This window comes from Mustela nivalis, assembly GCF_964662115.1.
Source record: "Mustela nivalis genome assembly, chromosome: 3".
In the NCBI taxonomy this organism is placed as follows: domain Eukaryota; kingdom Metazoa; phylum Chordata; class Mammalia; order Carnivora; family Mustelidae; genus Mustela; species Mustela nivalis.
Genome location: NC_139022.1, coordinates 17,833,569 through 17,977,747, shown reverse-complemented (window position 1 = coordinate 17,977,747; position 144,179 = coordinate 17,833,569).

Here is a 144,179-nt window from a genome sequence, read left to right as displayed (position 1 = left end):
AGGGGCATCAATTCCGATTCTGTGTCAATTTTCCTACTTTCCCAGCTAGTAATTCTCTACATCAGAATGCCCACTCTCAACCGTTTCCTCTTTCAAAGGCAGTTGCTCCTAAAGTCTGCACATGGCACTTGGGGCCTGCTGGTCGTTGGCTACGGCCCTCTGTACCTTGGGTCTAACAGCTGCGGGGCATCAAGATGAGCACGTCTCTTGTTCTAGGACTTAATATAGTTTGGGGCACATGGTAAGCAATAATCACTACTTTAGTTGATCCAAGTGTTGGATCTTTCTTAATTATTCTACTACCACAATTTACTTGTTCTAAGATTTGTCCCCTCACCCCATTTTAATATCTCTTAAGGTGGCACTCACCTTGCACTTGATGACATATCCTACTTTAACTGACAGCATTTCTCTTTCTTAGTCGAACATAAACTATAGTGCATCTTACCCTTGATGAAAGCTAGGATGCAATTAAATACTCTATTACGGTTACGATTCTGATATTTGAAATCCTCCGGTAGCTCCCTGTGCCCCCACAGTGTAGTACCTCACCTCCTCGCCATAGTATACAAACCTTCTCACCCCCAGTGTTAACCCCGGGGCTCAGCCTCCATCCCCAGGTGATGCTGCCAGATCAGCTGTCGGTTGTCATGAACTTGCTGTAGTTTCCCGAATGCACTGTGCTGTCTCCTGGCACTTTGAAACTTGACACACTTTTCCTCATTCTTCGCTTTGCCCTTATCTATCACCTCCCCTGAAAATCTGTTCCTAAGTGGCTTTTCCCAGCTCCCACCTACCCTTGGCAGTCTTTTATCTCCCTGTGGTAAAGCCTGTCACACTGCATCATGGACATGCCCGTTGTCCCCCTGAGAAGAGAAAAGGGACAATGAGGGACCCAGCAATTGCAGCTCTAGTGCAGAGCCCCAAGCCTGGCTTGCAGGAAATGCCAGATCATGAAGACAAACGGAGATCATCTTCTGGCTAAAACCAGCTCTTCTTTGCCTATCGCAGGATCTGTTCAATAAAGAGCAGCCAGTTATTTTTGCTGTTTTTCTAGGGATTTTTACCCCATATATTTCCCAGGTCTTCCCTCTTTTTGTAGCACTTTAATTCAGGCTTCAACCACTTCCTAGTCAGATCAGGTGAAATCATTTTACTTCCCATACCCTCGATGTATTTCACATCTAGTAATTCTTTTTTTTAAGATCTTATTTACCCATTTGACAGACAGATCACAAGTAGGTAGAGAGGGAGGCAGAGAGAGGCGGGGAAGCAGGCTCCCTGCTGAGCAGAGATCCCAATGTGGGGCTCCATCCCAGGACCCTGAAATCATGACCTGAGCCGAAGGCAGAGGCCTAAACCACTGAGCCACCCAGGAGCCCCCATATCTGGTAATTTTTAACCAACGTGGATTTGCTGCATCCAATAGTTCCTTCTTCTTCAAATATAAATATATAAATAAAGTGATCAAGTCACTCGCATGTCTTAGGAGAATGTCATACCTTTAGTAGCAAACTTGAAATCTTGGCCATTGGTTTTGATTTTTGTTTTGGTTAGATGTGGTTCGGTTTTTGTCATTTTAAAAATCCCTCCAGCCCTTGGCTCTGTCTGACCTGATTGCTTTCAGCTGTTTCTGCAACAAAATTGTCCGGGCAGCGAAAACTTTCATTGTTTACAGTGGGGCCCCCTTCTGAACACTTTGTTAATAAAAAGCTTTTTTTTTTTTTTTTCGGGCTATGGTAAATGTGGAACAACCATGAGGTATTTGAAAGAGGTGAACCACAGATAAATTTCTCTAAGGGTGGGGTGAGGGTTACTAAAAAAGGAACTTGACAAGGCTTTTAAAGATATCGACAATCATTATAACATAACGTGAATGATTGTTACCGTGCTCTTAACTGGGCAAACACTTGTTGGCTTCCAAGAAAGACTAACATAGTTGAGATGGTTCTAGCGGCCTTCTGGCACAGGGTCTCATGAGGCAGGGATTCTAGCCACTGGCTGTGCAAGGCATGAGGCCTGTTAGTGATTCTATTTTTTCCTCTGCAGAATAGGTCTTTCTACATTCCAGGTCCTTTCTACCCCAATAAATAATGTGGCGATTCTCTCAGTGAGTTGTACTATTGGTTTAAACAGCCAACTGTCTCTTTAAAAGGACTTTTGTTTAAATTCCCTTTAAAAAAAGTCCTTTCAAAAAAATCTTTTTTCTTTATTTTTTATTTTTTATCCCATATGTTTACTCTGATCGTGGAACTTTGTCATTTTGACCTTCTCTGCTGGTTCAAATATTCTTCATCATTAGCACCTACTGCTCTCCTCTCCTGGTGGTCTCTCCGGAAGGGGTCTTCTCTAGCTCTTCTAGCAGGTGATGGGCACTTCCCCTCTACCCCTGTTGCCAGACCAGCCTTACCTATCCTGCAGGGTAAGGTCGGCCTGGCCCTTTTTCTGTTGTTCTCCTCTGAGTGGTTAGATTTTCATAGATCCCGTGCTTTGCTTTTGTCAGGATTTACCTGGATTATCAAAACCCTTTTCTTGTGCCAGTGAATCCTAAGAAACAGTCCTAATGAGAGAACCAGGAACTCAAACAGATCATATTTATCCTGAATGTTCTGTCCAAAATGAAAAATTCATTTCAGAGGAGCCTCAAGATCTCTGAGAAGGGAAGTTTCACCAACTCTGTCATGTAGGGGCATCAATTCCGATTCTGTGTAAATATTCATACTTTCCCAGCTAGTAATTCTCTACATCGGAAAGCCCACTCTCAACCGTTTCCTCTTTCAAAGGCAGTTGCTCCTAGAGTCTGCACATGGCACTTGGGGCCTGCTGGTCGTTGGCTACTGCCCTCTGTACCTTGGGTCTAACAGCTGCGGGGCATCAAGATGAGCACGTCTCTTGTTCTAGGACTTAATATAGTTTGGGGCACATGGTAAGCAATAATCACTACTTTAGTTGATCCAAGTGTTGGATCTTTCTTAATTATTCTACTACCACAATTTACTTGTTCTAAGATTTGTCCCCTCCCCCCATTTTAATATCTCTTAAGGTGGCGCTCACCTTGCACTTGATGACATATCCTACTTTAACTGACAGCATTTCTCTTTCTTAGTCGAACATAAACTATAGTGCATCTTACCCTTGATGAAAGCTAGGATGCAATTAAATACTCTATTACGGTTACGATTCTGATATTTGAAACCCTCCAGTAGCTCCCTGTGCCCCCACAGTGTAGTACCTCACCTCCTCGCCATAGTATACAAACCTTCTCACGCCCAGTGTTAACCCCGGGGCTCAGCCTCCATCCCCAGGTGATGCTGCCAGATCAGCTGTCGGTTGTCATGAACTTGCTGTAGTTTCCCGAATGCACTGTGCTGTCTCCTGGCACTTTGAAACTTGACACACTCATCCTCATTCTTCGCTTTACCCTTGTCTATCACCTCCTCTGAAAATCTGTTCCTAATTGGCTTTTCCCAGCTACCACCTACCCTTGGAAGTCTTTTATCTCCCTGTGGTAAAGCCTGTCACACTGCATCATGGACATGCCCGTTGGCCCCGTGAGAAGAGAAAAGGGACAATGAGGGCCCTCGGCATTTGCAGCACTAGTGCAGAGACCCATGCCTGGCTTGCAGGAAATGCCAGATCTCGAAGAAAAACGGAGATCATCTTCTGGCTAAAACCAGCTCTTCTTTGCCTATCGCAGGATCTTGTCAATAAAGAGCAGCCAGTTATTATTGCTGTTTTTCTAGGGATTTTTACCCCATATATTTCCCAGGTCTTCCCTCTTTTTGTAGCACTTTAATTCAGTCTTCAACCACTTCCTAGTCAGAACAGGTGAAATCATTTTCCTTCCCATACCCTCGATGTATTTCACATCTAGTAATTCTTTTTTTTAAGATCTTATTTACCCATTTGACAGACAGATCACAAGTAGGTAGAGAGGGAGGCAGAGAGAGGCGGGGAAGCAGGCTCCCCGCTGAGCAGAGATCCCAATGTGGGGCTCCATCCCAGGACCCTGAAATCATGACCTGAGCCGAAGGCAGAGGCCTAAACCACTGAGCCACCCAGGAGCCCCCATATCTGGTAATTTTTAACCAACGTGGATTTGCTGCAACAAATAGTTCCTTCTTCTTCAAATATAAATATATAAATAAAGTGATCAAGTCACTCGCATGTCTTAGGAGAATGTCATACCTTTAGTAGCAATCTTGAAATCGTGGCCATTGGTTTTGATTTTTGTTTTGGTTAGATGTGGTTCGGTTTTTGTCATTTTAAAAATCCCTCCAACCCTTGGCTCTGTCTGACCTGATTGCTTTCAGCTGTTTCTGCAACAAAATTGTCCCAGCAGTGAAAACTCTCATTGTTTACAGTGGCGCCCCCTTCTGAACACTTTGTTAATAAAAAGCTTTTTTTTTTTTTTTTCGGGCTATGGTAAATGTGGAACAACCATGAGGTATTTCAAAGAGGTGAACCACAGATAAATTTCTCTAAGGGTGGGGTGAGGTTTACTCAAAAAGAAACTTGACAAGGCTTTTAAAGATATCGACAATCATTATAACATAACGTGAATGATTGTTACCGTGCTCTTAACTGGGCAAACACTTGTTGGCTTCCAAGAAAGACTAACATAGTTGAGATGGTTCTAGCGGCCTTCTAGCACAGGGTCTCATGAGGCAGGGATTCTAGCCACTGGCTGTGCAAGGCATGAGGCCTGTTAGTGATTCTATTTTTCCTCTGCAGAATAGGTCTTTCTACATTCCAGGTCCTTTCTACCCCAATAAATAATGTGGCGATTCTCTCAGTGAGTTGTACTATTGGTTTAAACAGCCAACTATCTCTTTAAAATGACTTTTGTTTAAATTCCTTTAAAAAAAAAGTCCTTTCAAAAAAATCTTTTTTCTTTATTTTTTATTTTTTATCCCATATGTTTACTCTGATCGTGGAACTTTGTCATTTTGACCTTCTCTGCTGCTTAAAATATTCTTCATCATCAGCACCTACTGCTCTCCTCTCCTGGTGGTCTCTCCGGAAGGGGTCTTCTCTAGCTCTTCTAGCAGGTGATGGGCACTTCCCCTCTACCCCTGTTGCCAGACCAGCCTTACCTATCCTGCAGGGTCAGGTCGGCCTGGCCCTTTTTCTGTTGTTCTCCTCTGAGTGGTTAGATTTTCATAGATCCCGTGCTTTGCTTTTGTCAGGATTTACCTGGATTATCAAAACCCTTTTCTTGTGCCAGTGAAGCCTAAGAAACCGTCCTAATGAGAGAACCAGGAACTCAAACAGATCTTATTTATCCTGAATGTTCTGTCCAAAATGAAAAATTCATTTCAGAGGAGCCTCAAGATCTCTGAGAAGGGAAGTTTCACCAACTCTGTCATGTAGGGGCATCAATTCCGATTCTGTGTCAATTTTCCTACTTTCCCAGCTAGTAATTCTCTACATCAGAATGCCCACTCTCAACCGTTTCCTCTTTCAAAGGCAGTTGCTCCTAGAGTCTGCACATGGCACTTGGGGCCTGCTGGTCGTTGGCTACTGCCCTCTGTACCTTGGGTCTAACAGCTGCGGGGCATCAAGATGAGCACGTCTCTTGTTCTAGGACTTAATATAGTTTGGGGCACATGGTAAGCAATAATCACTACTTTAGTTGATCCAAGTGTTGGATCTTTCTTAATTATTCTACTACCACAATTTACTTGTTCTAAGATTTGTCCCCTCACCCCATTTTAATATCTCTTAAGGTGGCACTCACCTTGCACTTGATGACATATCCTACTTTAACTGACAGCATTTCTCTTTCTTAGTCGAACATAAACTATAGTGCATCTTACCCTTGATGAAAGCTAGGATGCAATTAAATACTCTATTACCGTTACGATTCTGATATTTGAAATCCTCCGGTAGCTCCCTGTGCCCCCACAGTGTAGTACCTCACCTCCTCGCCATAGTATACAAACCTTCTCACGCCCAGTGTTAACCCCGGGGCTCAGCCTCCATCCCCAGGTGATGCTGCCAGATCAGCTGTCGGTTGTCATGAACTTGCTGTAGTTTCCCGAATGCACTGTGCTGTCTCCTGGCACTTTGAAACTTGACACACTCATCCTCATTCTTCGCTTTGCCCTTGTCTATCACCTCCCCTGAAAATCTGTTCCTAAGTGGCTTTTCCCAGCTACCACCTACCCTTGGCAGTCTTTTATCACCTTGTGGTAAAGCCTGTCACACTGCATCATGGACATGCCCTTTGTCCCCCTGAGAAGAGAAGAGGGACAATGAGGGACCCAGCATTTGCAGCTCTAGTGCTGAGCCCAATGCCTGGCTTGCAGGAAATGCCAGATCATGAAGACAAACGGAGATCATCTTCTGGCTAAAACCAGCTCTTCTTTGCCTATCGCAGGATCTGGTCTATAAAGAGCAGCCAATATTATTGCTGTTTTTCTAGGGATTTTTACCCCATATATTTCCCAGGTCTTCCCTCTTTTTGTAGCACTTTAATTCAGGCTTCAACCACTTCCTAGTCAGATCAGGTGAAATCATTTTCCTTCCCATACCCTCTATGTATTTCACATCTAGTAATTCTTTTTTTTAAGATCTTATTTACCCATTTGACAGACAGATTACAAGTAGTTAGAGAGGGAGGCAGAGAGAGAGGGGGGAAGGAGGCTCCCCGCTGAGCAGAGATCCCAATGTGGGGCTCCATCCCAGGACCCTGAAATCATGACCTGAGCCGAAGGCAGAGGCCTAAACCACTGAGCCACCCAGGAGCCCCCATATCTGGTAATTTTTAACCAACGTGGATTTGCTGCATCCAATAGTTCCTTCTTCTTCAAATATAAATATATAAATAAAGTGATCAAGTCACTCGCATGTCTTAGGAGAATGTCATACCTTTAGTAGCAATCTTGAAATCGTGGCCATTGGTTTTGATTTTTGTTTTGGTTAGATTTGGTTCGGTTTTTGTCATTTTAAAAATCCCTCCAGCCCTTGGCTCTGTGTGACCTGATTGCTTTCAGCTGTTTCTGCAACAAAATTGTCCCTGGAGCGAAAACTCTCATTGTTTACAGTGGCACCCCTTCTGAACACTTTGTTAATAAAAAGCTTTTTTTTTTTTTTTCGGGCTATGGTAAATGTGGAACAACCATGAGGTATTTCAAAGAGGTGAACCACAGATAAATTTCTCTAAGGGTGGGGTGAGGGTTACTCAAAAAGGAACTTGACAAGGCTTTTAAAGATATCGACAATCATTATAACATAACGTGAATGATTGTTACCGTGCTCTTAATTGGGAATACACTTGTTGGCTTCCAAGAAAGACTAACATCATTGAGATGGTTCTAGCGGCCTTCTAACACAGGGTCTCATGAGGCAGGGACTCTAGCCACTGGCTGTGCAAGGCATGAGGCCTGTTAGTGATTCTATTTTTTCCTCTGCAGAATAGGTCTTTCTACATTCCAGGTCCTTTCTACCCCAATAAATAATGTGGCGATTCTCTCAGTGAGTTGTACTATTGGTTTAAACAGCCAACTGTCTTTTTAAAAGGACTTTTGTTTAAATTCCTTTAAAAAAAAGTCCTTTCAAAAAAATCTTTTTTCTTTATTTTTTATTTTTTATCCCATATGTTTACTCTGATCGTGGAACTTTGTCATTTTGACCTTCTCTGCTGCTTAAAATATTCTTCATCATCAGCACCTACTGCTCTCCTCTCCTGGTGGTCTCTCCGGAAGGGGTCTTCTCTAGCTCTTCTAGCAGGTGATGGGCACTTCCCCTCTACCCCTGTTGCCAGACCAGCCTTACCTATCCTGCAGGGTCAGGTCGGCCTGGCCCTTTATCTGTTGTTCTCCTCTGAGTGGTTAGATTTTCATAGATCCCGTGCTTTGCTTTTGTCAGGATTTACCTGGATTATCAAAACCCTTTTCTTGTGCCAGTGAAGCCTAAGAAACAGTCCTAATGAGAGAACCAGGAACTCAAACAGATCATATTTATCCTGAATGTTCTGTCCAAAATGAAAAATTCATTTCAGAGGAGCCTCAAGATCACTGAGAAGGGAAGTTTCACCAACTCTGTCATGTAGGGGCATCAATTCCGATTCGGTGTCAATTTTCCTACTTTCCCAGCTAGTAATTCTCTACATCAGAAAGCCCACTCTCAACCGTTTCCTCTTTCAAAGGCAGTTGCTCCTAGAGTCTGCACATGGCACTTGGGGCCTGCTGGTCGTTGGCTACTGCCCTCTGTACCTTGGGTCTAACAGCTGCGGGGCATCAAGATGAGCACGTCTCTTGTTCTAGGACTTAATATAGTTTGGGGCACATGGTAAGCAATAATCACTACTTTAGTTGATCCAAGTGTTGGATCTTTCTTAATTATTCTACTACCACAATTTACTTGTTCTAAGATTTGTCCCCTCCCCCCATTTTAATATCTCTTAAGGTGGCACTCACCTTGCACTTGATGACATATCCTACTTTAACTGACAGCATTTCTCTTTCTTAGTCGAACATAAACTATAGTGCATCTTACCCTTGATGAAAGCTAGGATGCAATTAAATACTCTACTACGGTTACGATTCTGATATTTAAAATTTTCCGGTAGCTCCCTGTGCCCCCACAGTGTAGTACCTCACCTCCTCGCCATAGTATACAAACCTTCTCACCCCCAGTGTTAACCCCGGGGCTCAGCCTCCATCCCCAGGTGATGCTGCCAGATTAGCTGTCGGTTGTCATGAACTTGCTGTAGTTTCCCGAATGCACTGTGCTGTCTCCTGGCACTTTGAAACTTGACACACTCATCCTCATTCTTCGCTTTGCCCTTGTCTATCACCTCCCCTGAAAATCTGTTCCTAAGTGGCTTTTCCCAGCTACCACCTACCCTTGGCAGTCTTTTATCTCCTTGTGGTAAAGCCTGTCACACTGCATCATGGACATGCCCGTTGTCCCCCTGAGAAGAGAAGAGGGACAATGAGGGACCCAGCATTTGCAGCTCTAGTGCTGAGCCCAATGCCTGGCTTGCAGGAAATGCCAGATCATGAAGACAAACGGAGATCATCTTCTGGCTAAAACCAGCTCTTCTTTGCCTATCGCAGGATCTAGTCTATGAAGAGCAGCCAGTTATTATTGCTGTTTTTCTAGGGATTTTTACCCCATATATTTCCCAGGTCTTTACTCTTTTTGTAGCACTTTAATTCAGGCTTCAACCACTTCCTAGTCAGATCAGGTGAAATCATTTTCCTTCCCATACCCTCTATGTATTTCACATCTAGTAATTCTTTTTTTTAAGATCTTATTTACCCATTTGACAGACAGATTACAAGTAGTTAGAGAGGGAGGCAGAGAGAGAGGGGGGAAGGAGGCTCCCCGCTGAGCAGAGATCCCAATGTGGGGCTCCATCCAAGGACCCTGAAATCATGACCTGAGCCGAAGGCAGAGGCCTAAACCACTGAGCCACCCAGGAGCCCCCATATCTGGTAATTTTTAACCAACGTGGATTTGCTGCATCCAATAGTTCCTTCTTCTTCAAATATAAATATATAAATAAAGTGATCAAGTCACTCGCATGTCTTAGGAGAATGTCATACATTTAGTAGCAATCTTGAAATCGTGGCCATTGGTTTTGATTTTTGTTTTGGTTAGATTTGGTTCGGTTTTTGTCATTTTAAAAATCCCTCCAGCCCTTGGCTCTGTCTGACCTCATTGCTTTCAGCTGTTTCTGCAACAAAATTGTCCCTGGAGCGAAAACTCTCATTGTTTACAGTGGCGCCCCCTTCTGAACACTTTGTTAATAAAAAGCTTTTTTTTTTTTTTTCGGGCTATGGTAAATGTGGAACAACCATGAGGTATTTCAAAGAGGTGAACCACAGATAAATTTCTCTAAGGGTGGGGTGAGGGTTACTCAAAAAGGAACTTGACAAGGCTTTTAAAGATATCGACAATCATTATAACATAACGTGAATGATTGTTACCGTGCTCTTAATTGGGAATACACTTGTTGGCTTCCAAGAAAGACTAACATCATTGAGATGGTTCTAGCGGCCTTCTAACACAGGGTCTCATGAGGCAGGGACTCTAGCCACTGGCTGTGCAAGGCATGAGGCCTGTTAGTGATTCTATTTTTTCCTCTGCAGAATAGGTCTTTCTACATTCCAGGTCCTTTCTACCCCAATAAATAATGTGGCGATTCTCTCAGTGAGTTGTACTATTGGTTTAAACAGCCAACTGTCTTTTTAAAAGGACTTTTGTTTAAATTCCTTTAAAAAAAAGTCCTTTCAAAAAAATCTTTTTTCTTTATTTTTTATTTTTTATCCCATATGTTTACTCTGATCGTGGAACTTTGTCATTTTGACCTTCTCTGCTGCTTAAAATATTCTTCATCATCAGCACCTACTGCTCTCCTCTCCTGGTGGTCTCTCCGGAAGGGGTCTTCTCTAGCTCTTCTAGCAGGTGATGGGCACTTCCCCTCTACCCCTGTTGCCAGACCAGCCTTACCTATCCTGCAGGGTCAGGTCGGCCTGGCCCTTTATCTGTTGTTCTCCTCTGAGTGGTTAGATTTTCATAGATCCCGTGCTTTGCTTTTGTCAGGATTTACCTGGATTATCAAAACCCTTTTCTTGTGCCAGTGAAGCCTAAGAAACAGTCCTAATGAGAGAACCAGGAACTCAAACAGATCATATTTATCCTGAATGTTCTGTCCAAAATGAAAAATTCATTTCAGAGGAGCCTCAAGATCTCTGAGAAGGGAAGTTTCACCAACTCTGTCATGTAGGGGCATCAATTCCGATTCGGTGTCAATTTTCCTACTTTCCCAGCTAGTAATTCTCTACATCAGAAAGCCCACTCTCAACCGTTTCCTCTTTCAAAGGCAGTTGCTCCTAGAGTCTGCACATGGCACTTGGGGCCTGCTGGTCGTTGGCTACTGCCCTCTGTACCTTGGGTCTAACAGCTGCGGGGCATCAAGATGAGCACGTCTCTTGTTCTAGGACTTAATATAGTTTGGGGCACATGGTAAGCAATAATCACTACTTTAGTTGATCCAAGTGTTGGATCTTTCTTAATTATTCTACTACCACAATTTACTTGTTCTAAGATTTGTCCCCTCCCCCCATTTTAATATCTCTTAAGGTGGCACTCACCTTGCACTTGATGACATATCCTACTTTAACTGACAGCATTTCTCTTTCTTAGTCGAACATAAACTATAGTGCATCTTACCCTTGATGAAAGCTAGGATGCAATTAAATACTCTACTACGGTTACGATTCTGATATTTAAAATTTTCCGGTAGCTCCCTGTGCCCCCACAGTGTAGTACCTCACCTCCTCGCCATAGTATACAAACCTTCTCACCCCCAGTGTTAACCCCGGGGCTCAGCCTCCATCCCCAGGTGATGCTGCCAGATCAGCTGTCGGTTGTCATGAACTTGCTGTAGTTTCCCGAATGCACTGTGCTGACTCCTGGCACTTTGAAACTTGACACACTCATCCTCATTCTTCGCTTTGCCCTTGTCTATCACCTCCCCTGAAAATCTGTTCCTAAGTGGCTTTTCCCAGCTACCACCTACCCTTGGCAGTCTTTTATCTCCTTGTGGTAAAGCCTGTCACACTGCATCATGGACATGCCCGTTGTCCCCCTGAGAAGAGAAGAGGGACAATGAGGGACCCAGCATTTGCAGCTCTAGTGCTGAGCCCAATGCCTGGCTTGCAGGAAATGCCAGATCATGAAGACAAACGGAGATCATCTTCTGGCTAAAACCAGCTCTTCTTTGCCTATCGCAGGATCTAGTCTATGAAGAGCAGCCAGTTATTATTGCTGTTTTTCTAGGGATTTTTACCCCATATATTTCCCAGGTCTTTACTCTTTTTGTAGCACTTTAATTCAGGCTTCAACCACTTCCTAGTCAGATCAGGTGAAATCATTTTCCTTCCCATACCCTCTATGTATTTCACATCTAGTAATTCTTTTTTTTAAGATCTTATTTACCCATTTGACAGACAGATTACAAGTAGTTAGAGAGGGAGGCAGAGAGAGAGGGGGGAAGGAGGCTCCCCGCTGAGCAGAGATCCCAATGTGGGGCTCCATCCCAGGACCCTGAAATCATGACCTGAGCCGAAGGCAGAGGCCTAAACCACTGAGCCACCCAGGAGCCCCCATATCTGGTAATTTTTAACCAACGTGGATTTGCTGCATCCAATAGTTCCTTCTTCTTCAAATATAAATATATAAATAAAGTGATCAAGTCACTCGCATGTCTTAGGAGAATGTCATACCTTTAGTAGCAATCTTGAAATCGTGGCCATTGGTTTTGATTTTTGTTTTGGTTAGATTTGGTTCGGTTTTTGTCATTTTAAAAATCCCTCCAGCCCTTGGCTCTGTCTGACCTGATTGCTTTCAGCTGTTTCTGCAACAAAATTGTCCCTGGAGCGAAAACTCTCATTGTTTACAGTGGCGCCCCCTTCTGAACACTTTGTTAATAAAAAGCTTTTTTTTTTTTTTTCGGGCTATGGTAAATGTGGAACAACCATGAGGTATTTCAAAGAGGTGAACCACAGATAAATTTCTCTAAGGGTGGGGTGAGGGTTACTCAAAAAGGAACTTGACAAGGCTTTTAAAGATATCGACAATCATTATAACATAACGTGAATGATTGTTACCGTGCTCTTAATTGGGAATACACTTGTTGGCTTCCAAGAAAGACTAACATCATTGAGATGGTTCTAGCGGCCTTCTAACACAGGGTCTCATGAGGCAGGGACTCTAGCCACTGGCTGTGCAAGGCATGAGGCCTGTTAGTGATTCTATTTTTTCCTCTGCAGAATAGGTCTTTCTACATTCCAGGTCTTTTCTACCCCAATAAATAATGTGGCGTTTCTCTCAGCGAGTTGTACTATTTGTTTAAACAGCCAACTGTCTCTTTAAAAGGACTTTTGTTTAAATTCCTTTAAAAAAAAGTCCTTTCAAAAAAATCTTTTTTCTTTATTTTTTATTTTTTATCCCATATGTTTACTCTGATCGTGGAACTTTGTCATTTTGACCTTCTCTGCTGGTTAAAATATTCTTCATCATCAGCACCTACTGCTCTCCTCTCCTGGTGGTCTCTCCGGAAGGGGTCTTCTCTAGCTCTTCTAGCAGGTGATGGGCACTTCCCCTCTACCCCTGTTGCCAGACCAGCCTTACCTATCCTGCAGGGTCAGGTCGGCCTGGCCCTTTATCTGTTGTTCTCCTCTGAGTGGTTAGATTTTCATAGATCCCGTGCTTTGCTTTTGTCAGGATTTACCTGGATTATCAAAACCCTTTTCTTGTGCCAGTGAAGCCTAAGAAACAGTCCTAATGAGAGAACCAGGAACTCAAACAGATCATATTTATCCTGAATGTTCTGTCCAAAATGAAAAATTCATTTCAGAGGAGCCTCAAGATCTCTGAGAAGGGAAGTTTCACCAACTCTGTCATGTAGGGGCATCAATTCCGATTCGGTGTCAATTTTCCTACTTTCCCAGCTAGTAATTCTCTACATCAGAAAGCCCACTCTCAACCGTTTCCTCTTTCAAAGGCAGTTGCTCCTAGAGTCTGCACATGGCACTTGGGGCCTGCTGGTCGTTGGCTACTGCCCTCTGTACCTTGGGTCTAACAGCTGCGGGGCATCAAGATGAGCACGTCTCTTGTTCTAGGACTTAATATAGTTTGGGGCACATGGTAAGCAATAATCACTACTTTAGTTGATCCAAGTGTTGGATCTTTCTTAATTATTCTACTACCACAATTTACTTGTTCTAAGATTTGTCCCCTCCCCCCATTTTAATATCTCTTAAGGTGGCACTCACCTTGCACTTGATGACATATCCTACTTTAACTGACAGCATTTCTCTTTCTTAGTCGAACATAAACTATAGTGCATCTTACCCTTGATGAAAGCTAGGATGCAATTAAATACTCTACTACGGTTACGATTCTGATATTTAAAATTTTCCGGTAGCTCCCTGTGCCCCCACAGTGTAGTACCTCACCTCCTCGCCATAGTATACAAACCTTCTCACCCCCAGTGTTAACCCCGGGGCTCAGCCTCCATCCCCAGGTGATGCTGCCAGATCAGCTGTCGGTTGTCATGAACTTGCTGTAGTTTCCCGAATGCACTGTGCTGTCTCCTGGCACTTTGAAACTTGACACACTCATCCTCATTCTTCGCTTTGCCCTTGTCTATCACCTCCCCTGAAAATCTGTTCCTAAGTGGCTTTTCCCAGCTACCACCTACCCTTGGCAGTCTTTTATCTCCTTGTGGTAAAGCCTGTCACACTGCATCATGGACATGCCCGTTGTCCCCCTGAGAAGAGAAGAGGGACAATGAGGGACCCAGCATTTGCAGCTCTAGTGCTGAGCCCAATGCCTGGCTTGCAGGAAATGCCAGATCATGAAGACAAACGGAGATCATCTTCTGGCTAAAACCAGCTCTTCTTTGCCTATCGCAGGATCTAGTCTATGAAGAGCAGCCAGTTATTATTGCTGTTTTTCTAGGGATTTTTACCCCATATATTTCCCAGGTCTTTACTCTTTTTGTAGCACTTTAATTCAGGCTTCAACCACTTCCTAGTCAGATCAGGTGAAATCATTTTCCTTCCCATACCCTCTATGTATTTCACATCTAGTAATTCTTTTTTTTAAGATCTTATTTACCCATTTGACAGACAGATTACAAGTAGTTAGAGAGGGAGGCAGAGAGAGAGGGGGGAAGGAGGCTCCCCGCTGAGCAGAGATCCCAATGTGGGGCTCCATCCCAGGACCCTGAAATCATGACCTGAGCCGAAGGCAGAGGCCTAAACCACTGAGCCACCCAGGAGCCCCCATATCTGGTAATTTTTAACCAACGTGGATTTGCTGCATCCAATAGTTCCTTCTTCTTCAAATATAAATATATAAATAAAGTGATCAAGTCACTCGCATGTCTTAGGAGAATGTCATACCTTTAGTAGCAATCTTGAAATCGTGGCCATTGGTTTTGATTTTTGTTTTGGTTAGATTTGGTTCGGTTTTTGTCATTTTAAAAATCCCTCCAGCCCTTGGCTCTGTCTGACCTGATTGCTTTCAGCTGTTTCTGCAACAAAATTGTCCCTGGAGCGAAAACTCTCATTGTTTACAGTGGCGCCCCCTTCTGAACACTTTGTTAATAAAAAGCTTTTTTTTTTTTTTTCGGGCTATGGTAAATGTGGAACAACCATGAGGTATTTCAAAGAGGTGAACCACAGATAAATTTCTCTAAGGGTGGGGTGAGGGTTACTCAAAAAGGAACTTGACAAGGCTTTTAAAGATATCGACAATCATTATAACATAACGTGAATGATTGTTACCGTGCTCTTAATTGGGAATACACTTGTTGGCTTCCAAGAAAGACTAACATCATTGAGATGGTTCTAGCGGCCTTCTAACACAGGGTCTCATGAGGCAGGGACTCTAGCCACTGGCTGTGCAAGGCATGAGGCCTGTTAGTGATTCTATTTTTTCCTCTGCAGAATAGGTCTTTCTACATTCCAGGTCTTTTCTACCCCAATAAATAATGTGGCGTTTCTCTCAGCGAGTTGTACTATTTGTTTAAACAGCCAACTGTCTCTTTAAAAGGACTTTTGTTTAAATTCCTTTAAAAAAAAGTCCTTTCAAAAAAATCTTTTTTCTTTATTTTTTATTTTTTATCCCATATGTTTACTCTGATCGTGGAACTTTGTCATTTTGACCTTCTCTGCTGGTTAAAATATTCTTCATCATCAGCACCTACTGCTCTCCTCTCCTGGTGGTCTCTCCGGAAGGGGTCTTCTCTAGCTCTTCTAGCAGGTGATGGGCACTTCCCCTCTACCCCTGTTGCCAGACCAGCCTTACCTATCCTGCAGGGTCAGGTCGGCCTGGCCCTTTATCTGTTGTTCTCCTCTGAGTGGTTAGATTTTCATAGATCCCGTGCTTTGCTTTTGTCAGGATTTACCTGGATTATCAAAACCCTTTTCTTGTGCCAGTGAAGCCTAAGAAACAGTCCTAATGAGAACCAGGAACTCAAACAGATCATATTTATCCTGAATGTTCTGTCCAAAATGAAAAATTCATTTCAGAGGAGCCTCAAGATCTCTGAGAAGGGAAGTTTCACCAACTCTGTCATGTAGGGGCATCAATTCCGATTCGGTGTCAATTTTCCTACTTTCCCAGCTAGTAATTCTCTACATCAGAAAGCCCACTCTCAACCGTTTCCTCTTTCAAAGGCAGTTGCTCCTAGAGTCTGCACATGGCACTTGGGGCCTGCTGGTCGTTGGCTACTGCCCTCTGTACCTTGGGTCTAACAGCTGCGGGGCATCAAGATGAGCACGTCTCTTGTTCTAGGACTTAATATAGTTTGGGGCACATGGTAAGCAATAATCACTACTTTAGTTGATCCAAGTGTTGGATCTTTCTTAATTATTCTACTACCACAATTTACTTGTTCTAAGATTTGTCCCCTCCCCCCATTTTAATATCTCTTAAGGTGGCACTCACCTTGCACTTGATGACATATCCTACTTTAACTGACAGCATTTCTCTTTCTTAGTCGAACATAAACTATAGTGCATCTTACCCTTGATGAAAGCTAGGATGCAATTAAATACTCTACTACGGTTACGATTCTGATATTTAAAATTTTCCGGTAGCTCCCTGTGCCCCCACAGTGTAGTACCTCACCTCCTCGCCATAGTATACAAACCTTCTCACCCCCAGTGTTAACCCCGGGGCTCAGCCTCCATCCCCAGGTGATGCTGCCAGATCAGCTGTCGGTTGTCATGAACTTGCTGTAGTTTCCCGAATGCACTGTGCTGTCTCCTGGCACTTTGAAACTTGACACACTCATCCTCATTCTTCGCTTTGCCCTTGTCTATCACCTCCTCTGAAAATCTGTTCCTAAGTGGCTTTTCCCAGCTACCACCTACCCTTGGCAGTCTTTTATCTCCTTGTGGTAAAGCCTGTCACACTGCATCATGGACATGCCCGTTGTCCCCCTGAGAAGAGAAGAGGGACAATGAGGGACCCAGCATTTGCAGCTCTAGTGCTGAGCCCAATGCTAGGCTTGCAGGAAATGCCAGATCATGAAGACAAACGGAGATCATCTTCTGGCTAAAACCAGCTCTTCTTTGCCTATCGCAGGATCTGGTCTATGAAGAGCAGCCAGTTATTATTGCTGTTTTTCTAGGGATTTTTACCCCATATATTTCCCAGGTCTTTACTCTTTTTGTAGCACTTTAATTCAAGCTTCAACCACTTCCTAGTCAGATCAGGTGAAATCATTTTCCTTCCCATACCCTCTATGTATTTCACATCTAGTAATTCTTTTTTTTAAGATCTTATTTACCCATTTGACAGACAGATTACAAGTAGTTAGAGAGGGAGGCAGAGAGAGAGGGGGGAAGGAGGCTCCCCGCTGAGCAGAGATCCCAATGTGGGGCTCCATCCCAGGACCCTGAAATCATGACCTGAGCCGAAGGCAGAGGCCTAAACCACTGAGCCACCCAGAAGCCCCCATATCTGGTAATTTTTAACCAACGTGGATTTGCTGCATCCAATAGTTCCTTCTTCTTCAAATATAAATATATAAATAAAGTGATCAAGTCACTCGCATGTCTTAGGAGAATGTCATACCTTTGTAGCAATCTTGAAATCGTGGCCATTGGTTTTGATTTTTGTTTTGGTTAGATTTGGTTCGGTTTTTGTCATTTTAAAAATCCCTCCAGCCCTTGGCTCTGTCTGACCTGATTGCTTTCAGCTGTTTCTGCAACAAAATTGTCCCTGGAGTGAAAACTCTCATTGTTTACAGTGGCGCCCCCTTCTGAACACTTTGTTAATAAAAAGCTTTTTTTTTTTTTTTCGGGCTATGGTAAATGTGGAACAACCATGAGGTATTTCAAAGAGGTGAACCACAGATAAATTTCTCTAAGGGTGGGGTGAGGGTTACTCAAAAAGGAACTTGACAAGGCTTTTAAAGATATCGACAATCATTATAACATAACATGACTGATTGTTTACACGCTCTTAACTGCTCAAACACTTGTTGGCTTCCTAGAAAGACTAACATAGTTGAGATGGTTCTAGCGGTCTTCTAGCACAAGGTCTCATGAGGCAGTGATTCTAGCCACTGGCTGTGCAAGGCATGAGGCCTGTTAGTGATTCTATTTTTTCCTCTGCAGAATAGGTCTTTCTACATTCCAGGTCCTTTCTACCCCAATAAATAATGTGGCGATTCTCTCAGTGAGTTGTACTATTGGTTTAAACAGCCAACTGTCTCTTTAAAGGACTTTTGTTTAAATTCCTTTAAAAAAAAGTACTTTCAAAAAATTCTTTTTTCTTTATATTTTATTTTTTATCCCATTTGTTTACTCTGATCATGGAACTTTGTCATTTTGACCTTCTCTGCTGATTAAAATATTCTTCATCATCAGAACCTACTGCTCTCCTCTCCTGGTGGTCTCTCCGGAAGGGGTCTTCTCTAGCTCTTCCAGCAGGTGATGGGCAATTCCCCTCTTCACCTGTTGCCAGACCAGCATTACCTATCCTGCAGGGTCAGGTCGGCCTGGCCCTTTATCTGTTGTTCTCCTCTGAGTGGTTAGATTTTCATAGATCCCGTGCTTGGCTTTTGTCAGGATTTACCTGGATTATCAAAACCCTTTTCTTGTGCCAGTGAATCCTAAGAAACAGTCCTAATGATAGAACCAGGAACTCAATCAGATCATATTTATCCTGAGTGTTCTGTCCAAAATAAAAAATTCATTTCAGAGGAGCCTCAAGATCTCTGAGAAGGGAAGTTTCACCAACTCTGTCATGTAGGGGCATCAATTCCGAATCTGTGTCAATTGTCCTACTTTCCCAGCTAGTAATTCTCTACCTCTCAAAGCACACTCTCAACCGTTTCCTCTTTCAAAGGCAGTTGCTCTTAGAGTCTGCACATGGCACTTGGGGCCTGCTGTCGTTGGCTACTCCCCTCTGTACCTTGGGTCTAACAGCTTCAGGGCATCAAGATGAGCACGTCTCTTGTTCTAGGACTTAATATAGTTTGGGGCAAATGGTAAGCAATAATCACTTCTTTAGTTGATCCAAGTGTTGGATCTTTCTTAATTATTCTACTAACACAATTTACTTGTACTAAGATTTGTCCCCCCCATTTTAATATCGCTTAAGGTGGCACTCACCTTGCACTTGAACATATCCTACTTTAACTGACAGCATTTCTCTTTCTTAGTCGAACATAAACTATAGTGCATCTAACACTTGATGAGATCTAGGATGCAATTAAATACTCTATTATGGTTATGATTCTGATATTTGAAATCCTCCGGTAGCTCCCTGTGCCCCCACAGTGTAGTACCTCACCTCCTCGCCATAGTATACAGACATTCTCACCCCGAGTGTTAACCCCGGGGCTCAGCCTCCATCCCCAGGTGATGCTGCCAGATCAGCTGTCGGTTGTCATGAACTTGCTGTAGTTTCCCGAATGCACTGTGCTGCCTCCTGGCACTTTGAATCTTGACACACTCATCCTCATTCTTCGCTTTGCCCTTGTCTATCACCTCCCCTGAAAATCTGTTCCTAAGTGGCTTTTCCCAGCTCCCACCTACCCTTGGCAGTCTTTTATCTCCCTGTGGTAAAGCTTGTCACACTGCACCATGGACATGCCAGATGTCCCCCTGGGAAGAGAAAAGGGACAATGAGGGCCCCCAGCATTTGCAGCTCTAGTGCAGAGCCCCATGCCTGGCTTGCAGGAAATGCCAGATCATGAAGACAAACGGAGATCATCTTCTGGCTAAAACCAGCTCTTCTTTGCCTATCGCAGGATCTGGTCAATAAAGAGCAGCCAGTTATTATTGCTGTTTTTCTAGGGATTTTTACCCCATATATTTCCCAGGTCTTTACTCTTTTTATAGCACTTTAATTCAGGCTTCAACCACTTCCTAGTCAGATCAGGTGAAATCATTTTCCTTCCCATACCCTCGATGTATTTCACATCTAGTAATTCTTTTTTTAAAGATATTATTTACCCATTTCACAGACAGATCACAAGTAGGTAGAGAGGGAGGCAGAGAGAGAGGGGAGAAGCAGGCTCTCCGCTGAGCAGAGAGCCCGATGTGGGGCTCCATCCCATGACCCTGTAATCATGACCTCAACCGAAGGCAGCGGCCTAAACCACTGAGCAACCCAGGAGCCCCCATAATTGTTAATTTTTAACCAACGTGGATTTGCTGCATCAAATAGTTCCTTCTTCTTCAAATATAAATATATAAATAAAGTGATCAAGTCACTCGCATGTCTTAGGAGAATGTCATACCTTTAGTAGCAAACTTGAAATCTTGGCCATTGGTTTTGATTTTTGTTTTGGTTAGATTTGGTTCGGTTTTTGTCATTTTAAAAATCCCTCCAGCCCTTGGCTCTGTCTGACCCGATTGCTTTCAGCTGTTTCTGCAACAAAATTGTCCGGGCAGCGAAAACTCTCATTGTTTACAGTGGCGCCCCCTTCTGAACACTTTGTTAATAAAAAGCTTTTTTGTTTTGTTTTGTTTTTGTATTTGGCTATGGTAAATGTGGAACATCAATGAGGTATTGCAAAGAGGTGAACCACAGATAAATTTCTCTATGTTGGGGTGAGGGTTACTCAAAAAGTAATTGACAAGGCTTTTAATGATATCGACAATCATTATAGCATAACGTGACTGATTGTTACCACGCTCTTAACTGGGCAAACACTTGTTGGCTTCCAAGAAAGACTAACATAGTTGAGATGGTTCTAGCGGCCTTCTAGCTCAGGGTCTCATGAGGCAGGGATTCTAGCCACTGGCTGTGCAAGGCATGAGGCCTGTTAGTGATTCTATTTTTTCCTCTGCAGAATAGGTCTTTCTACATTCCAGGTCCTTTCTACCCCAATAAATAATGTGGCGATTCTCTCAGTGAGTTGTACTATTGGTTTAAACAGCCAACTGTCTCTTTAAAAGGACTTTTGTTTAAATTCCTTTAAAAAAAAGTCCTTTCAAAAAATTCTTTTTTCTTTATTTTTTATTTTTTATTTCATATGTTTACTCTGATCGTGGAACTTTGTCATTTTGACCTTCTCTGCTGATTAAAATATTCTTCATCATCAGAACCTACAGCTCTCCTCTCCTGGTGGTCTCTCCGGAAGGGGTCTTCTCTATCTCTTCTAGCAGGTGATGGGCACTTCCCCTCTAACCCCTTGCCAGACCAGCCTTACCTATCCTGCAGGTTCAGGTTGGCCTGGCCCTTTATATGTTGTTCTCCTCTGAGTGGTTAGATTATCATAGATCCCGTGCTTTGCTTTTGTCAGGATTTACCTGGATTATCAAAACCCTTTTCTTGTGCCAGTGAAGCCTAAGAAACAGTCCTAATGAGAGAACCAGGAACTCAAACAGATCATATTCATCCTGTATGTTCTGTCCAAAATGAAAAATTCATTTCAGAGGAGCCTCAAGATCTCTGAGAAGGGAAGTTTCACCAACTCTGTCATGTAGGGGCATCAATTCCGATTCTGTGTCAATTTTCCTACACTCCCAGCTAGTAATTCTCTACATCAGCAAGCCCACTCTCAACCATTTCCTCTTTCAAAGGCAGTTGCTCTTAGAGTTTGCAAATGGCACTTGGGGCCTGCTTGCCGTTGGCTACTGCCCTCTGTACCTTGGGTCTAACAGCTGCGGGGCATCAAGATGAGCACGTCTCTTGTTCTAGGACTTAATATAGTTTGGGGCACATGGTAAGCAATAATCACTTCTTTAGTTGATCCAAGTGTTGGATCTTTCTTAATTATTCTACTAACACAATTTACTTGTTCTAAGATTTGTCCCCCCCCCATTTTAATATCTCTTAAGGTGGCACTCACCTTGCACTTGATGACATATCCTACTTTAACTGACAGCATTTCTCTTTCTTATTCGAAAATAAACTATAGTGCATCTTACACTTGATTAAAGCTAGGATGCAATTAAATACTCTATTATGGTTATGATTCTGATATTTGAAATCCTCCGGTAGCTCCCTGTGCCCCCACAGTGTAGTACCTCACCTCCTCGCCATAGTATACAGACATTCTCACCCCGAGTGTTAACCCCGGGGCTCAGCCTCCATCCCCAGGTGATGCTGCCAGATCAGCTGTCGGTTGTCATGAACTTGCTGTAGTTTCCCGAATGCACTGTGCTGCCTCCTGGCACTTTGAATCTTGACACACTCATCCTCATTCTTCGCTTTGCCCTTGTCTATCACCTCCCCTGAAAATCTGTTCCTAAGTGGCTTTTCCCAGCTCCCACCTACCCTTGGCAGTCTTTTATCTCCCTGTGGTAAAGCTTGTCACACTGCACCATGGACATGCCAGATGTCCCCCTGGGAAGAGAAAAGGGACAATGAGGGCCCCCAGCATTTGCAGCTCTAGTGCAGAGCCCCATGCCTGGCTTGCAGGAAATGCCAGATCATGAAGACAAACGGAGATCATCTTCTGGCTAAAACCAGCTCTTCTTTGCCTATCGCAGGATCTGGTCAATAAAGAGCAGCCAGTTATTATTGCTGTTTTTCTAGGGATTTTTACCCCATATATTTCCCAGGTCTTTACTCTTTTTATAGCACTTTAATTCAGGCTTCAACCACTTCCTAGTCAGATCAGGTGAAATCATTTTCCTTCCCATACCCTCGATGTATTTCACATCTAGTAATTCTTTTTTTAAAGATATTATTTACCCATTTGACAGACAGATCACAAGTAGGTAGAGAGGGAGGCAGAGAGAGAGGGGAGAAGCAGGCTCTCCGCTGAGCAGAGAGCCCGATGTGGGGCTCCATCCCATGACCCTGTAATCATGACCTCAACCGAAGGCAGCGGCCTAAACCACTGAGCAACCCAGGAGCCCCCATAATTGTTAATTTTTAACCAACGTGGATTTGCTGCATCAAATAGTTCCTTCTTCTTCAAATATAAATATATAAATAAAGTGATCAAGTCACTCGCATGTCTTAGGAGAATGTCATACCTTTAGTAGCAAACTTGAAATCTTGGCCATTGGTTTTGATTTTTGTTTTGGTTAGATTTGGTTCGGTTTTTGTCATTTTAAAAATCCCTCCAGCCCTTGGCTCTGTCTGACCCGATTGCTTTCAGCTGTTTCTGCAACAAAATTGTCCGGGCAGCGAAAACTCTCATTGTTTACAGTGGCGCCCCCTTCTGAACACTTTGTTAATAAAAAGCTTTTTTGTTTTGTTTTGTTTTTGTATTTGGCTATGGTAAATGTGGAACATCAATGAGGTATTGCAAAGAGGTGAACCACAGATAAATTTCTCTATGTTGGGGTGAGGGTTACTCAAAAAGTAATTGACAAGGCTTTTAATGATATCGACAATCATTATAGCATAACGTGACTGATTGTTACCACGCTCTTAACTGGGCAAACACTTGTTGGCTTCCAAGAAAGACTAACATAGTTGAGATGGTTCTAGCGGCCTTCTAGCTCAGGGTCTCATGAGGCAGGGATTCTAGCCACTGGCTGTGCAAGGCATGAGGCCTGTTAGTGATTCTATTTTTTCCTCTGCAGAATAGGTCTTTCTACATTCCAGGTCCTTTCTACCCCAATAAATAATGTGGCGATTCTCTCAGTGAGTTGTACTATTGGTTTAAACAGCCAACTGTCTCTTTAAAAGGACTTTTGTTTAAATTCCTTTAAAAAAAAGTCCTTTCAAAAAATTCTTTTTTCTTTATTTTTTATTTTTTATTTCATATGTTTACTCTGATCGTGGAACTTTGTCATTTTGACCTTCTCTGCTGATTAAAATATTCTTCATCATCAGAACCTACAGCTCTCCTCTCCTGGTGGTCTCTCCGGAAGGGGTCTTCTCTATCTCTTCTAGCAGGTGATGGGCACTTCCCCTCTAACCCCTTGCCAGACCAGCCTTACCTATCCTGCAGGTTCAGGTTGGCCTGGCCCTTTATATGTTGTTCTCCTCTGAGTGGTTAGATTATCATAGATCCCGTGCTTTGCTTTTGTCAGGATTTACCTGGATTATCAAAACCCTTTTCTTGTGCCAGTGAAGCCTAAGAAACAGTCCTAATGAGAGAACCAGGAACTCAAACAGATCATATTCATCCTGTATGTTCTGTCCAAAATGAAAAATTCATTTCAGAGGAGCCTCAAGATCTCTGAGAAGGGAAGTTTCACCAACTCTGTCATGTAGGGGCATCAATTCCGATTCTGTGTCAATTTTCCTACACTCCCAGCTAGTAATTCTCTACATCAGCAAGCCCACGCTCAACCATTTCCTCTTTCAAAGGCAGTTGCTCTTAGAGTTTGCAAATGGCACTTGGGGCCTGCTTGCCGTTGGCTACTGCCCTCTGTACCTTGGGTCTAACAGCTGCGGGGCATCAAGATGAGCACGTCTCTTGTTCTAGGACTTAATATAGTTTGGGGCACATGGTAAGCAATAATCACTTCTTTAGTTGATCCAAGTGTTGGATCTTTCTTAATTATTCTACTAACACAATTTACTTGTTCTAAGATTTGTCCCCCCCCCATTTTAATATCTCTTAAGGTGGCACTCACCTTGCACTTGATGACATATCCTACTTTAACTGACAGCATTTCTCTTTCTTATTCGAAAATAAACTATAGTGCATCTTACACTTGATTAAAGCTAGGATGCAATTAAATACTCTATTATGGTTATGATTCTGATATTTGAAATCCTCCGGTAGCTCCCTGTGCCCCCACAGTGTAGTACCTCACCTCCTCGCCATAGTATACAAACCTTCTCACCCCCAGTGTTAACCCCGGGGCTCAGCCTCCATCCCCAGGTGATGCTGCCAGATCAGCTGTCGGTTGTCATGAACTTGCTGTAGTTTCCCGAATGCACTGTGCTGCCTCCTGGCACTTTGAAACTTGACACACTCATCCTCATTCTTCGCTTTGCCCTTGTCTATCACCTCCTCTGAAAATCTGTTCCTAAGTGGCTTTTCCCAGCTCCCACCTACCCTTGGCAGTCTTTTATCTCCCTGTGGTAAAGCTTGTCACACTGCACCATGGACATGCCAGATGTCCCCCTGAGAAGAGAAAAGGGACAATGAGGGCCCCCAGCATTTGCAGCTCTAGTGCAGAGCCCCATGCCTGGCTTGCAGGAAATGCCAGATCATGAAGACAAACGGAGATCATCTTCTGGCTAAAACCAGCTCTTCTTTGCCTATCGCAGGATCTGGTCAATAAAGAGCAGCCAGTTATTATTGCTGTTTTTCTAGGGATTTTTACCCCATATATTTCCCAGGTCTTTACTCTTTTTATAGCACTTTAATTCAGGCTTCAACCACTTCCTAGTCAGATCACGTGAAATCATTTTCCTTCCCATACCCTCGATGTATTTCACATCTAGTAATTCTTTTTTTAAAGATATTATTTACCAATTTGACAGACAGATCACAAGTAGGTAGAGAGGGAGGCAGAGAGAGAGGGGGGAAGCAGGCTCTCCGCTGAGCAGAGAGCCCGATGTGGGGCTCCATCCCAGGACCCTGTAATCATGACCTCAATCGAAGGCAGCGGCCTAAACCACTGAGCAACCCAGGAGCCCCCATAATTGTTAATTTTTAAGCAACGTGGATTTGCTGCATCAAATAGTTCCTTCTTCTTCAAATATAAATATATAAATAAAGTGATCAAGTCACTCGCATGTCTTAGGAGAATGTCATACCTTTAGTAGCAAACTTGATCTTGGCCATTGGTTTTGATTTTTGTTTTGGTTAGATTTGGTTCGGTTTTTGTCATTTTAAAAATCCCTCCAGCCCTTGGCTCTGTCTGACCCGATTGTTTTCAGCTGTTTCTGCAACAAAATTGTCCGGGCAGCGAAAACTCTCATTGTTTACAGTGGCGCCCCCTTCTGAACACTTTGTTAATAAAAAGCTTTTTTGTTTTGTTTTGTTTTTGTATTTGGCTATGGTAAATGTGGAACATCAATGAGGTATTGCTAAGAGGTAAACCACAGATAAATTTCTCTATGTTGGGGTGAGGGTTACTCAAAAAGTAGTTGACAAGGCTTTTAATGATATCGACAATCATTATAGCATAACGTGACTGATTGTTACCACGCTCTTAACTGGGCAAACACTTGTTGGCTTCCAAGAAAGACTAACATAGTTGAGATGGTTCTAGCGGCCTTCTAGCTCAGGGTCTCATGAGGCAGGGATTCTAGCCACTGGCTGTGCAAGGCATGAGGCCTGTTAGTGATTCTATTTTTTCCTCTGCAGAATAGGTCTTTCTACATTCCAGGTCCTTTCTACCCCAATAAATAATGTGGCGATTCTCTCAGTGAGTTGTACTATTGGTTTAAACAGCCAACTGTCTCTTTAAAAGGACTTTTGTTTAAATTCCTTTAAAAAAAAGTCCTTTCAAAAAATTCTTTTTTCTTTATTTTTTATTTTTTATTTCATATGTTTACTCTGATCGTGGAACTTTGTCATTTTGACCTTCTCTGCTGATTAAAATATTCTTCATCATCAGAACCTACAGCTCTCCTCTCCTGGTGGTCTCTCCGGAAGGGGTCTTCTCTAGCTCTTCTAGCAGGTGATGGGCACTTCCCCTCTAACCCCTTGCCAGACCAGCCTTACCTATCCTGCAGGTTCAGGTTGGCCTGGCCCTTTATATGTTGTTCTCCTCTGAGTGGTTAGATTTTCATAGATCCCGTGCTTTGCTTTTGTCAGGATTTACCTGGATTATCAAAACCCTTTTCTTGTGCCAGTGAAGCCTAAGAAACAGTCCTAATGAGAGAACCAGGAACTCAAACAGATCATATTCATCCTGTATGTTCTGTCCAAAATGAAAAATTCATTTCAGAGGAGCCTCAAGATCTCTGAGAAGGGAAGTTTCACCAACTCTGTCATGTAGGGGCATCAATTCCGATTCTGTGTCAATTTTCCTACACTCCCAGCTAGTAATTCTCTACATCAGCAAGCCCACTCTCAACCATTTCCTCTTTCAAAGGCAGTTGCTCTTAGAGTTTGCAAATGGCACTTGGGGCCTGCTTGCCGTTGGCTACTGCCCTCTGTACCTTGGGTCTAACAGCTGCGGGGCATCAAGATGAGCACGTCTCTTGTTCTAGGACTTAATATAGTTTGGGGCACATGGTAAGCAATAATCACTTCTTTAGTTGATCCAAGTGTTGGATCTTTCTTAATTATTCTACTAACACAATTTACTTGTTCTAAGATTTGTCCCCCCCCCATTTTAATATCTCTTAAGGTGGCACTCACCTTGCACTTGATGACATATCCTACTTTAACTGACAGCATTTCTCTTTCTTATTCGAAAATAAACTATAGTGCATCTTACACTTGATTAAAGCTAGGATGCAATTAAATACTCTATTATGGTTATGATTCTGATATTTGAAATCCTCCGGTAGCTCCCTGTGCCCCCACAGTGTAGTACCTCACCTCCTCGCCATAGTATACAAACCTTCTCACCCCCAGTGTTAACCCCGGGGCTCAGCCTCCATCCCCAGGTGATGCTGCCAGATCAGCTGTCGGTTGTCATGAACTTGCTGTAGTTTCCCGAATGCACTGTGCTGCCTCCTGGCACTTTGAAACTTGACACACTCATCCTCATTCTTCGCTTTGCCCTTGTCTATCACCTCCTCTGAAAATCTGTTCCTAAGTGGCTTTTCCCAGCTCCCACCTACCCTTGGCAGTCTTTTATCTCCCTGTGGTAAAGCTTGTCACACTGCACCATGGACATGCCAGATGTCCCCCTGAGAAGAGAAAAGGGACAATGAGGGCCCCCAGCATTTGCAGCTCTAGTGCAGAGCCCCATGCCTGGCTTGCAGGAAATGCCAGATCATGAAGACAAACGGAGATCATCTTCTGGCTAAAACCAGCTCTTCTTTGCCTATCGCAGGATCTGGTCAATAAAGAGCAGCCAGTTATTATTGCTGTTTTTCTAGGGATTTTTACCCCATATATTTCCCAGGTCTTTACTCTTTTTATAGCACTTTAATTCAGGCTTCAACCACTTCCTAGTCAGATCACGTGAAATCATTTTCCTTCCCATACCCTCGATGTATTTCACATCTAGTAATTCTTTTTTTAAAGATATTATTTACCCATTTGACAGACAGATCACAAGTAGGTAGAGAGGGAGGCAGAGAGAGAGGGGGGAAGCAGGCTCTCCGCTGAGCAGAGAGCCCGATGTGGGGCTCCATCCCAGGACCCTGTAATCATGACCTCAACCGAAGGCAGCGGCCTAAACCACTGAGCAACCCAGGAGCCCCCATAATTGTTAATTTTTAAGCAACGTGGATTTGCTGCATCAAATAGTTCCTTCTTCTTCAAATATAAATATATAAATAAAGTGATCAAGTCACTCGCATGTCTTAGGAGAATGTCATACCTTTAGTAGCAAACTTGATCTTGGCCATTGGTTTTGATTTTTGTTTTGGTTAGATTTGGTTCGGTTTTTGTCATTTTAAAAATCCCTCCAGCCCTTGGCTCTGTCTGACCCGATTGTTTTCAGCTGTTTCTGCAACAAAATTGTCCGGGCAGCGAAAAATCTCATTGTTTACAGTGGCGCCCCCTTCTGAACACTTTGTTAATAAAAAGCTTTTTTGTTTTGTTTTGTTTTTGTATTTGGCTATGGTAAATGTGGAACATCAATGAGGTATTGCTAAGAGGTAAACCACAGATAAATTTCTCTATGTTAGGGTGAGGGTTACTCAAAAAGTAATTGACAAGGCTTTTAATGATATCGACAATCATTATAGCATAACGTGACTGATTGTTACCACGCTCTTAACTGGGCAAACACTTGTTGGCTTCCAAGAAAGACTAACATAGTTGAGATGGTTCTAGCGGCCTTCTAGCTCAGGGTCTCATGAGGCAGGGATTCTAGCCACTGGCTGTGCAAGGCATGAGGCCTGTTAGTGATTCTATTTTTTCCTCTGCAGAATAGGTCTTTCTACATTCCAGGTCCTTTCTACCCCAATAAATAATGTGGCGATTCTCTCAGTGAGTTGTACTATTGGTTTAAACAGCCAACTGTCTCTTTAAAAGGACTTTTGTTTAAATTCCTTTAAAAAAAAGTCCTTTCAAAAAATTCTTTTTTCTTTATTTTTTATTTTTTATTTCATATGTTTACTCTGATCGTGGAACTTTGTCATTTTGACCTTCTCTGCTGATTAAAATATTCTTCATCATCAGAACCTACAGCTCTCCTCTCCTGGTGGTCTCTCCGGAAGGGGTCTTCTCTAGCTCTTCTAGCAGGTGATGGGCACTTCCCCTCTAACCCCTTGCCAGACCAGCCTTACCTATCCTGCAGGTTCAGGTTGGCCTGGCCCTTTATATGTTGTTCTCCTCTGAGTGGTTAGATTTTCATAGATCCCGTGCTTTGCTTTTGTCAGGATTTACCTGGATTATCAAAACCCTTTTCTTGTGCCAGTGAAGCCTAAGAAACAGTCCTAATGAGAGAACCAGGAACTCAAACAGATCATATTCATCCTGTATGTTCTGTCCAAAATGAAAAATTCATTTCAGAGGAGCCTCAAGATCTCTGAGAAGGGAAGTTTCACCAACTCTGTCATGTAGGGGCATCAATTCCGATTCTGTGTCAATTTTCCTACACTCCCAGCTAGTAATTCTCTACATCAGCAAGCCCACTCTCAACCGTTTCCTCTTTCAAAGGCTGTTGCTCTTAGAGTTTGCAAATGGCACTTGGGGCCTGCTGGCCGTTGGCTACTGCCCTCTGTACCTTGGGTCTAACAGCTGCGGGGCATCAAGATGAGCACGTCTCTTGTTCTAGGACTTAATATAGTTTGGGGCACATGGTAAGCAATAATCACTTCTTTAGTTGATCCAAGTGTTGGATCTTACTTAATTATTCTACTAACACAAGTTACTTGTTCTAAGATTTGTCCCCCCCCCATTTTAATATCTCTTAAGGTGGCACTCACCTTGCACTTGATGACATATCCTACTTTAACTGACAGCATTTCTCTTTCTTAGTCGAAAATAAACTATAGTGCATCTTACACTTGATTAAAGCTAGGATGCAATTAAATACTCTATTATGGTTATGATTCTGATATTTGAAATCCTCCGGTAGCTCCCTGTGCCCCCACAGTGTAGTACCTCACCTCCTCGCCATAGTATACAAACCATATCACCCCCGTGTTAACCCCGGGGCTCAGCCTCCATCTCCAGGTGATGCTGCCAGATCAGCTGTCGGTTGTCATGAACTTGCTGTAGTTTCCCGAATGCACTGTGCTGCCTCCTGGCACTTTGAAACTTGACACACTCATCCTCATTCTTCGCTTTGCCCTTGTCTATCACCTCCTCTGAAAATCTGTTCCTAAGTGGCTTTTCCCAGCTCCCACCTACCCTTGGCAGTCTTTTATCTCCCTGTGGTAAAGCTTGTCACACTGCACCATGGACATGCCAGATGTCCCCCTGAGAAGAGAAAAGGGACAATGAGGGCCCCCAGCATTTGCAGCTCTAGTGCAGAGCCCCATGCCTGGCTTGCAGGAAATGCCAGATCATGAAGACAAACGGAGATCATCTTCTGGCTAAAACCAGCTCTTCTTTGCCTATCGCAGGATCTGGTCAATAAAGAGCAGCCAGTTATTATTGCTGTTTTTCTAGGGATTTTTACCCCATATATTTCCCAGGTCTTTACTCTTTTTATAGCACTTTAATTCAGGCTTCAACCACTTCCTAGTCAGATCAGGTGAAATCATTTTCCTTCCCATACCCTCTATGTATTTCACATCTAGTAATTCTTTTTTTTAAGATCTTATTTACCCATTTGACAGACAGATTACAAGTAGTTAGAGAGGGAGGCAGAGAGAGAGGGGGGAAGGAGGCTCCCCGCTGAGCAGAGATCCCAATGTGGGGCTCCATCCCAGGACCCTGAAATCATGACCTGAGCCGAAGGCAGAGGCCTAAACCACTGAGCCACCCAGGAGCCCCCATATCTGGTAATTTTTAACCAACGTGGATTTGCTGCATCCAATAGTTCCTTCTTCTTCAAATATAAATATATAAATAAAGTGATCAAGTCACTCGCATGTCTTAGGAGAATGTCATACCTTTAGTAGCAATCTTGAAATCGTGGCCATTGGTTTTGATTTTTGTTTTGGTTAGATTTGGTTCGGTTTTTGTCATTTTAAAAATCCCTCCAGCCCTTGGCTCTGTCTGACCTCATTGCTTTCAGCTGTTTCTGCAACAAAATTGTCCCTGGAGCGAAAACTCTCATTGTTTACAGTGGCGCCCCCTTCTGAACACTTTGTTAATAAAAAGCTTTTTTTTTTTTTTCGGGCTATGGTAAATGTGGAACAACCATGAGGTATTTCAAAGAGGTGAACCACAGATAAATTTCTCTAAGGGTGGGGTGAGGGTTACTCAAAAAGGAACTTGACAAGGCTTTTAAAGATATCGACAATCATTATAACATAACGTGAATGATTGTTACCGTGCTCTTAATTGGGAATACACTTGTTGGCTTCCAAGAAAGACTAACATCATTGAGATGGTTCTAGCGGCCTTCTAACACAGGGTCTCATGAGGCAGGGACTCTAGCCACTGGCTGTGCAAGGCATGAGGCCTGTTAGTGATTCTATTTTTTCCTCTGCAGAATAGGTCTTTCTACATTCCAGGTCTTTTCTACCCCAATAAATAATGTGGCGTTTCTCTCAGCGAGTTGTACTATTTGTTTAAACAGCCAACTGTCTCTTTAAAAGGACTTTTGTTTAAATTCCTTTAAAAAAAAGTCCTTTCAAAAAAATCTTTTTTCTTTATTTTTTATTTTTTATCCCATATGTTTACTCTGATCGTGGAACTTTGTCATTTTGACCTTCTCTGCTGGTTAAAATATTCTTCATCATCAGCACCTACTGCTCTCCTCTCCTGGTGGTCTCTCCGGAAGGGGTCTTCTCTAGCTCTTCTAGCAGGTGATGGGCACTTCCCCTCTACCCCTGTTGCCAGACCAGCCTTACCTATCCTGCAGGGTCAGGTCGGCCTGGCCCTTTATCTGTTGTTCTCCTCTGAGTGGTTAGATTTTCATAGATCCCGTGCTTTGCTTTTGTCAGGATTTACCTGGATTATCAAAACCCTTTTCTTGTGCCAGTGAAGCCTAAGAAACAGTCCTAATGAGAACCAGGAACTCAAACAGATCATATTTATCCTGAATGTTCTGTCCAAAATGAAAAATTCATTTCAGAGGAGCCTCAAGATCTCTGAGAAGGGAAGTTTCACCAACTCTGTCATGTAGGGGCATCAATTCCGATTCGGTGTCAATTTTCCTACTTTCCCAGCTAGTAATTCTCTACATCAGAAAGCCCACTCTCAACCGTTTCCTCTTTCAAAGGCAGTTGCTCCTAGAGTCTGCACATGGCACTTGGGGCCTGCTGGTCGTTGGCTACTGCCCTCTGTACCTTGGGTCTAACAGCTGCGGGGCATCAAGATGAGCACGTCTCTTGTTCTAGGACTTAATATAGTTTGGGGCACATGGTAAGCAATAATCACTACTTTAGTTGATCCAAGTGTTGGATCTTTCTTAATTATTCTACTACCACAATTTACTTGTTCTAAGATTTGTCCCCTCCCCCCATTTTAATATCTCTTAAGGTGGCACTCACCTTGCACTTGATGACATATCCTACTTTAACTGACAGCATTTCTCTTTCTTAGTCGAACATAAACTATAGTGCATCTTACCCTTGATGAAAGCTAGGATGCAATTAAATACTCCACTACGGTTACGATTCTGATATTTAAAATTTTCCGGTAGCTCCCTGTGCCCCCACAGTGTAGTACCTCACCTCCTCGCCATAGTATACAAACCTTCTCACCCCCAGTGTTAACCCCGGGGCTCAGCCTCCATCCCCAGGTGATGCTGCCAGATCAGCTGTCGGTTGTCATGAACTTGCTGTAGTTTCCCGAATGCACTGTGCTGTCTCCTGGCACTTTGAAACTTGACACACTCATCCTCATTCTTCGCTTTGCCCTTGTCTATCACCTCCTCTGAAAATCTGTTCCTAAGTGGCTTTTCCCAGCTACCACCTACCCTTGGCAGTCTTTTATCTCCTTGTGGTAAAGCCTGTCACACTGCATCATGGACATGCCCGTTGTCCCCCTGAGAAGAGAAGAGGGACAATGAGGGACCCAGCATTTGCAGCTCTAGTGCTGAGCCCAATGCTAGGCTTGCAGGAAATGCCAGATCATGAAGACAAACGGAGATCATCTTCTGGCTAAAACCAGCTCTTCTTTGCCTATCGCAGGATCTGGTCTATGAAGAGCAGCCAGTTATTATTGCTGTTTTTCTAGGGATTTTTACCCCATATATTTCCCAGGTCTTTACTCTTTTTGTAGCACTTTAATTCAAGCTTCAACCACTTCCTAGTCAGATCAGGTGAAATCATTTTCCTTCCCATACCCTCGATGTATTTCACATCTAGTAATTCTTTTTTTTAAGATCTTATTTACCCATTTGACAGACAGATTACAAGTAGTTAGAGAGGGAGGCAGAGAGAGAGGGGGGAAGGAGGCTCCCCGCTGAGCAGAGATCCCAATGTGGGGCTCCATCCCAGGACCCTGAAATCATGACCTGAGCCGAAGGCAGAGGCCTAAACCACTGAGCCACCCAGAAGCCCCCATATCTGGTAATTTTTAACCAACGTGGATTTGCTGCATCCAATAGTTCCTTCTTCTTCAAATATAAATATATAAATAAAGTGATCAAGTCACTCGCATGTCTTAGGAGAATGTCATACCTTTGTAGCAATCTTGAAATCGTGGCCATTGGTTTTGATTTTTGTTTTGGTTAGATTTGGTTCGGTTTTTGTCATTTTAAAAATCCCTCCAGCCCTTGGCTCTGTCTGACCTGATTGCTTTCAGCTGTTTCTGCAACAAAATTGTCCCTGGAGTGAAAACTCTCATTGTTTACAGTGGCGCCCCCTTCTGAACACTTTGTTAATAAAAAGCTTTTTTTTTTTTTTTCGGGCTATAGTAAATGTGGAACAACCATGAGGTATTTCAAAGAGGTGAACCACAGATAAATTTCTCTAAGGGTGGGGTGAGGGTTACTCAAAAAGGAACTTGACAAGGCTTTTAAAGATATCGACAATCATTATAACATAACATGACTGATTGTTTACACGCTCTTAACTGCTCAAACACTTGTTGGCTTCCTAGAAAGACTAACATAGTTGAGATGGTTCTAGCGGTCTTCTAGCACAAGGTCTCATGAGGCAGTGATTCTAGCCACTGGCTGTGCAAGGCATGAGGCCTGTTAGTGATTCTATTTTTTCCTCTGCAGAATAGGTCTTTCTACATTCCAGGTCCTTTCTACCCCAATAAATAATGTGGCGATTCTCTCAGTGAGTTGTACTATTGGTTTAAACAGCCAACTGTCTCTTTAAAAGGACTTTTGTTTAAATTCCTTTAAAAAAAAGTACTTTCAAAAAATTCTTTTTTCTTTATATTTTATTTTTTATCCCATTTGTTTACTCTGATCATGGAACTTTGTCATTTTGACCTTCTCTGCTGATTAAAATATTCTTCATCATCAGAACCTACTGCTCTCCTCTCCTGGTGGTCTCTCCGGAAGGGGTCTTCTCTAGCTCTTCCAGCAGGTGATGGGCACTTCCCCTCTTCACCTGTTGCCAGACCAGCATTACCTATCCTGCAGGGTCAGGTCGGCCTGGCCCTTTATCTGTTGTTCTCCTCTGAGTGGTTAGATTTTCATAGATCCCGTGCTTGGCTTTTGTCAGGATTTACCTGGATTATCAAAACCCTTTTCTTGTGCCAGTGAATCCTAAGAAACAGTCCTAATGATAGAACCAGGAACTCAATCAGATCATATTTATCCTGAGTGTTCTGTCCAAAATAAAAAATTCATTTCAGAGGAGCCTCAAGATCTCTGAGAAGGGAAGTTTCACCAACTCTGTCATGTAGGGGCATCAATTCCGAATCTGTGTCAATTGTCCTACTTTCCCAGCTAGTAATTCTCTACCTCTCAAAGCACACTCTCAACCGTTTCCTCTTTCAAAGGCAGTTGCTCTTAGAGTCTGCACATGGCACTTGGGGCCTGCTGTCGTTGGCTACTCCCCTCTGTACCTTGGGTCTAACAGCTTCAGGGCATCAAGATGAGCACGTCTCTTGTTCTAGGACTTAATATAGTTTGGGGCAAATGGTAAGCAATAATCACTTCTTTAGTTGATCCAAGTGTTGGATCTTTCTTAATTATTCTACTAACACAATTTACTTGTACTAAGATTTGTCCCCCCCATTTTAATATCGCTTAAGGTGGCACTCACCTTGCACTTGAACATATCCTACTTTAACTGACAGCATTTCTCTTTCTTAGTCGAACATAAACTATAGTGCATCTAACACTTGATGAGATCTAGGATGCAATTAAATACTCTATTATGGTTATGATTCTGATATTTGAAATCCTCCGGTAGCTCCCTGTGCCCCCACAGTGTAGTACCTCACCTCCTCGCCATAGTATACAGACATTCTCACCCCGAGTGTTAACCCCGGGGCTCAGCCTCCATCCCCAGGTGATGCTGCCAGATCAGCTGTCGGTTGTCATGAACTTGCTGTAGTTTCCCGAATGCACTGTGCTGCCTCCTGGCACTTTGAATCTTGACACACTCATCCTCATTCTTCGCTTTGCCCTTGTCTATCACCTCCCCTGAAAATCTGTTCCTAAGTGGCTTTTCCCAGCTCCCACCTACCCTTGGCAGTCTTTTATCTCCCTGTGGTAAAGCTTGTCACACTGCACCATGGACATGCCAGATGTCCCCCTGGGAAGAGAAAAGGGACAATGAGGGCCCCCAGCATTTGCAGCTCTAGTGCAGAGCCCCATGCCTGGCTTGCAGGAAATGCCAGATCATGAAGACAAACGGAGATCATCTTCTGGCTAAAACCAGCTCTTCTTTGCCTATCGCAGGATCTGGTCAATAAAGAGCAGCCAGTTATTATTGCTGTTTTTCTAGGGATTTTTACCCCATATATTTCCCAGGTCTTTACTCTTTTTATAGCACTTTAATTCAGGCTTCAACCACTTCCTAGTCAGATCAGGTGAAATCATTTTCCTTCCCATACCCTCGATGTATTTCACATCTAGTAATTCTTTTTTTAAAGATATTATTTACCCATTTGACAGACAGATCACAAGTAGGTAGAGAGGGAGGCAGAGAGAGAGGGGAGAAGCAGGCTCTCCGCTGAGCAGAGAGCCCGATGTGGGGCTCCATCCCATGACCCTGTAATCATGACCTCAACCGAAGGCAGCGGCCTAAACCATTGAGCAACCCAGGAGCCCCCATAATTGTTAATTTTTAAGCAACGTGGATTTGCTGCATCAAATAGTTCCTTCTTCTTCAAATATAAATATATAAATAAAGTGATCAAGTCACTCGCATGTCTTAGGAGAATGTCATACCTTTAGTAGCAAACTTGAAATCTTGGCCATTGGTTTTGATTTTTGTTTTGGTTAGATTTGGTTCGGTTTTTGTCATTTTAAAAATCCCTCCAGCCCTTGGCTCTGTCTGACCCGATTGTTTTCAGCTGTTTCTGCAACAAAATTGTCCGGGCAGCGAAAACTCTCATTGTTTACAGTGGCGCCCCCTTCTGAACACTTTGTTAATAAAAAGCTTTTTTGTTTTGTTTTGTTTTTGTATTTGGCTATGGTAAATGTGGAACATCAATGAGGTATTGCAAAGAGGTGAACCACAGATAAATTTCTCTATGTTGGGGTGAGGGTTACTCAAAAAGTAATTGACAAGGCTTTTAATGATATCGACAATCATTATAGCATAACGTGACTGATTGTTACCACGCTCTTAACTGGGCAAACACTTGTTGGCTTCCAAGAAAGACTAACATAGTTGAGATGGTTCTAGCGGCCTTCTAGCTCAGGGTCTCATGAGGCAGGGATTCTAGCCACTGGCTGTGCAAGGCATGAGGCCTGTTAGTGATTCTATTTTTTCCTCTGCAGAATAGGTCTTTCTACATTCCAGGTCCTTTCTACCCCAATAAATAATGTGGCGATTCTCTCAGTGAGTTGTACTATTGGTTTAAACAGCCAACTGTCTCTTTAAAAGGACTTTTGTTTAAATTCCTTTAAAAAAAAGTCCTTTCAAAAAATTCTTTTTTCTTTATTTTTTATTTTTTATTTCATATGTTTACTCTGATCGTGGAACTTTGTCATTTTGACCTTCTCTGCTGATTAAAATATTCTTCATCATCAGAACCTACAGCTCTCCTCTCCTGGTGGTCTCTCCGGAAGGGGTCTTCTCTAGCTCTTCTAGCAGGTGATGGGCACTTCCCCTCTAACCCCTTGCCAGACCAGCCTTACCTATCCTGCAGGTTCAGGTTGGCCTGGCCCTTTATATGTTGTTCTCCTCTGAGTGGTTAGATTATCATAGATCCCGTGCTTTGCTTTTGTCAGGATTTACCTGGATTATCAAAACCCTTTTCTTGTGCCAGTGAAGCCTAAGAAACAGTCCTAATGAGAGAACCAGGAACTCAAACAGATCATATTCATCCTGTATGTTCTGTCCAAAATGAAAAATTCATTTCAGAGGAGCCTCAAGATCTCTGAGAAGGGAAGTTTCACCAACTCTGTCATGTAGGGGCATCAATTCCGATTCTGTGTCAATTTTCCTACACTCCCAGCTAGTAATTCTCTACATCAGCAAGCCCACTCTCAACCATTTCCTCTTTCAAAGGCAGTTGCTCTTAGAGTTTGCAAATGGCACTTGGGGCCTGCTTGCCGTTGGCTACTGCCCTCTGTACCTTGGGTCTAACAGCTGCGGGGCATCAAGATGAGCACGTCTCTTGTTCTAGGACTTAATATAGTTTGGGGCACATGGTAAGCAATAATCACTTCTTTAGTTGATCCAAGTGTTGGATCTTTCTTAATTATTCTACTAACACAATTTACTTGTTCTAAGATTTGTCCCCCCCCCCATTTTAATATCTCTTAAGGTGGCACTCACCTTGCACTTGATGACATATCCTACTTTAACTGACAGCATTTCTCTTTCTTATTCGAAAATAAACTATAGTGCATCTTACACTTGATTAAAGCTAGGATGCAATTAAATACTCTATTATGGTTATGATTCTGATATTTGAAATCCTCCGGTAGCTCCCTGTGCCCCCACAGTGTAGTACCTCACCTCCTCGCCATAGTATACAAACCTTCTCACCCCCAGTGTTAACCCCGGGGCTCAGCCTCCATCCCCAGGTGATGCTGCCAGATCAGCTGTCGGTTGTCATGAACTTGCTGTAGTTTCCCGAATGCACTGTGCTGCCTCCTGGCACTTTGAAACTTGACACACTCATCCTCATTCTTCGCTTTGCCCTTGTCTATCACCTCCTCTGAAAATCTGTTCCTAAGTGGCTTTTCCCAGCTCCCACCTACCCTTGGCAGTCTTTTATCTCCCTGTGGTAAAGCTTGTCACACTGCACCATGGACATGCCAGATGTCCCCCTGAGAAGAGAAAAGGGACAATGAGGGCCCCCAGCATTTGCAGCTCTAGTGCAGAGCCCCATGCCTGGCTTGCAGGAAATGCCAGATCATGAAGACAAACGGAGATCATCTTCTGGCTAAAACCAGCTCTTCTTTGCCTATCGCAGGATCTGGTCAATAAAGAGCAGCCAGTTATTATTGCTGTTTTTCTAGGGATTTTTACCCCATATATTTCCCAGGTCTTTACTCTTTTTATAGCACTTTAATTCAGGCTTCAACCACTTCCTAGTCAGATCACGTGAAATCATTTTCCTTCCCATACCCTCGATGTATTTCACATCTAGTAATTCTTTTTTTAAAGATATTATTTACCCATTTGACAGACAGATCACAAGTAGGTAGAGAGGGAGGCAGAGAGAGAGGGGGGAAGCAGGCTCTCCGCTGAGCAGAGAGCCCGATGTGGGGCTCCATCCCAGGACCCTGTAATCATGACCTCAACCGAAGGCAGCGGCCTAAACCACTGAGCAACCCAGGAGCCCCCATAATTGTTAATTTTTAAGCAACGTGGATTTGCTGCATCAAATAGTTCCTTCTTCTTCAAATATAAATATATAAATAAAGTGATCAAGTCACTCGCATGTCTTAGGAGAATGTCATACCTTTAGTAGCAAACTTGAAATCTTGGCCATTGGTTTTGATTTTTGTTTTGGTTAGATTTGGTTCGGTTTTTGTCATTTTAAAAATCCCTCCAGCCCTTGGCTCTGTCTGACCCGATTGCTTTCAGCTGTTTCTGCAACAAAATTGTCCGGGCAGCGAAAACTCTCATTGTTTACAGTGGCGCCCCCTTCTGAACACTTTGTTAATAAAAAGCTTTTTTGTTTTGTTTTGTTTTTGTATTTGGCTATGGTAAATGTGGAACATCAATAAGGTATTGCTAAGAGGTAAACCACAGATAAATTTCTCTATGTTGGGGTGAGGGTTACTCAAAAAGTAATTGACAAGGCTTTTAATGATATCGACAATCATTATAGCATAACGTGACTGATTGTTACCACGCTCTTAACTGGGCAAACACTTGTTGGCTTCCAAGAAAGACTAACATAGTTGAGATGGTTCTAGCGGCCTTCTAGCTCAGGGTCTCATGAGGCAGGGATTCTAGCCACTGGCTGTGCAAGGCATGAGGCCTGTTAGTGATTCTATTTTTTCCTCTGCAGAATAGGTCTTTCTACATTCCAGGTCCTTTCTACCCCAATAAATAATGTGGCGATTCTCTCAGTGAGTTGTACTATTGGTTTAAACAGCCAACTGTCTCTTTAAAAGGACTTTTGTTTAAATTCCTTTAAAAAAAAGTCCTTTCAAAAAATTCTTTTTTCTTTATTTTTTATTTTTTATTTCATATGTTTACTCTGATCGTGGAACTTTGTCATTTTGACCTTCTCTGCTGATTAAAATATTCTTCATCATCAGAACCTACAGCTCTCCTCTCCTGGTGGTCTCTCCGGAAGGGGTCTTCTCTAGCTCTTCTAGCAGGTGATGGGCACTTCCCCTCTAACCCCTTGCCAGACCAGCCTTACCTATCCTGCAGGTTCAGGTTGGCCTGGCCCTTTATATGTTGTTCTCCTCTGAGTGGTTAGATTTTCATAGATCCCGTGCTTTGCTTTTGTCAGGATTTACCTGGATTATCAAAACCCTTTTCTTGTGCCAGTGAAGCCTAAGAAACAGTCCTAATGAGAGAACCAGGAACTCAAACAGATCATATTCATCCTGTATGTTCTTTCCAAAATGAAAAATTCATTTCAGAGGAGCCTCAAGATCTCTGAGAAGGGAAGTTTCACCAACTCTGTCATGTAGGGGCATCAATTCCGATTCTGTGTCAATTTTCCTACACTCCCAGCTAGTAATTCTCTACATCAGCAAGCCCACTCTCAACCGTTTCCTCTTTCAAAGGCTGTTGCTCTTAGAGTTTGCAAATGGCACTTGGGGCCTGCTGGCCGTTGGCTACTGCCCTCTGTACCTTGGGTCTAACAGCTGCGGGGCATCAAGATGAGCACGTCTCTTGTTCTAGGACTTAATATAGTTTGGGGCACATGGTAAGCAATAATCACTTCTTTAGTTGATCCAAGTGTTGGATCTTACTTAATTATTCTACTAACACAAGTTACTTGTTCTAAGATTTGTCCCCCCCCCATTTTAATATCTCTTAAGGTGGCACTCACCTTGCACTTGATGACATATCCTACTTTAACTGACAGCATTTCTCTTTCTTAGTCGAAAATAAACTATAGTGCATCTTACACTTGATTAAAGCTAGGATGCAATTAAATACTCTATTATGGTTATGATTCTGATATTTGAAATCCTCCGGTAGCTCCCTGTGCCCCCACAGTGTAGTACCTCACCTCCTCGCCATAGTATACAAACCATATCACCCCCGTGTTAACCCCGGGGCTCAGCCTCCATCCCCAGGTGATGCTGCCAGATCAGCTGTCGGTTGTCATGAACTTGCTGTAGTTTCCCGAATGCACTGTGCTGCCTCCTGGCACTTTGAAACTTGACACACTCATCCTCATTCTTCGCTTTGCCCTTGTCTATCACCTCCTCTGAAAATCTGTTCCTAAGTGGCTTTTCCCAGCTCCCACCTACCCTTGGCAGTCTTTTATCTCCCTGTGGTAAAGCTTGTCACACTGCACCATGGACATGCCAGATGTCCCCCTGAGAAGAGAAAAGGGACAATGAGGGCCCCCAGCATTTGCAGCTCTAGTGCAGAGCCCCATGCCTGGCTTGCAGGAAATGCCAGATCATGAAGACAAACGGAGATCATCTTCTGGCTAAAACCAGCTCTTCTTTGCCTATCGCAGGATCTGGTCAATAAAGAGCAGCCAGTTATTATTGCTGTTTTTCTAGGGATTTTTACCCCATATATTTCCCAGGTCTTTACTCTTTTTATAGCACTTTAATTCAGGCTTCAACCACTTCCTAGTCAGATCACGTGAAATCATTTTCCTTCCCATACCCTCGATGTATTTCACATCTAGTAATTCTTTTTTTAAAGATATTATTTACCCATTTGACAGACAGATCACAAGTAGGTAGAGAGGGAGGCAGAGAGAGAGGGGGGAAGCAGGCTCTCCGCTGAGCAGAGAGCCCGATGTGGGGCTCCATCCCAGGACCCTGTAATCATGACCTCAACCGAAGGCAGCGGCCTAAACCACTGAGCAACCCAGGAGCCCCCATAATTGTTAATTTTTAACCAACGTGGATTTGCTGCATCAAATAGTTCCTTCTTCTTCAAATATAAATATATAAATAAAGTGATCAAGTCACTCGCATGTCTTAGGAGAATGTCATACCTTTAGTAGCAAACTTGAAATCTTGGCCATTGGTTTTGATTTTTGTTTTGGTTAGATTTGGTTCGGTTTTTGTCATTTTAAAAATCCCTCCAGCCCTTGGCTCTGTCTGACCCGATTGCTTTCAGCTGTTTCTGCAACAAAATTGTCCGGGCAGCGAAAACTCTCATTGTTTACAGTGGCGCCCCCTTCTGAACACTTTGTTAATAAAAAGCTTTTTTGTTTTGTTTTGTTTTTGTATTTGGCTATGGTAAATGTGGAACATCAATGAGGTATTGCAAAGAGGTGAACCACAGATAAATTTCTCTATGTTGGGGTGAGGGTTACTCAAAAAGTAATTGACAAGGCTTTTAATGATATCGACAATCATTATAGCATAATGTGACTGATTGTTACCACGCTCTTAACTGGGCAAACACTTGTTGGCTTCCAAGAAAGACTAACATAGTTGAGATGGTTCTAGCGGCCTTCTAGCTCAGGGTCTCATGAGGCAGGGATTCTAGCCACTGGCTGTGCAAGGCATGAGGCCTGTTAGTGATTCTACTTTTTCCTCTGCAGAATAGGTCTTTCTACATTCAAGGTCCTTTCTACCCCAATAAATAATGTGGCGATTCTCTCAGTGAGTTGTACTATTGGTTTAAACAGCCAACTATCTCTTTAAAAGGACTTTTGTTTAAATTCCTTTAAAAAAAAGTCCTTTCAAAAAATTTTTTTTTCTTTATTTTTTATTTTTTATTTCATATGTTTACTCTGATCGTGGAACTTTGTCATTTTGACCTTCACTGCTGATTAAAATATTCTTCATCATCAGAACCTACTGCTCTCCTCTCCTGGTGGTCTCTCTGGAAGTGGTCTTCTCTAGCTCATCTAGCAGGTGATGGGCACTTCCCCTCGACCCTGTTGCCAGACAAGCCTTACCTATCCTGCAGGTTCAGGTTGGCCTGGCCCTTTATATGTTGTTCTCCTCTGAGTGGTTAGATTTTCATAGATCCCGTGCTTTGCTTTTGTCAGGATTTACCTGGATTATCAAAACCCTTTTCTTGTGCCAGTGAAGCCTAAGAAACAGTCCTAATGAGAGAACCAGGAACTCAAACAGATCATATTCATCCTGAATGTTCTGTCCAAAATGAAAAATTCATTTCAGAGGAGCCTCAACATCTCTGAGAAGGGAAGTTTCACCAACTCTGTCATGTAGGGGCATCAATTCCGATTCTGTGTCAATTTTCCTACACTCCCAGCTAGTAATTCTCTACATCAGCAAGCCCACTCTCAACCGTTTCCTCTTTCAAAGGCAGTTGCTCTTAGAGTCTGCAAATGGCACTTTGGGCCTGCTGGCCGTTGGCTACTGCCCTCTGTACCTTGGGTCTAACAGCTGCGGGGCATCAAGATGAGCACGTCTCTTGTTCTAGGACTTAATATAGTTTGGGGCACATGGTAAGCAATAATCACTTCTTTAGTTGATCCAAGTGTTGGATCTTTCTTAATTATTCTACTAACACAATTTACTTGTTCTAAGATTTGTCCCCCCCCATTTTAATATCTCTTAAGGTGGCACTCACCATGCACTTGATGACATATCCTACTTTAACTGACAGCATTTCTCTTTATATTCGAAAATAAACTATAGTGCATCTTACACTTGATTAAAGCTAGGATGCAATTAAATACTCTATTATGGTTATGATTCTGATATTTGAAATCCTCCGGTAGCTCCCTGTGCCCCCACAGTGTAGTACCTCACCTCCTCGCCATAGTATACAAACCATATCACCCCCGTGTTAACCCCGGGGCTCAGCCTCCATCCCCAGGTGATGCTGCCAGATCAGCTGTCGGTTGTCATGAACTTGCTGTAGTTTCCCGAATGCACTGTGCTGCCTCCTGGCACTTTGAAACTTGACACACTCATCCTCATTCTTCGCTTTGCCATTGTCTATCACCTCCTCTGAAAATCTGTTCCTAAGTGGCTTTTCCCAGCTCCCACCTACCCTTGGCAGTCTTTTATCTCCCTGTGGTAAAGCCTGTCACACTGCATCATGGACATGCCCGTTGTCCCCCTGAGAAGAGAAGAGGGAAAATAAGGGCCCCCAGCATTTGCAGCTCTAGTGCAGAGCCCCATGCCTGGCTTGCAGGAAATGCCAGATCATGAAGACAAACGGAGATCATCCTCTGGCTAAAACCAGCTCTTCTTTGCCTATCGCATGATCTGGTCAATAAAGAGCAGCCAGTTACTATTGCTGTTCTTCTAGGGATTTTTACCCCATATATTTCGCAGGTCTTTACTCTTTTTGTAGCACTTTCATTCCGGCTTCAACCACTTCGTAGTCAGATCAGGTAAAATCATGTTCCTTCCCATACCGTCAATGTATTTCACACCTAGTAATTCTTTTTTAAAGATCTTATTTACCCATTTGACAGACAGATCACAAGTAGGTAGAGAGGGAGGCAGAGAGAGAGGGGGGAAGCAGGCTCCCCGCTGAGCACAGATCCCAATGTGGGGCTCCATCCCAGGACCCTGAAATCATGACATGAGCCGAAGGCAGAGGCTTAAACCACTGAGCCACCCAGGAGCCCCCATATCTGGTAATTTTTAACCAACGTGGATTTGCTGCATCAAATAGTTCCTTCTTCTTCAAATATAAATATATAAATAAAGTGATCAAGTCACTCGCATGTCTTAGGAGAATGTCATACCTTTAGTAGCAAACTTGAAATCTTGGCCATTGGTTTTGATTTTTGTTTTGGTTAGATTTGGTTCGGTTTTTGTCATTTTAAAAATCCCTCCAGCCCTTGGCTCTATCTGACCTGATTGCTTTCAGCTGTTTCTGCAACAAAATTGTCCGGGCAGCGAAAACTCTCATTGTTTACAGTGGCGCCCCCTTCTGAACACTTTGTTAATAAAAAGCTTTTTTTTTTTTTTCGGCTATGGTAAATGTGGAACAACAATGAGGTTTTGCACAGAGGTGAACCACAGATAAATTTCTCTAAGGGTGGGGTGAGGGTTACTCAAAAAGGAACTTGACAAGGCTTTTAAAGATATCGACAATCATTATAACATAACATGACTGATTGTTTACACGCTCTTAACTGCTCAAACACTTGTTGGCTTCCTAGAAAGACTAACATAGTTGAGATGGTTCTAGCGGTCTTCTAGCACAAGGTCTCATGAGGCAGGGATTCTAGCCACTGGCTGTGCAAGGCATGAGGCCTGTTAGTGATTCTATTTTTTCCTCTGCAGAATAGGTCTTTCTACATTCCAGGTCCTTTCTACCCCAATAAATAATGTGGCGATTCTCTCAGTGAGTTGTACTATTGGTTTAAACAGCCAACTGTCTCTTTAAAAGGACTTTTGTTTAAATTCCTTTAAAAAAAAAGTCCTTTCAAAAAATTCTTTTTTCTTTATTTTTTATTTTTTATCCCATTTGTTTACTCTGATCGTGGAACTTTGTCATTTTGACCTTCTCTGCTGATTAAAATATTCTTCATCATCAGAACCTACAGCTCTCCTCTCCTGGTGGTCTCTCCGGAAGGGGTCTTCTCTAGCTCTTCTAGCAGGTGATGGGCACTTCCCCTCTAACCCCTTGCCAGACCAGCCTTACCTATCCTGCAGGTTCAGGTTGGCCTGGCCCTTTATATGTTGTTCTCCTCTGAGTGGTTAGATTATCATAGATCCCGTGCTTTGCTTTTGTCAGGATTTACCTGGATTATCAAAACCCTTTTCTTGTGCCAGTGAAGCCTAAGAAACAGTCCTAATGAGAGAACCAGGAACTCAAACAGATCATATTCATCCTGTATGTTCTGTCCAAAATGAAAAATTCATTTCAGAGGAGCCTCAAGATCTCTGAGAAGGGAAGTTTCACCAACTCTGTCATGTAGGGGCATCAATTCCGATTCTGTGTCAATTTTCCTACACTCCCAGCTAGTAATTCTCTACATCAGCAAGCCCACTCTCAACCATTTCCTCTTTCAAAGGCAGTTGCTCTTAGAGTTTGCAAATGGCACTTGGGGCCTGCTTGCCGTTGGCTACTGCCCTCTGTACCTTGGGTCTAACAGCTGCGGGGCATCAAGATGAGCACGTCTCTTGTTCTAGGACTTAATATAGTTTGGGGCACATGGTAAGCAATAATCACTTCTTTAGTTGATCCAAGTGTTGGATCTTTCTTAATTATTCTACTAACACAATTTACTTGTTCTAAGATTTGTCCCCCCCCCCATTTTAATATCTCTTAAGGTGGCACTCACCTTGCACTTGATGACATATCCTACTTTAACTGACAGCATTTCTCTTTCTTATTCGAAAATAAACTATAGTGCATCTTACACTTGATTAAAGCTAGGATGCAATTAAATACTCTATTATGGTTATGATTCTGATATTTGAAATCCTCCGGTAGCTCCCTGTGCCCCCACAGTGTAGTACCTCACCTCCTCGCCATAGTATACAAACCTTCTCACCCCCAGTGTTAACCCCGGGGCTCAGCCTCCATCCCCAGGTGATGCTGCCAGATCAGCTGTCGGTTGTCATGAACTTGCTGTAGTTTCCCGAATGCACTGTGCTGCCTCCTGGCACTTTGAAACTTGACACACTCATCCTCATTCTTCGCTTTGCCCTTGTCTATCACCTCCTCTGAAAATCTGTTCCTAAGTGGCTTTTCCCAGCTCCCACCTACCCTTGGCAGTCTTTTATCTCCCTGTGGTAAAGCTTGTCACACTGCACCATGGACATGCCAGATGTCCCCCTGAGAAGAGAAAAGGGACAATGAGGGCCCCCAGCATTTGCAGCTCTAGTGCAGAGCCCCATGCCTGGCTTGCAGGAAATGCCAGATCATGAAGACAAACGGAGATCATCTTCTGGCTAAAACCAGCTCTTCTTTGCCTATCGCAGGATCTGGTCAATAAAGAGCAGCCAGTTATTATTGCTGTTTTTCTAGGGATTTTTACCCCATATATTTCCCAGGTCTTTACTCTTTTTATAGCACTTTAATTCAGGCTTCAACCACTTCCTAGTCAGATCACATGAAATCATTTTCCTTCCCATACCCTCGATGTATTTCACATCTAGTAATTCTTTTTTTAAAGATATTATTTACCCATTTGACAGACAGATCACAAGTAGGTAGAGAGGGAGGCAGAGAGAGAGGGGGGAAGCAGGCTCTCCGCTGAGCAGAGAGCCCGATGTGGGGCTCCATCCCAGGACCCTGTAATCATGACCTCAACCGAAGGCAGCGGCCTAAACCACTGAGCAACCCAGGAGCCCCCATAATTGTTAATTTTTAAGCAACGTGGATTTGCTGCATCAAATAGTTCCTTCTTCTTCAAATATAAATATATAAATAAAGTGATCAAGTCACTCGCATGTCTTAGGAGAATGTCATACCTTTAGTAGCAAACTTGAAATCTTGGCCATTGGTTTTGATTTTTGTTTTGGTTAGATTTGGTTCGGTTTTTGTCATTTTAAAAATCCCTCCAGCCCTTGGCTCTGTCTGACCCGATTGTTTTCAGCTGTTTCTGCAACAAAATTGTCCGGGCAGCGAAAACTCTCATTGTTTACAGTGGCGCCCCCTTCTGAACACTTTGTTAATAAAAAGCTTTTTTGTTTTGTTTTGTTTTTGTATTTGGCTATGGTAAATGTGGAACATCAATGAGGTATTGCTAAGAGGTAAACCACAGATAAATTTCTCTATGTTGGGGTGAGGGTTACTCAAAAAGTAATTGACAAGGCTTTTAATGATATCGACAATCATTATAGCATAACGTGACTGATTGTTACCACGCTCTTAACTGGGCAAACACTTGTTGGCTTCCAAGAAAGACTAACATAGTTGAGATGGTTCTAGCGGCCTTCTAGCTCAGGGTCTCATGAGGCAGGGATTCTAGCCACTGGCTGTGCAAGGCATGAGGCCTGTTAGTGATTCTATTTTTTCCTCTGCAGAATAGGTCTTTCTACATTCCAGGTCCTTTCTACCCCAATAAATAATGTGGCGATTCTCTCAGTGAGTTGTACTATTGGTTTAAACAGCCAACTGTCTCTTTAAAAGGACTTTTGTTTAAATTCCTTTAAAAAAAAGTCCTTTCAAAAAATTCTTTTTTATTTATTTTTTATTTTTTATTTCATATGTTTACTCTGATCGTGGAACTTTGTCATTTTGACCTTCTCTGCTGATTAAAATATTCTTCATCATCAGAACCTACAGCTCTCCTCTCCTGGTGGTCTCTCCGGAAGGGGTCTTCTCTAGCTCTTCTAGCAGGTGATGGGCACTTCCCCTCTAACCCCTTGCCAGACCAGCCTTACCTATCCTGCAGGTTCAGGTTGGCCTGGCCCTTTATATGTTGTTCTCCTCTGAGTGGTTAGATTTTCATAGATCCCGTGCTTTGCTTTTGTCAGGATTTACCTGGATTATCAAAACCCTTTTCTTGTGCCAGTGAAGCCTAAGAAACAGTCCTAATGAGAGAACCAGGAACTCAAACAGATCATATTCATCCTGTATGTTCTGTCCAAAATGAAAAATTCATTTCAGAGGAGCCTCAAGATCTCTGAGAAGGGAAGTTTCACCAACTCTGTCATGTAGGGGCATCAATTCCGATTCTGTGTCAATTTTCCTACACTCCCAGCTAGTAATTCTCTACATCAGCAAGCCCACTCTCAACCGTTTCCTCTTTCAAAGGCTGTTGCTCTTAGAGTTTGCAAATGGCACTTGGGGCCTGCTGGCCGTTGGCTACTGCCCTCTGTACCTTGGGTCTAACAGCTGCGGGGCATCAAGATGAGCACGTCTCTTGTTCTAGGACTTAATATAGTTTGGGGCACATGGTAAGCAATAATCACTTCTTTAGTTGATCCAAGTGTTGGATCTTACTTAATTATTCTACTAACACAAGTTACTTGTTCTAAGATTTGTCCCCCCCCCCATTTTAATATCTCTTAAGGTGGCACTCACCTTGCACTTGATGACATATCCTACTTTAACTGACAGCATTTCTCTTTCTTAGTCGAAAATAAACTATAGTGCATCTTACACTTGATTAAAGCTAGGATGCAATTAAATACTCTATTATGGTTATGATTCTGATATTTGAAATCCTCCGGTAGCTCCCTGTGCCCCCACAGTGTAGTACCTCACCTCCTCGCCATAGTATACAAACCATATCACCCCCGTGTTAACCCCGGGGCTCAGCCTCCATCCCCAGGTGATGCTGCCAGATCAGCTGTCGGTTGTCATGAACTTGCTGTAGTTTCCCGAATGCACTGTGCTGCCTCCTGGCACTTTGAAACTTGACACACTCATCCTCATTCTTCGCTTTGCCCTTGTCTATCACCTCCTCTGAAAATCTGTTCCTAAGTGGCTTTTCCCAGCTCCCACCTACCCTTGGCAGTCTTTTATCTCCCTGTGGTAAAGCTTGTCACACTGCACCATGGACATGCCAGATGTCCCCCTGAGAAGAGAAAAGGGACAATGAGGGCCCCCAGCATTTGCAGCTCTAGTGCAGAGCCCCATGCCTGGCTTGCAGGAAATGCCAGATCATGAAGACAAACGGAGATCATCTTCTGGCTAAAACCAGCTCTTCTTTGCCTATCGCAGGATCTGGTCAATAAAGAGCAGCCAGTTATTATTGCTGTTTTTCTAGGGATTTTTACCCCATATATTTCCCAGGTCTTTACTCTTTTTATAGCACTTTAATTCAGGCTTCAACCACTTCCTAGTCAGATCACGTGAAATCATTTTCCTTCCCATACCCTCGATGTATTTCACATCTAGTAATTCTTTTTTTAAAGATATTATTTACCCATTTGACAGACAGATCACAAGTAGGTAGAGAGGGAGGCAGAGAGAGAGGGGGGAAGCAGGCTCTCCGCTGAGCAGAGAGCCCGATGTGGGGCTCCATCCCAGGACCCTGTAATCATGACCTCAACCGAAGGCAGCGGCCTAAACCACTGAGCAACCCAGGAGCCCCCATAATTGTTAATTTTTAACCAACGTGGATTTGCTGCATCAAATAGTTCCTTCTTCTTCAAATATAAATATATAAATAAAGTGATCAAGTCACTCGCATGTCTTAGGAGAATGTCATACCTTTAGTAGCAAACTTGAAATCTTGGCCATTGGTTTTGATTTTTGTTTTGGTTAGATTTGGTTCGGTTTTTGTCATTTTAAAAATCCCTCCAGCCCTTGGCTCTGTCTGACCCGATTGCTTTCAGCTGTTTCTGCAACAAAATTGTCCGGGCAGCGAAAACTCTCATTGTTTACAGTGGCGCCCCCTTCTGAACACTTTGTTAATAAAAAGCTTTTTTGTTTTGTTTTGTTTTTGTATTTGGTTATGGTAAATGTGGAACATCAATGAGGTATTGCAAAGAGGTGAACCACAGATAAATTTCTCTATGTTGGGGTGAGGGTTACTCAAAAAGTAATTGACAAGGCTTTTAATGATATCGACAATCATTATAGCATAATGTGACTGATTGTTACCACGCTCTTAACTGGGCAAACACTTGTTGGCTTCCAAGAAAGACTAACATAGTTGAGATGGTTCTAGCGGCCTTCTAGCACAGGGTCTCATGAGGCAGGGATTCTAGCCACTGGCTGTGCAAGGCATGAGGCCTGTTAGTGATTCTACTTTTTCCTCTGCAGAATAGGTCTTTCTACATTCAAGGTCCTTTCTACCCCAATAAATAATGTGGCGATTCTCTCAGTGAGTTGTACTATTGGTTTAAACAGCCAACTATCTCTTTAAAAGGACTTTTGTTTAAATTCCTTTAAAAAAAAGTCCTTTCAAAAAATTTTTTTTTCTTTATTTTTTATTTTTTATTTCATATGTTTACTCTGATCGTGGAACTTTGTCATTTTGACCTTCACTGCTGATTAAAATATTCTTCATCATCAGAACCTACTGCTCTCCTCTCCTGGTGGTCTCTCTGGAAGGGGTCTTCTCTAGCTCATCTAGCAGGTGATGGGCACTTCCCCTCGACCCTGTTGCCAGACAAGCCTTACCTATCCTGCAGGTTCAGGTTGGCCTGGCCCTTTATATGTTGTTCTCCTCTGAGTGGTTAGATTTTCATAGATCCCGTGCTTTGCTTTTGTCAGGATTTACCTGGATTATCAAAACCCTTTTCTTGTGCCAGTGAAGCCTAAGAAACAGTCCTAATGAGAGAACCAGGAACTCAAACAGATCATATTCATCCTGAATGTTCTGTCCAAAATGAAAAATTCATTTCAGAGGAGCCTCAACATCTCTGAGAAGGGAAGTTTCACCAACTCTGTCATGTAGGGGCATCAATTCCGATTCTGTGTCAATTTTCCTACACTCCCAGCTAGTAATTCTCTACATCAGCAAGCCCACTCTCAACCGTTTCCTCTTTCAAAGGCAGTTGCTCTTAGAGTCTGCAAATGGCACTTTGGGCCTGCTGGCCGTTGGCTACTGCCCTCTGTACCTTGGGTCTAACAGCTGCGGGGCATCAAGATGAGCACGTCTCTTGTTCTAGGACTTAATATAGTTTGGGGCACATGGTAAGCAATAATCACTTCTTTAGTTGATCCAAGTGTTGGATCTTTCTTAATTATTCTACTAACACAATTTACTTGTTCTAAGATTTGTCCCCCCCCATTTTAATATCTCTTAAGGTGGCACTCACCATGCACTTGATGACATATCCTACTTTAACTGACAGCATTTCTCTTTCTTAGTCGAAAATAAACTATAGTGCATCTTACACTTGATTAAAGCTAGGATGCAATTAAATACTCTATTATGGTTATGATTCTGATATTTGAAATCCTCCGGTAGCTCCCTGTGCCCCCACAGTGTAGTACCTCACCTCCTCGCCATAGTATACAAACCATATCACCCCCGTGTTAACCCCGGGGCTCAGCCTCCATCCCCAGGTGATGCTGCCAGATCAGCTGTCGGTTGTCATGAACTTGCTGTAGTTTCCCGAATGCACTGTGCTGCCTCCTGGCACTTTGAAACTTGACACACTCATCCTCATTCTTCGCTTTGCCATTGTCTATCACCTCCTCTGAAAATCTGTTCCTAAGTGGCTTTTCCCAGCTCCCACCTACCCTTGGCAGTCTTTTATCTCCCTGTGGTAAAGCCTGTCACACTGCATCATGGACATGCCCGTTGTCCCCCTGAGAAGAGAAGAGGGAAAATAAGGGCCCCCAGCATTTGCAGCTCTAGTGCAGAGCCCCATGCCTGGCTTGCAGGAAATGCCAGATCATGAAGACAAACGGAGATCATCCTCTGGCTAAAACCAGCTCTTCTTTGCCTATCGCATGATCTGGTCAATAAAGAGCAGCCAGTTACTATTGCTGTTCTTCTAGGGATTTTTACCCCATATATTTCGCAGGTCTTTACTCTTTTTGTAGCACTTTCATTCCGGCTTCAACCACTTCGTAGTCAGATCAGGTAAAATCATGTTCCTTCCCATACCGTCAATGTATTTCACACCTAGTAATTCTTTTTTAAAGATCTTATTTACCCATTTGACAGACAGATCACAAGTAGGTAGAGAGGGAGGCAGAGAGAGAGGGGGGAAGCAGGCTCCCCGCTGAGCACAGATCCCAATGTGGGGCTCCATCCCAGGACCCTGAAATCATGACATGAGCCGAAGGCAGAGGCTTAAACCACTGAGCCACCCAGGAGCCCCCATATCTGGTAATTTTTAACCAACGTGGATTTGCTGCATCAAATAGTTCCTTCTTCTTCAAATATAAATATATAAATAAAGTGATCAAGTCACTCGCATGTCTTAGGAGAATGTCATACCTTTAGTAGCAAACTTGAAATCTTGGCCATTGGTTTTGATTTTTGTTTTGGTTAGATTTGGTTCGGTTTTTGTCATTTTAAAAATCCCTCCAGCCCTTGGCTCTATCTGACCTGATTGCTTTCAGCTGTTTCTGCAACAAAATTGTCCGGGCAGCGAAAACTCTCATTGTTTACAGTGGCGCCCCCTTCTGAACACTTTGTTAATAAAAAGCTTTTTTTTTTTTTCGGCTATGGTAAATGTGGAACAACAATGAGGTTTTGCACAGAGGTGAACCACAGATAAATTTCTCTAAGGGTGGGGTGAGGGTTACTCAAAAAGGAACTTGACAAGGCTTTTAAAGATATCGACAATCATTATAACATAACATGACTGATTGTTTACACGCTCTTAACTGCTCAAACACTTGTTGGCTTCCTAGAAAGACTAACATAGTTGAGATGGTTCTAGCGGTCTTCTAGCACAAGGTCTCATGAGGCAGGGATTCTAGCCACTGGCTGTGCAAGGCATGAGGCCTGTTAGTGATTCTATTTTTTCCTCTGCAGAATAGGTCTTTCTACATTCCAGGTCCTTTCTACCCCAATAAATAATGTGGCGATTCTCTCAGTGAGTTGTACTATTGGTTTAAACAGCCAACTGTCTCTTTAAAAGGACTTTTGTTTAAATTCCTTTAAAAAAAAGTCCTTTCAAAAAATTCTTTTTTCTTTATTTTTTATTTTTTATCCCATTTGTTTACTCTGATCGTGGAACTTTGTCATTTTGACCTTCTCTGCTGATTAAAATATTCTTCATCATCAGAACCTACTGCTCTCCTCTCCTGGTGGTCTCTCCGGAAGGGGTCTTCTCTAGCTCTTCCAGCAGGTGATGGGCACTTCCCCTCTTCACCTGTTGCCAGACCAGCATTACCTATCCTGCAGGGTCAGGTCGGCCTGGCCCTTTATCTGTTGTTCTCCTCTGAGTGGTTAGATTTTCATAGATCCCGTGCTTGGCTTTTGTCAGGATTTACCTGGATTATCAAAACCCTTTTCTTGTGCCAGTGAATCCTAAGAAACAGTCCTAATGATAGAACCAGGAACTCAATCAGATCATATTTATCCTGAGTGTTCTGTCCAAAATAAAAAATTCATTTCAGAGGAGCCTCAACATCTCTGAGAAGGGAAGTTTCACCAACTCTGTCATGTAGGGGCATCAATTCCGAATCTGTGTCAATTGTCCTACTTTCCCAGCTAGTAATTCTCTACCTCTCAAAGCAAACTCTCAACCGTTTCCTCTTTCAAAGGCAGTTGCTCTTAGAGTCTGCACATGGCACTTGGGGCCTGCTGTCGTTGGCTACTCCCCTCTGTACCTTGGGTCTAACAGCTTCAGGGCATCAAGATGAGCACGTCTCTTGTTCTAGGACTTAATATAGTTTGGGGCAAATGGTAAGCAATAATCACTTCTTTAGTTGATCCAAGTGTTGGATCTTTCTTAATTATTCTACTAACACAATTTACTTGTACTAAGATTTGTCCCCCCCATTTTAATATCGCTTAAGGTGGCACTCACCTTGCACTTGATGACATATCCTACTTTAACTGACAGCATTTCTCTTTCTTAGTCGAACATAAACTATAGTGCATCTTACCCTTGATGAAAGCTAGGATGCAATTAAATATTCTATTATGCTTACGATTCTGATATTTGAAATACTCCAGTAGGTCCCTGTGCCCCCAAGTGTAGTACCTCACCTCCTCGCCATAGTATACAAACATTCTCACCCCCAGTGTTAACCCCGGGCTCAGCCTCCATCCCCAGGTGATGCTGCCAGATCAGCTGTCGGTTGTCATGAACTTGCTGTAGTTTCCCGAATGCACTGTGCTGTCTCCTGGCACTTTGAAACTTGACACACTCAACCTCATTCTTCGCTTTACCCTTGTCTATCACCTCCCTAGATAATCTGTTCTTAAGTGGCTTTTCCCAGCTCCCACCTACCCTTGGCAGTCTATTATCTCCCTGTGGTAAAGCTTGTCACACTGCACCATGGACATGCCCGTTGTCCCCCTGAGAAGAGAAAAGGGACAATGAGGGCCCCCAGCATTTGCAGCTCTAGTGCAGAGACCCATGCCTGGCTTGCAGGAAATGCCAGATCATGAAGACAAACGAGATTATCCTCTGGCAAAAACCAGCTATTCTTTGCATACCGCATGATCTGGTCAATAAAGAGCAGCCAGTTATTATTGCTGTTTTTCTAGGGATATTTACCCCATATATTTCGCAGGTCTTAACTCTTTTTGTAGCACTTTCATTCCGGCTTCAACCACTTCGTAGTCAGATCAGGTGAAATCATGTTCCTTCCCATACCCTCAATGTATTTCACACCTAGTAATTCTTTTTTAAAGATCTTATTTACCCATTTGACAGACAGATCACAAGTAGGTAGAGAGGGAGGCAGAGAGAGAAGGGGGAAGCAGGCTCCCCGCTGAGCACAGATCCCAATGTGGGGCTCCATCCCAGGACCCTGAAATCATGACATGAGCCGAAGGCAGTGCTTAAACCACTGAGCCACCCAGGAGCCCCCATATCTGGTAATTTTTAACCAACGTGGATTTGCTGCATCAAATAGTTCCTTCTTCTTCAAATATAAATATATAAATAAAGTGATCAAGTCACTCACATGTCTTAGGAGAATGTCATACCTTTAGTAGCAAACTTGAAATCTTGGCCATTGGTTTTGATTTTTGTTTTGGTTAGATTTGGTTCGGTTTTTGTCATTTTAAAAATCCCTCCAGCCCTTGGCTCTATCTGACCTGATTGCTTTCAGCTGTTTCTGCAACAAAATTGTCCGGGCAGCGAAAACTCTCATTGTTTACAGTGGCGCCCCCTTCTGAACACTTTGTTAATAAAAAGCTTTTTTTTTTTTTTTCCGGCTATGGTAAATGTGGAACAACAATGAGGTTTTGCAAAGAGGTGAACAACAGATAAATTTCTCTAAGGGTGGTGTGAGGGTTACTCAAAAAGGAACTTGACAAGGCTTTTAAAGATATCGACAATCATTATAACATAACATGACTGATTGTTTACACGCTCTTAACTGCTCAAACACTTGTTGGCTTCCTAGAAAGACTAACATAGTTGAGATGGTTCTAGCGGTCTTCTAGCACAAGGTCTCATGAGGCAGGGATTCTAGCCACTGGCTGTGCAAGGCATGAGGCCTGTTAGTGATTCTATTTTTTCCTCTGCAGAATAGGTCTTTCTACATTCCAGGTCCTTTCTACCCCAATAAATAATGTGGCGATTCTCTCAGTGAGTTGTACTATTGGTTTAAACAGCCAACTGTCTCTTTAAAAGGACTTTTGTTTAAATTCCTTTAAAAAAAAGTCCTTTCAAAAAATTCTTTTTTCTTTATTTTTTATTTTTTATCCCATTTGTTTACTCTGATCGTGGAACTTTGTCATTTTGACCTTCTCTGCTGATTAAAATATTCTTCATCATCAGAACCTACTGCTCTCCTCTCCTGGTGGTCTCTCCGGAAGGGGTCTTCTCTAGCTCTTCTAGCAGGTGATGGGCACTTCCCCTCTTCACCTGTTGCCAGACCAGCATTACCTATCCTGCAGGGTCAGGTCGGCCTGGCCCTTTATCTGTTGTTCTCCTCTGAGTGGTTAGATTTTCATAGATCCCGTGCTTGGCTTTTGTCAGGATTTACCTGGATTATCAAAACCCTTTTCTTGTGCCAGTGAATCCTAAGAAACAGTCCTAATGATAGAACCAGGAACTCAATCAGATCATATTTATCCTGAGTGTTCTGTCCAAAATAAAAAATTCATTTCAGAGGAGCCTCAACATCTCTGAGAAGGGAAGTTTCACCAACTCTGTCATGTAGGGGCATCAATTCCGAATGTGTCAATTGTCCTACTTTCCCAGCTAGTAATTCTCTACCTCTCAAAGCACACACTCAACCGTTTCCTCTTTCAAAGGCAGTTGCTCTTAGAGTCTGCACATGGCACTTGGGGCCTGCTGTCGTTGGCTACTCCCCTCTGTACCTTGGGTCTAACAGCTTCAGGGCATCAAGATGAGCACGTCTCTTGTTCTAGGACTTAATATAGTTTGGGGCAAATGGTAAGCAATAATCACTTCTTTAGTTGATCCAAGTGTTGGATCTTTCTTAATTATTCTACTAACACAATTTACTTGTTCTAAGATTTGTCCCCCCCATTTTAATATCGCTTAAGGTGGCACTCACCTTGCACTTGATGACATATCCTACTTTAACTGACAGCATTTCTCTTTCTTAGTCGAACATAAACTATAGTGCATCTAACACTTGATGAAATCTAGGATGCAATTAAATACTCTATTATGGCTACGATTCTGATATTTGAAATCCTCCGGTAGCTCCCTGTGCCCCCACAGTGTAGTACCTCACCTCCTCGCCATAGTATACAAACCATCTCACCCCCAGTGTTAAACCCGGGCTCAGCCTCCATCCCCAGGTGATGCTGCCAGATCAGCTGTCGGTTGTCATGAACTTGCTGTAGTTTCCCGAATGCACTGTGCTGCCTCCTGGCACTTTGAAACTTGACACACTCATCCTCATTCTTCGCTTTGCCCTTGTCTATCACCTCCCCTGAAAATCTGTTCCTAAGTGGCTTTTCATAGCTCCCACCTACCCTTGGCAGTCTTTTATCTCCCTGTGGTAAAGCCTGTCACACTGCATCATGGACAAGCCCCTTGTCCCCCTGAGAAGAGAAAAGGGACAATGAGGGCCCCCAGCATTTGCAGCTCTAGTGCAGAGCCCCATGCCTGGCTTGCAGGAAATGCCAGATCATGAAGACAAACGGAGATCATCCTCTGGCTAAAACCAGCTCTTCTTTGCCTATCGCAGCATCTGTTCAATAAAGAGCAGCCCGTTATTATTGCTTTTTTTCTAGGGATTTTTACCCCATATATTTCCCAGGTCTTTACTCCTTTTGTAGCACTTTAATTCAGGCTTCATCCACTTCCTAGTCAGATCACGTGAAATCATGTTCCTTCCCATTCCCTCGACGTATTTCACATCTAGTAATTCTTTTTTTAAAGATCTTATTTACCCATTTGACAGACAGATCACAAGTAGGTAGAGAGGGAGGCAGAGAGAGAGGGGGGAAGCAGGCTCCCTGCTGTGCAGATATCCCAATGTGGGGCTCCATCCCAGGACCCTGAATTCATGACCTGAGTCGAAGGCAGAGGCTTAAACCACTGAGTCACCCAGGAGCCCCCATATCTGGTAATTTTTAACCAACGTGGATTTGCTGCATCAAATAGTTCCTTCTTCTTCAAATATAAATATATAAAAAAAGTGATCAAGTCACTCACATGTCTTAGGAGAATGTCATACCTTTAGTAGCAAACTTGAAATCTTGGCCATTGGTTTTGATTTTTGTTTTGGTTAGATTTGGTTCGCTTTTTGTCATTTTAAAAATCCCTCCAGCCCTTGGCTCTGTCTGACCTGATTGCTTTCATATGTTTCTGCAACAAAATTGTCCGGGTAGCGAAAACTCTCATTGTTTACAGTGGCGCCCCCTTCTGAACACTTTGTTAATAAAAGGCTTTTTTTTTTTTTTCGGCTATGGTAAATGTGGAACAACAATGTGGTAATGCAAAGAGGTGAACCACAGATAAATTTCTCTAAGGGTGGTGTGAGGGTTACTCAAAAAGGAACTTGACAAGGCTTTTAAAGATATCGACAATCATTATAACATAACGTGACTGATTGTTACTGCGCTCTTAACTGGGCAAACACTTGTTGGCTTCCTAGAAAGACTAACATAGTTGAGATGGTTCTAGTGGCCTTCTAGCACAGGGTCTCATGAGGCAGGGATCCTAGCCACTGGCTGTGCAAGGCATGAGGCCTGTTAGTGATTCTATTTTTTCCTCTGCAGAATAGGTCTTTCTACATTCCAGGTCCTTTCTACCCCAATAAATAATGTGGCGATTCTCTCAGTGAGTTGTACTATTGGTTTAAACAGCCAACTGTCTCTTTAAAAGGACTTTTGTTTAAATTCCTTTAAACAAAAGTCCTTTCAAAAAAATCTTTTTTCTTTATTTTTTATTTTTTATCCCATATGCTTACTCTGGTCTTGGAACTTTGTTATTTTGACCTTCTCTGCTGATTAAAATATTCTTCATCATCAGCACCAACTGCTCTCCTATTCTGGTGGTTTCTCCGGAGGGGTCTTCTCTAGCTCTTCTAGCAGGTGCTGGGCAATACTCCTCTACCCCTGTTGCCAGACCAGCCTTACCTATCCTGCAGGGTCAGGTCAGCCTGGCCCTTTATCTGTTGTTCTCCTCTGAGTGGTTAGATTTTCATAGATCCCGTGCTTTGCTTTTGTCAGGATTTACCTGGATTATCAAAACCCATTTCCTGTGCCAGTGAAGCCAAAGAAATAGTCCTAATGAGAGAACCAGGAACTCAAACAGATCATATTTATCCTGAATGTTCGGACCAAAATAAAAAATTCATTTCAGAGGAGTCTCAAGATCTCTGAGAATGGAAGTTTCACCAACTCTTTCATGTAGGGGCATCAATTCCAATTCTGTGTCAATTGCCTACTTTCCCAGCTAGTAATTCTCTACCTCTCAAAGCACACTCTCAACCGTTTCCTCTTTCAAAAGCAGTTGCTCTTAGAGTCTGCACATGGCACTTGAGGCCTGCTGTCGTTGGCTACTCACCTCTGAACCTTGGGTCTAACAGCTGCGGGGCATCAAGATGAGCACGTCTCTTGTTCTAGGACTTAATATAGTTTGGGGCAAATGGTAAGCAATAATCACTTCTTTAGTTGATCCAAGTGTTGGATCTTTCTTAATTATTCTACTACCACAATTTACTTGTTCTAAGATTTGTCCCCCCCCCCATTTTAATATCGCTTAAGGTGGCACTCACCTTGCACTTGATGACATATCCTACTTTAACTGACAGCATTTCTCTTTCTTAGTCGAACATAAACTATAGTGCATCTTACCCTTGATGAAAGCTAGGATGCAATTAAATATTCTATTATGCTTACGATTCTGATATTTGAAATACTCCAGTAGGTCCCTGTGCCCCCAAGTTTAGTACCTCACCTCCTCGCCATAGTATACAAACATTCTCACCCCCAGTGTTAACCCCGGGCTCAGCCTCCATCCCCAGGTGATGCTGCCAGATCAGCTGTCGGTTGTCATGAACTTGCTGTAGTTTCCCGAATGCACTGTGCTGCCTCCTGGCACTTTGAAACTTGACACACTCAACCTCATTCTTCCCTTTACCCTTGTCTATCACCTCCCTAGATAATCTGTTCTTAAGTGGCTTTTCCCAGCTCCCACCTACCCTTGGGAGTCTATTATCTCCCTGTGGTAAAGCTTGTCACACTGCACCATGGACATGCCCGTTGTCCCCCTGAGAAGAGAAAAGGGACAATGAGGGCCCCCAGCATTTGCAGCTCTAGTGCAGAGACCCATGCCTGGCTTGCAGGAAATGCCAGTTCATGAAGACAAACGAGATTATCCTCTGGCTAAAACCAGCTATTCTTTGCATACCGCATGATCTGGTCAATAAAGAGCAGCCAGTTATTATTGCTGTTTTTCTAGGGATTTTTACCCCATATATTTCCCAGGTCATTACTCTTTTTGTAGAACTTTAATTCAGACTTCAACCACTTCCTAGTCAGATCAGGTGAAATCATTTTCCTTCCCATACCCTCGATGTATTTCACATCTAGTAATTCTTTTTTTAAAGATCTTATTTACCCATTTGACAGACAGATCACAAGTAGGTAGAGTGGGAGGCAGAGAGAGAGGGGGGAAGCAGGCTCCCCGCTGAGCACAGATCCCAATGTGGGGCTCCATCCCAGGACCCTGAATTCATGACCTGAGCCAAAAGCAGAGGCCTAAACCACTGAGCCACCCAGGAGCCCCCATATCTGGTAATTTTTAACCAACGTGGATTCACTGCATCAAATAGTTCCTTCTTCTTCAAATATAAATATATAAATAAATGATCAAGTCACTCGCATGTCATAGGAGAATGTCATACCTTTAGTCGCAAACTAGAAATCTTGGCCATTGGTTTTGATTTTTGTTTTGGTTAGATTTGGTTCGGTTTTTGTCATTTTAAAAATCCCTCCAGCCCTTGGCTCTGTCTGACCTGATTGCTTTCATCAGTTTCTGCAACATAATTGTCCGGGCAGGGAAAACTCTCATTGTTTTCAGTGGCGCCCCCTTCTGAACACTTTGTTAATAAAAAGCTTTTTTTTTTTTTTTGGCTATGGTAAATGTGGAACAACAATGTGGTAATGCAAAGAGGTGAACCACAGATAAATTTCTCTAAGGGTGGGGTGAGGGTTACTCAAAAAGGAACTTGACAAGGCTTTTAAAGATATCGACAATCATTATAACATAACATAACTGATTGTTACTGCACTCTTAACTGGGCAAACACTTGTTGGCTTCCTAGAAAGACTAACATAGTTGAGATGGTTCTAGCGGCCTTCTAGCACAGGGTCTCATGAGGCAGGGATTCTAGCCACTGGCTGTGCAAGGCATGAGGCCTGTTAGTGATTCTATTTTTTCCTCTGCAGAATAGGTCTTTCTACATTCCAGTTCCTTTCTACCCCAATAAATAATGTGGCGATTCTCTCAGTGAGTTGTACTATTGGTTTAAACAACCAACTGTCTTTTTAAAAGGACTTTTGTTTAAATTCCTTTAAAAAAAAGTCCTTTCAAAAAATTCTTTTTTCTTTATTTTTTATTTTTTATCCCATATGTTTACTCTGATCGTGGAACTTTGTCATTTTGACCTTCTCTGCGGATTAAAATATTCTTCATCATCAGCACCTACTGCTCTCCTCTCCTGGTGGTCTCTCCGGAAGGGGTCTTCTCCAGCTCTTCTAGAAGGTGATGGGCACTTCCCCTCTACACATGTTGCCAGACCAGCCTTAACTATCCTATAGGGTCAGGTCGGCCTGGCCCTTTATCTGTTGTTCTCCTCTGAGTGGTTAGATTTTCATAGATCCCGTGCTTGGCTTTTGTCAGGATTTACCTGGATTATCAAAACCCATTTCTTGTGCCAGTAATCCTAAGAAACAGTCCTAATGATACAACCAGCAACTCAAACAGATCATATTTATCCTGAATGTTCTGTCCAAAATAAAAAATTCATTTCAGAGGAGCCTCAAGATCTCTGAGAAGGGAAGTTTCACCAACTCTGTCATGTAGGGGCATCAATTCCAATTCTGTGTCAATTGTCCTACTTTCCCAGATAGTAATACTCTACCTCTCAAAGCACACTCTCAAACGTTTCCTCTTTCAAAGGCAGTTGCTCTTAGAGTCTGCACATGGCACTTGGGGCCTGCTGTCGTTGGCTACTCCCCTCTGTACCTTGGGTCAAACAGCTGCGGGGCATCAAGATGAGCACGTCTCTTGTTCTAGGACATAATACAGTTTGTCCAAGTGTTGGATCTTTCTTAATTATTCTACTACCACAATTTACTTGTTCTAAGATTTGTCCCCCCCCCATTTTAATATCTCTTAAGGTGGAACTCACCTTGCACTTGATGACATATCCTACTTTAACTGACAGCATTTCTCTTTCTTAGTCGAACATAAACTATAGTGCATCTTACCCTTGATGAAAGCTAGGATGCAATTAAATACTCTATTATGGTTACGATTCTGATATTTGAAATCCTCCGGTAGCTCCCTGTGCCCCCACAGTGTAGTACCTCACCTCCTCGCCATAGTATACAAACCATCTCACCCCCAGTGTTAACCCCGGGCTCAGCCTCCATCCCCAGGTGATGCTGCCAGATCAGCTGTCGGTTGTCATGAACTTGCTGTAGTTTCCCGAATGCACTGTGCTGCCTCCTGGCACTTTGAAACTTGACACACTCATCCTCATTCTTCACTTTGCCCTTGTCTATCACCTCCCCTGAAAAATCTGTTCCTAAGTGGCTTTTCATAGCTCCCACCTACCCTTGGCAGTCTTTTATCTCCCTGTGGTAAAGCTTGTCACACTGCACCATGGACATGCCCGTTGTCCCCCTGAGAAGAGAAAAGGGACAATGAGGGCCCCCAGCATTTGCAGCTCTAGTGCAGAGACCCATGCCTGGCTTGCAGGAAATGCCAGATCATGAAGACTTACGAGATTATCCTCTGGCTAAAACCAGCTCTTCTTTGCATACCGCATGATCTGGTCAATAAAGAGCAGCCAGTTATTATTGCTGTTTTTCTAGGGATTTTTACCCCATATATTTCCCAGGTCATTACTCTTTTTGTAGAACTTTAATTCAGACTTCAACCACTTCCTAGTCAGATCAGGTGAAATCATTTTCCTTCCCATACCCTCGATGTATTTCACATCTAGTAATTCTTTTTTTAAAGATCTTATTTACCCATTTGACAGACAGATCACAAGTAGGTAGAGAGGGAGGCAGAGAGAGAGGGGGGAAGCAGGCTCCCAGCTGAGCAGAGATCCCAATGTGGGGCTCCATCCCAGGACCCTGAATTCATGACCTGAGCCAAAAGCAGAGGCCTAAACCACTGAGCCACCCAGGAGCCCCCATATCTGGTAATTTTTAACCAACGTGGATTCACTGCATCAAATAGTTCCTTCTTCTTCAAATATAAATATATAAATAAATGATCAAGTCACTCGCATGTCATAGGAGAATGTCATACCTTTAGTCGCAAACTAGAAATCTTGGCCATTGGTTTTGATTTTTGTTTTGGTTAGATTTGGTTCGGTTTTTGTCATTTTAAAAATCCCTCCAGCCCTTGGCTCTGTCTGACCTGATTGCTTTCATCAGTTTCTGCAACATAATTGTCCGGGCAGGGAAAACTCTCATTGTTTTCAGTGGCGCCCCCTTCTGAACACTTTGTTAATAAAAAGCTTTTTTTTTTTTTTTGGCTATGGTAAATGTGGAACAACAATGTGGTAATGCAAAGAGGTGAACCACAGATAAATTTCTCTAAGGGTGGGGTGAGGGTTACTCAAAAAGGAACTTGACAAGGCTTTTAAAGATATCGACAATCATTATGACATAACATAACTGATTGTTACTGCACTCTTAACTGGGCAAACACTTGTTGGCTTCCTAGAAAGACTAACATAGTTGAGATGGTTCTAGCGGCCTTCTAGCACAGGGTCTCATGAGGCAGGGATTCTAGCCACTGGCTGTGCAAGGCATGAGGCCTGTTAGTGATTCTATTTTTTCCTCTGCAGAATAGGTCTTTCTACATTCCAGTTCCTTTCTACCCCAATAAATAATGTGGCGATTCTCTCAGTGAGTTGTACTATTGGTTTAAACAACCAACTGTCTTTTTAAAAGGACTTTTGTTTAAATTCCTTTAAAAAAAAGTCCTTTCAAAAAATTCTTTTTTCTTTCTTTTTTATTTTTTATCCCATATGTTTACTCTTATCGTGGAACTTTGTCATTTTGACCTTCTCTGCGGATTAAAATATTCTTCATCATCAGCACCTACTGCTCTCCTCTCCTGGTGGTCTCTCCGGAAGAAGTCTTCTCCAGCTCTTCTAGCAGGTGATGGGCACTTCCCCTCTACACCTGTTGCCAGACCAGCCTTAACTATCCTATAGGGTCAGGTCGGCCTGGCCCTTTATCTGTTGTTCTCCTCTGAGTGGTTAGTTTTTCATAGATCCCGTGCTTGGCTTTTGTCAGGATTTACCTGGATTATCAAAACCCATTTCTTGTGCCAGTAATCCTAAGAAACAGTCCTAATGATACAACCAGCAACTCAAACAGATCATATTTATCCTGAATGTTCTGTCCAAAATAAAAAATTCATTTCAGAGGAGCCTCAAGATCTCTGAGAAGGGAAATTTCACCAACTCTGTCATGTAGGGGCATCAATTCCAATTCTGTGTCAATTGTCCTACTTTCCCAGATAGTAATTCTCTACCTCTCAAAGCACACTCTCAACCGTTTCCTCTTTCAAAAGCAGTTGCTCTTAGAGTCTGCACATGGCACTTGAGGCCTGCTGTCGTTGGCTACTCACCTCTGAACCTTGGGTCTAACAGCTGCGGGGCATCAAGATGAGCACGTCTCTTGTTCTAGGACTTAATATAGTTTGGGGCAAATGGTAAGCAATAATCACTTCTTTAGTTGATCCAAGTGTTGGATCTTTCTTAATTATTCTACTACCACAATTTACTTGTTCTAAGATTTGTCCCCCCCCCATTTTAATATCGCTTAAGGTGGCACTCACCTTGCACTTGATGACATATCCTACTTTAACTGACAGCATTTCTCTTTCTTAGTCGAACATAAACTATAGTGCATCTTACCCTTGATGAAAGCTAGGATGCAATTAAATATTCTATTATGCTTACGATTCTGATATTTGAAATACTCCAGTAGGTCCCTGTGCCCCCAAGTTTAGTACCTCACCTCCTCGCCATAGTATACAAACATTCTCACCCCCAGTGTTAACCCCGGGCTCAGCCTCCATCCCCAGGTGATGCTGCCAGATCAGCTGTCGGTTGTCATGAACTTGCTGTAGTTTCCCGAATGCACTGTGCTGCCTCCTGGCACTTTGAAACTTGACCCACTCAACCTCATTCTTCCCTTTACCCTTGTCTATCACCTCCCTAGATAATCTGTTCTTAAGTGGCTTTTCCCAACTCCCACCTACCCTTGGGAGTCTATTATCTCCCTGTGGTAAAGCTTGTCACACTGCACCATGGACATGCCCGTTGTCCCCCTGAGAAGAGAAAAGGGACAATGAGGGCCCCCAGCATTTGCAGCTCTAGTGCAGAGACCCATGCCTGGCTTGCAGGAAATGCCAGATCATGAAGACAAACGAGATTATCCTCTGGCTAAAACCAGCTATTCTTTGCATACCGCATGATCTGGTCAATAAAGAGCAGCCAGTTATTATTGCTGTTTTTCTAGGGATTTTTACCCCATATATTTCCCAGGTCATTACTCTTTTTGTAGAACTTTAATTCAGACTTCAACCACTTCCTAGTCAGATCAGGTGAAATCATTTTCCTTCCCATACCCTCGATGTATTTCACATCTAGTAATTCTTTTTTTAAAGATCTTATTTACCCATTTGACAGACAGATCACAAGTAGGTAGAGAGGGAGGCAGAGAGAGAGGGGGGAAGCAGGCTCCCAGCTGAGCAGAGATCCCAATGTGGGGCTCCATCCCAGGACCCTGAATTCATGACCTGAGCCAAAAGCAGAGGCCTAAACCACTGAGCCACCCAGGAGCCCCCATATCTGGTAATTTTTAACCAACGTGGATTCACTGCATCAAATAGTTCCTTCTTCTTCAAATATAAATATATAAATAAATGATCAAGTCACTCGCATGTCATAGGAGAATGTCATACCTTTAGTCGCAAACTAGAAATCTTGGCCATTGGTTTTGATTTTTGTTTTGGTTAGATTTGGTTCGGTTTTTGTCATTTTAAAAATCCCTCCAGCCCTTGGCTCTGTCTGACCTGATTGCTTTCATCAGTTTCTGCAACATAATTGTCCGGGCAGGGAAAACTCTCATTGTTTTCAGTGGCGCCCCCTTCTGAACACTTTGTTAATAAAAAGCTTTTTTTTTTTTTTTTTGGCTATGGTAAATGTGGAACAACAATGTGGTAATGCAAAGAGGTGAACCACAGATAAATTTCTCTAAGGGTGGGGTGAGGGTTACTCAAAAAGGAACTTGACAAGGCTTTTAAAGATATCGACAATCATTATAACATAACATAACTGATTGTTACTGCACTCTTAACTGGGCAAACACTTGTTGGCTTCCTAGAAAGACTAACATAGTTGAGATGGTTCTAGCGGCCTTCTAGCACAGGGTCTCATGAGGCAGGGATTCTAGCCACTGGCTGTGCAAGGCATGAGGCCTGTTAGTGATTCTATTTTTTCCTCTGCAGAATAGGTCTTTCTACATTCCAGTTCCTTTGTACCCCAATAAATAATGTGGCGATTCTCTCAGTGAGTTGTACTATTGGTTTAAACAACCAACTGTCTTTTTAAAAGGACTTTTGTTTAAATTCCTTTAAAAAAAAGTCCTTTCAAAAAATTCTTTTTTCTTTATTTTTTATTTTTTATCCCATATGTTTACTCTGATCGTGGAACTTTGTCATTTTGACCTTCTCTGCGGATTAAAATATTCTTCATCATCAGCACCTACTGCTCTCCTCTCCTGGTGGTCTCTCCGGAAGGGGTCTTCTCCAGCTCTTCTAGCAGGTGATGGGCACTTCCCCTCTACACATGTTGCCAGACCAGCCTTAACTATCCTATAGGGTCAGGTCGGCCTGGCCCTTTATCTGTTGTTCTCCTCTGAGTGGTTAGATTTTCATAGATCCCGTGCTTGGCTTTTGTCAGGATTTACCTGGATTATCAAAACCCATTTCTTGTGCCAGTAATCCTAAGAAACAGTCCTAATGATACAACCAGCAACTCAAACAGATCATATTTATCCTGAATGTTCTGTCCAAAATAAAAAATTCATTTCAGAGGAGCCTCAAGATCTCTGAGAAGGGAAGTTTCACCAACTCTGTCATGTAGGGGCATCAATTCCAATTCTGTGTCAATTGTCCTACTTTCCCAGATAGTAATACTCTACCTCTCAAAGCACACTCTCAAACGTTTCCTCTTTCAAAGGCAGTTGCTCTTAGAGTCTGCACATGGCACTTGGGGCCTGCTGTCGTTGGCTACTCCCCTCTGTACCTTGGGTCAAACAGCTGCGGGGCATCAAGATGAGCACGTCTCTTGTTCTAGGACATAATACAGTTTGTCCAAGTGTTGGATCTTTCTTAATTATTCTACTACCACAATTTACTTGTTCTAAGATTTGTCCCCCCCCATTTTAATATCTCTTAAGGTGGAACTCACCTTGCACTTGATGACATATCCTACTTTAACTGACAGCATTTCTCTTTCTTAGTCGAACATAAACTATAGTGCATCTTACCCTTGATGAAAGCTAGGATGCAATTAAATACTCTATTATGGTTACGATTCTGATATTTGAAATCCTCCGGTAGCTCCCTGTGCCCCCACAGTGTAGTACCTCACCTCCTCGCCATAGTATACAAACCATCTCACCCCCAGTGTTAACCCCGGGCTCAGCCTCCATCCCCAGGTGATGCTGCCAGATCAGCTGTCGGTTGTCATGAACTTGCTGTAGTTTCCCGAATGCACTGTGCTGCCTCCTGGCACTTTGAAACTTGACACACTCATCCTCATTCTTCACTTTGCCCTTGTCTATCACCTCCCCTGAAAAATCTGTTCCTAAGTGGCTTTTCATAGCTCCCACCTACCCTTGGCAGTCTTTTATCTCCCTGTGGTAAAGCTTGTCACACTGCACCATGGACATGCCCGTTGTCCCCCTGAGAAGAGAAAAGGGACAATGAGGGCCCCCAGCATTTGCAGCTCTAGTGCAGAGACCCATGCCTGGCTTGCAGGAAATGCCAGATCATGAAGACTTACGAGATTATCCTCTGGCTAAAACCAGCTCTTCTTTGCATACCGCATGATCTGGTCAATAAAGAGCAGCCAGTTATTATTGCTGTTTTTCTAGGGATTTTTACCCCATATATTTCCCAGGTCATTACTCTTTTTGTAGAACTTTAATTCAGACTTCAACCACTTCCTAGTCAGATCAGGTGAAATCATTTTCCTTCCCATACCCTCGATGTATTTCACATCTAGTAATTCTTTTTTTAAAGATCTTATTTACCCATTTGACAGACAGATCACAAGTAGGTAGAGAGGGAGGCAGAGAGAGAGGAGGGAATCAGGCTCCCAGCTGAGCAGAGATCCCAATGTGGGGCTCCATCCCAGGACCCTGAATTCATGACCTGAGCCAAAAGCAGAGGCCTAAACCACTGAGCCACCCAGGAGCCCCCATATCTGGTAATTTTTAAAAAACGTGGATTCACTGCATCAAATAGTTCCTTCTTCTTCAAATATAAATATATAAATAAATGATCAAGTCACTCGCATGTCTTAGGAGAATGTCATACCTTTAGTCGCAAACTAGAAATCTTGGCCATTGGTTTTGATTTTTGTTTTGGTTAGATTTGGTTCGGTTTTTGTCATTTTAAAAATCCATCCAGCCCTTGGCTCTGTCTGACCTGATTTCTTTCATCAGTTTCTGCAACATAATTGTCCGGGCAGCGAAAACTCTCATTGTTTTCAGTGGCGACCCCTTCTGAACACTTTGTTAATAAAAAGCTTTTTTTTTTTTTTTTTGGCTATGGTAAATGTGGAACAACAATGTGGTATTGCAAAGAGGTGAACCACAGATAAATTTCTCTAAGGGTGGGGTGAGGGTTACTCAAAAAGGAACTTGACAAGGCTTTTAAAGATATCGACAATCAATATAACATAACGTGACTGATTGTTACCGCGCTCTTAATTGGGCAAACACTTGTTGTCTTCCAAGAAAGACTAACATAGTTGAGATGGTTCTAGCGACCTTCTAGCACAGGGTCTCATGAGGCAGGGATTCTAGCCACTGGCTGTGCAAGGCACGAGGCCTGTTAGTGATTCTATTTTTTCCTCTGCAGAATAGGTCTTTCTACATTCCAGGTCCTTTCTACCCCAATAAATAATGTGGCGAATCTCTCAGTGAGTTGTACTAATGGTTTAAACAGCCAACTGTCTCTTTAAAAGGACTTTTGTTTAAATTCCTTTAAAAAAAAGTCCTATCAAAAAAATCTTTTTTCTTTATTTTTTATTTTTTATCCCATATGTTTACTCTGATCTTGGAACTTTGTCATTTTGACCTTCTCTGCTGATTAAAATATTCTTCATCATCAGAACCTACTGCTCTCCTCTCCTGGTGGTCTTTCCGGAAGGGGTCTTCTCTAGCTCTTCTAGCAGGTGATGGGCACTTCCCCTCTACCCCTGTTGCCAGACCATTCTTACCTATCCTGCAGAATCAGGTCGGCCTGGCCCTTTATCTGTTGTTCTCCTCTGAGTGGTTAGATTTTCATAGATCCCGTCTTTGTCTTTTGTCAGGATTTACCTGGATTATCAAAACCCATTTCTTGTGCCAGTGAATCCTAAGAAACAGTCCTAATGATAGAACCAGGAACTCAATCAGATCATATTTATCCTGAATGTTCTGTCCAAAATAAAAAATTCATTTCAGAGGAGCCTCAAGATCTCTGAGAAGGGAAGTTTCAACAACTCTGTCATGTAGGGGCATCAATTCCCATTCTGTGTCAATTGCCTACTTTCCCAGCTAGTAATTCTCTACCTCTCAAAGCACACTCTCAACCGTTTCCTCTTTCGAAGGCAGTTGCTATTAGAGTCTGCACATGGCACTTGGGGCCTGCTGTCATTGGCTACTCCCCTCTGTACCTTGGGTCTAACAGCTGCGGGGCATCAAGATGAGCACGTCTCTTGTTCTAGGACTTAATATAGTTTGGGGCACATGGTAAGCAATAATCACTTCTTTAGTTGATCCAAGTGTTGGATCTTTCTTAATTATTCTACTACCACAACTTACTTGTTCTAATATTTGTCCACCCCCCCATTTTAATATCTCTTAAGGTGGCACTCACCTTGCACTTGATGACATATCCTAGTTTAACTGACAGCATTTCTCTTTCTTAGTCGAACATAAACTATAGTGCATCTTACCCTTGATGAAAGCTAGGATGCAATTAAATACTCTATTATGGTTACGATTCTGATATTTGAAATCCTCCGGTAGCTCCCTGTGCCCCCACAGTGTTGTACCTCACCTCCTCGCCATAGTATACAAACCATCTCACCCCCAGTGTTAACCCCGGGCTCAGCCTCCATCCCCAGGTGATGCTGCCAGATCAGCTGTCGGTTGTCATGAACTTGCTGTAGTTTCCCGAATGCACTGTGCTGCCTCCTGGCACTTTGAAACTTGACACACTCATCCTCATTCTTCGCTTTGCCCTTGTCTATCACCTCCCCTGAAAATCTGTTCCTAAGTGGCTTTTCATAGCTCCCACTTAGCCTTGGCAGTCTTTTATCTTTCTGTGGTAAAGCCTGTCACACTGCATCATGGACATGCCCGTTGTCCCCATGAGAAGAGAAAAGGGACAATGAGGGCCCCCAGCATTTGCAGCTCTAGTGCAGAGGCCCATGACTGGCTTGCAGGAAATGCCAGATCATGAAGACAAACGGAGATCATCCTCCGGCTAAAACCATCTCTTCTTTGCCTATCGCCGGATCTGGTCAATAAAGAGCAGCCAGTTATTATTGCTGTTTTTCTAGGGATTTTTACCCCATATATTTCCCAGTTCTTTACTCTTTTTGTAGCACTTTAATTCAGGCTTCAACCACTTCCTAGTCAGATCAGGTGAAATCATTTTCCTTCCCATACCCTCGATGTATTTCACATCTAGTAATTCTTATTTTAAAGATCTTATTTACCCTTTTGACAGACAGATCACAAGTAGGTAGAGAGGGAGGCAGAGAGAGAGGGGGGAAGCAGGCTCCTCACTGAGCACAGATCCCAATGTGGGCTCCATCCCAGGACCCTGAAATCATGTCCTGAGCCTAAGGCAGAGGCCTAGACCACTGAGCCACCCAGGAGCCCCCATATCTGGTAATTTTTAACCAACGTGGATTTGCTGCATCAAATAGTTCCTTCCTCTTCAAATATAAATATATAAATAAAGTGATCAAGTCACTCGCATGTCTTAGGAGAATTTCATAACTTTAGTAGCAAACTTGAAATCTTGGCCATTGGTTTTGATTTTTGTTTTGGTTAGATTTGGTTCGCTTTTTGTCATTTTAAAAATCCCTCCAGCCCTTGGCTCTGTCTGACCTGATTGCTTTCAGCTGTTTCTGCCACAAAATTGTCCGGGCAGCGAAAACTCTCATTGTTTACAGTGGCGCCCCATTCTGAACACTTTGTTAATAAAAAGCTTTTTTTTTTTTTTTCGGCTATGGTAAATGTGGAACAACAATGAGGTATTGCAAAGAGGTGAAACACAGATAAATTTCTCTAAGGGGGGGGTGACGGTTACTCAAAAAGGAACTTGACAGGGCTTTTAAAGATATCGACAATCAATATAACATAACGTGACTGATTGTTACCGCACTCTTAACTGGGCAAACACTGTTGGCTTCCAAGAAAGACTAACATAGTTGAGATGGTTCTAGCGACCTTCTACCACAGGGTCTCATGAGGCAGGGATTCTAGCCACTGGCTGTGCAAGGCATGAGGCCTGATAGTGATTCTATTTTTTCCTCTGCAGAATAGGTCTTTCTACATTCCAGGTCCTTTCTACCCCAATAAATAATGTGGCGAATCTCTCAGTGAGTTGTACTATTGGTTTAAATAGCCAACTGTGTCTTTAAAAGGACTTTTGTTTAAATTCCTTTAAAAAGAATTCCTTTCAAAAAAATCTTTTTTCTTTATTTTTTATCCCATATGTTTACTCTGATCTTGGAACTTTGTCATTTTGACCTTCTCTGCGGATTAAAATATTCTTCATCATCAGCACCTACTGCTCTCCTCTCCTGGTGGTCTCTCCGGAAGGGGTCTTCTCTAGCTCTTCTAGCAAGTGATGGGCACTTCCCCTCTACCCCTGTTGCCAGACCAGCCTTACCTATCCTGCAGGGTCAGGTCGGCCTGGCCCTTTATCTGTTGTTCTCCTCTGAGTGGTTAGATTTTCATAGATACCGTGCTTGGCTTTTATCAGGATTTACCTGGATTAGCAAAACCCTTTTCTTGTGCCAGTGAATCCTAAGAAACAGTCCTAATGATAGAACCAGGAACTCAATCAGATCATATTTATCCTGAATGTTCTGTCCAAAATAAAAAATTCATTTCAGAGGAGCCTCAAGATCTCTGAGAAGGGAAATTTCACCAACTCTGTCATGTAGGGCATCAATTCCGATTCTGTGTCAATTGTCCTACTTTCCCAGCTAGTAATTCTCTACCTCTCAAAGCACACTCTCAACCGTTTCCTCTTTCAAAGGCAGTTGCTCCTAGAGTCTGCACATGGCACTTGGGTCTGCTGTCGTTGGCTACTCCCCTCTGTACCTTGGGTCTAACAGCTGCGGGGCATCAAGATGAGCACGTCTCTTGTTCTAGGACTTAATATAGTTTGGGGCACATGGTAAGCAATAATCACTTCTTTAGTTGATCCAAGTGTTGGATCTTTCTTAATTATTCTACTACCACGATTTACTTGTTCTAATATTTGCCCCCCCCATTTTAATATCTCTTAAGGTGGCACTCACCTTGCACTTGATGACATATCCTAGTTTAACTGACAGCATTTCTCTTTCTTAGTCGAATATAAACTATAGTGCATTTTTCCCTTGATGAAAGCTAGGATGCAATTAAATACTCTATTATGGTTACGATTCTGATATTTGAAATCCTCCGGTAGCTCCCTGTGCCCCCACAGTGTAGTACCTCACCTCCTCGCCATAGTATACAAACCATCTCACCCCCAGTGTTAACCCCGGGGCTCAGCCTCCATCCCCAGGTGATGCTGCCAGATCAGCTGTCGGTTGTCATGAACTTGCTGTAGTTTCCCGAATGCACTTGTCTGCCTCCTGGCACTTTGAAACTTGACACACTCATCCTCATTCTTCGCTTTGCCCTTGTCTATCACCTCCCCTGAAAATCTGTTCCTAAGTGGCTTTTCATAGCTCCCACCTACCCTTGGCAGTCTTTTATCTTTCTGTGGTAAAGCCTGTCACACTGCATCATGGACATGCCCGTTGTCCCCCTGAGAAGAGAAAAGGGACAATGAGGGCCCCCAGCATTTGCAGCTCTAGTGCAGAGACCCATGCCTGGCTTGCAGGAAATGCCAGATCATGAAGATAAACGGAGATCATCCTCTGGCTAAAACCAGCTCTTCTTTGCCTATCGCAAGATCTGGTCAATAAAGAGCAGCCCGTTATTATTGCTGTTTTTCCTGGGATGTATCCCATATATTTCCCAGGTCTTTACTCTTTTTGTAGCACTTTCATTCAGGCTTCAACCACTTCCTAGTCAGATCAGGTGAAATCATTTTCCTTCCCATACCCTCAATGTATTTCACATCTAGTAATTCTTTTTTTAAAGATCTTATTTACCCATTTGCCAGACAGATCACAAGTAGGTAGAGAGGGAGGCAGAGAGAGATGCGGGAAGCAGGCTCCCCGCTGAGCACAGATCCCAATGTGGGGCTCCATCCCAGGACCTGAAATCATGACCTGAGCCGAAGGCAGAGGCCTAAACCACTGAGCCACCCAGGAGCCCCCATATCTGGTAATTTTTAACCAACGTGGATTTGCTGCATCAAATAGTTCCTTCTTTTCAAATATAAATATATAAAAAAAGTGATGAAGTCACTCGCATGTCTTAGGAGAATGTCATACCTTTAGTAGCAAACTTGAAATCTTGGCCATTGGTTTTGATTTTTGTTTTGGTTAGATTTGGTTCGGTTTTTGTCATTTTAAAAATCCCTCCAGCCCTTGGCTCTGTCTGACCTGATTGCTTTCAGCTGTTTCTGCCACAAAATTGTCTGGGCAGCGAAAACTCTCATTGTTTACAGTGGCGCCCCCTTCTGAACACTTTCTTATTAAAAAGCTTTTTTTTTTTTTTCGGCTATGGTAAATGTGGAACAACAATGAGGTATTGCAAAGAGGTGAACCACAGATAAATTTCTCTAAGGGTGGGGTGAGGGTTCCTCAAAAAGGAACTTGACAAGGCTTTTAAAGATATCGACAATCAATATAACATAACGTGACTGATTGTTACCGCGCTCTTAACTGGGCAAACACTTGTTGGCTTCCAAGAAAGACTAACATAGTTGAGATGGTTCTAGCGACCTTCTAGCACAGGGTCTCATGAGGCAGGGATTTTAGCCACTGGCTGTGCAAGGCATGAGGCCTGATAGTGATTCTATTTTTTCCTCTGCAGAATAGGTCTTTCTATATTCCAGGTCCTTTCTACCCCAATAAATAATGTGGCGAATCTATCAGTGAGTTGTACTATTGGTTTAAATAGCCAAATGTCTCTTTAAAAGGACTTTTGTTTAAATTCCTTTCAAAAAAATCTTTTTTCTTTATTTTTTATTTTTTATACCTACAACCAGCCTGTCTCAAGGCAGTTATGAACTCTAGATTATCCTCAAAAACATTAAACCACAAGCTAAAAATTCTATTCACTAGGTCTCTCTCGCAGTTCTAATTTTCTTATCTTTCATCATTTATCTTTTTCCTAATTCTTATTTTCAGTATAGTTTATTTTGCTTCCAGGTGTTTCCCCTGGTTTCTGTATGCTGTTTCATAGGGAAGAATTATCCTGTCATAAAATTATTTCTTGAGCATTCATTACATCTCTCAGTTAAAATGGGTTCTTTTATGGTATTGATTCATTTGAGTTTTCTCAAAATGGGAAGAATTTTCAAAATGGTGTTTTCCTCAAGGTTCAGAGTATGTCTTAGCCTCATCTTTAAGCTTTTTGAAATTCACTTTACAAATTCTTGTCCCTCTTTTTATCTTTTTAAAATAAAATGTTTTATTTTTACTATTTTTTTATTTGAGTATAGTGATATTCAGTGTTACATTGGTTTCAGGTTTTCAATATCTCCATTCATTATTCTATGATCACTATAAATATAGCCACCATCTTTCACCATATAACACTATTATAATATCATTGATTATATTCTCTACACTGTCCCAGATCTCTTTTTAAAATCTCTAATTTTTATGTTTTCTGTTATTCCAATTTTCAACCATCATTTTACATGGTTACTTTAATAAAATATGCCTGATTACACACTCTTTGCTGAAAACCTCTTTTTTTTTTAAATTAACATATAATGTATTATTAGCCCCAGGGGTACAGGTCTGTGAATCGCCTGGTTTACACACTTCACAGCACTCACCACAGCACATACCCTCCCCAATGTTTATAACCCCACCACCCTCTCCATACCCTCCACACCCCCCGGCAACTCTCAGTTTGTTTTGTGAGATTAAGAGTCTCTTATGGTTTGTCTCCCTCCTGATCCCATCTTGTTTCATTTACTCTTTTCCTGTCCCCCAAGCACCCACATTGCACCTCCAGTTCCTCATATCAGAGAGATCATCTGATAGTGTCTTTCTCTGGTTGACTTATTTTGCTAAGCATAATACCCTCTAGTTCCATCCATGTCATCGCAAATGGCAAGATTTCATTTCTTTTGATGGCTGCATAGTATTCCATCGTATATATATATATATATACCATTCATTTGTTGATGGACATCTAGGTTCTTTCCATAGTTTGGCTATTGCGGATATTGCTGCTATAAACATTTGGTGCACGTGCCCCTTTGGATCATATACTAGTCTTCTTTACCTCTATCAGAAGCCCAGGAAGCTTTATTTATTTATTTACTCACACAAACACATGATCCAACACAACGTTTTTTGTTGTTCAAATGTATTATAATGTCTTACCGCTTAACACTATGCTTACTGTTCTCTTTCACTGTCTGACTAAATCCTCATCATCACTATGCCATTTAATGACAAAGAACAATTGAACTCAGAGTTCTCTCCATATCAGGGAATGAAGACTCCACCCTTCTGTTTGTGCAGGTAAAATAAATGTTGATATTGTCTGTCCTGCACATACCCCATCCTGTTCACCGGAATATTCACCATCAAAATATATACAAAATAAAAACCATACCTCACCACTTCTATTACCACCCAGCATGCTAAAAACACCATCATATGTTCCTGAATTATTGACTTGATTGATAGCCCCACTTCCACACATACTGCACTCCTTTCTCCCTGCAAATTTATTTTGGTACAGCAACTTAACCTAAAAATCAAGTCAGATGATTTTATTCTGCTGTTGAAAGTCTTTTGGTATCTTCCCCTTTCATATTAAATAAAAACTGAAGGCGTTTCAATGCACTAGAAGGTACAATACGTTCTTCCTCTCTCCACCACTATAAACTCCTCATTGGCCTCCTTGCTTTTCCTCAAAAGTAACAGACAAGCTGTTCACACAAAGTCTATATACTTACTTGCTCTGCCTAGAGCAATCTTTTCCTTTAATATTTGTATAACACCCTCCTTCACTTCCTGGGTCTTTGTGCAAATAACATCTCCTAAATGAGATATAACCACCCAACACAAAATAAAATTAACTTTCATCCCAGCATTCTCCAATGGCTTTTACCTTTCTTGTGTTTCTTTGTAACACTTATCGCCATCAACCATCAATCATTATTCTATTACTGGTTTATTTCCTTATTTGAGACAGAGAGAGAGAGAATTGGGAGGGTGCGCAGAGGAAGAAGAAAACACCCCACTGCCTAGAAAGCCTGCTGGGGAGTTACATCCCAGGACCCTGAGATCATGACCCAAGCCAGAGGCAGTCACTCAATGGACTGAGCCACCGAAGCGCCCCTCTATTATTGGTTTATTTCACTATTATATTTCAAAAGAATGTAAGCTCTTTGTGGTCAGCTATTTTATATGTTTTATTAATTGAAGTATTCTCAGAAAGGTAGCTGGCAGATTGTAAGGGATCACTAAACTGTATTTTGTTGTTATTATTGGTCTCCTTTATGGGCTTTACCTCTTACGCTAGAAGTCTATCCTTCAGATATAAGCAATAAGAATAGAACCCTGCTGCCGGGTTCAAATGAGTAAAAAGCCTGTATTAAGTGGATATTTTAAAAGCTAAATGAATGGCTTAATAGTTGTATATAGGGAGAAAGGGAACATATTTTCCACAGTTTAGAAGTGGAGTTCTTTTATAGAGTTCTTGTACAAGCCTACACTATTGAACGATAATGGGCAGTTGTACATTACAATTATACAAACACTTTGGTATTTATATCATTTTTTTGTAATTCATGATTGGATCATTTGATTCCTTAGGAGCATTACAGCATTTCAACTTTTCACGTTCAATAAACTTATTGTGGTTGCTACCTTTTTTATTCAAATGGAGAAATAGTCATGATTTAATCTAAATAAAGTGTTATTGATTGTGTTGTTTTCTAGGAATGAGTCGCACATGCTAGTTTAAAAGTTTTGTTAAATTCCCAAGTCTGTCACCGATAAAAGCCTTTTGTAGATTAGTAACTTGATCAAAACAGAAAAGTTATGTAACACTCAATTGTTAAACTATCTTTGTTTCCATCTTGCATTGTAATAACGCCCATCTTAACTCTATTTAAGACAAGTCATCGACAGATGGCTTTCTGGCATTGATGGCATGATATGAAATCTAGTATAACTAAAAGTTTTTGGTTTTAGTAGCCTATAAATCAATTTAGAAAAATATATGTATTTGAATATAAGATAAATTTTAAATTATTTGGCAATAGGAAACTAAACTTTTTTTTGTAAATTTTTATTTTCTAAAATTTCATTGAGCTCTTTTGCATATTGAAACAAGTTACAAAAAGTTAAGGTTTATTTACCCCAATTCAAAATTATTAGGAATATAATCATAGAGGTTGAAGTATTTAAAATATTGAACCCAAAATATTTTATTAGGTAAATTCATGAATGCTGAGCATTCACTGTTAAAATATACTAATACTATTGATAGACTGGTAGAAGCCTAAAATCAAATATTTATTAAATATTTATATCCATATCTTTTCATGGCTTGGTAATTCATTTCTCTAGCATTAAATAATATTCCATTGTTCGCATGTACTACACTTTATTTGACCTTTCACCTATGGAAGGATATCTTGGTTGCTTCCAAGCTTTTGTCAGTTATGAATAAAAGTACTATAGACCTCTTTGTGGGTATAGATTTCATCTTCTTTGGATAAATACCAAGAACTGCTACTGCTGAATCATCTGGCAAGAATATGTTTAGTTTTGTAAGAAACTGCCAAGTTGTTTTCCATTCTTTATTCTCAATAGACATGGAAGAACATTCCTGTTGCTCCACATCCTCACCAACATTTCGTGTTCTGTTTTCAGTGTTCTGAATTCTGGGTATGTACGGGGGTCTCTTTTTTGTTTTAATTTGCATTTTCCTGATGACATATGATGTGAAGCATCTTTTTATATGCTTATTTGCCATCTGTAATATTTTCTTTTGTGAGGTATCTGCTAAGGTCTTTGGCTCATTTTTAATCAGGTTTTTCCCCCATTGTTGAGTTTTAAGGGGTCTTTGTGTATTTTTGATTAACAGTCCTTTGCCAGATGTGTATTTTGCAAATTTTTTCTCATAGTCTGTGCTTTGCCTTTTCATTCTCTTGGCATTGTGTTTCACAGAGTAGACATTTTAAAATTCAGTGCTTGGGCTTTTGTAGCTAAAGTTATTGCCAAAACCAAGGTCATTTAAATTTTCTTCTATATTACCTTCTACATGTTTCATGTTTAGGGTTATAATCCAATCTGAGTTAATTTTTGTGAAGAGTGTATGATATCTGCCTGGATTTATTTTATTTTATTATTTTATTTTATTTTTATTTTATATTTTTACATTTAGCTTCACCATTACTCCAGAACCATTTGTTTAAAAGATTGTATTTTGCTCTCTTGTATTGCTTTTGATTTTATATTAAATATAAAATATAATTGATAATATATATTCTGTTCCTTTAATCTAGTCTTTCTGTGGTATTACAATATCTTGCTTACAATTATCGTTATGGTCAACTTTTTTTAAAAGATTTTATTTATTTATTTGACAGAGAGGGATCACGAATAGGCAGAGAGACAGACAGAGAGAGAGATGAGTAGAAGCAGGCTCCCTGCTGAGCAGAGAGCCCAATTCAGGACTCGATCCCAGGCCCCTGGGATCATGACCTGAGCCGAAGGTAGAGGCTTAACCCACTGAGCGACCCAGGTGCCCCATCGTTATGGTAAACTTTGAAGTCAGTCCTCAGTCTTTGTTCTTCTTCAACACTATGTTGACTATTGTGAGTCTTTGCCTCTTCATATAAACTTTAAAGTAAGTTTGTTAATATTAAAAAACAAAGAACTTGCTGGAATGCATTAATTGTATAGATAAACTTGGAAACCAGTGACCTCTTGAGCTTAGCAGGAGATAGACCAGGGTCATCAGTTGTCACAGTGGTGCCTCTGGCAGAACCTTTTGCAAATCCCTAGGTAAAATGAGACCTCAAGGATCTGAGAGATGTCTAAGAAGTACTTGATACATCCCTTGGGTATGGTTTATTGAAGTGTCCACCTGTCTGAAAGCTGGGGAATCTAGATAAGGGAGGGAAAATTAGTTATGATAAAACATATCAACAAACATGAATAAATTTTGTAAAACTAATTGTCATGGCTCATATACAGTATGACCAACAGAGGGACAATCAAAAGGAAAGCATCAGTTATGTTTATTGTGAAATTTTTTTATTCAAAATAAAGCAATGTGAGGGGAACACACTATGAGAAAATTACCATTTTTTAAATGGTAAATATCTTACCAAATGGAATAGGTTTTATATTCTAAGTAGTATATTGAACAGTAAATCATTGGGGGGCCTGGGTGGCTCAGTGGTTTGGGCTGCTGCCTTTGGCTCGGGTCATGATCTCAGGGTCCTGGGATCGAGCCCCGCATCGGGCTCCCTGCTCCACAGGAAGCCTGCTTCCCTCTCTCTCTCTCCCTCTGCCTGACTCTCTGCCTACTTGTGATCTCCGTCTTTCAAATAAATAAATAAAATCTTTAAAAAAAAGAAAATAAAATTAAAACATTAAAACATAATATTTTAATTTAAAAAATTATGTAATTTTTAAAAAAGTTTAAAAATAGCAGAACCATTTTTCTTATAACTGGAAAATACATTGTATATATATCTATCAAAAATAACTTGTCATGGGGGCGCCTGGGTGGCCCAGTGGGTTAAAGCCTCTGCGTTCGGCTCAGGTCATGATCCCAGGATCCTTGGATCGAGTCCCACATTGAGCTCTCAGCTCATCAGGGTCCCTGCTTCTTCCTCTCTCTCTGCCTGACTCTGCCTACTTGTGATCTCTGTCACATAAATAAATAAAATCTTTTATTAAAAAATTTTAAAAAAATAACTTGTCATGTCTGGAATCAGGAGCATATGGAAAAAATAATATCTGAGGACAATACTTCTGCCGTTTTGTGCCTTGTTAATATTTTTAAACAGTCAGGCAACTTTTAGCTTTATTGAAATACCTGCTAAGATACCAGCAGTGCCTTTTGGAGCCCTATGACTATAAAAATTGATTGCAAATATTCAAAATGTTTACTATGGTGTCACTATTTAGGGCCACCACCAAGTATGTTTCAGAAGTAAGCATAACTGTTACTCTTCTGTAAGGCAAAAGGGCATATTTTCAGGAGTTCCATCTGCTGTACCAGGAGGTGAATCAAGTAATGATTTTGTCTATAAAATAATTCACTTTTCAATCTAACATTCCTTATTCCACATTATAATAATAAAAACCAGGAGGAGACTAAAACAAACAAACAACTACAACTACAACAACCAGCTTTTCCTTCAGTGGAAAAGTAAATATAACCTTATGAGTAGCCTGAAATTTATTTTTAAATACTTTTAAGATAAACGTTTTTGTTAGAAAACCATATATTTTATATTACTAAGAAATAACAGGCAAAGTTTTATTAACTTCTAAAAAGTCTAGTTACTTCTATTTATCTATTAACTCATCTCTTTTTGAAGTAGAACATGATCACACCTATTGTATCTACCCAAGTTTGTATGCTTTGGTTATTTTATGTTTGCTATTTCCTTGCTTAATTTTTACAATATTTGATACATAATAGTATCTTTAAGTCCATCTATGGTTTCACAGAATTTGTTTGAACTTCATAAAAATGTACCATACTTTTTGCACTGCCCTTGTTTTACTTCTCTATTAACTTTCCAAGATTTATTCACTTTAGAGTGTGGAGCTATCATTTATTTTTATTCCTCCATAATGCTATGTTTACAAATTTGTATTTATCTGTACTTTTAAAATTATCTTAATTATAAACCATTTCTCATCTCACGTAACACTCATGTTACTTCTACACTTATCAGATATTATGTAACTGAAAACCACAACTCAGCAACAATATAGCACCATTTTTCAAAATTAAATGGCTTACCAGAATTCTTTAATTCTATCCTTTATTTGTATTAGATGACCCTTTATTCTGGTATTTGGCATTGTTCATATGGAGGAAAGCTTATAAGTTGATATTCCATAAATAGAAGGATTTATTATGATTGATTAATTATTTTCATTTAGAATGCATAGAATATGGTTGATTTACTATTTCTTTCTTACTCTCTGCCTGGAACATAGTGCTATCTATGTAATAGCCACTAAAATATTAAGTTAATCACCTAGACTTTAAACTGCATATTAATAGGAATAACATACAGAACTCTTCTCAGATTGGGACACCTGGGTGGCTCAGTCAGTTAAACGCCTGAGCCTTTAGCTCAGGTCATGATCTTAGGGTCCTGGGACTCAGTTCTGCAACAGAATCCCTGCTTAGCCGGGAGTTTGCTTCTCCCTCACCCTGCTGCTCCCCCTGCTTGTGCTCTCTCTCACTCACAAATAAATAAAATTAAAAAAACAAATTCTTCTCAGATAGCTAATATAGAATATCGTCTTTGTATTCATCAAAGGGAAAGTGCCATATAATAATGAAATTCAGACTACTTCAAATTCATTTTTTAACCAGTAAGAAAGTACTGGAAACAAGCCAAAAATGTCTTTAATGAATCAAAGAAATAGATTGATTTTCAATATCTTAATGTTTCTAAAATAAATTGCAAGATTTTTATACTAGATATCAGTGTAAATATTCATTATACAAGGATATTCTAAAAACAAACGTGAGAAAACTACTTGTCATATATGATGACAAAAACGAGTTTGACAAAAGTCAGTTTGGGTAAAACTTACAACACCTACCACCTGAAACTCTTGTTTTATAATTTAATTATTTTAATTTACAAAAATACAAAAATAATATATCAGAGTAAGTCTATTGATAGCTTTGAAGGTATGCTCTGGTTGTGCACTGTTTACTATTGAAAGGGGAATCAAATATGTGATGCTTATGGTGTGACTATATTAAAATTCAACAAGTTCAGAAGCATGCGAGGAATAGAATAAAGACAAAAGATGACCCTTACTTATCCTAAAGATAGACAATGGTATATATGTGCTAGTTGGGGAGAGAATCCAGTCAGTAGATGGAGGATGTGGTAGTGGAAAAAAAAAAGACACAACGTTTTGGTTGAACGTTTAGCACTATATTTAACAAAGTGAAATTGTGAGTTAATAGCCTTGAATAAAATCCAAAAAATATTTTCAATTCATTGAAGATTATTTAGGAAAAACTTGAAAAATACAACTTGATTCCAATTAAAGACTCATAAGCAATACAAGTTTCAGAATTTTTAGTATATTTTCCCTAAAAAGCCATTTGATTTAAATTAAAGAGAATTCTATTTACCTGCCACTTAAATAAGAGGAAATTATTTGGTTTTGTAATAATAACAATAAAATAAATTAACATATCTTTAGAAAACAGATATGCACACTAATTTAAAAATAATAGTGCTTAAGGTGTTCAGCAAACATTTGTAAAATTCCTTGCCATCAGCTAGCTCTGGAGTTCTGCTAGGTGAGTAAGGCCATGTATGTTACTGCTCAGAGTACTGACGCAAAGCAATTGTCCCCTTCACATCCATTTTTTGCTGTTGATAGGTCATGCTATGTTGTTTAGAGATACATAGATGGCCCTACATGAAGGCCTTTTTTTGTGTGTATACGGGTGACTGTGATTTAACTTTCAAATAAGATGGCTCCTGATTTACAATGATTCAACTTACAATATATTTGGCAAAGATGTGAAAGTGAAAGTGATTCAGTAGAAACTGTACTTTGAATTTTGAATTTGGGTCTTTATAAAAAGGGCCAGTGACATGTGTTATGGTGCCGTCTTGCGATGCTGGGCAGGGGCAGTGAGCCACAGCTCCCAGTCAGCTAGAAGATTACAGGGGTGAACACCTGATATTCTTACAACCATTCTATATATAACCATTCTTCTTTTTTTTAGTGTAATGTTTAATAAATTGCATGTGATATTTGATACTTTGTAATAAAATAGGCTTTGCTTAAGATGATTTTGCCCAAATGCAGGCAAATGTAAGTGTTCTGAGTATGTTGAAATAAGCTTAAGGTAAGCTATGATATTTGATAGTTTAGGGGTATTAAATGCATTTTCAGTTTTTTATGTGTTTCTCTGTACATAGCCCCCTTGTAAGCTGAAGAACATCTCTATATGTATATGTAGCCTTGGTATGGCTTACATATTATTGGCATGAAACATCTAGAACAGTACGTGTGCCATATAATTGTCTACAACATCCAACAAGTTTCTTGAAAACTTGTGCCAAAGGGGTATGTCTTTAAGGATTCTTATTTCAGAAGGGTTCTCTCAAACGTAAGATTTTTCAGAAGTTAAGTGAAAATCTGACCAAACTAAACATTTTTCCATTTCCCCTACTGAGCAAAGATAGCTAAAATCTATCTGCCATTTTCAACACTGTACGCAACGAATGTAATTCTAATTTAAGAACAGATGATTTATATCAAAACCACATGTTGGCCTAATCTTATACAATATTCATAAATCTCACTCAGAGCCTTGGACATTTTTATTTGTTGAGTCTATATGGTACTACGGACATTCATCTTTTTTGACCTCATAGCTTCATGTATGTCTATACTTTAGAAAATACATGCATCATAGTTCCATTGTAAAATGTCTGGGTTATAAAATGTGCTATGCTATCAAAATGGTAATAAGAACATACAAATGACCTGATGTAATGAACTGGACCAGATTGCCAGATATCACATTTCATGCCAGAAAGTTTCAGTGGTAAGTTTTAAAATGGCCAGCTATACTTCGACTGAATTATAACTCATTTAACTTCTTTCTTTGTGTACAGTATTATACATTAGTCAGTATGATAGTAAATAAGTACTTTGGACAGATGTAAATATGCTGTAATAAAAAATGTTTTTCTTCTTTCTTTTAGTCCCTTTTACTTGTAAGACTAGCCACAAATACCAAGCCTCCCCCCAAATAATTTTCAATCCAAATTTATCTCTAAATGAATTCATTGAACAGAAAATATATATATATATATATATATACACTTACAGTAGACATGTACAAAAATAGTTACACAACAGCAGGGCCCTAAATGTAAGCAGTATATTTTCTTTGTTTTGTTTTGTTTTTGTTCTTTAAAAAAAAAGAGGTTATGTGAAATATTGGAATTTTATTTCGAGGCCTAGTATTTCAAGACAGTTAACCACACTTACGGTGTCAACAGCCTCTTGTTGGCAGTATGATTTTATTGGCTCCATGGAATTAACAGCAAGAATTTACTATTGCTTCTTTCTTTTATTACACACGCAGAAAAAAAAATTGACACATTTGCTCAAGACCATCCAGAATCATTTTAACCTATCAAAATTGATGGGAGGCCTTCACTGCCAAAGTCACTGCTGGGTTTTCACAATTCATTGCAGACAATCTGATACTCCCATTATGATAAAGGAGAGAAGAGTCATAATCAGGGAAGAAAGCTAGATTAATACTTGTAATTATCATTGAATTATTTAGCCTGCTATAGGATTATTATTATTAGTGTCATTTGATAATTTTCTCTCATTTTATTAAACACAACTGTGAGTAATTACCCTACCTAATATTTCTCTGTATTGGCTGACTAGCTAGCAAACATTCATGAAAATATCCATTAGCCACACACATAAAATGCTGCATTATGATGCTGTTGAATCAGAACATACCACTACCTGATCCTGTAGCTCTTTGAGGATTTGCAAATCAATTAATTATATGTTTCTTGGATTCTTCCTATACAATTAGAAAATTTATAATAGAGTCCATGAACATTATTAGTTTTACCATTTTAAACCAGCAATCACACTTTGATTTTTACAACAAAAGCAGAAATATAAACACACACATTTGGGTCAGTTTTCTGTTAGTCTGTCTGGACTTCAAAATTCTATTCCTCAAGATAATGCACACCAAAGTTCTGGATTAAACAAGAAATTAGATGGCACCTGAACACTTGGTTTAATATTCCCAAAAGGACTATGCAACCTATTTCTTACATTATGACATTGTTTTACAAAGATCCACACTTTTATAATGTACTAACATTCTTTTTAATCATGATTAAAAATCAAACATAAAAATTTCTACTTTTTGCTTTTGCCCCCTCCATTTAGAACTTATTTATAGCCTGATAATTCAAAGGTCCCTATGTTTATGAAAATCTGGACAGAAATAGCTCTAAGATCCCATTCAGAACTTGATATTAATCTAAGTCTTTTGGCTCCATTTATCCTGAGAGCAAAGAGTAGGACATAGGATTTGAGTACTGTTAGTTTATCTGGTGATTATCCAAGGTAGAAAAGAATGGGAAAGTGATACAGTGAAGAAACAACTTTGTCAAAGAGGTACATTGTTGATATAATTGTTGTGGATAGAAAATGAAGGCTTGCTTTTACTGAAAGGTCCTGAGAAACTTCTTTAAGTTGTCCTCATGAAGACCTGAAAACTGACAATTTTATCTATGGCTCTTATTTCCACTTCACTGAGAGCTGTCCTCAGAGGACATTAACTCTCCTACACTTTTGGGTTGGGTTGGAGACATTCTAAAATGAGAGAGAGAACATGAGATGCTATCAGTGTTAAGTAACTGCAATTTCCCATGGAACTATCCACCACAGGTTTGGCTATAATCAAGTGTTGGGCCTTGATATCAGAGGGATTTGAGGCAGTATCATTTTAGGTTAATCATTATATCTGAAATTTCCAAAAACTTCAACTGATGAAACTTTGATTATAAATCTATAAATATAACAATAAATCTACAGTATTCAAATTATTATCATAGAAATACACAGACAAAGCATCAATTGATTAATATTTAAATGTTACAAAATACTGAACTGAAAGGATTTGGACATAGAACAACGTGTAAGAAGTAGAACTTAGGTTTAGGTTAGAACTCAGGATGCATTTGAGACTCAGTTAAGAAATTGAATGGAGGGACGCCTGGGTGGCTCAGTGGGTTAAGCCACTGTCTTTGGCTCAGGTCATGATCCCAGGGTCCTGGGACCAAGCCCCAAGTCGGGCTCTCTACTAAGCAGGAAGCCTGCTTCCTCCTCTCTCTCTGCCTACCTCTCTGCCTGCTTGTCATCTCTCTCTGTCAAATAAATAAATAAAATCTTTAAAAAAAAGAAATTGAATGGATGTCTGACTATCTTCTAGGTTTGCTAAAAATCAGTGACTTTGTGTTCACGTGTGGCTATGCAGGAATTTTTAACTTTCTCTAAGAAGTTATTAGATTTGATTATATAATGGCAGTAAAGGATGGGGAAAAGCAAAGTACAAACCCCATAAAAACAAAGACACTGAGTATGAGAAAAGAGTAATAGATAAGAAGAATCAATGCATTTGAGGAAAATGGGAATTGAAATACACAATGATTGTTGATTTTTTTAGATGGAGAAAACAAAACTAGCTTGCAAGAAGGAAATAACAGAAGACATGTTGTGATGTGATACGGAATCCCGGACAAGGCAGTAACGTGGAATAAAGGAGTAGGGAGAGCATATCAGGTAATTTGGATAGGAAGGAGTTAGGAGATAATTGCTTGATAAATTCTATATGGCCCACTTAAATGCACAGATTTCTCTTCTTTAATTTATATGGAGAACAGGGTGTCCTTTCTCTTCCCTTTCTGAGCACCAGAGGTGTACTCTTTCAGACTGAAAACCTGAAAAGCTCAGGACTCAGTTGCTTAAGCACAGCTGAGAGAACATATTTCAATTAAGATTTACATTTTGCTGTATGTAGTAGACTTTCAAAAGTGGTTTAACCATATTTTTTCATTTAACAAGAAGACTACAGAGAGTGTTTTCTGGTGTTGGTTCAGCGTCTTAAGAAAGTGAAGTGAACTATCTTAGAGGTTTTCATGGCTTTTTATTCACAGTTGCAAAAATTGCTGTTGGAGTTCTCACTATTAAGCCCACATTTCTGGCAGAAAGATAGAGGTAAAGAGAATGATATATTGTACGACTGATACTTTGTCATGTGGTTACAATATAAATCGAAAAGAGACAATAAAATATTTGATGTTGTTTTAAGTTTCCTTCTTGTCAATCCCTCAGTGCTTTCTGAGATTCAAGGAAAAAGTAAATGGATATTGACCTGGCAACTATCAACACCGGTCAGTCTCTCTTGGATAACCAATATCTCTATAATCTCTTCTTCCCAGTAAAAAACAATAAAATATATTCATAACCCACACTGTGCCATATCAAGTTACTGCACCAAGATAAAATTACAATGATTTTCAGTTGTTCCAAATGGACAGAATACCCTTCCTTATGATATCATGTCTTATAAGATAGATAATTGGCTTGCTACCAATATACCCAGATGTGACTGTGGAAGAGACAGGAAAAAAATAATAATATTTATTTATTCCTTGGGTTGACTCTGTTTACACAGATGCATTAGTATTAGAAAAGGTTGGTTTCGGACATTGGAATGAATGTACTTAATGGGTCTGTATGTAATTGTGTTGGAGGAAATTTTTAATTGCTACAAAAATTATTAGAATTCTATCTTATTCTCTTTTGTTAATTTTCACATGTTAACAAAGCCAATGTTTTTTCTAGCAGACAAGATCTTAAATCCTAACAAAACTCAATTTTTTCCTTTTTTTTTTTTTTAAGTTTGAGAGCCTCATGTTCTCTCATGCTGCTTTAAATACAACTCAAAAAAGAAAAGGAGCTAAATGGGGCAGTAAGACCAGACTTTTTATTTTATTTTATTTATCTTATTTTAAATTAAAAATTAAAGATTGTATTTATTTATTTGAGAGAGAGAGAGAGCACGAGTGGGGCAGGGGGAGGTAGCTGCAGAGAGAGACTGAGAAGTATACTTCCTAATGAGCAAAAAGCCCGATATGGAGCTCGATCCCAGGATCCTGACTGAGATCATGACCAGAGACAAAGGCAGATACATGTGCAAAATCCCTTTTTTTCTGGGAAACAATACTTTACAAGAGATGTTTGAAAAAGTACTGGGGAATCCACTTTAATAGGAGATACAAAAATTTAATTGACTTTTGTAAAGCTACAGGGATCCAAATGATGGGAATCCCAGCCCGTTTAGGTTGTGGACCACAGAGTATTCCTCTCTGTAATATTTTATTTTCTTCCATGTCTACTAACTCCAGTCCAAGTTCACTGATCTCTTTTTAGATAGTGCAAAATATGGCAAAGAATACCAAACGAGTGCCCAATATTCTACATTTATTATATCATTTCTAACATATAGAAGTGTGTTATCAAGGCTGGTTCTGTGAACGAACATAGTTACGCTAAAGTGTGTTTTGTTCTCCAAGAAATTAAATGCATGATTATCACACAATTATAAAATACTTGTGTCAAGAATTTTTATTCAAAAATTAATAAGAAGCAGATATTAAAACTAGTTCACATGGTTATTTGGGATATAAGCAGAGTTGTGCAGCAGAAGTGCTCTGGGCCCATCATTTGGGTTATAGAATTTATGTTTTCTAATGAAATATCACTAACTTGCATTATTGTTAACAAGAATCTTGTGCATTACCATCAGTTTTCTACATTATAACCTCTGGCTCTACAGTTTGTAAATAACTTTGTCAATAGCAAGCTAGTAAACAGGGTGACTCCAATGGATTGAGATAATCTCCAGAGTTTCTGCTACATAATGCCCAGGACTCCATTGAAATGACACCTAAGAATTTATTTTGCCCAAAAATTTGATCATTTTTTTCACTGTCCTTACCTATTTTCCAAACCTAGTCCTTTTGCTTCACCTTTCAGTCTACGGACAACCCTGTATCTGACTGACTTGTTAATTCTGGGAATGTCTTGCAGATTAATTTGCTTGCCAGAGGTGGTTCCTCTAATTGATGTCTAAGAACCCTAATTAGTTAAGAAAACTTTTTTTAACATTTTCATTGCTATTTATTATTATTATTATTATTATTATTATTATTGCTAATATCTCTATTATAAATAATTCACAAGGGCATCTTTCTTACAAAAGACAAAGAGCTGGCTACTAGTAGTAAAAGTACTTTTGACTCTGTCAGTGAAAGTGGTAAAGAGATTTGAGAAAATAAGGCAAAGCACTGGAATTATGTGTTAAAACTTTAAATATTATAGACACATTTACTTAATTTCTAATACTGTTGTTGCTTATAATTAAATAAGATGTTTTCCATGAACCACGCATTACAGCAAATATATTGTTTATACAGATTAAATTTTCATCAAAAGGGATGCCTGGGCGGCTCAGTTGGTTAAGCAGCTGCCTTTGGCTCAGGTCATGATCCCAGCATCCTGGGATCGAGTCCCACATTGGGCTCCTTGCTCGGCCGGGAGCCTGCTTCTCCCTCTGCCTCTGCCTGCCATTCTGTCTGCCTGTGCTTGCTCTCTCGCCCACTCTCTCTGATAAATAAATAAAATCTTAAAATAAATAAATAAATTTTCATCAAAAAATAGTAAGTGTATTTTATTGTAGGATCATGATCAGCATTTTGCAGATGAGAAAAGTGAAATTTAGAAAAGTATGTCTCTTCAAATCCCTCATACAATATCTGGCCTAGATAGAAGGATATACTATCACAATTGAGGAAGATAATTGAGATTACTTAAAATGATAAACTTTACTGTATAGGGTTTTTAAAAGTTTGCCACAGATTCAGATTCTTTTAAAATACATATCTATTTTGTGTAAAGAGAATGCACTGAGAAGTAAAAAGAAAGTGATATATCAGTGCTACCAACTAATGGCTATAATATCATCACCTTATTTATGAACAATGAAACAGTATGCAATATTTAAATAAATTTAAATAAATTCCTATTTATTTTATATATTTATAAATTTAAATAAATTCCTATTTATTTATTATTAAAGAAATTCCTCTAACAAACAGTATGTTTTGAAGGTTGCTAGCAGGAAAGTGTTGTACTTCATGGAAGTAATCAGAAAATATGATATAAATTTCTGCTTTCAAGGGCGCCTGGGTGGCTCAGTGGGTTAAAATTCTGCTTTCAAGAAGCTATAACAGTAAGTACTGAGCATTAGCTATTATATGCTATGGATGAATAACTGAAATCTACATTTGAAACTAATGGTACACTATATGTTAACTAATTGAATTTTAAAAAGTTAATAAAAGAAACACTATTTTGTAAAACAATATTCCCAACAGGCTCTTTTGCTTTAAAATACTCACTCTGTAATGAGAGTCATTACTTTTGTCCAGCAAATTCTTACATCACTGTTTATCCCTTCCCTGCTTTATCCCTTCCCAGTATCAATAAAGGCTCACTTGGATTACCTAGAAGCCATGAGAAAGCTTGTAATAGATCTGGCTGGTTTTCACCAGCCATTTGACCACCATGTGCACAGGGATAAAGGCTTTATTGCAATAAGTTGCAAATACATGGATGATTTTGAATTCTCTTTCTTGAGGTCTTGTTTCATGATAATAAATGTAGGGTGGCTTATTGGAATGGATGTTATTAACATATTTTCATAGTTCTAAGTACATGGAATTGTAAAATAGATTAATGAATGTGGCATTACTGACAACCGTCCTCATTTTGAAATCAAATTACAGTGTACTGAGCTGAGGAGGCAAAGCAGATTTGGGATTATGAGTGAAATAATTTTAAAAAGTCTTAGGGGTATGATCAGACTATTGGGTAATTCAGTAGAAAAATATCAACTGATTGAGATTCTGTGTTCCCTGATTTCAGAGAGACGTTAAGATAAATAAGTAACACGAGGAGACTAGGAAGCCAAACATAAGTGATACTTTTGTGCCAGGGTGTGTATACATCTGTTTATCTTCTTGCTTTACCACTAAGGTTGCTCCTAGAGGAGAGTTTAAATATGTGTTGGAGCTAATCTCTGTGGATTACACAAGAAACCACATCCTACAGCTCTCCCTGAAACACCGCTTATGATTTCAATGTAATTTGGTTTTTGCATTTTTAGAAATAACAAAATACTTTGCAAACTCATCTACTTTATTACCACCACAAGTGAGTCAGCTGACTCCACATTTTAACACAGTGACAGTCACAGAGGAATGGAGGAGTGAGTAGAGTTATCGATATATGTGCTTTAAAGAAGTATGACAGGGTAGCAGCTATTTCCAGGAACCAAAACATGGGTCAGCAGCTGTGCAGGAAAAGTGATGGAATAAATGACTCATTTCAGAGGAGTTCTATAACATATTAGTTCTATAATGTATCTTCAGCACGGAATTACCCACTTTGATCTAAAGATAAGGATTTACAGATAAGATTCCATTTATGATTTGACTGGTAGGGTCTGAATCACTTTTACTATTGTTTTGACTATTACTTGAAACCTATAGTAGTACTTGGGATATGTGTTGTGTATTCTGTGCTATTTTTAGATTAGATAACTTCTGTCTCAAACTCCTGTTAATTTGTTTGTTTTGTTTATTTGATAGTGGTTTCAGTAAATAGATATATCTGAAAAATTGCAAAGCCACTATTAAAATAAGTTATTATGATATATAGCATGGAATTGCACATTCCTCCTTTGAATCCGACAGAGCTTCACCATATCCTTAACAATTTGGGAAAAACACGCTATTATTTTTCTTCATAAAATTTCTCCTGTTAGGCTGTGATGGTTGTCATCAGCAGTAACTCCTCTGAAGGCTTTGTCAAAAGAGTTGAAAAAATTGGAAAGGTGTGAATGAAGCTGTTTGCTGAATATAAAGAAAAGAGCATTGAAGTACAATTCACACTCTTACTTCTCCTTCTATGCTTTCAGATGTTTGACATTTGAAAATTTTGCTTTTAGAAGAGATGCCCTATATAATTCTTACTTTAAGGAGCAAGTTGCTTTTTTAATTTTTTTTTATTATTCTACCATTCAAGTATTTCCATTTAAATTAAATTCAATACCATTTAAAAAAAATCAAAAGTGCAGCCAGTATTCAATTTCTGGGCTAAATAATTTTAGAAAGCTTTGTGTTATTGAACCTACGGGGTTTTTCTGTAGTTTTAACTCTTTCTTTCTGTGATTTTTCCCATTAGTCACATAAGTGACTGCAATATAACAGACATTGAGGATAAAGGACTGAATAGAACAATCCTTGGCCTCATGAAGTTGAGAATCTAGCAAGGGAGTCAAACAATTCAATCATTCAGAGACAATTTATTGAGTGCCTGGCCTAAGATGAGCACAACAAAACCCCATTCCAGAGGAATCATTTTTTTTAAGAGTTCTACCTTTTTTTTTCAAGATTTTAATTATTTATTTGACAGAGAGAGTAGGCAGAGAGGCAGGCAGAGAGAGAGAGAGGAGGAAGCAGGCTCCCTGCTGAGCAGAGAGCCTGAAGCGGGACTCGATCCCAGGACCCTGAGATCATGACCTGAGCCAAAGGCAGCGGCTTAACCCACTAATCCACCCAGGTGCCCCCCAGAGGAATCATTTTAATGGGAGAGATAGATAATAGGTAAGCCAACATTAAAAAGCAAAAAATCGTACTGGTTTTTCTTTAATAGTGATGCATATTTGAACTAAATAAGCACATTTTAATAAGAGCAGTGATTGAGAAGAGGTTTTGTAACTGAGTGGTCCGAAAGGGCCTCCCTGAAAAAGTCTGTTTTGAACAGATTTCTGAATAATATCAGCCATAAAGCTGTGTAAAAATCTCAGGGATGGGTGATTTTTCCAGTCAAAAAACTGTAAAGGCTCCAAAGTCACAATACAGCTGTAAGTTTCTCTAATAAAGTAACTTCTGACAAAGAATGAGAAGAAATAACTAACCCTGGTTTGAAAGAAAAGGGACAGACTTTCTATGGAATTCATATTTAATTAAAGCTCTAAAGGACAAAAATACAATAGAGCAAAATTCTGGTCCCGCTGATATACCTAATGAAAGTTCATAAACAAGGTGTGGGTAGCAAAGAGTGTGTGGGAATGTTGGTAAGGACAGTGGGGAAGAGTCATCCCTGAACATGTTCTTAAATGAAGCAATTCTTGTGTTGTTTTAAAGGGTAACTTGGAGTTTGCCTAAGTGATTACAGAAGGATGCCTCGGCTTATGGAAGTTGAAAGCCATAAAGATGTGATAAACTACTGCAGATATTTTCATGTATATTTGTTGTTGCTTCTAGTAATGGTGATCTAAAAACTTTTACTTAAGACAACTTAAAAATCCAGACAAAATAGCTTTTAAAGTTAAAAATATCTGAATGATTATAAAAATAAGTGAGGGATTACTGGGCCAATACGAAACACAATGAGAGCCTAGAGATATATGCCCTGAAGCCATTTTAGCTATGAGAGCATTAGAAACTTCTAAAACACACTGAGCTGTGTTTTTAATAGACACTTGATACTAGAGAAAAAAAATTCAAAATCCAGCAGCAATCAAATTTGAGGACTTTGTTACAACCCAAATTTAAGTTGAGATCCCCAAAGCACAAGGAGAAGCATAAATAAGACTAGAGCCTACCTTGCCTTCTGTGTAAACTGAGAAAGTCAACCACTGAATTTGGAGTATGATTGTCTCAGATATAAGAGAAAATCCTGCCAAGGAGGACCATACCATTATTATAGCTCTTAATTATCCTACTCAATAAGAGTTTCAAATATAATGTCTTGAACATACCAAAATGTAACAAAGCACACAAAGAAAAACCATTAACAAGATCTGATAGACAAAATGGGATTAAGTATGATATTAAAATGATCAATAAATATTGTAAAATGGCTTGAGTACTCTGCTCAAAGAAATGAGAGGGGAAGCAAATTGGACAAAAAACTGAAACTAAAAAAAGATATTGAGAAAGATTTTATAAATGAACCAAATGGATACTCTAGAACTTTAAAGATATGACAGCCAATTTAAGATACCACAGGGGTGCCTGGGTGGCTCACTTAATTAAACCTCCAATTCTTTTTCCTTTTTTTTTAACACCTTAATTTTATTTTATTTCTTTCATTTTGGCTCAGGTCATGATGTCAGGGTTGTGAAATAGAGCCCAGAGTTGGGCTCTGTGCTGAGCCTGGAGCCTGCTTAAGATTCTTTTCCCTTCTTTTTCTATCCCTCCCTGCGCTCTCACTTGCTCGCTCTCTCTTGCTTGCAAATAAATAAATAAATAGATAGATAATAGACAAAGCAAAATAAAAGCAGATTATGAAAATAAATATAAAGTTTTTGAAATGAAAGCAAGTTCAAAATAAAATAGAGAAGACCTACACAGCTAAAAGTTCATTCAGGAAATCTATTATTAAAGAAGTCAGTATGACACAATGTTAAGATATCAAAAGATTGGAGCATGTACTTTACAGAAAGGGTAATCCAAATGGCCACTCATAGGTAAAAACTCTTTATCTTTATTATGAATCTGGAATTAAATTAAATTAAATTAAAAATAAATTAAAACATAGAATGGCATACTATTACACACTTACCATATTGGGAAACAGTAAAAATGTCTTGCAAGAATGTGAAAGAATGACAGTGCCCATAATAAAAACATTTGAGGTAGGTTGGACAATATTTAGAAGAATTAAAAATTAAAAAAAAATTTGGTCCATTCCTGGAAATACAACATTGAATTAAATGAATATTTTCACCAGGATATGAAAACAGATGATTATAGTTATTTCATTCATAACGGCAGATCAGCAGTGGTCTATTTGCACAATGTTACATTAAATAAGAGAGAATATTAACAAACTGGGAGAAGGGGCTAGGTTGTTATCATAAACAGATCTTCTATGGTGCTGATTATGTTCTATTTCTCAAAATCTTTAAGTTAAAAAATTTTCAAATTTATATCTAAATAGATAGATAGATAGATAGATAGATAGATGATAGATAGACAGATATCCCAGAAGCTGCATTGCTAGGCTAAGACCAGGCTTTAAAGGGCTTTTCTATATTCTACTAAATACTTTAAACCATTCATTATATCATAGCTCAGAGTTCGAATCTCCATTTGTTTCCTCAGTTTTCTAATATTTATCTTAAGGTGACCTGATGCAGACTTTTGATGACCTTTGTCTAAATATTTCTATTTTAACAAAGTCCTTTTTAATACTCAGAGACTAAAACTTAGAAAAACACTCTGATTTTTATCTCACTAGAGTGGAAAATATATGGTTACCCATTAACTAATGATATCCATGTCTACATTAGCTCCATGACATTTTTAATTCTTGGGAGCTTTTGGTTAAATGAATTTTTTTAAGCTTCCTTTAAATGAAGCTTTAAGCCATCACCACATGAATAAAATTAAAGAACTAAATGAAAACAGGCCAAGTATTTACAGAGTAATAGAATGTGCAGTGGAAAGAGTACAATTCTGAAATCATAAAGCCTAAATTAGTGTGATGCATCTTTACTAGCCATGTAATCATAAACCAGTTATCTAAATGTGTTAGCCGCAGTTTTTTCACCCATGAAATGGTGATGATAATACTTATTATGCAGAATTGTTGTGTGGATGTAATGAAGCATGGAGCATGAGAGTCTCATATTCCATGCTAAAATGATAGTTATTTTTATACTTATAATAATTCTAATAATAGTAATTAAATTGTTCAAAATGATAATATTCATTTATATTGAGGCATTGTATTGACTATTCATAGACACATTTACCAAAATAAATTTCATTTTACTTTACCCCCTCTGAGGCTATATATTCCTTAATTCAATATGAATCTTATTATGAATAATAATTATCATGATAAATATGCTGATTTTTCTTCTATTTATTTTTAGGGAAGTATTCTTTACTGTTGAACATAAAGAAACTTAAGCAAGTCTGTCTTATTCAAAATTTGCATGCTGCTTTCTTATGAAACTAGATTATAGAGTTGTATGAAATAAATTCATGCAGTTAAGACATTTATGGTTGGAAAACTGGGTGGTCAGTTTAGTATTTCAAAAGAAGATTTTAAATTTAAACCTTAAAACTGAGCTCTTTCAGCCTTATTTATAGACCATCCTTCATGCTTCATAAGTATTCCTTCATTGTAAACTAACTAATAGTGTTTGTCACAGTGTATATAACTAAAATGGATTTTGTATTCTATTATTTCAGAGTTAGTTGCAGTTTCTACTTCCTTACTTCCTCTTTTGAAAAATAGATTAATTCTACAAAAGGTTATTTCCAGCTTTATTGAAAAATAATTGACATATTATAATTTGTAAATTTAAGAAATGATTTCTTATAACACTGCAAACTTTTAACATTGTGTAAATTTTGTACCATTTGATAAATTGGTATACATCTGCATTGCAATATAATCTACATAAAAATGTTAATACATCTACTATCTCATATAGTTGCCTCTGTTTTTTATGCATGTATTGTAAGGAATTTTAAGATCTACTCTCTTAGCAACTTTTATGTATATGTACTATATACATTTATATACATATATACATATATATATACATACATAGAGATAAACTTCAGAGGTCTTGTGGGTTTTGTTCCAGACCACCTCAATAAAGTGATTATTTCAATAAACTAAGTCAAATCATTATTATTATTTTTTGGTTTCTCAGTGCAAATAAATAATTATGTTTCCCAGTGCATATAAAAAATAAACACTATACTGTACTGTTCAAAAGCATTATGTCTTTAAAGAAAAACAATGTATATACCTTAAGTAAACTAGTTCTGAGTTTTCAGTGGGTCATAAATACTGATCACAGATCACCATAACAAATACAATAATAATGAAAAAACTTGAAATATTGCAAGAATTACCAACATGTGACAGAGAGACACAAAATGAACAAATGGTGTTAGAAAAATGGTGGCAGCAGACCTATTTTATACAAGATTGCTATAAACTTTCAACTTGTAAGAATGTGATATATGCAAAATTTAATAAAGGGAAGCACAATAAAAAATGTATGTATATTTTATTAACTATGATCATCATGCTGTACATTAGATCCCCAGAACTTTTTCCTATTATAGTTGCAAGTTTGTACCCTTTGACCACCTTATTCCACCCCAGGTTCACCCCTTGTCAACTCAACTCTAAGTTTCCATTAGTTTGCTTTTTCTTCAGATTCTGTATGTCAGGGATATCGTAATACATAAATTAAAAAATATATAAAATCTTTGAAATATTTCACTTAGTATAATACCTTCAAGATCCATCCATGGTATTGTAAATGGCAGTATTTCTTAATTTTTCATGGTTAAGTAGTATTCCATAGTATATATTTACCATACTTATTTTATTCATTCATCCATTAATGGATACTGAAGTTATTTCCATCTCTTGCTTAGAGTTAATAATTTTATAATGAACATAAGAGTGCAGAGATGTCTTCGAATAGTGACTTCGTTTCCTTTAGCTATATCCCTAGAAGTGGGAATACTGAATCATATGGTAATTTTACTTTTAATAATATGAATAGTCTCCATACTGTTTTCCATACAAATTTATATCCCTATCACAGTGCATAAGTTCCCCATTTTCCCCAATATTTACCAAAATTTGTTAGTTTTAATTTTTTGGTAGTATATATTCTAATAGGTAGTAATATCTTGCTGTGTTTTTCAGAGGTAAACAAAAACAACCACATAATGACTTTGCCCTGAGTTTTTTACGTTGAGCACTTTTTAATGCTCCTGTTGGTCATTTATATAACTTTTTTGAAAAAAAAGTCTATTGAGATCCTTTTGCTATTTTTTAATTATATATTTTTTTCTTTTTGTATCTGTTAGTTATTAACCTCTTTTCAGATATAAGTTTGTAAGTATTTTCTTTCATTCTGTGGATTGTGTTTTCATTCCCCCCTTTTTTTTGGCAATGCAGAAAATTTAGTTTGATGTAATACCATTTATTTATTTTTGCTTGTGTTTTTGGTCTGGTATCCAAAAAACTATTGGCAAGACCAATGTCAAGGAGAATTTTTCCTATGTTTTCCTTTAGGAAATTTAGTTTCATGCATCACATTTAAGTCTTTAATCTATTTCAAGTTAAGATTTATGAGTGATATAAGGTTCCAGTTTCATACTGTTTATGTGACTATTCAGTTTTAAATATTATTTACTGAACAGACTATCTTTACCCATTACATATGTTGGCCCCTGTCAAATATTAGGTGACTGTATGAAAGGATTTATTTCTGGACTCTCAATTCTGTTCTACTTGTTTATTGGTCTGTTTTTATGCCAGTATACTTTATTGTTTTGAGCATGAGGGCTTTGTAGTATAGTTTCAAATCAAGAGTGTAATTTCGCTTCTTCTTTCTTTCTCAGAACTGCTTTGATTATTTGTTGTCTTTTATGGTCTCATATAAATTTTAGGATTCTTTACTTACTTCTGTAAAAACACAATATTGGATTTTTTTAAAGATTATTTATTTATTTATTTGAGAGAGAGAGATGACAAGCAGGCAGAGAGGCAGGCAGAGAGAGAAGTGGAAGCAGCTTCCTGCTGAGCAGAGAGGCTGATGCGTGGCTCGATCCCAGGACCCTGGGATCATGACCTGAGCCGTAGGCAGCAGCTTAACCCACTGAGCCACCCAGGTGCCTCTAACATTGGATTTTTGATAGGAATTGAATTTACAGATGGTTTTCGGTAGTATGGACATTTTAACAATGTTAATTCTTACCATTCATAAATATGAGCTATCTTTCCATTTGTGTCTCCTTCAATTTCTTTATCAATGTCATAGATTATGGGGTACAGATCTTTCATAGTCTTAGTTAAATCTTATCCTAAGTATTATATTAGTTTTGATGCTAGTGTGAATTAGATTGTTTTCTTTATTTTTTCAGATAGTTCATCATTAGAGTGTTAAAATGCTCCTGTCTTGTGCTTACTTTGGCAGCACATATACTAAAATTGGAATGATGCAGAGAAGATTAGCGTGATCACTGAGCAAGGATGACATGAAAAACTATTAAAAAAACGAAACAAAACAAAATTCTTGTCTTCTATATATTGATCTTGTATTTGGCAGCTTTACTAAATTTGTTTATTCAAAAATTTTTATGAAGTTTTTAGGATTTTTTTACATGTAAGTTCATGTTATCCAAAAAAAGAAAATTTTACTTCTTCCCTTTTTTTTTTTTTATTTGGAGTCTCTTATTTCTTTGTGTTCCTTGTTTCTCTGGCTAGGACATCCAGTACTATGTCAAATGAGAGTAGTAAAAGTGGACACACTTGTCTTTTTTCTGATCTTTAAGGGGAAAACTTTCAAACTTTTTTGGTTGAATATGAGATTAGCTCTGGGCTTGCAATATGTGTTTTTTCTTTAATGGATTTTTTAAATTATTTTTTTAAAATTTTTTATAAACATATAATGTGTTTTTATCCCTAGGGGTACAGGTCTGTGAATCACCAGGTTTACACATTTCACAGCACTCACCATCACTCACCATAGCACCTGCCCTCCCCAATGTCCATACCCCCACCATCCTCTCCCAACACACCTCCCCCCAGCAACCCTCAGTCTGTTTTGTGAGATTCAGTCTTTTATGGTTTGTCTCCCTCCCAATCCCATCTTCTTTTTTTTTTTTAACTTTTTATTTTTTATAAACATATATTTTTATCCCCAGGGGTACAGGTCTGTGAATCACCAGGTTTACACACTTCACAGCACTCACCAAAGCACATACCCTCCCCAATGTCCGTAATCCCACCCCCTTCTCCCAAACCCCCTCCCCCCAGCAACCCTCAGTTTGTTTTGTGAGATTAAGAGTCACTTATGGTTTGTCTCCCTCCCAATCCCATCTTGTTTCATTTATTCTTCTCCTACCCACTTAAGACTCCATGTTGCATCACCACTTCCTCATATCAGGGAGATCATATGATAGTTGTCTTTCTCTGCTTGACTTATTTCGCTAAGCATGATACGCTCTAGTTCCATCCATGTTGTCGCAAATGGCAAGATTTCATTTCTTTTGATGGCTGCATAGTATTCCATTGTGTATATATACCAAGGGGAACCCTCCTACACTGTTGGTGGGAATGCAAGCTGGTGCAGCCACTCTGGAAAACAGCATGGAGGTTCCTCAGAATGTTGAAAATAGAACTGCCCTATGACCCAGCAATTGCACTATTGGGTATTTACCCTAAAGATACAAATGTAGTGATCCAAAGGGGCACATGCACCCGAATGTTTATAGCAGCAATGTCCACAATAGCCAAACTATGGAAAGAACCTAGATGCCCATCTTCTTTTATTTTTCTTTTCGTACGCCCGAAACCGCCTATGTTGCATCTCCACTTCATCATATCAGGGAGATCATAGGATAGTTGTCTTTCTCAGATTGATTTATTTCGCCAAGCATAATACCCTCTAGTTCCATCCACGTCATCACAAATAGCAGGATTTCATTTCTTTTGATGGCTGCATAGTATCCCTTTGTACATATATACCACATCTTATTTATTGATTCATCTATTGAAGGAAATTTAGGTTCTTTCCATAGTTTAACTATTGTGGACATTGCTGCTATAAACATTTGGGTGCATGTGCCCCTTCAGAATGCCACGTTTGTATCTTTAGGGTATATACCCAGTACTGCAATCACTGGGTCATAAACTAGTTCTATTTTCAGCTTTTTGAGGCACCTCCACGCTGTTTTCCAGAGTGGTTGCACCAGCTTGCATTCCCACGTACAGTGTAGGAGGGTTGCCCTTTCTCCACATCCTCGCCAGCATCTGTCATTGACTGACTTGTTCATTTTAGTCATTCTGAAAGGTGTGAGGTGGTATCTCATTCTGGTTTTGATTTGTATTTCCCTGATGCCGAGTGATGTGGAGCATTTTTTCATGTGTCTGTTGGCCATTTGGATGTATTCTTTGCAGAAATGTCTGTTCATGTCCTCTGCCCATTTCTTCATTCGATTATTTGTTCTTAGGGTGTTGAGTTTGATAAGCTCTTTATAGATTTTGGATAGATACTGGCCCTTTATCTGGTATGTCATTTGCAAATATCTTCTCCCAGATAACTTCTGACAGTCATCTTTTGGCTTTGTTAACTGTTTCCTTTGCTGGGCAAAAGCTTTTTGATCTGATGAAATCCCAAGAGTTCATTCTTGCCCTTGCTTCCCTTGCCTTTGGTGATGTTCCTAAGAAGAAGTTACTGCTGGTGAGGTCAAAGAGTTGCTGCCTGTTCTCAAGGATTTTGATGGATTCCTTTCTCACATTATGCTTCTTCATCCATTTCCAGTCTATTTTCATGTATGGTGTAAGGAAATGGTCCAACTTCATTTTTCTGCATGTGGCTGTTCAATTTTCCCAACACCATTTGTTGAAGAGGCTGTCTCTTTTCCATAGGACATTCCTTCCTGCTTTGTTGACGATTAGTTGACCATAGAGTGGAGGGTGTATTTCTGGGCTCTCTATTCTGTTCCATTGATCTATGTCTGTTTTGGGGACAGTTCCCTACCATCTTGATGATGACAACTTTGTAATAGAGCTTGAAGTCTGGAATTGTGATGCCAACAACTTTGGCTTTCTCTTTCAATATTCCTCTGGCTATTCGAGGTATTTTCTGGTTCCATATATATTTTAGGATGATTTGTCCCATTTCTTTGAAAAAAATGGACGAGATTTTGATAGGGATTGCATTAAATGTGTAGATTGCTTTAGGTAGCATAGACATTTTCACAATATTTGTTTTTCCAATACGGGAGCATGGAACATTTTTCCATTTCTTTGTGTCTTCTTCAATTTCTTTCATGAGTACTCACTTTGGAGTTTTCTGAGTATAGATTCTTTGTCTCTTTGGTTAGGTTTATTCCTAGGTATCTTAGGGTTTTGAGTGCAATTGTAAATGGGATTCACTCCTTAATTTCTATTTCTTCAGTCTTGTTGGTTTAAAAAAATGCAACCAATTTCTGTGCATTGATTTTATATTCTGACACTTTACAGAATTCCTATACAAGTTATAGCAGATTTGGATTGGAGTCCTTTAAGTTTTCCACATACAGTGTCATATCCTCTGCAAGCAGGGATAGTTTGACTTCTCTTTTGCCAATTTGGCAAAATTTGGATGCCCTTAATTTCTTTTTGTTGTCTGATTGCTGAGGCTAGGACTTCTAGTATGATGTTGAATAGCAGTGGTGATAACGGACATCCCTGCCGTGTTCCTGACCTCAGCGGAAAAGTATTCCATTTTTCTCCATGGAGAATGATATTTGCAGTGGGTTTTTCATAGATGGCTTTGATAATATTGATAATATGTGCCCTCTATCCCTACACTTTGAAGAGTTTTAATCAGGAAGGGACACTGCACTTTGCCAAATGCTTTTTCAGCATCTATGGAGAGTATCATGTGGTTCTTGTTCTTTCTTTTATTAATGCATTGTATCACATTGATTGATTTGCATATGTCGAACCAACCTTGTAGCCCTGGAATAAATCCCACTTGGTCGTGGTGAATAATCCTTTTAATGTACTGTTGAATCCTATTGGCTAGTATTTTGGTGAGAATTTTCGCATCTGTGTTCATCAAGGATATTGGCTTGCTGTTCTCTTTTTTGATGGGATCCTTGTCTGGTTTTGGGATCAAGGTGATGCTGGCCTTATAAAATGAGTTTGGAAGTTTTCCTTCCATTTCTATTTTTTTGTAACAGTATCATGAGAATAGGAATTAATTCTTCTTTAAATGTTTGGTAGAATTTCCCTGGGAAGCCATCTGGCCCGGGGCTTTTGTTTGTTTGGAGATTTTTGATGACTGTTTCAATCTCCGTACTGGTTATGGGTCTGTTCAGGTTTCCTATTTCTTCCTGGTTCAGTTGTGGTAGTTTATATGTCTCTAGGAATGTATCCATTTCTTCCAGATTGTTGAATTTGTTGGCGTAGAGTTGCTCATAGTATGTTCTTATAATTGTTTGTATTTCTTTGGTGTTGGATGTGATCTCTCCTCTTTCATTCATTAATTTATTTATTTGGGTTCTTTCTCTTTTCTTTTTGATAAGTCTGGAAAGGGTTTTATCAATCTTATTAATTCTTTCAAAGAACCAGCTCTATTGTTTTTTGTTGTTGTTGTTGGTTTTTTGTGGTTTTTATTTGTTTGTTTATTTGTTTCTATTTCATTGATTTCTGCTCTGATCTTTATTATTCCTCTTCTGCTGGGTTTAGGCTTTCTTTGTTGTTCTTTCTTCATCTCCTTTAGGTGTAGGGTTATGTTGGGTATTTGAGATCTGAGAGAGAAGCGTGGTTGCACACGTGTGTCACTGCGCTCCCCAAAAGCACGTCTGGGGAAGGTGCACCACGCCACCCCAGGAGAAGAGAAGGATACGTTGGCCTTGTGGTCGGGAAAGGTCGGGAAGCAGAATAGCCCGCTGTGGCAGGAACAGCAGGCCGGTGGCAAGACAAGTGTCACCCGCTCCCTGTGCAGAGAGACAAAGCCTGGTTCCTAAGGAGACATGAGGGGATGACTAGGGCAGGGATGCATGCTCCACTCTGAGGAAGGAGTCTGGGCAGAAGGCAGGCCTGTCTTGTGCCTCTGATCCCAAGGGGACAGCATCTCCTTGACCACCTGTCCGTAGGGCCGACTTGGGCTAGCTACCAGGCGCCATACCCGGAACTCGCAGAAATAGCTCCCTCGAGAAACGGGCAGTCAGATGCCATCTTCCTCCAAGATGTGACAGCGTTTTTTGTGGCAGGGGGTTTGCCGGGGAAGGAGTGGGGACAATCTCCCAAAGCTCCCCATTCCAGTGAACGGGCGGTGTTCAGGGATCCTGTCGCCTCTCCTCTCCTGTGGGGAAGGCACTGGCCTTAACCGCGAGTCCGCCTGAGGGCCTGTGCAAAAGGCCAAGCATTGCCTACACTGGGAGAATGTAGTGTGCATTGAGTGGCATCCTAGGCCACGCACGCTGCTGCAGCGTTGTGGCTGTGTCTGCTTAGTTCGGACTGGCAGGGTGAACCCAGGGTGCCAACATAGAGCCCGGGAAAGCAAGGCCCAAGAGGAACCAGCTCTCCCGCAGCTCTTCTTCCCTGATGCGACAGAGCGAACACCCAAAGCCTTGCTGAGGAAGCAGCAGCGAAGTGCCGTTCGCGCCAAGCTGAAAACCTCTGTGAAAGCATAGCAGTCGCTGGGAAATCAGAGTCGTTTTTGTGGGCTGCTGTTGCTGCTTGCCTTAGCCTAGTATTCGCAGCACGGCGGGAGAAACCCTCATACAGTGAAAGGGTCATTGCCTGGGCATCTCCTCTGGGTAAGCACAGCATTCTTTGGGAAATCAGAGTCGGGTCTGTGGGATGCTGCTGCTGCTTGCCTGAGCAAGACCCAACAGCACAGTGTAATAAACCCGCATGGAGCGAAATCCTCTTTGCCTGGGCATCCCCACTGCCTGAGAGGGAACCGTGGTTGCGCCTGTGGAAAGAGCCTTAAGGAAGGGGACATGTCTGTCACTGGGCTCCCCAGGAGCCTGTCTGGGGAAAGTGCAGCAAGCTGCACAGCAGAAGAGAAAGAGCCATTGGCCTTGTGGTCGGGAAATGGTCGCGAAACTGGAGAGCTGGCCCTGGCAGGAACAGCGGGCCGGTGGCAAGGCAAGTGTCACCCACTCCCTGTGCAGAGAGGTGAAGCCTGGCTGCTAAGGAGACTTGAGGGGGCGATTGGGCCGGGGAACGTGCTCCAATCTGAGGAAGGAGTCTGGGCAGAAGGAAGGCCTTTCTTTCCCAAGTGGAAAGCATCTCCTTGGCCATCTGTCCAGAGGGCAGACGTGGGCTTGCCACCAAGCTTCCGGCCCTGAACTCGCAGAAACACCTCCTGGAGGAATGGGCAATCAGATGCCGTCTTCCTCCAGGATGTGGCAGCATTGGCGGAGGCAGGGGGTGTCCCGGGGAAACAGGGACAGTTACCGATTACTCCCCATTCCAGGGCACGGGTGGTGTGCAGTGACCCTCTCACGTCTCCTCAAGGATGGAGAAGGCACTGGCCTAGTCCCCTGTCGACCTGAACGCCAGAGCAAAAGGGCCGGCCGTGCGTATGCTGAGAGATGGCATTGTGAGCAGAGTGCCATCCTAGGCCACGCAGGGTCGAGGCTGTGTCTGCTTATTTCAGCTTGGAAGAATGAACCCAGGTTGTGAACTTGGAGCCCGGGATAGCAAGGCCCCAAGAGGCACCAGCTCTCCGGCAGCACTTCTTCCCTGACGCGACTGAAGCCTTGCTGAGGAAGCAGCGGTGAAGTGCTGTTCGCTTCAAGCCAAAGCCTCTGTGAAAGCACAGCATTGGCTGAGAAATAAGAAGTCGGTTCTGCGGGCTCTCTGCTGCTTGCCCGTGCCCAGTCTCTCGGTGGGAGAAACCCGCATACAGCGAAAGCCTCTTTGTCCGGGCACCTCCTCTGGGAAGCACAGCATTCGTTGGGAAATCAGAATCGAATGTGTGGGATGCAGCAGCTGAATGCCTGAGCTAGTCTCCGCAGCACGGTGGAAGATACCTGCATGGAGCGAAATACTCTTTGCCCTAGCATCCCTTCTGCCTGAGAGAGAAGTGTGGTTGCACATATCTGTCACCGCGCTCCCCAGGACCAAGTGTGGGGAAGGCGCAGCACGACGCCCCCGGGAAGGGAAGGAGCCCTTGGCCTTGGGGTCGGGAAACGCTCGGGAAGCAGGATAGCCTGCCGTGGCACGAACAGCAGGCCGGTGGCAAGACAAGTTTCACCCGCTCCCTGTGCAGAGAGATGGAAGCCTGGATGCTAAGGAGACATGAGGGGACGACTAGGGCAGGGGCGTGAGCTCCACTCTGAGGAAGGAGACTGGGCAGAAGGCAGGCCTGTCTTGTGCCTCAGGACGAAGGGGACAGCATCTCCTTGGCCACCTGTCCCAAGGGCAGACTTGGGCCTGCCACCAGGTGCGATAACCGAAACTTGCAGAAACAACCCCTTGGAGAAACGGGCAGTCAGATGCCGTCTTCCACCAAGATGTGGCAGCGATGTGGGTGGCAGGGGGTGTGCCGGGGAAGGAGTGGAGACTGTCCCCCACAGTTCCCCATCCAAGTGCACGGGCCGTGTGCAGGGATCCTATCGCCTCCTCTCTCCTGTGCTGAAGGCACTGGCCTAGACCCCGAGTCTGCCTGAGCGCCGGAGCAAAAGGCAAAGCCTTACATACCCCAGGAGATGGTAATAGGCATAGAGTGCCATGCTAGGCCACGCAAGCTGCTGCAGGGCTGTGACTGTGTCTGCTTAGTTCGGCTTAACAAGGTGAACCCCGGGCGCGAACTTGGAGCCCGGAAAGCAAGGCCCAAGAGGCACCAGCTCTACCGCGGTTCTTCTTCCCTGCTGCGACAGAGCGAACGACCAAAGCCTTGCTGAGAAAGCAGCAGCATAGTGCGTTTCGCGCCAAGTTGGAAACCTCTCGGATAGCATAGCAGTCGCTGGGAAATCAGAGTCGGTTCTGCGGGCTCTTCTGCTGCTTGCCTGAGCCCAGTCTCGTGGTGGGAGAAACCCGCATACAGCGAAACCCCTTTGCCCGGGCATCCTCTCTGGGAAAGCACAGCTTTCGTTGGGAAATCAGAATTGGATGTGCGTGATGCTGCAGCTTAATGCCTGAGCTATTCTCCGCAGCATGGTGGAAGATACCCGCATGGAGCGAAATCCTCTTTGCCCTATTACCCCTCTGCCTGAGAGAGAAGCGCGGTTGCGCCTGTGGAAAGAGCCTTAAGGAAAGGGACACGTCTATCACTGCGCTCCCCAGGAGCATGTCTGTGGAAGGTGCAGCACGCTGCCCAGGGAGAAGAGCAGGAGCCGTTGGCTTTCTTGTCTGGAAACGGTTGCGAAACAGGAGAGCCGGCCCTGGCAGGCACAGCGGCCGGTGGCAATACAAGTGTCACCCGCTCCCTGTGCAGAGAGACAGTAGCCTGTCTCCTACAGAGAGAGGAGGGGATGAGTAGGGCAGGGCGCGTGCTCCACTCTTAGGAAGGAGTCTGGGCAGAAAGTATGCCTGTCCTGAGCCTCTGGGCCCAAGGAGACAGCAGCTCCTTGGCCACCTGTCCCTGAAGCAGACATGCGCTAGCCACCAGGAGCCTACGCTGAACTCGCAGAAACAGCTCCCTGAAATAACAGGGAGTCAGATGCCGTCTTCCTTCAGGATGTGGAAGCTTGTAGGAGGCATGGGGTTTAAGGCGATGGGGTGAGGATAGTCCCCGAAAGCTCCCTATTTAGTGCACGGGCGGTGTGCAGGGATCCTGTCACATCTCCTTTCCTGTGGGGAAAGCACTGGGCTAGTCCGCAAGAACGCCTGAGCGCCAGAGTAAAAGGCCAAGCGAATCCTACACGGGGAGTTGGTAGTGTGCATAGGGTGCCATCCTAGGCTTCGCAAGCTACTGCAGGGTTGTGGCTTTGTCTGCTTAATTCGGCCTGGCAGGGTAAACCCAGGAGGCGAACATGGAGCCCGGGAAAGCAAGGCCCAAAAGGCACCAGATCTCCCGCAGCTCTGCTTCCCTGACGCGACTGAAGCCTTGCTGAGGAAGCAGCGGCGAAGTGCTGTTCGCTCCAAGTCAAAGCCTCTGAGAAAGCACAGCATTCGCTGAGAAATGTTCTGCGGGCTACTGCTGCTTGCCTGAGCCCAGTCTCGCGGCTGGAGAAACCCGCATACAGCGTAGGCCTCTTTGCCTTGTCATCTAACCTGGGAAATCACAGCATTCGTTGTGAAATCTGAGTTGGGTTTGGGGATGCTGCTGCTGCTTGCCTGAGCTAGTTTCCACAGTAAGTAAGTAAGTAAGTAAGCAATGCCTTACTTACCCCTATGAGATGGTAATAGGCATAGAGTGCCATGCTAGGCCACGCAAGCTGCTGCAGGGCTGTGACTGTGTCTGCTTAGTTCGGCTTAGCAAGGTGAACCCCGGGTGCAATCTTGGAGCTCAAGAAAGCAAGGCCCAAGAGGCACCAGCACTCCCGCAGCTCTTCTTCCCTGAAGCAAACGAACCCTTGCTGAGGAAGCTGCAGTGAAGTGCGGTTCACTCCAAAACAGCGTGGAGGTGCCTCAAAAAGCTGAAAATAGAACTAGTTTATGATCCAGTGATTGCAGTACTGGGTATATACCCTAAAGATACAAACGTGGCTTTCTGAAGGGGCACATGCACCCAAATGTTTATAGCAGCAATGTCCACAATAGTTAAACTATGGAAAGAACCTAAATCTCCTTCAATAGATGAATCAATAAATAAGATGTGGTATATATGTACAATGGGATACTATGTAGCCATCAAAAGAAATGAAATCCTGCTATTTGTGATGACGTGGATGGAACTAGAGGGTATTATGCTTGGCGAAATAAATCAATCTGAGAAAGACAACTATCCTATGATCTCCCTGATATGATGAAGTGGAGATGCAACATAGGCGGTTTCGGGCGTACGAAAAGAAAAATAAAAGAAGATGGGATTGGGAGGGAGACAAACCATAAAAGACTGAATCTCACAAAACAGACTGAGGGTTGCTGGGGGGAGGTGTGTTGGGAGAGGATGGTGGGGGTATGGACATTGGGGAGGGCAGGTGCTATGGTGAGTGATGGTGAGTGCTGTGAAATGTGTAAACCTGGTGATTCACAGACCTGTACCCCTAGGGATAAAAACACATTATATGTTTATAAAAAATTTTAAAAAAATAATTTAAAAAATCCATTAAAGAAAAAACACATATTGCAAGCCCAGAGCTAATCTCATATTCAACCAAAAAAGTTTGAAAGTTTTCCCCTTAAAGATCAGAAAAAAGACAAGTGTGTCCACTTTCACTACTCTCATTTGACATAGTACTGGATGTCCTAGCCAGAGAAACAAGGAACACAAAGAAATAAGAGACTCCAAATAAAAAAAAAAGGAAGAAGTAAAATTTTCTTTTTTTGGATAACATGAACTTACATGTAAAAAAATCCTAAAAACTTCATAAAAATTTTTGAATAAACAAATTTAGTAAAGCTGCCAAATACAAGATCAATATATAGAAGACAAGAATTTTGTTTTGTTTCGTTTTTTTAATAGTTTTTCATGTCATCCTTGCTCAGTGATCACGCTAATCTTCTCTGCATCATTCCAATTTTAGTGTATGTGCTGCCAAAGTAAGCACAAGACAGGAGCATTTTAACACTCTAATGATGAACTATCTGAAAAAATAAAGAAAACAATCTAATTCACACTAGCATCAAAACTAATATAATACTTAGGATAAGATTTAACTAAGACTATGAAAGATCTGTACCCCATAATCTATGACATTGATAAAGAAATTGAAGGAGACACAAATGGAAAGATAGCTCATATTTATGAATGGTAAGAATTAACATTGTTAAAATGTCCATACTACCGAAAACCATCTGTAAATTCAATTCCTATCAAAAATCCAATGTTAGAGGCACCTGGGTGGCTCAGTGGGTTAAGCTGCTGCCTACGGCTCAGGTCATGATCCCAGGGTCCTGGGATCGAGCCCCGCATCAGCCTCTCTGCTCAGCAGGAAGCTGCTACCTCTTCTCTCTCTGCCTGCCTCTCTGCCTGCTTGTCATCTCTCTCTCTCAAATAAATAAATAAATAATCTTAAAAAAATCCAATATTGTGTTTTTACAGAAGTAAGTAAAGGATCCTAAAATTTATATGAGACCATAAAAGACAACAAATAATCAAAGCAGTTCTGAGAAAGAAAGAAGAAGCGAAATTACACTCTTGATTTGAAACTATACTACAAAGCCCTCATGCTCAAAACAATAAAGTATACTGGCATAAAAACAGACCAATAAACAAGTAGAACAGAATTGAGAGTCCAGAAATAAATCCTTTCATACAGTCACCTAATATTTGACAGGGGCCAACATATGTAATGGGTAAAGATAGTCTGTTCAGTAAATGATATTTAAAACTGAATAGTCACATAAACAGTATGAAACTGGAACCTTATATCACTCATAAATCTTAACTTGAAATAGATTAAAGACTTAAATGTGATGCATGAAACTAAATTTCCTAAAGGAAAGCATAGGAAAAATTCTCCTTGACATTGGTCTTGCCAATAATTTTTTGGATACCAGACCAAAAACACAAGCAAAAATAAATAAATGGTATTACATCAAACTAAATTTTCTGCATTGCCAAAAAAAAAGGGGGGAATGAAAACACAATCCACAGAATGAAAGAAAATACTTACAAAACTTATATCTGAAAAGAGGTTAATAACTAACAGATACAAAAAGAAAAAAATATATAATTAAAAAAATAGCAAAAGGATCTCAATAGACTTTTTTTTCAAAAAAGTTATATAAATGACCAACAGGAGCATTAAAAAGTGCTCAACGTAAAAAACTCAGGGCAAAGTCATTATGTGGTTGTTTTTGTTTACCTCTGAAAAACACAGCAAGATATTACTACCTATTAGAATATATACTACCAAAAAATTAAAACTAACAAATTTTGGTAAATATTGGGGAAAATGGGGAACTTATGCACTGTGATAGGGATATAAATTTGTATGGAAAACAGTATGGAGACTATTCATATTATTAAAAGTAAAATTACCATATGATTCAGTAATCCCACTTCTAGGGATATAGCTAAAGGAAACGAAGTCACTATTCAAAGACATCTCTGCACTCTTATGTTCATTATAAAATTATTAACTCTAAGCAAGAGATGGAAATAACTTCAGTATCCATTAATGGATGAATGAATAAAATAAGTATGGTAAATATATACTATGGAATACTACTTAACCATGAAAAATTAAGAAATACTGCCATTTACAATACCATGGATGGAACTTGAAGGTATTATACTAAGTGAAATATTTCAAAGATTTTATATATTTTTTAATTTATGTATTACGATATTCCTTACATACAGAATCTGAAGAAAAAGCAAACTAATGGAAACTTAGAGTTGAGTTGACAAGGGGTGAACCTGGGGTGGAATAAGGTGGTCAAAGGGTACAAACTTGCAACTATAATAGGAAAAAGTTCTGGGGATCTAATGTACAGCATGATGATCATAGTTAATAAAATATATATACATTTTTTATTGTGCTTCCCTTTATTAAATTTTGCATATATCACATTCTTACAAGTTGAAAGTTTATAGCAATCTTGTATAAAATAGGTCTGCTGCCACCATTTTTCTAACACCATTTGTTCATTTTGTGTCTCTCTGTCACATGTTGGTAATTCTTGCAATATTTTAAGTTTTTTCATTATTATTGTATTTGTTATGGTGATCTGTGATCAGTATTTATGACCCACTGAAAACTCAGAACTCGTTTACTTAAGGTATATACATTGTTTTTCTTTAAAGACATAATGCTTTTGAACAGTACAGTATAGTGTTTATTTTTTATATGCACTGGGAAACATAATTAATTTTTTGCACTGGGAAACCAAAAAATAATAATAATAATTTGACTTAGTTTATTGAAATAATCACTTTATTGAGGCGGTCTGGAACAAAACCCACAAGACCTCTGAAGTTTATCTCTACTGTACTATATACATAAAAGTTGCTAAGAGAGTAGATCTTAAAATTCCTTACAATACATGCATAAAAAACAGAGGCAACTATATGAGATAGTAGATGTATTAACATTTTTATGTAGATTATATTGCAATGCAGATGTATACCAATTTATCAAATGGTACAAAATTTACACAATGTTAAAAGTTTGCAGTGTTATAAGAAATCATTTCTTAAATTTACAGATTATAATATGTCAATTATTTTTCAATAAAGCTGGAAATAACCTTTTGTAGAATTAATCTATTTTTCAAAAGAGGAAGTAAGGAAGTAGAAACTGCCACTAACTCTGAAATAATAGAATACAAAATCCATTTTAGTTATATACACTGTGACAAACACTATTAGTTAGTTTACAATGAAGGAATACTTATGAAGCATGAAGGATGGTCTATAAATAAGGCTGAAAGAGCTCAGTTTTAAGGTTTAAATTTAAAATCTTCTTTTGAAATACTAAACTGACCACCCAGTTTTCCAAACATAAATGTCTTAACTGCATGAATTTATTTCATACAACTCTATAATCTAGTTTCATAAGAAAGCAGCATGCAAATTTTGAATAAGACAGACTTGCTTAAGTTTCTTTATGTTCAACAGTAAAGAATACTTCCCTAAAAATAAATAGAAGAAAAATCAGCATATTTATCATGATAATTATTATTCATAATAAGATTCATATTGAATTAAGGAATATATAGCCTCAGAGGGGGTAAAGTAAAATGAAATTTATTTTGGTAAATGTGTCTATGAATAGTTAATACAATGCCTCAATATAAATGAATATTATCATTTTGAACAATTTAATTACTATTATTAGAATTATTATAAGTATAAAAATAGCTATCATTTTAGCATGGAATATGAGACTCTCATGCTCCATGCTTCATTACATCCACACAACAATTCTGCATAATAAGTATTATCATCACCATTTCATGGGTGAAAAAACTGCGGCTAACACATTTAGATAACTGGTTTATGATTACATGGCTAGTAAAGATGCATCACACCTAATTTAGGCTTTATGATTTCAGAATTGTACTCTTTCCACTGCACATTCTATTACTCTGTAAATACTTGGCCTGTTTTCATTTAGTTCTTTAATTTTATTCATGTGGTGATGGCTTAAAGCTTCATTTAAAGGAAGCTTAAAAATTCATTTAACCAAAAGCTCCCAAGAATTAAAAATGTCATGGAGCTAATGTAGACATGGATATCATTAGTTAATGGGTAACCATATATTTTCCACTCTAGTGAGATAAAAATCAGAGTGTTTTTCTACGTTTTAGTCTCTGAGTATTAAAAAGGACTTTGTTAAAATAGAAATATTTAGACAAAGGTCATCAAAAGTCTGCATCAGGTCACCTTAAGATAAATATTAGAAAACTGAGGAAACAAATGGAGATTCGAACACTGAGCTATGATATAATGAATGGTTTCAAGTATTTAGTAGAATATAGAAAAGCCCTTTAAAGCCTGGTCTTAGCCTAGCAATGCAGCTTCTGGGATATCTGTCTATCTATCATCTATCTATCTATCTATCTATCTATTTAGATATAAATTTGAAAATTTTTTAACTTAAAGATTTTGAGAAATAGAACATAATCAGCACCATAGAAGATCTGTTTATGATAACAACCTAGCCCCTTCTCCCAGTTTGTTAATATTCTCTCTTATTTAATGTAACATTGTGCAAATAGACCACTGCTGATCTGCTGTTATGAATGAAATAACTATAATCATCTGTTTTCATATCCTGGTGAAAATATTCATTTAATTCAATGTTGTATTTCCAGGAATGGACCAAATTTTTTTTTAATTTTTAAGTCTTCTAAATATTGTCCAACCTACCTCAAATGTTTTTATTATGGGCACTGTCATTCTTTCACATTCTTGCAAGACATTTTTACTGTTTCCCAATATGGTAAGTGTGTAATAGTATGCCATTCTATGTTTTAATTTATTTTTAATTTAATTTAATTTAATTTAATTCCAGATTCATAATAAAGATAAAGAGTTTTTACCTATGAGTGGCCATTTGGATTACCCTTTCTGTAAAGTACATGCTCCAATCTTTTGATATCTTAACATTGTGTCATACTGACTTCTTTAATAATAGATTTCCTGAATGAACTTTTAGCTGTGTAGGTCTTCTCTATTTTATTTTGAACTTGCTTTCATTTCAAAAATTTTATTTATTTTCATAATCTGCTTTTATTTTGCCTTGTCTATTATCTATCTATTTATTTATTTATTTGCAAGCAAGAGAGAGCGAGCGAGTGAGAGCGCAGGGAGGGATAGAAAAAGAAGGGAAAAGAATCTTAAGCAGGCTCCAGGCTCAGCACAGAGCCCAACTCTGGGCTCTATTTCACAACCCTGACATCATGACCTGAGCCAAAATGAAAGAAATAAAATAAAATTAAGGTGTTAAAAAGAAGGAAAAAGAATTGGAGGTTTAATTAAGTGAGCCACCCAGGCACCCCTGTGGTATCTTAAATTGGCTGTCATATCTTTAAAGTTCTAGAGTATCCATTTGGTTCATTTATAAAATCTTTCTCAATATCTTTTTTTAGTTTCAGTTTTTTGTCCAATTTGCTTCCCCTCTCATTTCTTTGAGCAGAGTACTCAAGCAATTTTACAATATTTATTGATCATTTTAATATCATACTTAATCCCATTTTGTCTATCAAATCTTGTTAATGGTTTTTCTTTGTGTGCTTTGTTACATTTTGGTATGTTCAAGACATTATATTTGAAACTCTTATTGAGTAGGAATAATTAAGAGCTATAATAATGGTATGGTCCTCCTTGGCAGAATTTTCTCTTATATCTGAGACTCTACAAGACAATCATACTCCAAATTCAGTGGTTGACTTTCTCAGTTTACACAGAAGGCAAGGTAGGCTCTAGTCTTATTTCTGCTTCTCCTTGTGCTTTGGGGATCTCAACTTAAATTTGGGTTGTAACAAAGTCCTCAAATTTGATTGCTGCTGGATTTTGAATTTTTTTTCTTAGTATCAAGTGTCTATTAAAAACACAGCTCAGTGTGTTTTAGCAGTTTCAAATGCTCTCATAGCGAAAATGGCTTCAGGGCATATATCTCTAGGCTCTCATTGTGTTTCGTATTGGCCCAGTAATCCCTCACTTATTTTTATAATCATTCTGATATTTTTAACTTTAAAAGCTATTTTGTCTGGATTTTTAAGTTGTCTTAAGTAGGAGTTTTTAGATCACCATTACTAGATTTTTTTACTTTTGATTTTTTTTAATGGTTTTGAATTTAATTTAAATGGAAATACTTGAATGGTAGAATAATAAAAAAAATTATAAAAGCAACTTGCTCCTTAAAGTAAGAATTATATAGGGCATCTCTTCTAGAAGCAAAATTTTCAAATGTCAAACATCTGAAAGCATAGAAGGAGAAGTAAGAGTGTGAATTGTACTTCAATGCTCTTTTCTTTATATTCAGCAAACAGCTTCATTCACACCTTCCCAATTTTTTCAACTTTTTTGACAAAGCCTTCAGAGGAGTTACTGCTGATGACAACCATCACAGCCTAACAGGAGAAATTTTATAAAGAAAAATAATAGCATGTTTTTCTTAAGTTGTTAAGGATATGGTGAAGCTCTGTCGGATTCAAAGGAGGAATGTGCAATTCCATGCTATATATCATAATAACTTATTTTAATAGTGGCTTTGCAATTTTTCAGATATATCTATTTACTGAAACCACTATCAAATAAACAAAACAAACAAATTAACAGGAGTTTGAGACAGAAGTTATCTAATCTAAAAATAGCACAGAATACACAACACATATCCCAAGTACTACTATAGGTTTCAAGTAATAGTCAAAACAATAGTAAACATGATTCAGACCCTACCAGACGAATCATAAATGGGATCTTAACTGTAAATCCTTATCTTTAGATCAAAGCGGGTAATTGGGTGCTGAAGATACATTATAGAACTAATATGTTATAGAACTCCTCTGAAATGAGTCATTTATTCCATCACTTTTCCTGCACAGCTGCTGACCCATGTTTTGGTTCCTGGAAATAGCTGCTACCCTGTCATACTTCTTTAAAGCACATATATCGATAACTCTACTCACTCCTCCATTCCTCTGTGACTGTCACTGTGTTAAAATGTGGAGTCAGCTGACTCACTTGTGGTGGTAATAAAGTAGATGAGTTTGCAAAGTATTTTGTTATTTCTAAAAATGCAAAAACCAAATTACATTGAAATCATAAGCGGTGTTTCAGGGAGAGCTGTAGGATGTGGTTTCTTGTGTAATCCACAGAGATTAGCTCCAACACATATTTAAACTCTCCTCTAGGAGCAACCTTAGTGGTAAAGCAAGAAGATAAACAGATGTATACACACCCTGGCACAAAAGTATCACTTATGTTTGGCTTCCTAGTCTCCTCGTGTTACTTATTTATCTTAACGTCTCTCTGAAATCAGGGAACACAGAATCTCAATCAGTTGATATTTTTCTACTGAATTACCCAATAGTCTGATCATACCCCTAAGACTTTTTAAAATTATTTCACTCATAATCCCAAATCTGCTTTGCCTCCTCAGCTCAGTACACTGTAATTTGATTTCAAAATGAGGACGGTTGTCAGTAATGCCACATTCATTAATCTATTTTACAATTCCATGTACTTAGAACTATGAAAATATGTTAATAACATCCATTCCAATAAGCCACCCTACATTTATTATCATGAAACAAGACCTCAAGAAAGAGAATTCAAAATCATCCATGTATTTGCAATTTATTGCAATAAAGCCTTTATCAATAGACTTCCCTGTGCACATGGTGGTCAAATGGCTGGTGAAAACCAGCCAGATCTATTACAAGCTTTCTCATGGCTTCTAGGTAATCCAAGTGAGCCTTTATTGATACTGGGAAGGGATAAAGCAGGGAAGGGATAAACAGTGATGTAAGAATTTGCTGGACAAAAGTAATGACTCTCATTACAGAGTGAGTATTTTAAAGCAAAAGAGCCTGTTGGGAATATTGTTTTACAAAATAGTGTTTTTTTTATTAACTTTTTAAAATTCAATTAGTTAACATATAGTGTACCATTAGTTTCAAATGTAGATTTCAGTTATTCATCCATAGCATATAATAGCTAATGCTCAGTACTTACTGTTATAGCTTCTTGAAAGCAGAATTTTAACCCACTGAGCCACCCAGGCGCCCTTGAAAGTAGAAATTTAGATCATATTTTCTGATTACTTCCATGAAGGACAACACTTTCCTGCTAGCAACCTTCAAAACACAGTTTGTTAGAGGAATTTCTTTAATAATAAATAAATAGGAATTTATTTAAATTTATAAATATATAAAATAAATAGAAATTTATTTAAATTTTTTTTAAATATTGCACACTGTTTCATTGTTCATAAATAAGGTGATGATATTATAGCCATTAGTTGGTAGCACTGATATATCACTTTCTTTTTACTTCTCAGTGCATTCTCTTTAAACAAAATAGATATATATTTTAAAAGAATCTGAATCTGTGGCAAACTTTTAAAAACCCTATACAGTAAAGTTTATCATTTTAAGTAATCTCAATTATCTTCCTCAATTGTGATAGTATATCCTTCTATCTAGGCCAGATATTGTATGAGGGATTTGAAGAGACATACTTTTCTAAATTTCACTTTTCTCATCTGCAAAATGCTGATCATGATCCTACAATAAAATACACTTACTATTTTTTGATGAAAATTTATTTATTTATTTTAAGATTTTATTTATTTATCAGAGAGAGTGGGCGAGAGAGCAAGCACAGGCAGACAGAATGGCAGGCAGAGGCAGAGGGAGAAGCAGGCTCCCGGCCGAGCAAGGAGCCCAATGTGGGACTCGATCCCAGGATGCTGGGATCATGACCTGAACCAAAGGCAGCTGCTTAACCAACTGAGCCGCCCAGGCATCCCTTTTGATGAAAATTTAATCTGTATAAACAATATATTTGCTGTAATGCGTGGTTCATGGAAAACATCTTATTTAATTATAAGCCACAACAGTATTAGAAATTAAGTAAATGTGTCTATAATATTTAAAGTTTTAACACATAATTCCAGTGCTTTGCCTTATTTTCTCAAATCCCTTTACCACTTTCACTGACAGAGTCAAATGTACTTTTTCTACTAGTAGCCAGCTCTTTGTCTTTTGTCAGAAAGATACCCTTGTGAATTCTTTATAATAGAGATATTAGCAATAATAATAATAATAATAATAAATAGCAATGAAAATGTTAAAAAAAGTTTTCTTAACTAATTAGGGTTCTTAGACATCAATTAGAGGAACCACCTCTGGCAAGCAAATTAATCTGCAAGACATTCCCAGAATTAACAAGTCAGTCAGATACAGGGTTGTCCGTAGACTGAAAGGTGAAGCAAAAGGACTAGGTTTGGAAAATAGGTAAGGACAGTGAAAAAAATGATCAAATTTTTGGGCAAAATAAATTCTTAGGTGTCCTTTCAATGGAGTCCTGGGCATTATGTAGCAGAAACTCTGGAGATTATCTCAATCCATTGGAGTCACCCTGTTTACTAGCTTGCTATTGACAAAGTTATTTACAAACTGTAGAGCCAGAGGTTATAATGTAGAAAACTGATGGTAATGCACAAGATTCTTGTTAACAATAATGCAAGTTAGTGATATTTCATTAGAAAACATAAATTCTATAACCCAAATGATGGGCCCAGAGCACTTCTGCTGCACAACTCTGCTTATATCCCAAATAACCATGTGAACTAGTTTTAATATCTGCTTCTTATTAATTTTTGAATAAAAATTCTTGACACAAGTATTTTATAATTGTGTGATAATCATGCATTTAATTTCTTGGAGAACAAAACACACTTTAGCGTAACTATGTTCGTTCACAGAACCAGCCTTGATAACACACTTCTATATGTTAGAAATGATATAATAAATGTAGAATATTGGGCACTCGTTTGGTATTCTTTGCCATGTTTTGCACTATCTAAAAAGAGATCAGTGAACTTGGACTGGAGTTAGTAGACATAGAAGAAAATAAAATATTACAGAGAGGAATACTCTGTGGTCCACAACCTAAACGGGCTGGGATTCCCATCATTTGGATCCCTGTAGCTTTACAAAAGTCAATTAAATTTTTGTATCTCCTATTAAAGTGGATGCCCCAGTACTTTTTCAAACATCTCTTGTAAAGTATTGTTTCCCAGAAAAAAAGGGATTTTGCACATGTATCTGCCTTTGTCTCTGGTCATGATCTCAGTCAGGATCCTGGGATCGAGCTCCCTATCGGGTTTTTTGCTCATTAGGGAGCCCCACTCATGCTCTCTCTTTCTCTCAAATAAATAAATACAATCTTTAATTTTTTAATTAAAAATAAGATAAATAAAATAAAATAAAAAGTTTGGTCTTACTGCTCCATTTAGCTCCTCTTTTTTTTTTCAGTTGTATTTAAAGCAGCATGAGAGAACATGAGGCTCTCAAACTTAAAAAAAAAAAAAGGAAAAAATTGAGTTTTGTTAGGATTTAAGATCTTGTCTGCTAGAAAAAACGTTGGCTTAGTTAACATGTGAAAATTAACAAAAGAGAATAAGATAGAAATCTACTAATTTTTGTAGAAATTAAAAATTTCCTCCAACACAATTACATACAGACCCATTAAGTACATTCATTCCAATGTCCGAAACCAACCTTTTCTAATACTAATGCATCTGTGTAAACAGAGTCAACCCAAGGAATAAATAAATATTATTATTTTTTTCCTGTCTCTTCCACAGTCACATCTGGGTATATTGGTAGCAAGCCAATTATCTATCTTATAAGACATGATATCATAAGGAAGGGTTTTCTGTCCATTTGGAACAACTGAAAATCATTGTAATTTTATCTTGGTGCAGTAACTTGATATGGCACAGTGTGGGTTATGAATATATTTTATTTTTTTTTTACTGGGAAGAAGAGATTATAGAGATATTGGTTATCCAAGAGAGACTGACCGGTGTTGATAGTTGCCAGGTCAATATCCATTTACTTTTTCCTTGAATCTCAGAAAGCACTGAGGGATTGACAAGAAGGAAACTTAAAACAACATCAAATATTTTATTGTCTCTTTTCGATTTATATTGTAACCACATGACAAAGTATCAGTCGTACAATATATCATTCTCTTTACCTCTATCTTTCTGCCAGAAATGTGGGCTTAATAGTGAGAACTCCAACAGCAATTTTTGCAACTGTGAATAAAAAGCCATGAAAACCTCTAAGATAGTTCACTTCACTTTCTTAAGACGCTGAACCAACACCAGAAAACACTCTCTGTAGTCTTCTTGTTAAATGAAAAAATATGGTTAAACCACTTTTGAAAGTCTACTACATACAGCAAAATGTAAATCTTAATTGAAATATGTTCTCTCAGCTGTGCTTAAGCAACTGAGTCCTGAGCTTTTCAGGTTTTCAGTCTGAAAGAGTACACCTCTGGTGCTCAGAAAGGGAAGAGAAAGGACACCCTGTTCTCCATATAAATTAAAGAAGAGAAATCTGTGCATTTAAGTGGGCCATATAGAATTTATCAAGCAATTATCTCCTAACTCCTTCCTATCCAAATTACCTGATATGCTCTCCCTACTCCTTTATTCCACGTTACTGCCTTGTCCGGGATTCTGTATCACATCACAACATGTCTTCTGTTATTTCCTTCTTGCAAGCTAGTTTTGTTTTCTCCATCTAAAAAAATCAACAATCATTGTGTATTTCAATTCCCATTTTCCTCAAATGCATTGATTCTTCTTATCTATTACTCTTTTCTCATACTCAGTGTCTTTGTCTTTATGGGGTTTGTACTTTGCTTTTCCCCATCCTTTACTGCCATTATATAATCAAATCTAATAACTTCTTAGAGAAAGTTAAAAATTCCTGCATAGCCACACGTGAACACAAAGTCACTGATTTTTAGCAAACCTAGAAGAAAGTCAGACATCCATTCAATTTCTTTTTTTTAAAGATTTTATTTATTTATTTGACAGAGAGAGATGACAAGCAAGCAGAGAGGCAGGCAGAGAAAGATGAGGAATCAGGCTTCCTGCTTAGTAGAGAGCCCGACTTGGGGCTTGGTCCCAGGACCCTGGGATCATGACCTGAGCCGAAGACAGTGGCTTAACCCACTGAGCCACCCAGGCGTCCCTCCATTCAATTTCTTAACTGAGTCTCAAATGCATCCTGAGTTCTAACCTAAACCTAAGTTCTACTTCTTACACGTTGTTCTATGACCAAATCCTTTCAGTTCAGTATTTTGTAACATTTAAATATTAATCAATTGATGCTTTGTCTGTGTATTTCTATGATAATAATTTGAATACTGTAGATTTATTGTTATATTTATAGATTTATAATCAAAGTTTCATCAGTTGAAGTTTTTGGAAATTTCAGATATAATGATTAACCTAAATTGATACTGCCTCAAATCCCTCTGATATCAAGGCCCAACACTTGATTATAGCCAAACCTGTGGTGGATAGTTCCATGGGAAATTGCAGTTACTTAACACTGATAGCATCCCATGTTCTCTTTCTCATTTTAGAATGTCTCCAACTCAACCCAAAAGTGTAGGAGAGTTAATGTCCTCTGAGGACAGCTCTCAGTGAAGTGGAAATAAGAGCCATAGATAAAATTGTCAGTTTTCAGGTCTTCATGAGGACAACTTAAAGAAGTTTCTCAGGACCTTTCAGTAAAAGCAAGCCTTCATTTTCTATCCACAACAATTATATCAACAATGTACCTCTTTGACAAAGTTGTTTCTTCACTGTATCACTTTCCCATTCTTTTCTACCTTGGATAATCTCCCAGATGAACTAACAGTACTCAAATCCTTTGTCCTACTCGTTGCTCTCAGGATAAATGGAGCCAAAAGACTTAGATTAATATCAAGTTCTGAATGGGGTCTTAGAGCTATTTCTGTCCAGATTTTCATAAACATAGGGACCTTTGAATTATCAGGCTATAAATAAGTTCTAAATGGAGGGGGCAAAAGCAAAAAGTAGAAATTTTTATGTTTGATTTTTAATCATGATTAAAAAGAATGTTAGTACATTATAAAAGTGTGGATCTTTGTAAAACAATGTCATAATGTAAGAAATAGGTTGCATAGTCCTTTTGGGAATATTAAACCAAGTGTTCAGGTGCCATCTAATTTCTTGTTTAATCCAGAACTTTGGTGTGCATTATCTTGAGGAATAGAATTTTGAAGTCCAGACAGACTAACAGAAAACTGACCCAAATGTGTGTGTTTATATTTCTGCTTTTGTTGTAAAAATCAAAGTGTGATTGCTGGTTTAAAATGGTAAAACTAATAATGTTCATGGACTCTATTATAAATTTTCTAATTGTATAGGAAGAATCCAAGAAACATATAATTAATTGATTTGCAAATCCTCAAAGAGCTACAGGATCAGGTAGTGGTATGTTCTGATTCAACAGCATCATAATGCAGCATTTTATGTGTGTGGCTAATGGATATTTTCATGAATGTTTGCTAGCTAGTCAGCCAATACAGAGAAATATTAGGTAGGGTAATTACTCACAGTTGTGTTTAATAAAATGAGAGAAAATTATCAAATGACACTAATAATAATAATCCTATAGCAGGCTAAATAATTCAATGATAATTACAAGTATTAATCTAGCTTTCTTCCCTGATTATGACTCTTCTCTCCTTTATCATAATGGGAGTATCAGATTGTCTGCAATGAATTGTGAAAACCCAGGAGTGACTTTGGCAGTGAAGGCCTCCCATCAATTTTGATAGGTTAAAATGATTCTGGATGGTCTTGAGCAAATGTGTCAATTTTTTTTTCTGTGTGTGTAATAAAAGAAAGAAGCAATAGTAAATTCTTGCTGTTATTCCATGGAGCCAATAAAATCATACTGCCAACAAGAGACTGTTGACACCGTAAGTGTGGTTAACTGTCTTGAAATACTAGGCCTCGAAATAAAATTCCAATATTTCACATAACCTCTTTTTTTTTTTAAAGAAAAAAAAAACAAAACAAAACAAAGAAACTATACTGCTTACATTTAGGGCCCTGCTGTTGTGTAACTATTTTTGAACATGTCTACTGTAAGTGTATATATATATATATTTTTTTTTTCTGTGCAATAAATTCATTTAGAGATAAATTTGGATTGCAAATTATTTGGGGGGAGGCATGGTATTTGTGGCTAGTCTTACAAGTAAAAAGGACTAAAAGAAAGAAGGAAAACATTTTTTATTACAGCATATTTACATCTGTCCAAAGTACTTATTTACTCTAATACTGACTAATGTATAATACTGTACACAAAGAAAGAAGTTAAATGAGTTATAATTCAGTCGAAGTATAGCTGGCCATTTTAAAACTTACCACTGAATCTTTCTGGCATGAAATGTGATATCTGGCAATCTGGTCCAGTTCATTACATCAGGTCATTTGTATGTTCTTATTACCATTTTGATAGCATAGCACATTTTATAACCCAGACATTTTACAATGGAACTATGATGCATGTATTTTCTAAAGTATAGACATACATGAAGCTATGAGGTCAAAAAAGATGAATGTCCGTAGTACCATATAGACTCAACAAATAAAAATGTCCAAGGCTCTGAGTGAGATTTATGAATATTGTATAAGATTAGGCCAACATGTGGTTTTGATATAAATCATCTGTTCTTAAATTAGAATTACATTCGTTGCGTACAGTGTTGAAAATGGCAGATAGATTTTAGCTATCTTTGCTCAGTAGGGAAAATGGAAAAATGTTTAGTTTGGTCAGATTTTCACTTAACTTCTGAAAAATCTTACGTTTGAGAGAACCCTTCTGAAATAAGAATCCTTAAAGACATAACCCCTTTGGCACAAGTTTTCAAGAAACTTGTTGGATGTTGTAGACAATTATATGGCACACGTACTGTTCTAGATGTTTCATGCCAATAATATGTAAGCCATACCAAGGCTACATATACATATAGAGATGTTCCTCAGCTTACAAGGGGGCTATGTACAGAGAAACACATAAAAAACTGAAAATGCATTTAATACCCCTAAACTATCAAATATCATAGCTTACCTTAAGCTTATTTCAACATACTCAGAACACTTACATTTGCCTGCATTTGGGCAAAATCATCTTAAGCAAAGCCTATTTTATAACAAAGTATCAAATATCACATGCAATTTATTAAACATTACACTAAAAAAAAAGAAGAATGGTTATATATAGAATGGTTGTAAGAATATCAGGTGTTCACCCCTGTAATCTTCTAGCTGACTGGGAGCTGTGGCTCACTGCCCCTGCCCAGCATCACAAGACGGCACCATACCACATGTCACTGGCCCTTTTTATAAAGACCCAAATTCAAAATTCAAAGTACAGTTTCTACTGAATCACTTTCACTTTCACATCTTTGCCAAATATATTGTAAGTTGAATCATTGTAAATCAGGAGCCATCTTATTTGAAAGTTAAATCACAGTCACCCGTATACACACAAAAAAAGGCCTTCATGTAGGGCCATCTATGTATCTCTAAACAACATAGCATGACCTATCAACAGCAAAAAATGGATGTGAAGGGGACAATTGCTTTGTGTCAGTACTATGAGCAGTAACATACATGGCCTTACTCACCTAGCAGAACTCCAGAGCTAGCTGATGGCAAGGAATTTTACAAATGTTTGCTGAACAGCTTAAGCACTATTATTTTTAAATTAGTGTGCATATCTGTTTTCTAAAGATATGTTAATTTATTTTATTGACTTATTACAAAACCAAATAATTTCCTCTTATTTAAGTGGCAGGTAAATAGAATTCTCTTTAATTTAAATCAAATGGCTTTTTAGGGAAAATATACTAAAAATTCTGAAACTTGTATTGCTTATGAATCTTTTATTGGAATCCTTATCAAGTTGTATTTTTCAAGTTTTTCCTAAATAATCTTCAATGAATTGAAAATATTTTTTGGATTTTATTCAAGGCTATTAACTCACAATTTCACTTTGTTAAATATAGTGCTAAACGTTCAACCAAAACGTTGTGTCTTTTTTTTTTCCACTACCACATCCTCCATCTACTGACTGGATTCTCTCCCCAACTAGCACATATATACCATTGTCTATCTTTAGGATAAGTAAGGGTCATCTTTTGTCTTTATTCTATTCCTTGCATGCTTCTGAACTTGTTGAATTTTAATATAGTCACACCATAAGCATCACATATTTGATTCCCCTTTCAATAGTAAACAGTGCACAACCAGAGCATACCTTCAAAGCTATCAATAGACTTACTCTGATATATTATTTTTGTATTTTTGTAAATTAAAATATTTAAATTATAGAACAAGACTTTCAGGTGGTAGGTGTTGTAAGTTTTACCCAAACTGACTTTTGTCAAACTCGTTTTTGTCATCATATATGACAAGTAGTTTTCTCACGTTTGTTTTTAGAATATCCTTGTATAATGAATATTTACACTGATATCTAGTATAAAAATCTTGCAATTTATTTTAGAAACATTAAGATATTGAAAATCAATCTATTTCTTTGATTCATTAAAGACATTTTTGGCTTGTTTCCAGTACTTTCTTACTGGTTAAAAATGAATTTGAAGTAGTCTGAATTTCATTATTATATGGCACTTTCCCTTTGATGAATACAAAGACGATATTCTATATTAGCTATCTGAGAAGAATTTGTTTTTTTAATTTTATTTATTTGTGAGTGAGAGAGAGCACAAGCAGGGGGAGCAGCAGGGTGAGGGAGAAGCAAACTCCCGGCTAAGCAGGGATTCTGTTGCAGAACTGAGTCCCAGGACCCTAAGATCATGACCTGAGCTAAAGGCTCAGGCGTTTAACTGACTGAGCCACCCAGGTGTCCCAATCTGAGAAGAGTTCTGTATGTTATTCCTATTAATATGCAGTTTAAAGTCTAGGTGATTAACTTAATATTTTAGTGGCTATTACATAGATAGCAGAAAGTAAGAAAGAAATAGTAAATCAACCATATTCTATGCATTCTAAATGAAAATAATTAATCAATCATAATAAATCCTTCTATTTATGGAATATCAACTTATAAGCTTTCCTCCATATGAACAATGCCAAATACCAGAATAAAGGGTCATCTAATACAAATAAAGGATAGAATTAAAGAATTCTGGTAAGCCATTTAATTTTGAAAAATGGTGCTATATTGTTGCTGAGTTGTGGTTTTCAGTTACATAATATCTGATAAGTGTAGAAGTAACATGAGTGTTACGTGAGATGAGAAATGGTTTATAATTAAGATAATTTTAAAAGTACAGATAAATACAAATTTGTAAACATAGCATTATGGAGGAATAAAAATAAATGATAGCTCCACACTCTAAAGTGAATAAATCTTGGAAAGTTAATAGAGAAGTAAAACAAGGGCAGTGCAAAAAGTATGGTACATTTTTATGAAGTTCAAACAAATTCTGTGAAACCATAGATGGACTTAAAGATACTATTATGTATCAAATATTGTAAAAATTAAGCAAGGAAATAGCAAACATAAAATAACCAAAGCATACAAACTTGGGTAGATACAATAGGTGTGATCATGTTCTACTTCAAAAAGAGATGAGTTAATAGATAAATAGAAGTAACTAGACTTTTTAGAAGTTAATAAAACTTTGCCTGTCATTTCTTAGTAATATAAAATATATGGTTTTCTAACAAAAACGTTTATCTTAAAAATATTTAAAAATAAATTTCAGGCTACTCATAAGGTTATATTTACTTTTCCACTGAAGGAAAAGCTGGTTGTTGTAGTTGTAGTTGTTTGTTTGTTTTAGTCTCCTCCTGGTTTTTATTATTATAATGTGGAATAAGGAATGTTAGATTGAAAAGTGAATTATTTTATAGACAAAATCATTACTTGATTCACCTCCTGGTACAGCAGATGGAACTCCTGAAAATATGCCCTTTTGCCTTACAGAAGAGTAACAGTTATGCTTACTTCTGAAACATACTTGGTGGTGGCCCTAAATAGTGACACCATAGTAAACATTTTGAATATTTGCAATCAATTTTTATAGTCATAGGGCTCCAAAAGGCACTGCTGGTATCTTAGCAGGTATTTCAATAAAGCTAAAAGTTGCCTGACTGTTTAAAAATATTAACAAGGCACAAAACGGCAGTAGTATTGTCCTCAGATATTATTTTTTTCCATATGCTCCTGATTCCAGACATGACAAGTTATTTTTTTTAATTTTTTTTTATAAATGATTTTATTTATTTATGTGACAGAGATCACAAGTAGGCAGAGTCAGGCAGAGAGAGAGGAAGAAGCAGGAACCCTGATGAGCTGAGAGCTCAATGTGGGACTCGATCCAAGGATCCTGGGATCATGACCTGAGCCGAAGGCAGAGGCTTTAACCCACTGGGCCACCCAGGCGCCCCCATGACAAGTTATTTTTGATAGATATATATACAATGTATTTTCCAGTTATAAGAAAAATGGTTCTGCTATTTTTAAACTTTTTTAAAAATTACATAATTTTTAAATTAAAATATTATGTTTTAATGTTTTAATTTTATTTTCTTTTTTTTAAAGATTTTATTTATTTATTTGAAAGACGGAGATCACAAGTAGGCAGAGAGTCAGGCAGAGAGAGAGAGAGAGGGAAGCAGGCTTCCTGCGGTGCAGGGAGCCCGATGCGGGGCTCGATCCCAGGACCCTGAGATCATGACCCGAGCCAAAGGCAGCAGCCCAAACCACTGAGCCACCCAGGCGCCCCAATGATTTACTGTTCAATATACTACTTAGAATATAAAACCTATTCCATTTGGTAAGATATTTACCATTTAAAAAATGGTAATTTTCTCATAGTGTGTTCCCCTCACATTGCTTTATTTTGAATAAAAAAATTTCACAATAAACATAACTGATGCTTTCCTTTTGATTGTCCCTCTGTTGGTCATACTGTATATGAGCCATGACAATTAGTTTTACAAAATTTATTCATGTTTGTTGATATGTTTTATCATCACTAATTTTCCCTTTCTTATCTAGATTCCCCAGCTTTCAGACAGGTGGACACTTCAATAAACCATACCCAAGGGATGTATCAAGTACTTCTTAGACATCTCTCAGATCCTTGAGGTCTCATTTTACCTAGGGATTTGCAAAAGGTTCTGCCAGAGGCACCACTGTGACAACTGATGACCCTGGTCTATCTCCTGCTAAGCTCAAGAGGTCACTGGTTTCCAAGTTTATCTATACAATTAATGCATTCCAGCAAGTTCTTTGTTTTTTAATATTAACAAACTTACTTTAAAGTTTATATGAAGAGGCAAAGACTCACAATAGTCAACATAGTGTTGAAGAAGAACAAAGACTGAGGACTGACTTCAAAGTTTACCATAACGATGGGGCACCTGGGTCGCTCAGTGGGTTAAGCCTCTACCTTCGGCTCAGGTCATGATCCCAGGGGCCTGGGATCGAGTCCTGAATTGGGCTCTCTGCTCAGCAGGGAGCCTGCTTCTACTCATCTCTCTCACTGTCTGTCTCTCTGCCTATTTGTGATCCCTCTCTGTGAAATAAATAAATAAAATCTTTTAAAAAAAGTTGACCATAACGATAATTGTAAGCAAGATATTGTAATACCACAGAAAGACTAGATTAAAGGAACAGAATATATATTATCAATTATATTTTATATTTAATATAAAATCAAAAGCAATACAAGAGAGCAAAATACAATCTTTTAAACAAATGGTTCTGGAGTAATGGTGAAGCTAAATGTAAAAATATAAAATAAAAATAAAATAAAATAATAAAATAAAATAAATCCAGGCAGATATCATACACTCTTCACAAAAATTAACTGAGATTGGATTATACCCCTAAACATGAAACATGTAGAAGGTAATATAGAAGAAAATTTAAATGACCTTGGTTTTGGCAATAACTTTAGCTACAAAAGCCCAAGCACTGAATTTTAAAGTGTCTACTCTGTGAAACACAATGCCAAGAGAATGAAAAGGCAAAGCACAGACTATGAGAAAAATTTGCAAAATACACATCTGGCAAAGGACTGTTAATCAAAAATACACAAAGACCCCTTAAAACTCAACAATGGGGGAAAAACCTGATTAAAAATGAGCCAAAGACCTTAGCAGATACCTCACAAAAGAAAATATTACAGATGGCAAATAAGCATATAAAAAGATGCTTCACATCATATGTCATCAGGAAAATGCAAATTAAAACAAAAAAGAGACCCCCGTACATACCCAGAATTCAGAACACTGAAAACAGAACACGAAATGTTGGTGAGGATGTGGAGCAACAGGAATGTTCTTCCATGTCTATTGAGAATAAAGAATGGAAAAAACTTGGCAGTTTCTTACAAAACTAAACATATTCTTGCCAGATGATTCAGCAGTAGCAGTTCTTGGTATTTATCCAAAGAAGATGAAATCTATACCCACAAAGAGGTCTATAGTACTTTTATTCATAACTGACAAAAGCTTGGAAGCAACCAAGATATCCTTCCATAGGTGAAAGGTCAAATAAAGTGTGGTACATGCAAACAATGGAATATTATTTAATGCTAGAGAAATGAATTACCAAGCCATGAAAAGATATGGATATAAATATTTAATAAATATTTGATTTTAGGCTTCTACCAGTCTATCAATAGTATTAGTATATTTTAACAGTGAATGCTCAGCATTCATGAATTTACCTAATAAAATATTTTGGGTTCAATATTTTAAATACTTCAACCTCTATGATTATATTCCTAATAATTTTGAATTGGGGTAAATAAACCTTAACTTTTTGTAACTTGTTTCAATATGCAAAAGAGCTCAATGAAATTTTAGAAAATAAAAATTTACAAAAAAAGTTTAGTTTACTATTGCCAAATAATTTAAAACTTTATCTTATATTCAAATACATATATTTTTCTAAATTGATTTATAGGCTACTAAAACCAAAAACTATTAGTTATACTAGATTTCATATCATGCCATCAATGCCAGAAAGCCATCTGTTGATGACTTGTCTTAAACAGAGTTAAGATGGGCGTTATTACAATGCAAGATGGAAACAAAGATAGTATAACAATTGAGTGTTACATAACTTTTCTGTTTTGATCAAGTTACTAATCTACAAAAGGCTTTTATCGGTGACAGACTTGGGAATTTAACAAAACTTTTAAACTAGCATGTGCGACTCATTCCTAGAAAACAACACAATCAATAACACTTTATTTAGATTAAATCATGACTATTTCTCCATTTGAATAAAAAAGGTAACAACCCCAATAAGTTTATTGAACGTGAAAAGTTGAAATGCTGTAATGCTCCTAAGGAATCAAATGATCCAGTCATGAATTACAAAAAAATGATATAAATACCAAAGTGTTTGTATAATTGTAATGTACAACTGCCCATTATCGTTCAATAGTGTAGGCTTGTACAAGAACTCTATAAAAGAACTCCACTTCTAAACTGTGGAAAATATGTTCCCTTTCTCCCTATATACAACTATTAAGCCATTCATTTAGCTTTTAAAATATCCACTTAATACAGGCTTTTTACTCATTTGAACCTGGCAGCAGGGTTCTATTCTTATTGCTTATATCTGAAGGATAGACTTCTAGCGTAAGAGGTAAAGCCCATAAAGGAGCCCAATAATAACAACAAAATACAGTTTAGTGATCCCTTACAATCTGCCAGCTACCTTTCTGAGAATACTTCAATTAATAAAACATATAAAATAGCTGACCACAAAGAGCTTACATTCTTTTGAAATATAATAGTGAAATAAACCAATAATAGAGGGGCGCTTCGGTGGCTCAGTCCATTGAGTGACAGCCTCTGGCTTGGGTCATGATCTCAGGGTCCTGGGATGTAACTCCCCAGCAGGCTTTCTAGGCAGTGGGGTGTTTTCTTCTTCCTCTGCGCACCCTCCCAATTCTCTCTCTCTCTGTCTCAAATAAGGAAATAAACCAGTAATAGAATAATGATTGATGGTTGATGGCGATAAGTGTTACAAAGAAATACAAGAAAGGTAAAAGCCATTGGAGGATGCTGGGATGAAAGTTAATTTTATTTTTTGTTGGGTGGTTATATCTCATTTAGGAGATGTTATTTGCACAAAGACCCAGGAAGTGAAGGAGGGTGTTATACAAATATTAAAGGAAAAGATTGCTCTAGGCAGAGCAAGTAAGTATATAGACTCTGTGTGAACAGCTTGTCTGTTACTTTTGAGGAAAAGCAAGGAGGCCAATGAGGAGTTTATAGTGGTGGAGAGAGGAAGAACGTATTGTACCTTCTAGTACATTGAAACGCCTTCAGTTTTTATTTAATATGAAAGTTACTTTGGCAGCACATATACTAAAATTGGAATGATGCAGAGAAGATTAGCGTGATCACTGAGCAAGGATGACCTGAAAAACTATTAAAAAAACGAAACAAAACAAAATTCTTGTCTTGTATATATTGATCTTGTATTTGGCAGCTTTACTAAATTTGTTTATTCAAAAATTTTTATGAAGTTTTTAGGATTTTTTTACATGTAAGTTCATGTTATCCAAAAAAAGAAAATTTTACTTCTTCATTTTTTTTTTTTCTTTGGAGTCTCTTATTTCTTTGTGTTCCTTGTTTCTCTGGCTAGGACATCCAGTACTATGTCAAATGAGAGTAGTGAAAGTGGACACACTTGTCTTTTTTCTGATCTTTAAGGGGAAAACTTTCAAAATTTTTGGTTGAATATGAGATTAGCTCTGGGCTTGCAATATGTGTTTTTTCTTTAATGGATTTTTTAAATTATTTTTTTAAAATTTTTTATAAACATATAATGTGTTTTTATCCCTAGGGGTACAGGTCTGTGAATCACCAGGTTTACACATTTCACAGCACTCACCATCACTCACCATAGCACCTGCCCTCCCCAATGTCCATACCCCCACCATCCTCTCCCAACACACCTCCCCCCAGCAACCCTCAGTCTGTTTTGTGAGATTCAGTCTTTTATGGTTTGTCTCCCTCCCAATCCCATCTTCTTTTATTTTTCTTTTCGTACGCCCGAAACCGCCTATGTTGCATCTCCACTTCATCATATCAGGGAGATCATAGGATAGTTGTCTTTCTCAGATTGATTTATTTCGCCAAGCATAATACCCTCTAGTTCCATCCATGTCATCACAAATAGCAGGATTTCATTTCTTTTGATGGCTGCATAGTATCCCTTTGTACATATATACCACATCTTATTTATTGATTCATCTATTGAGGGACATTTAGGTTCTTTCCATAGTTTAACTATTGTGGACATTGCTGCTATAAACATTTGGGTGCATGTGCCCCTTCAGAATGCCACGTTTGTATCTTTAGGGTATATACCCAGTACTGCAATCACTGGGTCATAAACTAGTTCTATTTTCAGCTTTTTGAGGCACCTCCACGCTGTTTTCCAGAGTGGTTGCACCAGCTTGCATTCCCACGTAAAGTGTAGGAGGGTTGCCCTTTCTCCACATCCTCGCCAGCATCTGTCATTGACTGACTTGTTCATTTTAGCCATTCTGAAAGGTGTGAGGTGGTATCTCATTCTGGTTTTGATTTGTATTTCCCTGATGCCGAGTGATGTGGAGCATTTTTTCATGTGTCTGTTGGCCATTTGGATGTATTCTTTGCAGAAATGTCTGTTCATGTCCTCTGCCCATTTCTTCATTCGATTATTTGTTCTTAGGGTGTTGAGTTTGATAAGCTCTTTATAGATTTTGGATAGATACTGGCCCTTTATCTGGTATGTCATTTGCAAATATCTTCTCCCAGATAACTTCTGACAGTCATCTTTTGGCTTTGTTAACTGTTTCCTTTGCTGGGCAAAAGCTTTTTGATCTGATGAAATCCCAAGAGTTCATTCTTGCCCTTGCTTCCCTTGCCTTTGGTGATGTTCCTAAGAAGAAGTTACTGCTGGTGAGGTCAAAGAGTTGCTGCCTGTTCTCAAGGATTTTGATGGATTCCTTTCTCACATTATGCTTCTTCATCCATTTCCAGTCTATTTTCATGTATGGTGTAAGGAAATGGTCCAACTTCATTTTTCTGCATGTGGCTGTTCAATTTTCCCAACACCATTTGTTGAAGAGGCTGTCTCTTTTCCATAGGACATTCCTTCCTGCTTTGTTGACGATTAGTTGACCATAGAGTGGAGGGTGTATTTCTGGGCTCTCTATTCTGTTCCATTGATCTATGTCTGTTTTGGGGACAGTTCCCTACCATCTTGATGATGACAACTTTGTAATAGAGCTTGAAGTCTGGAATTGTGATGCCAACAACTTTGGCTTTCTCTTTCAATATTCCTCTGGCTATTCGAGGTATTTTCTGGTTCCATATATATTTTAGGATGATTTGTCCCATTTCTTTGAAAAAAATGGACGAGATTTTGATAGGGATTGCATTAAATGTGTAGATTGCTTTAGGTAGCATAGACATTTTCACAATATTTGTTTTTCCAATACAGGAGCATGGAACATTTTTCCATTTCTTTGTGTCTTCTTCAATTTCTTTCATGAGTACTCACTTTGGAGTTTTCTGAGTATAGATTCTTTGTCTCTTTGGTTAGGTTTATTCCTAGGTATCTTAGGGTTTTGAGTGCAAATTGTAAATGGGATTCACTCCTTAATTTCTATTTCTTCAGTCTTGTTGGTTTAAAAAAATGCAACCAATTTCTGTGCATTGATTTTATATTCTGACACTTTACAGAATTCCTATACAAGTTATAGCAGATTTGGATTGGAGTCCTTTAAGTTTTCCACATACAGTGTCATATCCTCTGCAAGCAGGGATAGTTTGACTTCTCTTTTGCCAATTTGGCAAAATTTGGATGCCCTTAATTTCTTTTTGTTGTCTGATTGCTGAGGCTAGGACTTCTAGTATGATGTTGAATAGCAGTGGTGATAACGGACATCCCTGCCATGTTCCTGACCTCAGCGGAAAAGTATTCCATTTTTCTCCATGGAGAATGATATTTGCAGTGGGTTTTTCATAGATGGCTTTGATAATATTGATAATATGTGCCCTCTATCCCTACACTTTGAAGAGTTTTAATCAGGAAGGGACACTGCACTTTGCCAAATGCTTTTTCAGCATCTATGGAGAGTATCATGTGGTTCTTGTTCTTTCTTTTATTAATGCATTGTATCACATTGATTGATTTGCATATGTCGAACCAACCTTGTAGCCCTGGAATAAATCCCACTTGGTCGTGGTGAATAATCCTTTTAATGTACTGTTGAATCCTATTGGCTAGTATTTTGGTGAGAATTTTCGCATCTGTGTTCATCAAGGATATTGGCTTGCTGTTCTCTTTTTTGATGGGATCCTTGTCTGGTTTTGGGATCAAGGTGATGCTGGCCTTATAAAATGAGTTTGGAAGTTTTCCTTCCATTTCTATTTTTTTGTAACAGTATCATGAGAATAGGAATTAATTCTTCTTTAAATGTTTGGTAGAATTTCCCTGGGAAGCCATCTGGCCCGGGGCTTTTGTTTGTTTGGAGATTTTTGATGACTGTTTCAATCTCCGTACTGGTTATGGGTCTGTTCAGGTTTCCTATTTCTTCCTGGTTCAGTTGTGGTAGTTTATATGTCTCTAGGAATGTATCCATTTCTTCCAGATTGTTGAATTTGTTGGCGTAGAGTTGCTCATAGTATGTTCTTATAATTGTTTGTATTTCTTTGGTGTTGGATGTGATCTCTCCTCTTTCATTCATTAATTTATTTATTTGGGTTCTTTCTCTTTTCTTTTTGATAAGTCTGGAAAGGGTTTTATCAATCTTATTAATTCTTTCAAAGAACCAGCTCTATTGTTTTTTGTTGTTGTTGTTGGTTTTTTGTGGTTTTTATTTGTTTGTTTATTTGTTTCTATTTTATTGATTTCTGCTCTGATCTTTATTATTCCTCTTCTGCTGGGTTTAGGCTTTCTTTGTTGTTCTTTCTTCATCTCCTTTAGGTGTAGGGTTATGTTGGGTATTTGAGATCTGAGAGAGAAGCGTGGTTGCACACGTGTGTCACTGCGCTCCCCAAAAGCACGTCTGGGGAAGGTGCACCACGCCACCCCAGGAGAAGAGAAGGATACGTTGGCCTTGTGGTCGGGAAAGGTCGGGAAGCAGAATAGCCCACTGTGGCAGGAACAGCAGGCCGGTGGCAAGACAAGTGTCACCCGCTCCCTGTGCAGAGAGACAAAGCCTGGTTCCTAAGGAGACATGAGGGGATGACTAGGGCAGGGATGCATGCTCCACTCTGAGGAAGGAGTCTGGGCAGAAGGCAGGCCTGTCTTGTGCCTCTGATCCCAAGGGGACAGCATCTCCTTGACCACCTGTCCGTAGGGCCGACTTGGGCTAGCTACCAGGCGCCATACCCGGAACTCGCAGAAATAGCTCCCTCGAGAAACGGGCAGTCAGATGCCATCTTCCTCCAAGATGTGACAGCGTTTTTTGTGGCAGGGGGTTTGCCGGGGAAGGAGTGGGGACAATCTCCCAAAGCTCCCCATTCCAGTGAACGGGCGGTGTTCAGGGATCCTGTCGCCTCTCCTCTCCTGTGGGGAAGGCACTGGCCTTAACCGCGAGTCCGCCTGAGGGCCTGTGCAAAAGGCCAAGCATTGCCTACACTGGGAGAATGTAGTGTGCATTGAGTGGCATCCTAGGCCACGCACGCTGCTGCAGCGTTGTGGCTGTGTCTGCTTAGTTCGGACTGGCAGGGTGAACCCAGGGTGCCAACATAGAGCCCGGGAAAGCAAGGCCCAAGAGGAACCAGCTCTCCCGCAGCTCTTCTTCCCTGATGCGACAGAGCGAACACCCAAAGCCTTGCTGAGGAAGCAGCAGCGAAGTGCCGTTCGCGCCAAGCTGAAAACCTCTGTGAAAGCATAGCAGTCGCTGGGAAATCAGAGTCGTTTTTGTGGGCTGCTGTTGCTGCTTGCCTTAGCCTAGTATTCGCAGCACGGCGGGAGAAACCCTCATACAGTGAAAGGGTCATTGCCTGGGCATCTCCTCTGGGTAAGCACAGCATTCTTTGGGAAATCAGAGTCGGGTCTGTGGGATGCTGCTGCTGCTTGCCTGAGCAAGACCCAACAGCACAGTGTAATAAACCCGCATGGAGCGAAATCCTCTTTGCCTGGGCATCCCCACTGCCTGAGAGGGAACCGTGGTTGCGCCTGTGGAAAGAGCCTTAAGGAAGGGGACATGTCTGTCACTGGGCTCCCCAGGAGCCTGTCTGGGGAAAGTGCAGCAAGCTGCACAGCAGAAGAGAAAGAGCCATTGGCCTTGTGGTCGGGAAATGGTCGCGAAACTGGAGAGCTGGCCCTGGCAGGAACAGCGGGCCGGTGGCAAGGCAAGTGTCACCCACTCCCTGTGCAGAGAGGTGAAGCCTGGCTGCTAAGGAGACTTGAGGGGGCGATTGGGCCGGGGAACGTGCTCCAATCTGAGGAAGGAGTCTGGGCAGAAGGAAGGCCTTTCTTTCCCAAGTGGAAAGCATCTCCTTGGCCATCTGTCCAGAGGGCAGACGTGGGCTTGCCACCAAGCTTCCGGCCCTGAACTCGCAGAAACACCTCCTGGAGGAATGGGCAATCAGATGCCGTCTTCCTCCAGGATGTGGCAGCATTGGCGGAGGCAGGGGGTGTCCCGGGGAAACAGGGACAGTTACCGATTACTCCCCATTCCAGGGCACGGGTGGTGTGCAGTGACCCTCTCACGTCTCCTCAAGGATGGAGAAGGCACTGGCCTAGTCCCCTGTCGACCTGAACGCCAGAGCAAAAGGGCCGGCCGTGCGTATGCTGAGAGATGGCATTGTGAGCAGAGTGCCATCCTAGGCCACGCAGGGTCGAGGCTGTGTCTGCTTATTTCAGCTTGGAAGAATGAACCCAGGTTGTGAACTTGGAGCCCGGGATAGCAAGGCCCCAAGAGGCACCAGCTCTCCGGCAGCACTTCTTCCCTGACGCGACTGAAGCCTTGCTGAGGAAGCAGCGGTGAAGTGCTGTTCGCTTCAAGCCAAAGCCTCTGTGAAAGCACAGCATTGGCTGAGAAATAAGAAGTCGGTTCTGCGGGCTCTCTGCTGCTTGCCCGTGCCCAGTCTCTCGGTGGGAGAAACCCGCATACAGCGAAAGCCTCTTTGTCCGGGCACCTCCTCTGGGAAGCACAGCATTCGTTGGGAAATCAGAATCGAATGTGTGGAATGCAGCAGCTGAATGCCTGAGCTAGTCTCCGCAGCACGGTGGAAGATACCTGCATGGAGCGAAATACTCTTTGCCCTAGCATCCCTTCTGCCTGAGAGAGAAGTGTGGTTGCACATATCTGTCACCGCGCTCCCCAGGACCAAGTGTGGGGAAGGCGCAGCACGACGCCCCCGGGAAGGGAAGGAGCCCTTGGCCTTGGGGTCGGGAAACGCTCGGGAAGCAGGATAGCCTGCCGTGGCACGAACAGCAGGCCGGTGGCAAGACAAGTTTCACCCGCTCCCTGTGCAGAGAGATGGAAGCCTGGATGCTAAGGAGACATGAGGGGACGACTAGGGCAGGGGCGTGAGCTCCACTCTGAGGAAGGAGACTGGGCAGAAGGCAGGCCTGTCTTGTGCCTCAGGACGAAGGGGACAGCATCTCCTTGGCCACCTGTCCCAAGGGCAGACTTGGGCCTGCCACCAGGTGCGATAACCGAAACTTGCAGAAACAACCCCTTGGAGAAACGGGCAGTCAGATGCCGTCTTCCACCAAGATGTGGCAGCGATGTGGGTGGCAGGGGGTGTGCCGGGGAAGGAGTGGAGACTGTCCCCCACAGTTCCCCATCCAAGTGCACGGGCCGTGTGCAGGGATCCTATCGCCTCCTCTCTCCTGTGCTGAAGGCACTGGCCTAGACCCCGAGTCTGCCTGAGCGCCGGAGGAAAAGGCAAAGCCTTACATACCCCAGGAGATGGTAATAGGCATAGAGTGCCATGCTAGGCCACGCAAGCTGCTGCAGGGCTGTGACTGTGTCTGCTTAGTTCGGTTTAACAAGGTGAACCCCGGGCGCGAACTTGGAGCCCGGAAAGCAAGGCCCAAGAGGCACCAGCTCTACCGCGGTTCTTCTTCCCTGCTGCGACAGAGCGAACGACCAAAGCCTTGCTGAGAAAGCAGCAGCATAGTGCGTTTCGCGCCAAGTTGGAAACCTCTCGGATAGCATAGCAGTCGCTGGGAAATCAGAGTCGGTTCTGCGGGCTCTTCTGCTGCTTGCCTGAGCCCAGTCTCGTGGTGGGAGAAACCCGCATACAGCGAAACCCCTTTGCCCGGGCATCCTCTCTGGGAAAGCACAGCTTTCGTTGGGAAATCAGAATTGGATGTGCGTGATGCTGCAGCTTAATGCCTGAGCTATTCTCCGCAGCATGGTGGAAGATACCCGCATGGAGCGAAATCCTCTTTGCCCTATTACCCCTCTGCCTGAGAGAGAAGCGCGGTTGCGCCTGTGGAAAGAGCCTTAAGGAAAGGGACACGTCTATCACTGCGCTCCCCAGGAGCATGTCTGTGGAAGGTGCAGCACGCTGCCCAGGGAGAAGAGCAGGAGCCGTTGGCTTTCTTGTCTGGAAACGGTTGCGAAACAGGAGAGCCGGCCCTGGCAGGCACCGCGGCCGGTGGCAATACAAGTGTCACCCGCTCCCTGTGCAGAGAGACAGTAGCCTGTCTCCTACAGAGAGAGGAGGGGATGAGTAGGGCAGGGCGCGTGCTCCACTCTTAGGAAGGAGTCTGGGCAGAAAGTATGCCTGTCCTGAGCCTCTGGGCCCAAGGAGACAGCAGCTCCTTGGCCACCTGTCCCTGAAGCAGACATGCGCTAGCCACCAGGAGCCTACGCTGAACTCGCAGAAACAGCTCCCTGAAATAACAGGGAGTCAGATGCCGTCTTCCTTCAGGATGTGGAAGCTTGTAGGAGGCATGGGGTTTAAGGCGATGGGGTGAGGATAGTCCCCGAAAGCTCCCTATTTAGTGCACGGGCGGTGTGCAGGGATCCTGTCACATCTCCTTTCCTGTGGGGAAAGCACTGGGCTAGTCCGCAAGAACGCCTGAGCGCCAGAGTAAAAGGCCAAGCGAATCCTACACGGGGAGTTGGTAGTGTGCATAGGGTGCCATCCTAGGCTTCGCAAGCTACTGCAGGGTTGTGGCTTTGTCTGCTTAATTCGGCCTGGCAGGGTAAACCCAGGAGGCGAACATGGAGCCCGGGAAAGCAAGGCCCAAAAGGCACCAGATCTCCCGCAGCTCTGCTTCCCTGACGCGACTGAAGCCTTGCTGAGGAAGCAGCGGCGAAGTGCTGTTCGCTCCAAGTCAAAGCCTCTGAGAAAGCACAGCATTCGCTGAGAAATGTTCTGCGGGCTACTGCTGCTTGCCTGAGCCCAGTCTCGCGGCTGGAGAAACCCGCATACAGCGTAGGCCTCTTTGCCTTGTCATCTAACCTGGGAAATCACAGCATTCGTTGTGAAATCTGAGTTGGGTTTGGGGATGCTGCTGCTGCTTGCCTGAGCTAGTTTCCACAGTAAGTAAGTAAGTAAGTAAGCAATGCCTTACTTACCCCTATGAGATGGTAATAGGCATAGAGTGCCATGCTAGGCCACGCAAGCTGCTGCAGGGCTGTGACTGTGTCTGCTTAGTTCGGCTTAGCAAGGTGAACCCCGGGTGCAATCTTGGAGCTCAAGAAAGCAAGGCCCAAGAGGCACCAGCACTCCCGCAGCTCTTCTTCCCTGAAGCAAACGAACCCTTGCTGAGGAAGCTGCAGTGAAGTGCGGTTCACTCCAAAACAGCGTGGAGGTGCCTCAAAAAGCTGAAAATAGAACTAGTTTATGATCCAGTGATTGCAGTACTGGGTATATACCCTAAAGATACAAACGTGGCTTTCTGAAGGGGCACATGCACCCAAATGTTTATAGCAGCAATGTCCACAATAGTTAAACTATGGAAAGAACCTAAATCTCCTTCAATAGATGAATCAATAAATAAGATGTGGTATATATGTACAATGGGATACTATGTAGCCATCAAAAGAAATGAAATCCTGCTATTTGTGATGACGTGGATGGAACTAGAGGGTATTATGCTTGGCGAAATAAATCAATCTGAGAAAGACAACTATCCTATGATCTCCCTGATATGATGAAGTGGAGATGCAACATAGGCGGTTTCGGGCGTACGAAAAGAAAAATAAAAGAAGATGGGATTGGGAGGGAGACAAACCATAAAAGACTGAATCTCACAAAACAGACTGAGGGTTGCTGGGGGGAGGTGTGTTGGGAGAGGATGGTGGGGGTATGGACATTGGGGAGGGCAGGTGCTATGGTGAGTGATGGTGAGTGCTGTGAAATGTGTAAACCTGGTGATTCACAGACCTGTACCCCTAGGGATAAAAACACATTATATGTTTATAAAAAATTTTAAAAAAATAATTTAAAAAATCCATTAAAGAAAAAACACATATTGCAAGCCCAGAGCTAATCTCATATTCAACCAAAAAAGTTTGAAAGTTTTCCCCTTAAAGATCAGAAAAAAGACAAGTGTGTCCACTTTCACTACTCTCATTTGACATAGTACTGGATGTCCTAGCCAGAGAAACAAGGAACACAAAGAAATAAGAGACTCCAAATAAAAAAAAAAGGAAGAAGTAAAATTTTCTTTTTTTGGATAACATGAACTTACATGTAAAAAAATCCTAAAAACTTCATAAAAATTTTTGAATAAACAAATTTAGTAAAGCTGCCAAATACAAGATCAATATATAGAAGACAAGAATTTTGTTTTGTTTCGTTTTTTTAATAGTTTTTCATGTCATCCTTGCTCAGTGATCACGCTAATCTTCTCTGCATCATTCCAATTTTAGTGTATGTGCTGCCAAAGTAAGCACAAGACAGGAGCATTTTAACACTCTAATGATGAACTATCTGAAAAAATAAAGAAAACAATCTAATTCACACTAGCATCAAAACTAATATAATACTTAGGATAAGATTTAACTAAGACTATGAAAGATCTGTACCCCATAATCTATGACATTGATAAAGAAATTGAAGGAGACACAAATGGAAAGATAGCTCATATTTATGAATGGTAAGAATTAACATTGTTAAAATGTCCATACTACCGAAAACCATCAGTAAATTCAATTCCTATCAAAAATCCAATGTTAGAGGCACCTGGGTGGCTCAGTGGGTTAAGCTGCTGCCTACGGCTCAGGTCATGATCCCAGGGTCCTGGGATCGAGCCCCGCATCAGCCTCTCTGCTCAGCAGGAAGCTGCTACCTCTTCTCTCTCTGCCTGCCTCTCTGCCTGCTTGTCATCTCTCTCTCTCAAATAAATAAATAAATAATCTTAAAAAAATCCAATATTGTGTTTTTACAGAAGTAAGTAAAGGATCCTAAAATTTATATGAGACCATAAAAGACAACAAATAATCAAAGCAGTTCTGAGAAAGAAAGAAGAAGCGAAATTACACTCTTGATTTGAAACTATACTACAAAGCCCTCATGCTCAAAACAATAAAGTATACTGGCATAAAAACAGACCAATAAACAAGTAGAACAGAATTGAGAGTCCAGAAATAAATCCTTTCATACAGTCACCTAATATTTGACAGGGGCCAACATATGTAATGGGTAAAGATAGTCTGTTCAGTAAATGATATTTAAAACTGAATAGTCACATAAACAGTATGAAACTGGAACCTTATATCACTCATAAATCTTAACTTGAAATAGATTAAAGACTTAAATGTGATGCATGAAACTAAATTTCCTAAAGGAAAGCATAGGAAAAATTCTCCTTGACATTGGTCTTGCCAATAATTTTTTGGATACCAGACCAAAAACACAAGCAAAAATAAATAAATGGTATTACATCAAACTAAATTTTCTGCATTGCCAAAAAAAAAGGGGGGAATGAAAACACAATCCACAGAATGAAAGAAAATACTTACAAAACTTATATCTGAAAAGAGGTTAATAACTAACAGATACAAAAAGAAAAAAATATATAATTAAAAAAATAGCAAAAGGATCTCAATAGACTTTTTTTTCAAAAAAGTTATATAAATGACCAACAGGAGCATTAAAAAGTGCTCAACGTAAAAAACTCAGGGCAAAGTCATTATGTGGTTGTTTTTGTTTACCTCTGAAAAACACAGCAAGATATTACTACCTATTAGAATATATACTACCAAAAAATTAAAACTAACAAATTTTGGTAAATATTGGGGAAAATGGGGAACTTATGCACTGTGATAGGGATATAAATTTGTATGGAAAACAGTATGGAGACTATTCATATTATTAAAAGTAAAATTACCATATGATTCAGTAATCCCACTTCTAGGGATATAGCTAAAGGAAACGAAGTCACTATTCAAAGACATCTCTGCACTCTTATGTTCATTATAAAATTATTAACTCTAAGCAAGAGATGGAAATAACTTCAGTATCCATTAATGGATGAATGAATAAAATAAGTATGGTAAATATATACTATGGAATACTACTTACCCATGAAAAATTAAGAAATACTGCCATTTACAATACCATGGATGGATCTTGAAGGTATTATACTAAGTGAAATGTTTCAAAGATTTTATATATTTTTTAATTTATTTATTACGATATCCCTTACATACAGAATCTGAAGAAAAAGCAAACTAATGGAAACTTAGAGTTGAGTTGACAAGGGGTGAACCTGGGGTGGAATAAGGTGGTCAAAGGGTACAAACTTGCAACTATAATAGGAAAAAGTTCTGGGGATCTAATGTACAGCATGATGATCATAGTTAATAATATATACATACTTTTTTTATTGTGCTTCCCTTTATTAAATTTCGCATATATCACATTCTTACAAGTTGAAAGTTTATAGCAATCTTGTATAAAATAGGTCTGCTGCCACCATTTTTCTAACACCATTTGTTCATTTTGTGTCTCTCTGTCACATGTTGGTAATTCTTGCAATATTTCAAGTTTTTATTATTATTGTATTTGTTATGGTGATCTGTGATCAGTATTTATGACCCACTGAAAACTCAGAACTCGTTTACTTAAGGTATATACATTGTTTTTCTTTAAAGACATAATGCTTTTGAACAGTACAGTATAGTGTTTATTTTTTATATGCACTGGGAAACACAATTTTTTATTTGCACTGGGAAACCAAAAAATAATGATAATGATTTGACTTAGTTTATTGAAATAATCACTTTATTTAGGCGGTCTGGAACATAACCCACAAGACCTCTGAAGTTTATCTCTACTGTACTATATACATAAAAGTTGCTAAGAGAGTAGATCTTAAAATTCCTTACAATACATGCATAAAAAACAGAGGCAACTATATGAGATAGTAGATGTATTAACATTTTTATGTAGATTATATTGCAATGCAGATGTATACCAATTTATCAAATGGTACAAAATTTACACAATGTTAAAAGTTTGCAGTGTTATAAGAAATCATTTCTTAAATTTACAAATTATAATATGTCAATTATTTTTGAATAAAGCTGGAAATAACCTTTTGTAGAATTAATCTATTTTTCAAAAGAGGAAGTAAGGAAGTAGAAACTGCAACTAACTCTGAAATAATAGAATACAAAATCCATTTTAGTTATATACACTGTGACAAACACTATTAGTTAGTTTACAATGAAGGAATACTTATGAAGCATGAAGGATGGTCTATAAATAAGGCTGAAAGAGCTCAGTTTTAAGGTTTAAATTTAAAATCTTCTTTTGAAATACTAAACTGACCACCCAGTTTTCCAAACATAAATGTCTTAACTGCATGAATTTATTTCATACAACTCTATAATCTAGTTTCATAAGAAAGCAGCATGCAAATTTTGAATAAGACAGACTTGCTTAAGTTTCTTTATGTTCAACAGTAAAGGATACTTCCCTAAAAATAAATAGAAAAATCAGCATATTTATCATGATAATTATTATTCATAATAAGATTCATATTGAATTAAGGAATATATAGCCTCAGAGGGGGTAAAGTAAAATGAAATTTATTTTGGTAAATGT